The 109,524-nt window shown below is 40.7% G+C and overlaps 6 protein-coding genes and 4 non-coding genes across 17 annotated transcripts; 4 read left to right on the forward strand and 6 right to left on the reverse strand.

Moving 5' to 3' along the window:
- The first annotated feature begins 6,697 nt into the window (after window positions 1-6,697).
- Window positions 6,698-6,771, forward strand: TRNAN-GUU (transfer RNA asparagine (anticodon GUU)). The gene has a single exon. It is a non-coding gene; the product is annotated as a tRNA-Asn (tRNA).
- Window positions 6,772-10,566: 3,795 nt separating this feature from the next.
- Window positions 10,567-16,351, forward strand: PSMB3 (proteasome 20S subunit beta 3). Its single transcript, XM_063300488.1, has 6 exons — window positions 10,567-10,709; window positions 12,856-13,040; window positions 14,122-14,229; window positions 15,100-15,277; window positions 15,809-15,903; window positions 16,228-16,351. The coding sequence occupies exons 1-6, from the start codon at window positions 10,707-10,709 to the stop codon at window positions 16,274-16,276; spliced, it is 618 nt and encodes a 205-aa protein (XP_063156558.1). The 5' UTR covers window positions 10,567-10,706; the 3' UTR covers window positions 16,277-16,351.
- A 3,774-nt stretch (window positions 16,352-20,125) lies between these two features.
- PIP4K2B (phosphatidylinositol-5-phosphate 4-kinase type 2 beta) lies at window positions 20,126-51,474 on the reverse strand. Of its 2 annotated transcripts, XM_063300489.1 has the most exons (10): window positions 50,448-51,462; window positions 45,238-45,335; window positions 35,813-35,909; window positions 33,960-34,112; window positions 31,676-31,822; window positions 29,961-29,999; window positions 27,803-27,916; window positions 26,525-26,783; window positions 25,627-25,730; window positions 20,126-23,620 (listed from the first exon to the last, which is right to left on the reverse strand). In XM_063300489.1, the coding sequence occupies exons 1-10, from the start codon at window positions 50,622-50,624 to the stop codon at window positions 23,540-23,542; spliced, it is 1,269 nt and encodes a 422-aa protein (XP_063156559.1). In that variant the 5' UTR covers window positions 50,625-51,462; the 3' UTR covers window positions 20,126-23,539. The 2 variants fall into 2 exon arrangements, with proteins under 2 accessions (XP_063156559.1, XP_063156561.1); XM_063300491.1 differs by lacking the exon at window positions 25,627-25,730 and having other exon boundaries at window positions 50,448-51,474.
- An 8,390-nt stretch (window positions 51,475-59,864) lies between these two features.
- On the reverse strand, window positions 59,865-69,191 carry CWC25 (CWC25 spliceosome associated protein homolog). 2 transcript variants are annotated; one of them, XM_063300492.1, is made up of 10 exons: window positions 69,098-69,191; window positions 67,983-68,155; window positions 66,531-66,767; window positions 65,947-66,016; window positions 64,994-65,106; window positions 63,722-63,776; window positions 63,268-63,428; window positions 62,731-62,814; window positions 61,761-61,925; window positions 59,865-60,731 (listed from the first exon to the last, which is right to left on the reverse strand). In XM_063300492.1, exons 1-10 carry the CDS (start codon window positions 69,113-69,115, stop codon window positions 60,617-60,619), a joined length of 1,191 nt encoding a protein of 396 aa, XP_063156562.1. In that variant the 5' UTR covers window positions 69,116-69,191; the 3' UTR covers window positions 59,865-60,616. The 2 variants fall into 2 exon arrangements, with proteins under 2 accessions (XP_063156562.1, XP_063156563.1); XM_063300493.1 differs by having other exon boundaries at window positions 61,761-61,922; window positions 69,098-69,179.
- A 1,977-nt stretch (window positions 69,192-71,168) lies between these two features.
- Window positions 71,169-76,156, reverse strand: SPMAP1 (sperm microtubule associated protein 1). 3 transcript variants are annotated; one of them, XM_063300494.1, is made up of 4 exons: window positions 74,979-75,488; window positions 74,562-74,661; window positions 71,848-71,930; window positions 71,169-71,433 (listed from the first exon to the last, which is right to left on the reverse strand). In XM_063300494.1, exons 1-4 carry the CDS (start codon window positions 75,016-75,018, stop codon window positions 71,276-71,278), a joined length of 381 nt encoding a protein of 126 aa, XP_063156564.1. In that variant the 5' UTR covers window positions 75,019-75,488; the 3' UTR covers window positions 71,169-71,275. The 3 variants fall into 3 exon arrangements, 2 of the variants coding, with proteins under 2 accessions (XP_063156564.1, XP_063156565.1); XR_010067795.1 differs by lacking the exon at window positions 71,848-71,930; XM_063300495.1 differs by lacking the exons at window positions 71,848-71,930; window positions 74,979-75,488 and adding an exon at window positions 75,774-76,156.
- Window positions 76,157-77,546: 1,390 nt separating this feature from the next.
- RPL23 (ribosomal protein L23) lies at window positions 77,547-82,712 on the reverse strand. Its single transcript, XM_063300496.1, has 5 exons — window positions 82,618-82,712; window positions 81,504-81,587; window positions 80,144-80,272; window positions 78,976-79,089; window positions 77,547-77,671 (listed from the first exon to the last, which is right to left on the reverse strand). The coding sequence occupies exons 1-5, from the start codon at window positions 82,628-82,630 to the stop codon at window positions 77,589-77,591; spliced, it is 423 nt and encodes a 140-aa protein (XP_063156566.1). The 5' UTR covers window positions 82,631-82,712; the 3' UTR covers window positions 77,547-77,588.
- On the reverse strand, window positions 80,345-80,478 carry LOC134498141 (small nucleolar RNA SNORA21). The gene has a single exon (XR_010068007.1). It is a non-coding gene; the product is annotated as a small nucleolar RNA SNORA21 (small nucleolar RNA).
- Window positions 82,713-84,338: 1,626 nt separating the features above from the next.
- On the forward strand, window positions 84,339-84,410 carry TRNAC-GCA (transfer RNA cysteine (anticodon GCA)). Its single transcript has one exon. It is a non-coding gene; the product is annotated as a tRNA-Cys (tRNA).
- Window positions 84,411-86,313: 1,903 nt separating this feature from the next.
- TRNAC-GCA (transfer RNA cysteine (anticodon GCA)) lies at window positions 86,314-86,385 on the forward strand. The gene has a single exon. It is a non-coding gene; the product is annotated as a tRNA-Cys (tRNA).
- Window positions 86,386-90,081: 3,696 nt separating this feature from the next.
- On the reverse strand, window positions 90,082-109,256 carry TMEM98 (transmembrane protein 98). Of its 4 annotated transcripts, none has more exons than XM_063300499.1 (8): window positions 109,109-109,256; window positions 106,501-106,587; window positions 99,449-99,660; window positions 98,489-98,620; window positions 96,923-96,956; window positions 96,654-96,769; window positions 95,575-95,634; window positions 90,082-90,487 (listed from the first exon to the last, which is right to left on the reverse strand). In XM_063300499.1, the coding sequence occupies exons 3-8, from the start codon at window positions 99,577-99,579 to the stop codon at window positions 90,280-90,282; spliced, it is 681 nt and encodes a 226-aa protein (XP_063156569.1). In that variant the 5' UTR covers window positions 99,580-99,660; window positions 106,501-106,587; window positions 109,109-109,256; the 3' UTR covers window positions 90,082-90,279. The 4 variants fall into 4 exon arrangements, with proteins under 4 accessions (XP_063156569.1, XP_063156567.1, XP_063156570.1 ...); XM_063300497.1 differs by lacking the exon at window positions 109,109-109,256 and adding an exon at window positions 107,665-107,832; XM_063300500.1 differs by lacking the exon at window positions 109,109-109,256 and adding an exon at window positions 107,665-107,832 and having other exon boundaries at window positions 99,449-99,676.
- Between the last annotated feature and the right edge of the window lie 268 nt (window positions 109,257-109,524).

Consider the following 109,524-nt stretch of genomic DNA (forward strand, 5'->3'; position numbering starts at 1 on the left):
GGATTCGTAACTCCGGAGAGGCCCCCGTCCCGTTAGTCTGTAATGGTAACGACGGTGAAGAGTTTGGTGATCACCTAAAATCTACCCGATGTGTTGTGGCACCGTCAGATTCTTCAGCCCCATTTATTTCCTGGAAGTCTCTCGATGTCGGGATCAAATCCGTTCCTCGTGTGATTCGTGAAACTGCACGTGGTCGGTGCGGGCGACCTGGATGTCGTAGCTGCCTGCCTGAGCGGCGAAATTCCGCGCCTGTTCGCGGGAGCCTTTTCTGCGCTACTGAGCCGCTCTTGAGCAGGCTGGCCGATCGCTTCCTTCCCGGCTTCGTTTCGGAGCGCCACGGCGGCGACCCAAGAACGGTGGCGTGGTCGGAAAGAGTGAACCGCAGCAGTGAACCTCCAGTTGGTGTCAGCGATTCGGATTTCAGGTCCAACCAGTAGCAGTGGTTGGGGAATGAGTCATAAATCCTGATTAAAAGGGGACAAGAATCGGGCTAATGAGTGCCGCTCCAGAACTTTATATCCGCCTAATTAAACCAGATTAACGTTTATCTCCTAAGTCCCGCCGCTACACACGAACTACTGTCTGACTGGGAGCTGCTGTTTCCCTTCCCTTCCTCCACAATGTAGAAACTTGGATTCGACCAGCAGCCTTGCGCCCTGGTGAGACGGCCGGACCCTAGAGCGACCTTTGGTAGCTCTAAAGCCGCCGGGGGAAGCCGGATCCACGTGCCGCCGCAAGCTGGGCGCGCTCGAGCTGCTGCGGGACTAACAGACGCGTCAGCCAGACGTCACTCCTCCTCGCAGGCCTTTTTGAATGGGGGAAGCTGCTCTTTTCCCTGGCGCGCGGACGTTTCAATGGACACCGCCAGAAAGGAGGGTCAGAGAGGGGACCCGAGTGTTTTCGGAGAGATCAGTGACCGAAAACCGCTTCTTTCGAGGGGCAACAGGCTGGCGGAGAAGAGCCAGCTTGTTGCTGGGGGCGCTCCGTTCGCCCTTCTAGCCCACCCCCTTCCTCGCCAGAAAATCAGGCCAGCGAGCCTGCCTCCCCGCCGGTCTGTCGCAGTCAGATCTCGAGGAGTAGGAAACCGCCCCCGCCGACTCTTCACACGCCTAACCGAGATGTATCTCTGACTCCATCAGCCCCACCTCGGACACACCTTTTCGGTCTCCAGTTGAAGCGATGGCAGTGGATCGGGGAGAAGCGATTCTTCCCTTCGAAGTGCCGGATTTTTCCCCAGCCAGTGCCCTCCGGAGGGTTTGGACTATCAGTCCCGTCGTTCTGGCGAGGAGGGGAATGATCGTGCAACAGGCAGAGACTCCGGTGACCGAACAGTCGTTTTTGTCCCCTCCTCCGATTCTTTCTTTAGAGTTTATGTCGATGCCACGTTTCCTCTGTTTCCCCTCCTTCATTAAAGGCAATGGTCCAATATAAAGAGGAAATCTCAGACCTTGAAATCTGTCTTGGTCCTACTGCTTAATTTAGTCCTACTGCTTTGAATGGGACGAACTGATTCACGAGATTTCTTCAAATATTGAGCCACAATTTGGTTTGCGGCCCCGCCCTATCCATGGTACAGAGCAATAGCCCAGCCGGTTGGGCCGGGGGTGAGCGTTTCCCGATCCTTTGGCAGAGCTTCTTCCCCAAGAGGCGCCGCGTCATCTCTGAGCAGAGTGACTTTGCCACAGCCTCGCCCGTGGACCCTCGACCTCCCTGCGCCTGGATCAAGAGGATGGGGCGAAATCCCTCGGGGGAGGGACTGGGCCCAAGAATCCAGAGCCTCGGGCATCCTCACCCTCTCTCGTTTGCTCTGCGCCGGTGCTAAAGGCACAGGAGCCCCACCTGCTGTGTGTGCGGGGTATGAGTGGGGAGAAAGTAGATGGCAACCTCGGAGCTCTCCCTTTGGGCCAGGGACCAGAGAGGTGACTTCGCCCTCACAATCGTGGAGGGAGCGCGAACTTGCCACAAAGCGCCGCTGGTCGTGCGATACAAAGACAGGCGCCTGCGTCTAAGTTGCCCCCGGCGAATTGGCGATTCTTCTTCAGAGTAGATGCCGATTTCAGCCTTCGGTATAACGTTTGGAATCCTGCACTTTCTTAGGTCTGCGGAGTAATCTGAATTAAGAGCGCAGTCCGAGAGAAACCTAATCAGAGGTTAGTCCAGTTGAGATAACTCCCTAGAAAGCAAAGGGAACACATTAATAATCGGCTTAGCCCTCCCTGCTCCCAACACAGTGTTTGCTCTCCTTCACAGGGATACAAGGAGAAAACGTAGGAAGAATTTTAGACAGACACTATATAATATATAAAGTAAAAATACATTTGAATACATTTATGCTAAGTAGAACGGGGAAAGAAAAAAATACGTTTAATCTGAGATTGCTCACATGTTACAGGCGTCCCGCATGAAGGTTGTTGTGCAATGCCAAACTTTGCTTATTTCCAAGAGACAATGAAACACGATCCTATTCAGGTTTACAGGTCCACTAGGTTCAAGAGAGTTTGATCTCAAGTAAGTGAGGCTATGAAATCAGCTTTGTGAATGTCTTGCAGAAATTTGTTGTATTTCCAGCTGTTATTTTAAAGGGTAGTATAATATACTATGCTGAATTAAATGGTAACTCTTTTTTGTCAGTTTTTTTTCAAACAAAAATTTTAGCAGAATTTTAGCCCACTTTTATTCCTGATATCCTGATTTTCTGCATAAAGAGCTTTTCCTTTCCCACAGAGATAAAAATAGAGATGGAAATATAATAACAGATGAAAATACTGAAAACTTATGTCCAAATCAAATTGTCTACGTTTTTAAAGCAGACTGTAATCAGCAGTGCTCCCGTTCTTCCTTCCCCACTTTACCACGAAGAATACTGTGGCTAATCTTTCTCCCCTTGTCTTTATGTAACACCTGAAATGCAGGTCAGCTCCTCCAGATAAGAGATGGGCTGAGGTCTGTTCCTCACTAGTGATTCATAGCGTTATTTAACCGTAGCTGTCCTGATATAGCAGCACTGCCTTTATTTTTATGCCTTCGAGTCAGTCTTGACTCCCGGCGACTGCCTGGACAAGTCCCTGCAGTTTGCTTGGCAAGATTTTGGAAGTGGGTTGGCATTGCCCCCTTCCTAGGGCTGAGAGAGAGTGACTGGCCAAAGGTCACCCAACTGGCTTTGTGCCTAAGGCAGGACTAGAACTCCCGGTCTCCCAGTTTCCAGCCTGATCCCTTAACCACTACACCAAACTGCCTTTATATTGCCATAATAATTGTTGGGTGGCACTCTAAATCAGTATTTCTCACCTGCAGCAACTTTAAGACACATGTACTTCAACATGCTGGCTAGGGAATTCTGGGAGTTAAAGTCCACACATCTTAAATTTGCTGAGATTGAGAAACCACTGCTCTAAATAACTAGTGAGAAAATGGCTTGAAAGTTTTTTGTGCTGATTACACACCCGAGGGCATGACAGTTATAAAGCTTTTTCACTGAGAAACTCTGAGGAAAAGGACACATTAATAGCAACATAAAAGAGGCAACCCTTAACGTTATGGAAATTTCCAGGAGATTATAATAACAATCTTGTTTAGCAAACAATTAGCTTGCCTGAAGATGTTCAGTTCTTTTGGAAAACCGGTCTGATACTTCTAAAGCTGTTTCCTCTTTCTCCGAGTGGAGGGAAAAATGTGAGGCAAGGCATGTTGGTTAAAACTGTTGGGTGCATCTGATGAAGAATTCTGTATAACTCTCAAGCCTTCTTATTTGCCCAGGACCATGTAGCCCAACCCTGAGCAAGTTTGCTCAGAGCAGAAGTAAGCTCTACTAAGTTGAAGGAAGGCTATTTTCAATGAAGTGCACCCAGGACTTCGGCCAGACAGGGTTTCCCCTAAGAGAACAATAGCCACAAGCTGTTTTCCCGATCTCTCGGTTGCTCCAGCCTCTCCTAAAACCCTTGGCTTGTCCACTATTGGCTGAGCTTCCGGACTGGATCTTGTATTTTAACGGACAAAAGTGTATGTGAGGTAACCCACTCTGGGTTGACTTCCCCGGCGGCGAGGCGAGGCTTGGCTAGTGTGTAGATCAGGCTAATGTTTTAAAAGGATTTCCGTCCTACCTCTCTAACAAGTCTAAATGAATGTATACAGTATTATTTGCTAACCCCATTTTAAGATACACCCTTAAAATACTTCTAAATTCCTCGCACCCAGGACAGACAACCTCTTTAGCTTAATTTCCCCGCTGAATCAGGGCCGGTGTACACTTTCAGCGGAGTAACGGGGAAAGATTTTCTCTGGACCTCTTTGGGCTACACCATCGCCTCAGAAAACGAAAACATTACGTGAGGAATCCAGCCTTCCTTTTGAAACGCCTTTCCCCCCGCCTAAGTGCGGGAGGAAGTCTTCGTTTAATTTACTTGGCGATCTCACTCCGAAGCCCGAGATAGTGCAGTGTAGGGAAAACCGTTTCATCCGCGAAAGTCTAAATTACCTTCCATTTTCTCTCCTCTCTCCTCTCTCCCCTTGCCTTGCCAACAGATGAATACCCTCCGCTCCACCCAACAGGTCTGTACATGAATTTTGAAAGCAGTTGCCCGGGGGATCTGCTCGACGAAAGGGGAGATTTTGCAGGAAAGAGACCGGGAGGCTGGGCGCCGCCCTCTATTGACCTCGCAAGGCAGACTCGCTTGGGGACCACGGAGAAAGTCTCCAAGCGTTTGCCGAAAGGTGACGACGGGGAAAAAGTCCCGTTACTGCCCTCATCGGGTCCTCGGGGCGACGAGAAAAATGGATGCTGCCTTGAGAGACTGAAATGGGTGACCCACATTTTTCATCGGGCACCTCTGCAGGAAAGGTCAGATTCGAGGGAGAAGCCCGAGAGGACTCAGGAGAATATAGATCGGGCAGCTGATCCATTTTCGAGATCCATAGTTATACTGTAAAAGAATTGTCGTAATTATATGAAAGGTGAAAGGTCCCCTGTGCAAGCACCGAGTCATGTCTGACCCTTTGGGGGGACGCCGCTTTCGCGACGTTTTATTGGCAGACTATAGCGGGGTGGTTTGCCATTGCCTTCCCCAGTCCGTAATTAAATAGCCTTACTTATTTTCCCCCTTTTCTTTGGGTGGGACAGGCGCCCCTTCCTCAGACCCTCGTCCGAAAGAGCTGCAGCCCCTGGCTGTGTTCACACGAGGGCTCGGGGAAACACCTAGCGGCTGCATTGGCACAACACGCGAAACCTGGCTTGTTTGAACCTGGGCTAGGCTTGTTTTTTGGCAGAGCGACGACTTAGAGGGGTGTCAGAACCCAGCCCGTTTGGTTAGTTTTCGTCCGGTCCCAGCAGAGGGGTCAATTCGCTAAGCAAGTTAAGCGTGCTGGGCAGAGAAGGAGCCGGACTTTTTCCGCCCAGAACCTTGGCCTGCTCTCACTAAGGTCCCTCGGCAGCGGCAGCGTTGCTTTCCCGCGGCCCCGTCTCCTTTCCCGTCCATGGAGGCCAATGCCAAATTCCTCCTGGCCAGCCCCTCTCTTTTCCGCCTTCACCGCCTTGCTTCTTCCGAGCAAGAGTTCTGTGTAATGCTGAGTATCTTGACACCACTCCGAGGGTTGCCTCCCCCAAAGATACCGCCTGGCTGCTCAAAAAAGCCCCAACCGAGTCGCATCCGAAGCCCAAAGTGACGGACCGCGCCGAAAGTACGCAAAGCCAGCGGGAGACACCCAGAGCTCCGAGCCCCTCTGATCCGAGGCTCCCGGGGGTCCCTGCGCGGAGCGTGCCTAAATCTGGATCCAGCCCGCCCAGCGCTCGGGAAAAGAGGCGAATGGGAGGGACGAAGAAACGCCCCGGGTCTCCAGGGGGACACAGCTGGGCAGCGCCACGGCCAAGTCTGGGGGCGTTTGGTTCGGCCTCGCAGCCGCGTTGCGCAGGGCGCTTCACTCGCTCTCTCGAAACGGCCTCCCAGCTTAGGGCCCTCCGATCAGGCGGGGTTATGACAGCCCAGGTAGGATGAGGAGGGGGCGGTCCGGCCCGTCCGGCGCTCACTGGTGGGCAGGTTTTCCCACCGGCAGAGTTCCGCTCAAGCTGTGGGGTGAAACGGCTTTTCCCAGGCACTGGCACCCATTCAGGGTATCGTCTTTATAGAAGGGGAAGGACGAGCTCCCTCCCCTGGCCCAGGGCAAATCTTAAAACGCAAAACAAAGATGCCGGGTTGTTTCATAAAATGATCGCCATCCAACGCTGGACATCTCGTAGGTTCTTTCTACGGAACAAGCGACGGGAGCCAAAAGAGCGGACAGGGAAAGCCTGCCTTCTCTCTACAGCCCGAATAAACCTTTTCCAGACGGGAAACTCGCAGAGACCGAGCCTGGGGGCAGTCCACGTCTTCCTCGGGAGAGGATTAAAGCCAAGACCCGTATTTCTGTGAAGGGGGAGGAGACGGTTGAGCCGGGGCCATGTGCAGGGGCAGTTGCGAGTCTTTGAAGCTCCGGAGGGGGCTGAACCGTGTACCTGCCACGGAATCGCCTCTCCAGGGTCCAGGGCACGGGCATTTGGAAAGGACTGGAAATCAAATGAAGCGTTTTGCTTGTGCTGTTCCGCGCTCCCTCGCAGCCTCTCCCGCTCCCTTTGCTACGGTCTGCTCTGCCTCCAGTGGACGGATGAAGAAAGCATTTTCAAGTTAGGGTTGACTATCTATAGCAAAGACAAACCCTTTTTAAGGCTGTCTCTGTGGCGCAATCGGTTAGCGCGTTCGGCTGTTAACCGAAAGGTTGGTGGTTCGAGCCCACCCAGGGACGGTGCCTCTTTTGCTTCTTATTTCGGTTTGGGTGGTCATAATTCCAGTGCCCTCTTCCAAAAAAAGAAAAAAAAAGATGATTCAGAAGTGGAAGAGAAAAGGGACATTAAAATGCTTAGGTTTTGCAAGCCATGTCAGTCAACCTACCAGCTCCAACTTGTTCTTATTGGAAGTGCATTCTAGTGGTCATTCTTATAGTAATTTTATTAAAAATTACAATTACAACAATAAAAACTAATACAAACTAAAAAAAAAGAAAGGAAAAAAAGAAAAAATAGAAGGTGCAGAAAAGAAAAAATAGAAAAAAATAAAGAAAATAAGAATATAGTAAAGAAAAAGAAAAGAACTATATAAAGAAGTGACTTCCCACCTTCATCACAAGTATAAACAATTTTAGTAACTTATCACCTGCTCTTAAAATACAACAAATGATCTCTTCTTCCCATATGCCATCTCTTATCTATAAATAAATCCATAAAACCTCGTCATTTCATTTCTGATGTCAGCAAAAGTCCATTAAGGGTTACCAGAGATAACAACATATCTATGTTAACCTTGATCAGATAAACCAACTTTATATTTCTTCCTTTTATTTCTAACAATCTTGATCTTTAGTCCCTTCAAATAATGTCCTAGAACTTGATTTATTTTCATTTTTTCTTTGTCCCTCTCTTGGTCTGTTATTTTTATATCCCTTTTAATTATAAAGATGTCAGCCAGATGCAGTGTAACATCTTTTTCCATGTCATTCTTATAGCCTGTCATTTTAAAATCCACTTTCAGCTCAGTCTCAATCATGTCAGGTAATACTTGTTCTCTTCAATAACATCTTTTAAACACAGTCTATCTATGTTAAAATATTTTGCTTCATTCTGTAATTTTAAGATAGTTTGAGTGTTCTTCTCCTTTAATGGTAATGTTTAGTTCTTTCTAGTTCCCTCTAGTGTCCAATTTTTAAATGTTATTATGTTTCTTTTTAAAAGAATTCAAAATAAAGGCATTTTCCCATGGGAAGGATTGTTTATAATTAATTCCAAAATCTTATTTCAAATTTATCTGGGCCCTTAGTCCATTTATAACTTTCTAAAATCACACTTTTGCTGTTTATTCCAAAAAAATTTTTTTTTCTAATGTCCTTAAACTTGTATTTAAAATTTCTTTCGCTAAGGATTAAAGGAAACTCACCTGGTATTTTCAGACTTGTCAATCCAAAGGTTCCTAATAGCTGAAAAGCAGTTAACAAGCAATTTCCGAAAGTGCTTAGAAAAGGAAGTATGCAAACTTAGTGTCCTTTCAAAGGCACCAACTGCAGTTTGAGCAAGATGGTTGTTCCCTCATCTCCCAGAGCTCTAAACCTGCCAGAGACGGCTGTCTTGCAGTCTCCTCATGAGGAGCAGCTGTCTGGAGCACTTGTGGGCAATCTCAGATCCTCTCCTTCTCTGGAGAGTGCTTATGAAGAGCTGGTCTACTCTATTCTGACACGGTTATCAGCTCCGCTTTTTGCAGAGCAATCTTTAGATCACTATTTCTTCCCTGGAAGTGTTGCATTCTAGTGGTCATTCTGACAGTGGTTCATTTCAGTTTTTTTGGGCCATTTATGACCATGCCAGGCAGGGGTTCAGGAAACAAATTCAGGGCCTCACTCAGCACAGTGCTACAGAGCTGGATTGCACAGAAATTAAGAAGTGCCCTGCTAGGCTTACATATTGCACTAAGCCATAATGTACTTTGCTTGGTTCAAGCGTAACATATTGTGTGAACCAGCCATTGTGGTTTACACATTCACACTTACCCATTACATTAGTACCTTTCTTGGTAACTAATGTTTTTGGAAAGCACAGAAAAGAAGTAAGAAATCCAAAGAAATTAAAGGTGTAAAATAAGAAAACAAGAGAAGATATAGCTCAGTTTAGTTTATACAACCATTCCCTATGCATTGGCATATCTTTGCAAATGGTTCTTGCAGCCACAGGCATCTGCAGGGGGAAGGCCAGTGCACTATGATTTTATGATGCAATCCTGTGACTTATATATTTGCATCTGATGTGGGAACACACATTCAGAAGACCAGCAGTTGTGTTGTAAGTTTGTTACTCATCTTGTCATTTACTTGTCCTACAGTCCTGCATGCTTACTTTACCACCATACATGGCTTCTGGCATTGCCTTTCATTCTTTCACCTTCTCACCTCTCTCTTTTTCAGGATGTCATCCACTCCGTCCATAAGGTAACTAACCATTCCTTCAATATTTGTTGACAGTGGAAAAAGGCAATATCCATCCTAGAGATTATTAGCAAGAGACTGGAAATAAGATGACCAGTATTGCAATTACTGAGTCAATGGTATGATTACTCTTGAAAATAGTAAATAATTCTGGCTACCTTGTTCAAAAGTGGTATTGAATTAAAACCTTTTCCAATTTGATGCTCTCCATCTGTGTAGGACTATAATACTTGTAAGTTTCAGCATACTTGTTGCCAAAGACAGACTTATGCAAAGGCCCTATTAGTCACAACTGCTACCTGCTCTTCAAGCAGGAGCCGTAATGGAGACACAAAAGAACAATTGTTGCAACCCAAAGGCCATTATTTATGGAAGAGCTCAATAGAATCTAATGCAGGCACCTAAAATTTTAAATATTAAAATTGTTCTGCAATACAGTATCTGGGTGCTGTATTCACAGTTTAGAATGTCTGCCTGCTTGCAATGTGAACAATAGATCATACTGCATTTATCTTGTAAATAGCCTTTTGTGCTCAGCCATACTCAAAATTTGAAATATTAAGAGTGGATTTTAGAGCAGAGTTTTATAAGTTCTTGCTTGATCTACAACCTGCCATGTTAACGTAACTATAAAGTATTCTTAAGTTTCAGTCTGATCTTCAATTCTCCTCTCTCTCTCAACACAGTGATACAAAAAACTAACTCTTAGCTACCATCTGTGAAATGTTTGCAACTCAGATCCGGCTTAATATAGCAATCAAACTTCTACACCAGTGTTTTTCAACCTCAGCAACTTTAAGATGTGTGGACTTTAACTCCCAGGGGTCCTGGGAATTGAAGTCCATACATCTTAAAGTTGCTGAGGTTGAGAAACACTGGTCTATATGAAAGACTTTAAAAAAAGCAGTAGACCCACAAGGATGTATTGGTGGAACTTTCTCTTCTACAATAATTATCTTCTAATGATAATCTCCTACTGAGCCAAGAAGTTCCTCTCTCCCATTTTTTCTCTATCTGTGTGGAGCCCCAGGTCTGAAAAATGTTCTACAGTATTTCATTCTTAGTCGAGCTTCAAGAGCAGAGAAATTTTAGATGCACACAAGCCTCCCAACTTTCTTCGTTTTATTTATTAGTGTTACGATGTTACCTAACTGTACTGGTGTTTTTAAAAAAGCTCTTCGTAGAGTGAAGTGAGAGCTGCCTATTAAATATAGAGAAAAATATTTTGACCAAATTGATCGTTACCTTATTTCCAAAGAGTCAGAAAATGAGACTTTAAATAATATAGCAGAATGAACTCGTTTTATTTTTCTGTGACAAATTCTGTAGTTTACATTTTTCAAAAAATGTTACTTATTCTGAAGCTCGATTTTTCCTTTAAAGGGCAACTCTATTTTCCCAACTGGAAAAGTAGGGAGTATCTAAAAATGGCGTTTAAAATTCAAGCTACAAATCCCGTGTTCAAAGAGTGCGGCAAATTACTCTTCTATTTTATCTCTATGGCAAACAGGCATGACTCTTCACTTCCTGTACGGAGAGCCCCTCTCCGGTCCTAGATTGGCAGGTGCAGGCTGTCCAATCGCAGGAGTTTGTGTTGAGGTACGACGTCTCGGTAGCGGCGGGACTTAATAGCAGCTGCGGAAGGAAGCGGGTCCTGAGGCGGCGGCGGCGGCGGCGTTGTTCGTGAGGCAGGAGTTTTTCGAGGCTTCATCATGGTGGGTCCTGATAAGGGAAAGTGGGGGAGTGGGGGAGCGGGGGCGGGGTAGAGATAAAAGGAGAAGGAAGAAGGGGAATGGCTAAAATGTGTGTATGGGGGGCCGCTGGCTACTAGCCTCGATGGCTGTGTGCCATTTTCAGGATTAGAGATGAGTTGCTTATGAGAAAAAAAATACCGGGTTGGGTCTGTGGTCCTAACTCTTGCTTATGGACTTCTCAGAGATGTCTGTCGTAGAAGCTGATTGCAAACTAGGGAGGCTTTTACTTTCTGGTCTGAACCTCTATGGAGGCGATAGTGAAAGCGGATTACATGCATTACCTTGTGATAATTACGTGACGGGGACTTGTATTTTTAAATCTATGTTGGAGTTGGAGCAAGGGCCATAAATTTTCCATCATGCTTTAAAGCAGGGGTCCCCGAGCTCTTCAGCTCATCGATCCCTTCATGAAGTTTCAGATTGTTCATTGACCCCCAAACATTAATATATGAAAATAATTTAATAAATACTACTTTAATAGTATTACAAATAATAACAATAATGGATAGTCCCATCGACTGCTGAGGTTGATATTAACTACTTTGGAGAACCCTGCTTGAAAGTATAATAGTTTTTATTATTATAAAAAGTGTGTTCTGGGCTTGATAATAGTGATTTGGATAATAGTGGCTCACTGTAGTGAATTCGTATCAAGGGAGGTTTAAACCAGGGACTGCTTGCTCAATAGCTTATACGTAGCCTTATAGCACTTAGAATGCTCTCTTTCGTCTGTGAGCCAGCAGGAGACTAAACTGGCATAGATTCTGCTGTCTCCGTTGCCAATCCAAATTGCCTCTGTTCTGCCCTGCAGCTGAAGGATGATGCCCTCATTTGCTCTGCAAGGAGGTCTGACCTCTCCCCACCTTCTTAATGTCACCAGCTGGAGGGAAAACCCTCTACCAATCACTGTACTACTGCTATTTTATTTGTTTACTTAGTTTTCAAACTTATGCACTACCTTAATCCAGTTGGACTCTAACAGGTGGTTTCTAATGGTTTTGACAAATGACTGTATTCACAACATTAGCCATTTATTAGAGCATGTCCCTGCTTCATCTGCTATCTTCCCAGCCTGGGTATCAGTTGCCTGAGCTAGGAGAAATGACAAGCAGAGAGAGAGAAGCTCTTTATCCACCAGGTCTCCCCTGAGACCTGGATCAGCTAGAGTGGGGGGCTGACCAAGTTGGCTGAATCTGTGCCACTCCAAACCATAACTCCACCATAGCTGTCAGTTGTTGTTCAAGCTGTGTTTTGAAGACAGGTTTATGTTTTTCTAGAAGCATGTGCACAAAAGATCATGTGCACAAAAGCATTCTCAACAACAGCTGATAGGTAAGGTGGAGAGTTATGCCATGAAATAGCAGAGAGAAAGAGAACTGTCTCTATCTCTGCTTCACTGTGCAGAACACACACACACACACACAATTAAGAACCAGACTCTCCCATTATCCAAAACAGAATCATTTTGGAGGATGATGTCCAAGGATCGGAGGGAAGAGGTGTGCCCACACCAGCCTAAACTGGTCAATACACACCAGGCTGATCTCACCTTCATGGGGTGATTTTAACGGTGCCACCAACAAAACAGTTAATGAAATTTGTCAGATTATATTTGTAGTAAAATGGCTGCAACTTATTGGCTACTTAAGGCGACAACATGGTTTTTAAAATGGGAAAGCTAAGGACAACTTAATGCTGTCTGGAGCATGAGATGGGAATCAGATGAAGAACATGGGAACACTGCGAAAGAACAATTGTTACTAGAGTTTGTTTGTACTGCAATTACAGTCAAGTGGAAAAAGCTTGTGAACCAAAATAGAACATTTTATTTCAGCCCATTCTATCTGTGTCCAGAAGGATAGGATTCTACTTTTTGTCCTCTTCCTGTCTTTCCTCCACATGAGACAATTGGGGAAGACAAAAACAGTATGTTGTTAAGTTCTGGAATATTTTGCAGTGTGGCTCTAATGTGCTTATTCCAAAGTTCTTCCTATCCGTAAGGATAAACTTTGATGTGTGCAAGTTAGTAGCCTTCCTAGTTAAAAAAAAAGAGTGCTGCATTTGATATACTATTTCAATTAAACATTTTCTTCTTTTCCGTTCCTAGTCTATTATGTCCTATAATGGAGGGGCTGTTATGGCCATGAAAGGGAAAAACTGTGTGGCTATTGCGGCTGATCGCAGGTTTGGCGTTCAAGCTCAGATGGTGACCACAGACTTCCAGAAAATTTTCCCAATGGGAGACAGATTATTCATTGGTTTGGCTGGTCTTGCCACAGATGTACAGACAGTGTAAGTATTTTGCATTAAGTAGGAATAAGCAAGGAAACTGGAATAGTCATCTGCTAGAGAACTGTCAGGGTGCTGCCACTAATTTATGGCTAGTTTCTTAGTTCAGATTCCAACACTGGAAAATGCAGAATATGTCATGATGGGCCAGGTTACCGAAAAGTTGAAGCTAAGCCCAGTTGTTCTCATTATCTCTATCCATGACCAGGGAGGGTAAAGGAGATGACAGTCCTTGAGTCACTGGGATCAATCAAGAGTGTGCTAAAATTTGGCTCTTGGAAGGGTAGCTTCTAAATATTGGGAGTTTGCAGAAGCAGGCTAACTTCCAATACATTGTTTAAAAGTATCAGCAATATAATTACTCTTTTCACCTAAAGTAAGTAGTTGAAATGAAGAAAATCTGGCAACAGCTAGGAGTAGACTTTTATGAGAAAGGCTACAAGCTCACTCATATTCTGATACTGAAAATAAATTGTAGTCTCAGTATAATATATACTCAGGGGCATATTTTAAATGAAAGCATCTGAAGAGTGTTCAACCCCTGATCATTCCTGCATGTGGTGTGAGAGAGAGATTAAACTTCATAAATGTAGACTTCATTTTCTAAATTTTGAGTTCCTTTCAGAATTAAGCTACAGTTGCTTGCCTTTAGAACAATTTAAATGATTTTTTTTTAAAACAAGCCCCCAAGCAGCTATCTCTGGGTTGCTTACATGAATTCAAATTCTACAGTGAACAGCTAGATGCACCATTGACGAGTCTGACTGCTAACAAAACAGAAGAGTAGTAAGTCAGGTACCCCTGATACTCCAGAATCATAAACTGTGGTTTGCTCTTGGTTTATGATTTTTGCCTTGATCAGAGTAGAGGATGCTAAGCATCTAGTAATGTGTTAATCACATTAGTGGGAAGAACAAATTTGAAGCAATTAGTCTGCATCCATCAGATTTCTACTTCATAATTGCTTGCAGGCACAACTAGTAGGTTTTAAACAATGCATCTGTGCCATCTGGATGTTAACTAGAAGGGAATGGTGGTTTTCCCTTAAAATGGATTTAAAACTGGTTTGTTTTTCTTCTTACAGTGCCCAAAGGCTCAAATTCCGACTAAATCTCTATGAACTGAAGGAAGGGAGGCAAATTAAACCACAGACCCTGATGAGCATGGTGTCCAATCTCCTATATGAAAGACGGTAAAGAAATCAAGCATTCATGATGCCTGGGTATAGTTAGTGTCCTTATAAAAAGGAACTTCAGCTAATAGGTTTAAGGAAATAAGTCATGATTCTTGAACTGAGGATCAGGGACTGCTGGGAAGGGTCAGGAACAACTTAGTGGATGGGCACTATTATTTTTAAACCTGATCAGGCTTGCATAGGCAAAGAGTCAAAACTCACTCTAGGCTTTGCTCCTCACTTTGCCTACACAAACCCTAGTAGGTGGTTGTAGTATTGCAAAGTTTAAGAACCCCTTGTGATATCTACATTAAAATGTAGATATTAAGAAAGTGGTGTATTTCTTGCCCAGCACTAACTCTAACAAAATCATTGGCTTTAATCATGGGTGTGTGGAGCCACACAAATTCATTGATCATTTTATGGAACTTTTTATGTTTTCCACCCCAGGATGTATCTCCTGAATAATTGATGCATCAGGATTTTTGCTACATTAGTAGGCAGTCTTTGCTCCTTCAGATTTAGTTGAACTCTAGTTCCTATCAGTGTTAGTCAGCATGGCTAAGATTGAGGGAGGATGAGAGTTGCAATCCAACAGCCTTATTGTCCATGTCTCTCTGCTCTAGATGATAGTAGGTAAACTTCAGAACTGATGGGAAGTTTTTACTAGCTCTTTAGTATTGGAGATGAGACAAATTGTGGGCATACCCTAAACCTACCTATGTAGTGATCCCAAGGAAAATTTAATTGGTTGTATGTTTTTGACACTGACCAGCCATCCACTTTTCAAAATTGGTTTATAATTTTTAAATTTTAGTTCATTGTAATGATAGGCATTTTTGGGGAAAATGAATTTGATTGATACCTATCTTTTCTTGCTGCTTCCAGGTTTGGACCTTATTACACAGAACCAGTGATAGCTGGGTTGGACCCAGTCACTTATGAACCCTTTGTCTGCTCCTTAGACTTGATTGGTTGTCCGATGACAACAGAAGACTTTGTGGTCAGTGGGACCTGCACAGAGCAGATGTATGGCATGTGTGAGTCTCTCTGGGAGCCAGACATGGTAAGAAAGATTCAGAGCTGGACATAAGAAATATGGTAGGGTTAGCTAGTGGAGAACACTCTTAATAGAAGCCAGCCTCTGAGCTTCAGAAAGCAGGTGTGAATAGGGCTTTAGGACATGGGTGCAAATCCTTCCCAGCATTCTTCACCCTGTAAAAAACTGTCTTCAGCACATTCTATTTCAGTTCAAAATTGTTTTGTAATACGCTACTTTGCTTAGAATTCTGCTTTATATCCACATGCTGAATGCATGAATATATTGGTATGGCCCAGGGAGAATTTGTATGTAAAGTTTCACAACCCTATTCATGCATTCTCTGTGAATACCTGAATAGAGTTAAATTATGTAATTCCTCACCTCTCCATCCTCATCAAACTGTTGTTCTTTAGGGTCTTTCAGAGAGACAATATGGCTATATTCCTCCAGTCTACATTCTCTTTATATGCAACACATTCATCCACGTTTGAACGGACACTTAAAAAGAACGCAGCTCTTTATAACTAAAGTTAACTCTTTTCCTTTTGGATGCAGGAACCTGATCAACTCTTTGAAACTATAGGACAAGCCATGCTCAATGCCGTGGACAGAGATGCTGTGTCGGGTATGGGTGTGATAGTCCATGTGATGTAAGTAGAGCCTGAGTGATTGTGGATCAGCTCTAAAAAAAAATTATGTGTGGCAGTATCTCTCTGGTTGATTTTCATGGCTTGCCTGGAAGGAGGGTAGCTGTTATTGGCACCAAGCAAGATTGAGCCAGTGAGACTATTTGCACAATTAATCTGTCCATCCCTCTGGATGGGCATAGTGTTGTCGTTATGGGCAACATTGGGGAAACGGTTGTGATTGTAGATTTCCCTTTTGTCTGTTGAGTGGATAAAATTGAGATTTACACTGTTTGATAATAGTACAATTATTCATCTATGATTCTTCCCCTTTTCTCTTTTTACCAGTGAGAAAGACAAGATAACTACCAGGACACTGAAAGCTCGCATGGATTAAATTCCTGCCAAGGAAACTGATTTTTCTCAAGAAAGGAAATAGTGTACTGTTAGTGGAATAAACTTTTTATTCTAACAGTGCTTTTTTCATTTTTATGTATATATTCTACGTATTCTGTTCAAAATCAAAGGGTGGGTGTGATGAAGAAGATAATCTTCAAATAATGACATAATAATGTAACCTGCCCATCATATCTAATTGATCTGTAAATGATAAACTTTTAAAACTTTTTAAAAAACACGACATCCATCAAAATTTACATTCAAATCTAAGGATTTTTTTATGCTAAATACTGCTACCGATGCTGAGAAAATTCCTGTTGAATTCAGTAAGACCTACTGCTACATGGACTTGAGTAGGACTGCAGTAGAGATATCCAAAGTGAGATCAGATCCAAAGTGCTTCAGGTCTGGTGTGGGCATCCTCTCCATACCAGCTGGAGGCTGCCTACAGAAGCCACATCATTTCCTGGGGTCACAGAGTAGACTTGCAGTCTCAGGAAAATACACATTGGAGTTCAGGTAGTGGTGGCAAGGCAGTCACCAAGGAGCTGCCCACAGGTACAGCGAAGGTGGTGGATCCAAACTTCCTTTCCCCGTTTTGGCCCCAAATACTGTACATCTATAGACTGCACAGTTAATATGCACCTAAAAAAAGATGGTGACAAGGTCAAAGTGATGTTTGTTGAGCTGCACAGAAAACTCTGGATTTGTAACCAAGAAAAGTATGTTTGATATGCCCGAGGCCTGTTTATTTGCCTTCACGTTTCAGTACATTACATGTTAAAACTTCAGTAAAGATGTCATTTTGAATATCCCTCGGGCCTACTGTAAGAAAGCTCACATTTAGCTTTCCAAACCCACTTGGTTAAGTGGAAAATCTCATACTCCTTAATACACTAGAACAACACATGACTTTAAAAACTCCAAATACTGTATTCTAAAATAACCAGAGATAGATGATGGCCTTAAACATCTCATATTCATTTCAGTGGGACTTCCTTCTAGACTAAGCCGCTGATTTAAGTTTGCTGTTGGAAGTTCTCTTGAAAGTAAAAAATAATTGTAGCTTTTAAATGATGGGGGACACCTCAAATACCGTTTTTCTCAACTTGCTGTGGAGCAGGCAGCCAGCATTTGGAGGGAAGTCTATCAATAGGCTGAATGGATAGACGATCATGGACACAGCAAACCTATCTTCTCTTTGGAATGTTCCAAGGAATGTGACACCCTGTCTGCCGACTTGAAAGCTGTACGGTAGGTAGGAAGAGCAAGAAAGTCCTGTATATACTCGTAGATAAACCCATCTGTGGATAAGCTGAACACGATTTGGGGGTGGGGGCTGTTTGGCACCTAAAATTCTTGGCTTATCCATGAGTATACAGGTATTCCTCTGTTAACAACCATTCATTCAGGGACTGTTAACTGTCCTTGAAGTTGTGGCCATTGCAGCAGCATTGTGGTCATGTAATCACGGTTTGGTGCTTGGCAACCAGCTCGCAATTACAATGGTCACAGTGTCCTGTGGTCATGTGATTGCCATTTGCAACCTTCACTGCTGGCTTCCAACATGCAAAGTCAATGGGGAAGCCAGCAGGTCACAAATGGTGACGTTGCACCTTAAACCATGCAGGATTTGCCTAACGACTGCAACTGGAACGGCCGGAACTGCCGTTGTAAGTTGGCATGGCCACGTGACATTGCACTGTATGACTGCATTGCTTAGCAATGGAGTTCCTGGTCCCAACTGCCATAGTTAACCAAGGACTACCTGTATATGGTAATACTGATTTATATTTTCAGCTGATTAGGGGGAACAGTAGAGACCCTTTGACTGACAGGAGCCTACCTTCTCCCACTGTCCCTGGTCCTTGCCATTCACAGGATTGAATGTGTGTTGTGGGTCTCTATTTCCAAAATGGTGATTCTTGAAATCCAGATAAAAAGAATTTCTTTATATATTTTCAGCACATGTTGAGCTGGATGTGTCCGGTTGTTATTTTGAGTCAAAGAGTCAAGGCTAAGCAGTTTTTCCACTCCTATAATTGCCCATTTTGGGGGAAAAAAAACCCTGAAAGCAGTTTTACACAAAAGTTTCATTTTTATTTTGTTCAACCCACCTGGGAGACTTCACCTTGTTAACATGCATGCATTTCAAAACACTAAGTGTCTCATACTTTATAAGCACATTGGACTTTAAATTTCTATTTTAAAAAAGGTATGAAAACCTAAATTATTTTTTCTTAGTTTGAGATTCAAATTTGTCATTGCCAGGTATGTACCTGCTTGAACTTTTATGATACATTTAAATGCCATATGAATATTCCATATGCTATTCAAGCGTAGAGTTATGAAGAGATTGATAAAAACAGTAGCTTGAACAGACGTGCCTTGTTCCTTTATCTTGTTTAGTAATATATGGACTGGTTTCACAAGTTATACAATTTTAAAAGATTGCCTGGGATGGCACTGCACACATTCATATCAGGCTCTCACACTTAGACTTAGGTGATGAAGAAGTGCAAACTTTATTCGACCATGTGGCTTATAGCCAGCCATCAATATTTGTGTATTTATAATAAGAGGGTTCCATTTTCATCCAAGTGCTTTCCAATGATCACATGATATCCTCCCCAGTCCCTCCTCTACACATGAACAGAATAGACATGATTAAAGATGATTGTCACCATCTACTGCAGTTTAGCCCTTAGAAATCCCACATTCATCTTTTCTCCAGTGCAGGAAACTCCAGCCTAACTGCCTGGATGTAACCACCTGTAGTAACACAATAGATTGTGGGGATACATCAATAATTGCAGTGAAAGTCACTATACACTGAACGAAGCTGAGGTTTTTTTCCTCAAACATGGTAGCCAAAGCTGAAGCTATTAGTATATATTCCCTCTGAAGATGGATTATCTTTTTAGATGATTACAAAAACTTATTTTAGGATTGTGATTTCCATCCCACCCTAGAACAGGCATGTTAACTAACAATGCTGGGAATTACAGTACAATATATCAGGAGGACATTGGGTTGGGGAAGGCTACCATGGAGTACATTCCACAAAATAGGAGATGAAGAAAGCTAAGACTACCGTCAACAACACACATTCTTTGGCTAGACGTGATCCAACTGAGAATGTACATGTGTAAGTCTGTACCCAGGAACAAGACTAACACATATGCACAAAAATCCTCCAAACTGGTCACTAACTTTCATAAATCACAGATCTGCTCCATCTTCAAATATATATTTTAAAAAAAGACAAAATCATAATGTAATGAGAAAGTACTTCCTTTCTGTAATGTGTTAGCTGTACCTTGGGGTCACCGCAACTGCAACAAGAGATGCATACTGAGAAGAAAAAGAGTGGCTGTTTGACATTCCCTTGCATGAATTGATGACCAAGGATGTAGCTTTCCAAACAAGGTACTTGGCCCAGAGAAAACAAAATTGTAGTTCTGTGTACCAAATGGCCATAAATTACTGCCAAATCTCCAGATAGCACTTCAATATTCATCTGCTTCTGATCCAGCATGGGCTCTTCTACAACAAAGCAAGAGCAGGGACAATTTCTGGACTAATAAGCTGATGCATAAATTGTGCCAATACGCATGCCCTTTATAGGCATGACAAGAAACTTGGGACAGAAGAGCATATGAAAGAGTTTAAAAAGGACTCTTAGACATGCTGAATTGGAAATAAAATTGCATTGCCAATGCTATCCTTAGGGTCACAGGGGAAAAATTGCACTAGTTATAACTGTAGGGCGATGTATGTAAGGATACCAGTGAGGAGGAATCTGGGGTGTCTAATGACAGAGAAAAACAAGGATTTCCTTCCTTCCGTTTTAGGAGACAGGAACAATTCCAAAGGAAGAACAAAAGACTGATCAGCAGCTCTAGGTCCAACCACAGCTGTCCTCTGCCAACACTAGCAACAATACTCTGAAGAGATGGAATGTGTCCCTCTTCCCCCATCTTTCTTGTAGCATTACAGGCAATACCTTGATCAAAAGTCACCTTGTACATCATTCTTGCTGCATTGCTAGATTTATTTATATGTTCATAAGGGAAAAATCCTAACGCTGTCTCATGGAAGCAAAACATTTCCATTAACAATATCACGCAATTCTAAAAGCAACTCTGTCCATTTCTGCTTATTCCACGTAACTTACTTCATAGTTTAAATTTTTGGAAGTGAATGGCAAAAAGAAGGGATGATAAAGCTGTAGAAATTCCCAGTGAGTAGATTTCAAGTGCCTTTGCATGGGTGGTGGTGGTGGCGTAAGTAACAAGAAGTTTCCCCAGCAGGTATCTTCCAGATGTATAATGTCTATAAATCCCATGCTTAGTGGAGTTGTAGACCAAAGCATCTCAAGGGTATCTGGTTTGGGAAAACCTGCAGTAAAAAGGTTGATGACATCCTTCTTGGCCTCCCCACCTGGCTTTTTCTGTACCTTTTGAAGATTTCAAGTCATTAAACAACTTGTCCATTAAAAAAATCCTTGAGGGGGAAAAAATCCCACATCTGTTAGTAGATCTAACAGAGGAACCTGACAGAACCAGTAGCAGCTTTGATGGATTGGGTGGCTTTCATCTGGACACCATTGTGCATGAAGTCAAAAAACAATTTACCCTTCTTCCATTTGAGGAAAATAATGCTCACAGGAAGCAGAGTTGGGATTCTGTGGAATAGTTTATATGGCTAAATGTGCTTCATGGAATAACTAGTGGTTTCCTATAGCCTACACTACAGTAATTTCATATAGCAACACTCATGGCTTTACCACACAAGAAAAATAAATGGCAGGCCTTTGCCCTCCAGGCATATAGATCAAGAAAGAAAGGAACAAGAAGACTCAGATGGAAAGGAAGCCAATGCAGTTATATGGACCTGGCTTCAGGGTGGCTGGGGACTAGACAAAACATTCACACAAGTCACAGAATTGGGAGGAAAAGAGTGGGGCATTACAGTGATGCTCAAGAGGGAAACTGAAGACAAAAGAACTATGTTAAAGATATGAGAAACTTCAGATGCAAGTGGATTGAAAAATATAGATATAGATGAGAGAGGCAAAGGCCTGGGGAGACAGGGAACAGAAAACAAGGATAGGCAAAGGTTCAGAGTTTGCTTTTTCTGTTTGAGTGCCTTTTATGGTTGTTTCTCATGTATTCTTCTGTAAATGAATCAACCAGGAAACGTGTCTTCTCATGGCCTTTTAAACTGTGCACTAACTCCTAAATAGATTAAGGTTGGCAAATATTTGTCCATAATGTTAAAAAAGATACTTTTATGCTAATGCTTACCAATTTTAATCAAAATTTACTTTGTAAAATTAAAACAAAAGAAAATGAAAATGAAATTCCTAGTCTAAGACAGGGAGACCAAATTTTCTATTTCACATTGGACTTCAAGTGCACAATTTCCTTTGACTTTCAAAAACTTTACAGCCTATCAGCATACCCATGCCTGCCTTTTGAAATAAGTTGCTATAGTCACGCTAACCTTACAGTACAATCAGTTGGGACAGCTAAATGTTGTGGACAGTGGCTTCTAACAAAATAGAAATCTGCCTTGAAGTCATAGGTGAAAAGAAAAAGGACTTTCAAATCCCATTCTTAATTTATAGTTTCATTTATGCCTTGACAAAATTCTTATGCTATGTACAGCATATTCCATGATTTTTTAAGCTTTGCAAACCATTTTAAGATTCTGGAAATACAGAGTAAGTTGTGGGATTTTTTGTTTATAAATGGGAAAAATCCCATCTGGAAAGAGCACATACTTGAGGGAAACAAAGAAAGAAAAAAAAACATTTACCATACTCCCAAAAAAACAGAACCCACAAAGCAGAAGGCACAGGACATAAACATCCCAACAGTCACATTCAGAAGAAAGGCATGTGTGAGAAACACTTTTAGGAAGAGTAAGCAAAGTGTCTTGATCGCAAGTTGATGGTTCATAACCTGCCAAATCCCTTTTTTAAAAAAAAGAAAACTACAAACAACCCCTCCTCACAGCAAGAATATTGAAAACATGGAATCAATGCGTAGAATTCAAAATTTTCAGCAGTTTTGACAAGTGTGGCTGTGAAATCCAACATTAGTCTGTAGCTTATAAGAAAAAGTTGTAATTCAAATGGGGAAAGAACAGTTGAATTCTTTTAAGAAAACTGAGCTAGTGCAAGTTATTCCAACAATCTGGATTAGTAGGACAATTTGTCCTAGTGGTTAAGAGCAGTCAGTTTCAGCCATTTATTAAATTTTCCCCATATTCGGAGACTGGATTCTTCCCAACATGGAATGATCAAAAGCTGCAGGGAAACATATTTCTAAGACAGTGGTTCACAGATAAGATGTTGCAAAGAAGTGGTACCTTTTTTAAACAGGAAAATATCATCTTACAGCATATACAACCAGATCAAGGTATAAAAGATTGAACCATGAATAATTTAACACTGGTAGATCATTACATTACAGAGATAACTTAATCCAGGTTGTAATCCAACTTAATACAAGACAAATGTATTTGCAGCTCATCAAGAGATTATTTTCATGTAGTTATCTCACCTTCTCTTCATGATCTCCACCAAGAAAGTGTATCATATTCCATTAGAAATGTGGATTCTCCTGAAACTGCTTTTTTTTCCTCCCTTGATTTGCATAAAAATTTAAGCAGCCATCTTATTCCCTCATATTCCTCATCTTTTTTGAAATGACAATGCAGAAAAGAAATTGGGGTATCAAAAGACCATAAGGAAAAAGTCTTCGTTCAACTGACTTAAAATGGCTTTCCTGCATTGTTGTAACGGTTCTTGTCCTTGAAATGGCAGGCCATTTCTTGTCCAATCCTTAGAGAAAGCAACAAAGAGAATTTGCTCTGAGTGAGGAGCCACAGTTCAATCGAAGAAAACCATCATTTATAACTTCTGTAATGTATTCACATTAACATCTGACCATCTGGATACTGTGATGCTTTTCAAAGGAAAAGAAGTGTAGATCTTGACACTACTTTATTCCTCAGGTTTATGTTTGGATATTTATTGTAGCAACCAAAATAGAAGAGAGAAAAAGTCCCATTTTTCCACCAGGTTTGGAGGCCCACAGCTAGAGGTTAGTTTTCTGCTAGGTCACACTGTCATCACACACTCACAGAACATCACACCCAGCAGACTGGGCTGCATTCCTGTAGCACTGGAAATAATAACCCCCCTTCTACTTTTCTTCTCCCACTTTTTCTGCCAACAATGGGAAGACAACTATGTCAGGATATTGGACATAAATTCATTGAAGCGTTTCGAATACTGCTCAGGATTGACAGTGGAAATTTCTGCTCCAGCCTGGAAGACAAAATAAAGAACTTAAAGCACATGCAATTTCATTCAAGCACAAGAATCGGCATCAGTCAATCCTTTAAAGAGGTTGCCCCAAGTTTTCAAAACTCAGAGCAAATGGTTCTATACTGTTTTGTCCTCTTCAGAATCTGGAGGAGATGATGGCTTATCTTGAGGGAAACGAGCAGTGGACACATCTTATCCATGAACATATATGAAGAAAAATTGCTCATCTGTAACTGAGGTTTGAGTTGTTCTCTGTAAGGCCACACATATAGAAAAATCCACATCAAACATCTTCTGACCATCCTAGCCTTTTTTGGCAGCAGAGGATGCTCTCCAGACCCAGTCCAGCTTGCGTGTCCTAAGGGGCAAAGCTCTCTTCCTGCGTTTCTGCTCAGTCCAGAGAGAGCCAAATAATCACCTGCAGCAGAGAGGCAGAACAGCTAAACAGCTGCTTATATAGCCACCAGAAAAATGTGATTACAAGTCAGTTACCCATCCTCTCCTTTATGCTTTTTGTGCAGGCAGAAGAACAGCAAAGGCACTTGCTTGAAAGGTGATGCAGCCTGCCTTGGGATAATGAAAAGAGTAGGACCTCCTCCCCAACGGTGACTTCAGCACCTACTCAAATATCCAAAGTATATTGTTATAATGTTAGATTAGAATGAGGGCTGATGTTAGAGGACAGCCCAGCAAAAAACTGGGATTACCAGTTCATTGGAAAAAGCTCTCAGGAGACCAAGCGTCCTCTTAAAATTATTGCTAAGGCAGGTGAAAAGAAAAAACAAAAACTGAGCAGAAAAGCACTGGATCTTGCCCAGTTGAACAAATACATTGGACTGGAAGGAGGAGACATTGTCTGCTATCCTAACAGCCTCAGCTCTAGCTCCAGAAGGTGCCAAAGATTCTTCTGCACTGATTGTGCACAGCATGTTCAACTGCACAGGTCCATGAAGGAAGGGTGTGTGTGTGGAGTGGTGAATCCCATCACTTAGACAAGTCCAGTCCCCCTTGCCTGACTCCAATCATAAGAGAAAGCAGGATTAGAAGGGAAAACTATCCCAGCAGGTCCCCCAAAGGATCCAGTATTCTAGACATAGGGAAAAGAGAACAGTAACTGTTTTCAACTTAGAATGGCTGACAGAATTCAGACAGTTCTGTGGCTTCAAGGCAGATTTAACTCTATTTTCAGCAATTTCTGTCATCTGAAAAACCTTAATTTCACACTGGCCCTCATTTAGCATTCTCCAGCCTACGGCTATGGATGATGAGGCGCTGATGGGCAGAGCTGAACTAGACAAGGTTATTTAAGAAGGAAGTCATGCATACTGGCAAAAAGTTCATTGGAAATGGCGTATCTTAAGAGGGGGGGGGGAAAGATATAGGAATAGATATTAGAAACAGAAGACAGGACAGCAACAGAAAAGTCGTATCAAAATGTATCTGTGGTATGGTCACATTAAAATATTCTTGATCTGTATAGTTGGAAGCTGTAGAACCGTCAGAAAACGACAACCAAAATGATTAGAAAATGGAAGACGGTGATGGATCTTACTTAAGTAATAATCAGAACGGTGATCCACATACACTTGAACCATTAGAACCTAACATCTGATGTAGAGGTGGACAACCTGAGGTGCTCTGGCTGTATATGGCTTTCATTTACAAAATTTCTATTACAACTTTTCATTATTTTTTGCAAATTCCAGAGCCCTCTGCAACCAAAATTCCTGAAAAATTTAGAAACAAGTAAAAACTGCAGTGTAACCCCAAACAAGTATAATATATTGAAATAAAACATTTTTAAAAACCCCATGGAAAGCTCAGCCCCACCAATGCATGTATGAAACTGTTCTGTCCCTCCCTCCCACAATCTGGCATCACTGCTCAGCCAGTTGTGGCTTCGGTTGTCCTGAAACATATTAACTGCTGCCTCCCACCACCGTAAGATCATGGAATTGTTTAGCTAAGCACGCTGAGGACAAAGAAAAGAAATAGCTCCTTCTTACCCCATGTTTCACAGTTTTGGCAGCATGCGCTGCTTTTTTCTTTGTGTCATATGGTGTAAGGATATCTATAATGGCCATGAAATATACTTCCTTCTTAGGGGCACCTGATGAAAACGAGAGAGAAAAATTTCTCAGTGCTGGAGGACACAGAATTATTTTTAGGGTTTGCTATTCTTAATGAACTGCAAGCACAACTAAAGCACTCCAGAACTTTCCAGGCTAGGCAAATAAGCCAAGAACTATGTTTTTACTCAGCAGATGCTTCAGGCAGTACCCATAACATACTAGTGAAAATACTGAGGAAGGAGGTGAAGAAGTAAGTGGCTCATTTGAGTATACGCAGAGCACTTTTCTCATCAACTATGTTGTACATGACAGGAAATCAGTTTGTTTCAAACTCTGTGGAATAGGACTACTCAAAATAAATAGGCACAGTGCACAACTGGACAATGCTACTAAAGGGCACGAGGATCTTCTGGGCATTTGTGTATTCGGGAAGACATCCAGGTCATCTTCTCTATCACAGAAACGTTCTGTGTTGCAAATTATTCTTGATCCTGCTTTAAATCTCTTCAGGATATAAATGAGCTCTGTCTGAACTCTGACCTGGCTCTCAAATACACACTCTGACCTTCTACCGTGGCTGTACACTACAGGGGAAAATTAGAACTGGAAGTCATATCTGTAATTAAGGCAGCTTTAGTGGATAGGTTGTTGTAATTCAGGGAGTCAAACAGTCTTAAGATTTCCAAGAAAGTGGAGTGAGCAATGTTGATTCAAATAACCACCACATATCAGTAAATGCTTGCAGTCGGAGGATAACACTCTGGCTTTCACCAGACAATTGTACATTTTGTCTTCCACTCCTACTTCCCAGCATCCAGATCCCAGCACTTACTTTCATGGCTTTTCATAGCATAGACATCCACTGATGGATCAAACTCCCCAGGCCCGAAAAAACGTGGGAAGTTGAGAAGGTTACCGGGACTGTCAGGTGGAGTCCCATAGGAACCAACTGGATTCCCACCTATGCCATCATTCTCACATTCTTCATCTTCTGCCCGGTCCTCAACTTCCATCTCCTCTTGCTCAGCCCGATCAACATCGTGAATCCCTACCAGCAAACTGTAATCCATGATCTTCAGCTGTGCAAGAAACTGGAAGCCAACAGAAAGACATTCCTTCTCATTTTCAAGGTCTCTATATCACCTCCAAGATTTGAGTTAAACCATCTTTCATTAACTTGGCACCAGCTCTGAGTATTGGGACTCCAAGTCCCATAAATCTCAAGGCTTTTCTCCACGATTGTTTGGAATTTTTGGGGTTACAGCATTATAGGAGGAGAATCTCTTTAGTCTATGGTGGCAAAAAAATTAGGAGTCTGGTAGCACCTTTTCTGACTAACAAGTTTTATTAAAAGTCTTTTAATAAACTTTTGTGAGTTTGTAGCTGACTTCATCAGATGCATAGAATGGCTAGACTGATTTAGGATTTAAAATGGGATGAGGCAGGGGAGGGGAAGACTAGTTAGTTATGCAAGTGCAGGTTATGTGAGATAGATTGTAAGGACCTAATCAATTAACAATTGTAATGTGCTAAAAAACCACTGTATTTGTGGAAACATTTTGAGATTGCCGGAAACTTTTTGATGTGTACGAGTTCAGCAATCTCTCACTCAATGGTGTTGTTAAAGTCTCAGTTTTCCAAAATGGTCATTTTGAAGTCTGTTGCACTTTGAGGTCTGCATTCTGTTTAAATTTAAATTAATTTAAAAATCTAATAAAACTTGTTAGTTGGAGAAGGTACTACGAGGTTCCTTCTGGGAGGTGTAAGAGTAACACTCATTTCTGTAGGTCCCAAGGTACAGAAAACTGAGCTACAATAATGTCACTCTTGAGCTGGAAGAAGGGGGAAATCCCCAAAGTGAAGCTGAATGCAAGAGACAGTAGCAGGCAAATAAAACTCTTCTCTGCTTGCTTTTTCTAACTGATTTTCTTCTCAAATTCATTTAAATTCACTTTAGATTGTGATGTTGTGAGACAGAGTCTACCAGGTATCTCTACCTTATCTAGCTTTTTAAAGAGCTTGAAAATTGTTGTAACAATGGGGACTCTCTGGTGATCCCACTTCTTAATCACGCCCCCATTCCCAAAAATCAACAGCTTAGCTATCATACCTCAACATCTCGCTTCAACTTCTCCAGGAAATTTTTTTTACATTCCTCTCCAACATGGAGCTTTTGGCCTTCATTTAGAAAGTCATTGTCTTTAAAGGTTGGTAGATCCTTAGCCTAGACAGAAGGATTGAACTGAGATAAGTGCAAAATACAAGATGCATGGCAGAGAAACCTGATAAAATAAAATGTGGCTTCCATATTATGTGATCCAAAGCAGCTCGATACACTGCTTGCTGAGGTTGGGGCAAAGGCAATTCCATCAACTTTGAGAAAAGGATTTAAGAAATACTAAAATACTGCCAAGGAGCTGCTGGGCTAAAAGTAAAACGTTTGTGAGAAATTGTGGGAAGGAAGTAGAGAAGAACTGCAGTTTAGGTGAGAAGCAACACAGCCCAGATGTGAAAGCCAGGGAAAGAAAGCATTTCAAAAAGAGACTTCTCCTAGGAATTGGTCTTTCCATTTTGTTGCAAAGCCCCACATAGCTGGTAAACCAAGGAAGCAAAGCCACACAGATTTCAGGAAGGTATATTTAATACCAGTCTGGGGTAAATTTGGATAGGTTGTTGTAGTTCAGGGAGTCAAACAGTTTTTTGAAAACAGAATCTTTAAAACTTTTAAGAGCAAATTCCCAGAGAGACTTATAACTAAATTAAACTATGGTGGAGTCTCTTTGAAACAAAGCTCCATCTTCCTGTTCTGTGTTCTTCTGATCCACCTGCTGGGACTACACAGCAAGACATCTTTGGGACACTAGGATGATGTCACATATTTTGAAACCCCCCTTGTTTCCCATAACTAGGAGGGTTGTAAAACTCCTAGTTCTGGACAACAGTCAGTCTTGTTCTTGTCTTCACCAGGTCTTTTTTTTTGTTCCTTTGAGTCGGTTTTTACTCCTGAACAAGCCCCTGCAGTTTTCTTGGCAAGGTTTTTTGAAAGTGGTTTGCCACTGCCTCCTTCCTAAGGCTGAGAGGGACTGCCCCAAGGTCACTCAGATGGCTCTGTGCCTAAGGCAGGACTAGAACTCACAGTATCCCCGTTTCTAGCCTGGTACCTTAACCACTACACCAAACCGCTCTTTTTCATCAGACTAGGAAACATATTTCTTGCTCTTGAAAGGGCAGTCCTGCTTATAGGATTAACTTCAAGTTCAGACTTCAGTGACTTATACCATCTTCATCCTACCCTGTTGGCTGTTTAGGTTGCTTATGGTCCAGCAGTACAAATAGTATTTCAATGCTTTTATTCTGTAAAGTTATGTTGCCCCACCTCAGAATTATACTGCAGAAAGGTAACAAAAACAGTAATAATAATTGAAGCATTTTCCTTATTAAAAAGGAAGGCTGGGTTCACACAGCATAGTTAAATGGGTCAGTTAAGGGTCTAGTTTGCTGCGGGATCACACTAATAGTTAGTAACTGGAGCAAGAGAGGGACAAGTTTTAACCTATATTCTATGTTTATTAACTACCCACATTATGCACAATACACTAAGCTGCCAAAAAAAATTAGGTTAACACTAATATTATAATATAATAACAACAATAATAATAAAGCTTAGGGTGTTATGCAAAGGACTGATACATCTAGTAATAATTCCAATACAAATTATACATTAAAGGATATGGAGGCAATAGTATGGTCATGGATGCTCACAGGTGGCACCTTCAGCCAACATACAGCCTTCAGTGGTCCCTTCATGGTGCACCCCAGACCTTCCCCCACTTACTATGCAGCCTACTTTTGTAAAATGCAGCTTCTTTTTAAAAATTAAAAATAAATGCTTGATTGAAAAAAAAATGCAAATACATCATATGAAAGATAGGAACACAATCATTATATGCTCTTTCCTAATTCTACCCCATATATGTTGCAAGGTAGCTATCCAAATGCAGCTTACTGCACCTTCCCAGCCCCTCAACTTGCACTTTCATCTGTTATACACCACAGGACAACCTTTCCTAATCTGTCATTTTCCAAAAATGTGCTGGACTACAATTCCCATCACCCTTTCCTTATTGGGTTGGGGACTTGTATTACACAGGACTACGCTTCCTTTTGCTTAGTCCTATTACAAGTACTGATACAGAAGTAACATTTTATAGATTTATTCAAAACACCAAGATTTTTATTTTAAAACTTTCCCTAACTGCTGCTTTTACCTTTTCTTTGTCGCTGGCTTCTCTTGCTACTGTTGAACCCTGGAAGGGAAAGTAATGAATAGGAAGTGATTACCTATTTAAAGCCAAAAGTTAAAAAAAACCCTGACATTACACATTTATAAATTAAAGGCAAAGTCAGTGCATCTTTCTTTGGAAAATGAAATGAGAGGGAATAAGAACAAACACTTAAACCACAAAATGTTCTATCTGGGAAATATTACACTCCCCAGAATTGAATATATTAAGTCAGCTTTACTGTGTCCGCTTTAGCTGACGCTGCACAGGCCGAGAGGATCTATGACTTCTGAGATCTCTTCCAACTCTATGATTCTATGAGCTAGAAATGTAGTATCAAAGATCAACAGTCAGGAAATTACTATCTCCTCCCCACTTTTCTTGGTGTGATACTTTCTAATGTAGTGGCTCTCCATGGCTGAAGGCATAATGCTTAGACAGACAGACCAACAGGGTTTGAAGAACATGCTAAATCTAAACCAGAATAATAAAACACAACTGCTATGTTCATAAAATGCCCAAATAAATGGACACATCATTGCTTTATGGGATAGCCTGGTTCATAGGTAAAGGTTTCCCTTGACATTAAGTCCAGTTGTGTCCGACTCTAGGGGGCGGTGCTCATCTCCGTTTCAAAGCCGAAGAGCCGGCGTTTGTCCGTAGACACTTCTGTGGTCATGTGGCCGGCATGACTACACGGAACGCCGTTACCTGTCCGCCGAAGCGGTACCTATTAATCTACTCACATTTACATGTTTTCGAACTGCTAGGTTGGCAGCAGCTGGGACTAGCAACAGGAGCTCACCCCGTCACGCGGATTCGAACCGCCGACCTTCCGATCGGCAAGCTCAGCAGTTTAACCCACAGCGCCACCGCGTCCCTTACAGCCTGGTTCATACAACATCCTAAAACAACACCTGGATTCTCAATCTCAGTGAACCGCAAACTAACTGCCTTAAAGCTTAACTACCACCATGTTTGATCTAGGAAATCAACTGTATCTACCCACTACTGTATGAACTTCTTGATTTGTAGTGCAGGAATTCATGCAAAAATATTTCACTTCTGACTGCCAGCTCCTCTTCGCATCACATGCAAATAGAAGTTTGTCAAACAGTCATGAGATTCCCTGACACCAAAATGATCCCAAAGGATTTGTCTGAAAATTCCTGAGAAAGTAATAGTTATTCAAAACAAAATATTTAATTCACCTTCCAATGTCTTTTAGCAATCCCAATTTGGGGTGGTGGGTAGGGAATACCAAATGTGGTTTCTATAGTGGCAAGTCACAGGTATTAAAGAACACTGTGATACAATTAGTGAACACCACAACCTCTCATTTCATACAGCAGATCTGGAAATAATCTTTCTCATTTTAACTCTGTGGTGACAGCTTTCCTCCTCCAGTGTAAAACTCCTACAGAATGCAAAACCAACACCAGGCCTAAACTGTACCCATGCTTTAATGCAGCCACGGTGTACTGGACTCAACCCTCAGAGAAGACCAACATTCTCATAAAAGGAAACTGAATCATATGAACATAGTAAACATGTGAATTACACAAAAATGATAGTATTTTTAAATGCTGACCTACTTGCTTCACAACTGCAAGACCAGTGTCTGATTATGATCCTCAACCTACAAGCAAGCACGTTTTTTGAGGCCAGAAAGGGATGTTGCCGAACTTCAAGATCCTCACCTTGAGATCATATTTCCGATGCACTGTCAACCGGTGACTAAACACATTCCTGGTGACTACCATGTAGGTTTCCACACCATCTACAGTAAGCCTGTACATGCCAAGAAACTGGGGTAAAAGTGTATTCCCATGACATTCCACAATGAACTAAAGGGGGTGAGGAAAAGAAGGAGAGAATATACAATCAATCAGTATCAGTCTAAAAGCTGCCAGCACAGTTTAAGCGGAAGGGTGTTTTGGGGGCTGCCATAGAAGGAAAGTTTAGAAGGGCATTTGAGATACTTTTTAAAATATCAACATTTCAAAATAGAATGTGGTATCCTACATTATTTCTAATAAATGAAACCAAAAGGACAAAAAATTCTTATCCATAGAATAGTGGAGAAACATGATGTTGGAAAAACATAACTATTTTACTACAAAGATTAATCTTTGGAAATAAGGAACACCGTCCTGAGCCTCATTTTGCCAGAACAAAATGTGATTATGACACGAAAGTAATTATTCTGGTTGTGAGATCCTGTTTTTCAAGTTGGGTTCCCAAGAACAGTTGGGAACATTGCTACACTACCAGCCTCCCTGCTGCATAGTAACCTCCCTGCCTGAGTTGCTGGAGGCCATCTTGGGGCTGGCGGTGGAGTTCCCCAGACTCATGGTTCTCGGGTACTTCAATCTGCCTTCCCTGTCGGAAGCGGCTTGGGATCGAATGGGCCCTGCCTCCCTGTGGAGGGGGTGGAATAAGAGAATCTCAAGGTCACCAGAGCGTGATCCGACTATGACAAAGGGGTAGGTGTAACTCTCCCGTCATATCACAGTGCCACTCCTCCAACAAGAAGACTAAATCCAGTGTGAGGCCACTGTCTCGAGTCGGGTCCCAAATAATCTGAGACAGGCCCATGGCAGCCTTTAAAGAGGCACTGGTGCGCACCCTCCTCAAGAAACCATCACTGGACCCTACCATTCTGGACAATTTTCGTCCAGTCTCCCACCTTCCCTTTCTAGGGAAGGTGGTTGAGAAAGTGGTGGCATTATAGCTCCAGAGGGTCCTGGATGAAACGGATTTCAGTCGGGATTCAGGCCTGGATATGGCATGGAAACAGCCTTGGTCGCACTTATGGATAATCTCTGGTGGGAGCAGGATGGGGGCAGTGCATCCATCCTGGCTCTTCTTGACCTCTCAGTGGCTTGTCTGCCATGGCACTCACCCTGTGGAACAGCTTATCCCCAGAGGTAAGACAGGCCCCCACTCTCCTGGCCTTCCGGAAGGGGGTGAAAACATGGCTATGCCACCTTGCTTAGGATGGGAGGGGGGATAGACATTCTTGGGGGTGGCTGGTACTGTGATCGTGCCAAGTACAAAATCCTATTGCCATCTTGAATTTTACATTTTATATCTGGTATTTTTATATTTTTACTGGTATTTATGTATATTTATATTGTATTGATTTTATATTGTACTGTTTTTACTGACTGTTATTTTAGTATCTATAAGCCACCCAGAGTCATTGTGTATGAGATGGGCAGCAGAGAAATTTGATAGATAGATAGATAGATAGATAGATAGATAGATAGATAGATAGATAGATAGATAGATAGATAGATAGATAATATTCTAACCATTTTCTTTTAAGCTCAGATCTCTTCAGTTATCATGGAGAGACCCATTTTCTACAATTAGGTGACCTTCTGATTATTGGCCTAAAGTTTCCATTGTCCCTAAAGGACCAATCTCCTTCCATTCAACTCAGCTATGATCCTGAGAGTTGTTCATGAGAGACTATCAGTCTGGAGCTCTTGGATTATGCAATTAGAACCTCCTGAATGGAGAAAATAAATGAATGATGAGGAAAAAACAAATATCCCCATGATGCAAAACAATACATCTGCACTCTTGGGGACCAAAAGGGCCTGATGGACTCTTTTCTTTTGAAATCGCCTTTCCACCAATTGGAAAGTTGCTTCTTTGTCACACGTTATAAGTTAATTATGGCAGCTGTTTCCAGTAATAGGAAAGTGAAAAAGAAATTAAGGAAAAAAATAACTCTGGACTCAGTTGCATCTGATGTTTCATCTAAATGAAAATGATGAAGCACAATTCATAGGTCATACACACAATAGTCTCATAAACATCTTTTTCAGCCTCTTCTTTCTCTGTTGCTGGGAGAACAGGAAAATTCCTGTAGAAGTATTCCACAAAATATGAACATCTATTAAAATGGCTTATGTTCACCATGGTATTCTGAAATACCTGGTATAGTACACTTTCTTCCTACATGTAACTCACCTGGTGATATTTTTTTAGAATGTTGTGCATCTCTGCAACATCTTCACTTGACACTGCCTTGATAACAAACCGCCGGTCATAGGTGGTAAGGAAGCGAACCCCGCACCGGCCATGGCTATCACTGTATACTGGAGCACTCCGTGTCACAGAATTCTGTGTGGAGATAAGAGAAGAACAAATAGGACATTTAAATACTCCCAATCTTCAAACTAGGCCTGCAATTCAGGCCAATTTTAGCTGAAGCAAGATTGAGAAGCACATTGCACAGCTTTTCAGAAGTATTTTATGCCAACTGTGCACCACATGGTATACTTGCATTTCAGTCCAGAGTACATACATTCTGTGTTTGGTTTTAACAAAGAAAGAAAAACATATGGTATTTAAAAACTATGATTTTTTAAAAAAATCAATACATATTTCTAAACTTGGTGGGGGTGGTTTTGCAAGCATGGAGCTCAAATCATAATGCGATTTTCTTAAAAGTGGTAAAATCATTGATACAGATACTCTGAATGTATAAATAAGGCTGATCCCTATAAAGCTCTTCTATTTAGAATGTTTATGAAGAACTCCTAAGAATGGAAATTCCATGTTAAGGAGAACATTAGAAATAAAATAATGAAGTAGCTATCTATTTGGTAGCAACTGTTTAGTTCTGACGTTTAAAGGCATTTTCTTCTAATACTTGAAAGACAAAAGAGGATAAAACATACAGAGGGAAGGGAGTGGGGACACATGGACATTTACCAATTGCATACATTCTCTTTTTCTGTGCTTTCTGCTCAATAACCATGCAGGTGTACATACAGTCTCTTTCTAGGCTTCTAAACTTGTTTTCAAAACTGGACAGCTACAAGGATTAGAACCTTTCTGTTTTTCAATGTATAAAAGCCAGTAATAGCTGGCACTTATATATCAGGATTATCTTCACATTCGATGATTTCAAAACCAGAATCCTTCCCCTACATAGACATCTATGAAATGGGAGGTTTGGTGGTTCATGCCAGGACTTAAGCCTAACTGTTTTGTCTGGGCAGAAGTAGAATATGTGCTTGGTCTAGGTGTGGATCCAAATATTCTGGGCATAGATGTTCCAAGGTGGGACACAGGAAGGTGCTGGGAAATGGTGGAGAAGAGAGGGGCATGCCAACTTGGTATGCTATACTTGTATAAAACAGTGACAACTAAGAGAAGGCATGAGGAAGAAAGGTGCTGAGAAGATTGGTGGGTAGGCTAGCATATACACCATGTGGAGAAGGAGAGCAAAGAGGGGTGAGGCTCATTGGCCTCTCTCTACTCACACTGCAGGCAAGAGTTTGTTTTGGTTGAAACCCAAAACAAGATGTTCCAGATTTCAGTTTAGCTGAACTGGAACCCACTCAAAATGGTTCTGCTAAATCTGAGCCACAGTGTGTTTGTTCTGTGTGTAGAACAAAACACTTTTTCTTTACATACATACATCTAATCTTTATTATAGATTTGTGCTGTCTCCTTTTTTTTAGACTTCTTCCCCACATCTTTGTATCTTTCTTTACTCATCCACTCCTCTTTATCATCCCTTCCCCAAACCTACCTTTTTTTCCTATCTCACCCTAAGGAAAATTACTTCCCATCTTTTCAGCCTAGCATATTTCAAATAATTGCTGTGAGGAGAAACCATGTTTACAACCTTGAGTTCTTTGGAGGAAAATACAAATCTGAATACCATAAATAATTCCATCTGATTCATTAATACCTACTCCTCATACTGGTCCCAAGGTCAATTCCCAATTCCCACAAAGCCAGAAATACTTTTTGTTATACCTCAATTATTTTGACATACCTCAGTGAAAAGCTATCAGTTTGTTCCCTACCTGATAGTCCTGATCATCAATCCCAAACCTTTCCCGGAGATTTCGGAACACCAGTGGACAGTACTCTTTAAATTTGAAGCGGCTTGGGAGGTTCTCTCTGAAAGCAGCCACAAAGAATTGGTGATTCAGTATTACAACGTAAATGTCAAATTTAAATATACAATATTAGATTGAAAGTACATCTCAAAATAGTACTAGTACACCTAGTACAACATTTTTGGTATACAACTATTTTTTTTTAAAGTGCATCTAAATTATGTGACAAGGAATTCAGACTTCCCTAGCACAATGCTCTCCCAGATATGATACAAGTCTGATCGTGTTGTCTGGAAATTCTGGAACTGTAATGCCAACATACCAATTCAAAGACACTTGATGAAAACCAGGGTATTGGCTGTCTAATAAAAACAATGGGATTTATTGCTGCTGACTGTTTACCCCACAGTGAAGTTATATTTGTTAATGCGGCCTAACACTGCTAATGCTATATAAATGGTAGCAGTACAGGCACCAACCTACAGATCCATAGAATAAAAACAACACATATCTAAAAGAATAAAAAGAAAGGCAGAATGACACATCTTCTACTACAGCATCAGAGAAAAATTAATTAGGTTCGATTGTAGCAAATGACTTGGTTAGCGGCACTTGTAGAATTTCTGTCCCCATATACTGACTGAAAAAACTGAAAAAAAAAAACCAAGGCAAAATTTGTGAGCAAGGAGCCTAATTTCTAAGTGAACATATAGGGGTAAAATTGTTCAAAGTCTTCAGTGTTCATGTAGCATGAAAGTAAGGTTTCTTCCTTTACTTTCTTTCTTTTTGGAGCACAAGTAAATTGTAGTCGTATTCCACCTTAAAGGTTGTTTTTCTTTCAAATTACATTTGTCTCTTCATGATCAACCCTCAAATTTCCCCTTCATAAAATGAACCTTTGGCAATCTCTTCTGGGTGCTGGATCCAATCCTACTAGGAGGAGGATTAGAGTAAGTCTATGCAGTAGGTAATCATACCTCTTTTGGAACTGATGTACCTTATTTATTAGAAGATGGTCACAAATGAGTTCTAAGAGCTGGATTTTATTTTCTAGAGTCAAGGAAGAAGAGATCTGTACACTTAACTCAAGCATGGGATATCCTGAGCAGGTTCTCTTAGAACCGTATTTAATGTGTATCCATTTTCCATCTTTTTGCTTCCTTATAATCACATTTCATTCTCATTTGAATACTCATCATTGAATGGTCACTCATTTTTATAACTTCAATTTCTACATTTGTAATTTTTGTCAGCACATTATTTGAAGCAAATATATAATGTATCATATATTATGTAATGTATTATGTATTATGTGAAAAGTATGTAAATGCCTTTCAATTCTCTCCAGACATCTTTTAAATCAATCTATTTCATCAACCTGTTTAACATTGTTTTTCTATTTTTCATCTCCTCTAATGTTACATTTGATTTATCCAATTTTCTATCTACCACCATATTACAGTCTCCTGCTAATATAATCATCCCTTTATTTTCTTTTTCAACCTGCTTCACTACAATACTAAAAAATTCACTCTGTTTTTCATTCGGTGCATATACATTTATTAATGTAATATCCTCACGTCTTATCTGACCTTGTATCATTAAATATCTTCCTTTATCATCTCTATTTTTTCCATTATAAGCCCACATCTTTTAGAAATCAATGTTGCTACTCCTCTTGCTTTTGAAGTGCCATACGATTTTTCATATTTATCAATCCAATTTAGCTTCAGTTCATTAATTCCATCCACTTTTTGATGCATTTCTTGCAGAAAAATTATGTCTGGTCTTTCCTTTCTTAATTGTGCTTCCACTCTTCCTCTTTTTAACACATTACCTAAGCCTCTAACATTTCATATTACAAATTTTATGTTTTTAACCATCTTTAAACTTATTTCTAACCCAACAAATAATTTTTGTCCCACCTTGAGAACTGTCTATACTATTTAACAACTTAATATAACAATTAAAAAAAAAAGTAGTTACAATGATACATAGACATATAACCAAATTACATAAACATGTACCCTCTTCCCCCCACCTTAAACCATACCCCACACATAATAATCTTTTATCCCCCATCCACCCTTCAGGCTTCCTCACTCAGGTCTTTGCCGAAATGCTCCTAAGGGGAGGGCACGCCTGTTTCTCCCCATGTTTATCCATTTCTCTTCCCTCACTGGCTGCTCGACTTTTCTACATACCTTTCCATTTCTATCCACCTCCCTTATATTCCTCTTCTGTATCTTTTCTAAATACCTTTCCCATGGAAATCTTAATTCCCACTCCATAATCTTAAAAGCCTAACACCTCTTAATTAATATATTCACTACTAATTACATCACATCTAAAACATTCTTTCAAGTTTTTACCATTTTATATTTCTTACACTACAGAATATATTTTACTCAAAATCTTCAACTTAAACCTAATTTTCCCACTGAATCCCACTAATTTATATCATTATACACTAGCTTTCCCATCTTCGTGGTATATTTTTACCAGTTCACTCCCTTTAAACATAAATTCTAACTCCTTAATTGGATGTTAATATACATAGTCTATTCTTAATTTTTATATGGGTCTAACCCATTTAATATACAAATTTTTATAAGATCTAACATCATACTTATTCTTCTGGAAATCACATACAATTTACACTATTTTAATTAATTAAATTTACTATTATACATTTTATTATTGTTGTTATTACTTTTTTTTTTACCAGTTCCCACCCCCTAATACATCTTTACTATTAATTCTGTCCCCATAATCATGTCTTTTTTTTCTGTAACTGCTTTCTTCGGGTAGAAATTTTATCTCCAGCATCTTTCTGCATCTCCTCCATCTACCTCTCTTCTTGTTCCTCCTCCACACTCAAACTGTGAACCTTTCTTTGATCTTCTTCCGATTCCTTGGCCTCATCTACTTCTTCCTGATCATTTTGCAGCTTTCCCATCTCCTCCTCCCATTCTTGTAGAATATTTTTAGAAATGAAGAGATAATAGAAGGAAATATGGCAGATTAATGATAATGGCAAAACTGAGCAAGGAATGTTGTGGGACTCAATGAAGGCAGTAATAAGAGGATTAAGTATTAAAGAAGCCTCAATATAAAAAAAAAGCAAAAGGAGGAAGAGATAGAATGGAAGATAAGAGAATTAGAGAGAATGTATATTATTAATAGAGATAAAAAAAAATTGAATGAGATATTAGCGTTAAAAAAAGAATTGCAAGGAGGTGAGATGGAAAAGGTCCAAAGAAATTTGATTTATTTAAAAAAAGAATATTTTGAATATGCTAATAAAAATTCTAAGATGTTAGCTAGGGCTGTTCAATTAAAAAAGACAAAAATGGAAATAGATATAATTAAAGATATAAAAGGAAACAGATGTAATTTGATGAAAGATAAGATAAAAGCAATACAAGAATTCTATGAGAAGTTATATACAACTAAAGGGAGTTCAGAAGTGAAAATCAGAACTTATACTGAGAAAAATTTAAGTATTAAACTCCAGGAGGATGATAAAGAAAGATTAGAACAAAAATTTGTGAAGGAAGAGATAGAAGAGGTTATAAAGAATTTGAAAGTTGGAAGAACGCCTGGGATGGATGGGTTAGGGGCAGAATTTTATAAAGTGTTTTAAAAAAATTTAATTCTGAAACTGGAAAAATTATTTAATAGTATTTTAGAAGGAGGGGAGATTCCACCATCCTGGCAGTATTCTACAATAGTTTTGATTCCAAAGCCTGGAAAAGATAAATTGGAAATTGACTCATATAGACCAATATCATTGATAAATCAAGATGCAAAGATATTCACAGCAATATTAGCAAAAAGATTGAATCGGTTTATAGGAAAATGTATTATCAAAGCGGATTTATAAAAGGGAGACAAATAGCAGATTTAATGAGAAGGTTATTAAATGTAATTAATTATATAAAAGAAAAAGAGGTAAAAGCTGGAGTAATAGCAGTAGATATTTTTAAAGCTTTTGATTCAGTAGAATGGCCAACATTAAAAAATTTAGTTCAACAAATGGAATTTAGAAAAAAATTTCAACATATTATTACAGGATTATATGCAGGGAATAAAGCTTCAGTATTAGTTAATGATGGAATAACAGAACAATTTAACCTAAGCCGAAGAACAAGACAAGGTTGCCCTTTATCTCCAATTTTATTTATTTTAGTGATAGAATTATTAGCGAATGCGATAAGGAAAGATAAAGGTATAGAAGGAATAGGACAAGGATAAAAAGTAAAGATTAGTTTGTTTGCAGATGATACTTTATTAACTATTGTAGAACCATTAGAAGCTTTAAGTAACATTCAGAAATATTTGGAAGTTTTTGAACAAGCAACAGGTTTGAAAATAAACTGGAATAAATCTGAGATGATGTTAATAATAGTAGAGGGGAAATAGAAGAAATTAAAAAGAAATATAAGATTAAAGTTATGGACAGTTTTAAATATTTGGGGATAAATATAGCTAAAAATTTACAGGATTTAAAAACATTGAATGTTGATAAATTGAAGGAAGAAATAAAAGAGAAGTACTTGGATATAAAAAATTGAAATTGTCATGGTTCAGAGAGTAGAGCTATGCAAAATGAAAATTTTACCTAAAATAATTTTTTTATTTTGGATGCTACCAATAAAATTATCACAGGAGGAGTTAAAACAATGGCAAAATATTATAAATAATTTTTGTAATGGAGATAAAAAATCAAGAATAAATAAAAAGTTATGGTATGTATCCCAGAAAGAAGGAGGGTTAGGTATTCCAAATATTAGTATGTACTATATAGCTAATCAAATAAGATATGTTCCGAATATGACATATGGACCAGAAAAATTGATCTGGGGAGAAATGGAGTTAGGGGAGATAAGTGATAAGGATTTTCTTTTTATACAAAACAAAAAATGTTTTAGTGAAATAAAAAACCCAGTAAGTAATGCTACTTGACAGATTTGGCATAAAAATAAAAAAATATTTAGTCCTGGAATATCACCACTGACTGGAATTGTAGATTTAGAAACATTCTCAGAGAATCTTAAGGCAGGATTAATAAAAGATATGGAGCGAGCTGGAGTATTAAGATTGAAGGATTGGTTAAGTAAAGTTTCTAGTAGAGAGGATATAAAGGGAATATTTGGACAGAGTAAAATATCTTGGTATAATGTATTGCAATTGGAGTCACGGACTAAGAATTGGGTAAAACAATGTGGGAAATATAGACAATTAACAAAATTTGAGGAATTAATAATACAGTTAAAGCAGAACAGTACAGACAACGTAATAAAAGGGTTAGTAAGTAAAATCTATAAAATACTGATAGAACTAGCACAAGGAATGAAATTTAGTTGGGAGAGCGATTTGGATATTAATATTACAGAAGAGGGATGGGATGGAATTGGTGCAAATGGCTAAGGTGACAGCACTGATAGGAGAAAACACTGTAACTAGATTCGTCTCCATCTGGAAACTGTTCTTGGACTATTTGTTTGTAACGCAAAAGAATGAAGTCTTGATTTTAGGTTTTGATGATTGAATGGTTTGATTTTAGAGATACGTTACTAAATGTTTACTTAACAGTAAGAGATTAACTTTTAGGTACTTTTATACCTGTGCTGGAAAAGGTCAGAAGCCACTGGTCTGATATGTGTTTTTGCTTACTCCTGCACCAGTTTAGCTCTTCCTGTCTCTTTCTTAGATTTGTATTCTGTCGGTCTTATATTCTACATTATGTGTCTCAATTATATCTTGAACAATTACTAATTAATACAAATTTTTAAAAAATTGGACACAAAGAATTATGAAAAATATGTCTGTTAGAATTAAGGAGAATTGTTATAAGACAGTTTGGAAATGGTATATGACTCCAATAATGCTAAACCTCTATAATAGAAATAATTCAAAAATTGTTGGAGGTGTAAGAAAGAAATTGGGACTTATTTACATTTATGGTGGGAATGGGAAAAGATTAAAAGACATGTGGGAAACCATTTTTGCTGAGATTAATGAAATACTATCTATTAATTTGCAAATAAGTCCAAAAATTGCATTATTGTTAAATTTTGGAAATATGAAATTAGAGTGGCAAAAGAAAGAGATGATAATAATTTTTGTTACTGCCTTAAGATTAATAATAGTTAAAAAATCGAAAGTAGATTATGAGCTTGAAGATTGGTTTAAAGTATGGAATATTGCTATTAATGATAAATTGACATGTGAACTAAAATATAAAAAGGATTTGGTGAAAAGGAACGACTTTGATGCTATATGGGGTGAATTTCTGGAATATGGTTTTGTCAAAGGGAAGGGAGTAAAACTGGATCAATATATATTATCTTTTTGGAGAAGAGGGCTTATTAAGAATTATTAATAATAAAGATGTGTGATAATAAAAAGAGATAAGGACTGTTATAGGTCCCACGGGTGATGGGTGCACATAAAGTTGTATGTGTTATGTTTTGATTGTTTGATCGAATTATTTTATTTTTTGTTATTATTGGTTGTGTGTTTTGTAATTTGTAGTTTAAATAATAAAATTATATTAATTAAAAAAATAAAAAAATAAAAAAGAACCCTATTTAATGTGGTATCTATTACATAGTTCATTTTTATTTCACCTCAACTTGCCATGGATTTATCAATATAATTGTCTGCTATACTTTGCAGTTGGCCTGGGATTATACAAAGAACTGCAGCCTTGTTCATATTCAATCCTTCCATTGTCAGTTCTCTAATCAAAGTAATCTTTATCACTACAGTCTTTATTTCATCAGCGACATCAGTAGGATGTGGAAGTATAATGGAGGTCCACCTCACTGGTCAGCCTAGAGCAAAGAGCTCTAGAGAAATTAGTTGAATCTTATAGCAACTCCAGATTTAATCAAATTTTAAAAATTCTTTTCACTGTTGTATCTTTTTTCTAGTTGAAAGTTCATTGACATCTTTAGGCCAGCCACTTCCATAAACTTTGATTCTTCTTCCCCCAAACCAAGATCACTACTGCATGATTTATTTCCTTTTCCTTGGCATATTTTCTCCAAGGATTATATTTATTAGGGAACCAGAGAGCTTTTCCACAGGACCAATGGGATCAAAAGACACTATTCAATCTCTTCCTGAATTTTCCTTCTATTGATTGAATTCAGTTGAATCACAAGGGAGCAAGTGCTTCACTGTGTGTGTTGAGACATGCTTATTAGTACCTGGACTTGATCTATTTGAGATCCTCTGGCAAGAGCTTATCTAATATAGTACCACTGTCCAGGTGCAAAAGAGCAAAGATTCATCTCTGTAACATCTCTTTGAGAGAAATTATCCTTTCCTATCTGCTGCCACAAAACATACTGTCAATATCTATAAAACATTTCATTTCTTCAAGATAAGTGTAACAAAAAGTAACATTCCACATGAATAGAGGACCTACTTTGCCCAGGGTAAGTTCCTACTCATGTTTGGAGACTCCTTCACCTAAATTCTCTATTCAGACTGAATAATTAAAATTATTTTTCTATTTCACTAGGTAAGTAGATACCAGTTGGAATATATCAGTCTCTCAAAGGACAAATGACATCAATCAACATGTTAGTGTGGTGTAGTGATTAAGATGTCAGACTAGGATTGGGGGGACCCAGAATCAAATCATCTTCAGCCATGCAAGCTCGCTGGGTGACTTTGGGCAAGTTACTCTTTCTCAAACCAACCTACTTCACATAGATGCTGTGGGGGAAAACTGGCAGAGGAAGTACTATGTATACCACCTTGAACACCTAGAGGAAAGGTGGGATTTATCTAAGAAATAAATAAATGTATTTGTTTAAAAACTTCATGAAAAGCATTATGCATCAAAGGGTAGAGCCAAAATCTGGGTTGGCTGCTGGACTGAATGAATACCGCAGCTACAATTGTATAATTAAGTTTTTTTAAAATGAAAATACTGTTGTTACTGTTTAAATGATATAAGCTACAGAAAGTGATTTAGTGATTTCACAACAGTTGTCCAGAGGTCAAAAAAGAAAACCTATTTGCAGCTAATCTTGAAAGAAAGAATAAAATGCTTCTTCTACTTTACAACTATATCCTCTCAATTACATCAAAATATTAGAGGAAATCTGAAACACATTCTGAGTAGTTCCCCAGATTTCAACATCCAAATCTTAATTGCAAGAGGTATGTTCCATGCAATTTTAATGGGGAACAGACTAAATAAGAAAGGAAGTTCTCTTCACATCTACAAAACATTCTTAATCCACAAAAAAAAAATTGTTGTTCAACTTATACATAGTATCATTCATGGTATACTAATGGCATAAATAAAAAAATAAGAATTAACGATCTTCTAATTATTAAAAGCTGATCCAGGTTGCCTGGCAACTGTAATCTACAGGTTACCATGTGTGTATTTGTGATTAAGTCTCCTTCAAAGCATATTAGGGATGAGTCAATGATGCTGCCTTCACCCCTAGTGTGTATACTTCAGTCCTCTAAATTCAAGCCTGCTGTCAGTGACCAGCATGGTTGAGTATCTATCCAGGCTCAGCTCTCTCAACCTAACATCTCTAGTTTGGAGTCACTATCTTCAGATTCCCAGGTTTGTCCAGTTTGTCCAGATGTAAAATCTCATTTAATAATATTTCCATACTGCTTCTCTAATAAGCATTTTAAAATAAAAAAGTGGATTAGGATGTAGAAATGCAATTAAAAAAGAATTCAAAATCAAAAGGCATCATAAAAACAGCAGTAGAAAAAAAAATCCTCTAACTTATCAGGAAGCCATAAAAACCCTCTGGAATATTCAATATTTCTACATACACCAAATAGTCAATATTTCTACATACTCCAAAATGCCCAGAGAGATGCTTCTAAAATAACACTGATGTCTTTCTCCCACTGCAAAGCATTGTAACCCGATTACTTCTTTGATTTCTACTGTACCTAATCTGAACACAGTACATTATTCCTCCTAGAGATCAAAAGAACAGGGAGGCACATGTGGAAAGAGATACTCCTTAAATATGCTGGCCCATCAAAATACAATGATACTTGAAATTGTGCCAAAAAAGTGTATGAGCAGTCAACACATTTGGTACAGAAAGGATATTATCCTCTATGGCCTGGTTCTATCAGAAAATGAACTGCAGCTCCCAATCATATCCATACATGGCTGGGCATAGAGCACACTCAGACACATGAATCGTGCTGGGTCAAGATACTCTTATCATACTTGTTTTTCTTTCATGTCACACGGTCTCCTGCAAAGTTATGGTTCATGTCATTATATATTCGTAACAAGCCAGCTATTCAGATACTGAAGTTAAATGGGGAATTGGCAAGGGGGAGAACATTTTAAACAAAGAATAATGTTTATTACTCACTTGTTGAAAAGATGATTGTCCACTTTAATCTTGCTGTAGGCTTTAAAGTCATCTGGCATTAACATAACAGGGACAGGGACATTACTCAACTCATTAATCTGCAAAAGAAATGCAACATCTAAACAGGATGTGAGGGAAAAGAGAAAGGAAGTCACCTGATTGCTGGTATGTATGATGATAAACCCCAATAACCTTTACTGGCAGTTTCAGCATTAAATGAATAACCTGAAGTTTCCTGGTCAAGAAAACAAAGTTATATTCTACAAAAAAGTGATAGTTAATTCTGTATTAGTTGAGAGAAGGGATCTGAGGTCTCTAGGCGGCAGCGGCGGCATCATCATCATCATCATCATCATGTCTCCAGGCTGTGAGTCTGTATAATTCATATAACAATATAATGTTTCTCTCTTTTTCTTTCCATTTTTAGACAGATAATTATTTATATCTATATAAATAATTTTAGGTCTGTCCTAATCACTCAAACTTAGTAATCATCTGACTGTGTTTTGATGCAAACATACTGTATGTTTGAAAGTGTGGTAGGTACCTGCTAAAATGTTCTTATTTTAATTATCTTTAAAATAAAACTTTCTCAATCTGTAACTAACAAAACATTTCATATGGTCTCAGAATTCCTCTGAGGACTAATACTTGCAAAACACAATTCTTGACAGAAGGTTTGCCATGGGGGAAAAACAGTTATTGTTGCTTTTTAGAATCTCATATTCATATTGCTGTATCTCTCAAATTTTAGATTCCGGAGATTTTCTGGATCAAAAACGAAAGCATGCTTCCCAACATAGAAACTAAGTGCAAAGCAGATCAAAATATTCCACCTTTAACTACACCCAATGCCACTGGGTGTTGCAACATGTGGATGATGTTATATTGGCTGTCATTTATAGTAGACCCAGGAATGAATAGGCACATGACATGTATATATTGTTGCTCTTAACATAATCCCACAATTACTGGCTTTCTATTAAGCAACAATGTGATAAAAAGGAAATTATTTCATATGACCTATCCTTATGCGAAAATGAATTGCAGCTCTCAAATCTTAGCTGTCAGGACTTAAGAGGATATACAGACTCATGTGGAAGCCTGCCATGTATAGAACACAAACAGCAATCTGTTCACTTTGTACTCTGGTCCCACCCATGAACTGCTTCAGCTCTACTCACTGTTGGGTCCCCAAGAGAAAACTCTAAAGGAAAGCAGCCCTCAACATGAAAAGACTGGCATGTCTGTTCTAATGTATTACATAGGACTGTCCATCCTAAAACTTCAGCTTCTTCAGAGTTCAGCAGCTTGACCAATACTTAAATTCTTCACTGGAGATTCTTCTCTGGGTAATCCAGAGAAATCCATGCTTATCTAGTTTCAGTGTAACTTCTGAAAATATAAAGAAAAAAATTGCAATAGTTTCTAATATTTTGTTTCTAAAATTAGATCTGCAAAGCACAACTGAGCCTGACTTTTTTTCTTCTCAACATCACGTGCCACTACAGGTACATTTGTATTTGGCTCAATAAGCACTTTTCATTGGTCTCTTTCCATACAGCAAAGTTGGAAGTAGAGGAAAGAAGAGCACCTCTCAGAGGCCGTTTGAAGATAGTTGATTGTGAAACTGTATGTAAATTTGAAAGGATGCATACAACATGTGGTAAAACAATCCAGTGAGCATTAGACTACCATCTAGCCTATGTGGCAAATATTATTTGGGACAGGTAAGGTCTTATATGAGAGCTAGTTTGGTGTACCATAATGATGAAGGCATAAGGCTAAAAACCAGGAGACCACAAGTTCTAGTCCTGCTTAGGCACAAAGCCAGCTGGGTGACTTTGGGCCAGTCATTCTCTCTCAGCCATAGGAAGAAGGCAAGGGCAAACCACTTCTGAAAATCTGGCCAAGAAAACTGCAGGGACTAATTGAAGCAGTAAGGAAGATGACCTTGATGGAAATATGCAAGAACCATTACACAGTAAAGGGGTCTGAAACATTCTTGAAGCCCCAAGAAAGGAAATAACATTCAGAAGTGGATCTGGCAGAGGCCTCCCTGATTCACTGGAGTATAAGGCAGGGGTGGGGGGAGATAGAGCACAAATGCTACTACTGGAAAGTGGGAAGGGGGGAAGGCTTCTGCTTAAGACTTTGAAGATGTTTGAACTTCAACAGTTATAATGCTGTTAGGGGTATTATGGGGATTTAAGGCCAATCTTTCAGGGGCAGCCAGGCTGGGAAAAACAAAGGCATAGCTAATTTGGGGTCATGCTAAAGGAACATAAGGAATGGTGTTCTGCCTGCCACTTTATTTCAGGGACAAAAAGTAGGACTTTCAGAAAATTAGATTTCACCAAGTTCAAGGAGCACTGCAGTATCTCTTCACATACAGGGTAATATTGCCATGTTTACCTCGCAGAATGGAGATGATTCTGGCACCAATATTGGTTATTTTTAGCATCAGGAGGAAAACAATTGCCAGCATTTTTATTCAGTGGTATCCATTGCTACTGCAATCAACCATAATGGGTTTTTTTTTCCACAATGAAGGGTAGTATATAAGCAAACAACTAAATAAAACTTGGAGAGGAAGAAGACACTTCGTTCATATAAATCACACATCCTGCACATATTCACCAATGACTTGTGAATAATTAAACTTACTGCAGTTGCAAGTTGCGCATGAGCCATGTTTAAGCATCTACAAGGAGTCTTCGCTTAACCTCCACTCGTTCAGTGACCGTTCTAAGTTATGAAAGTGCTGAACAAAGGGACTTATGACTGGTCCTTGAAGTTCTGGCTGTTGCAGTGCCTCTGTGGTCACATGAACAAAATGTGGGCCCACTCAGGCCCACCCACATTTACAACCGCCTTTTGGCCACTCACTTACTGCCACCACCTGCTGCCCCTGGCCCTGCCCGCTGCAGCACCTGCCGCCACATCTACCGCACTGTGCACCACTACTTTACCAGCCAGAGCCTTCTTTTGCACTGGTGCAGCCGGGCCTTCTCTCATGCCCCACCCAGGGCCTCCATTCACATGCCAGCCAGACTCTCCATTCATGCCCCATCTGGAGCCTTTTGCAAAAGAAGCCTGGTGCATGAAAGAAAGCCCCAGCTGCACCGGCACAAAGGAAAGACCTTTCTAGCCAGGTCCTTTTTTTGCACTGGAGCAGCCTTCTTCATGCGCTAGGCTTCTGTCATGAAAGAAGGCCCTGGGTGGGGCACAAATGGAGGCCCTGGCTGGCACGCTGAGGCCCTGGGCGGGACATGAGAGAAGCCCCAGTTGCACCGACGCAAAAGAAGGCCCCAACTGGTATAGTAGTGGTGCGTGGTGCAGCAGGCAGGGCTGGGGAGCAGGGGCAGCTGGCAGCAGTGGGTAGGCAGGCAGCCAAAAAGGAAGAGGTGGGGGGAGATAGGTAGGTAGGGGAAGTTCAAGAGGAGGCAGAGGAGGCAGTCCCTTACCTTACCGAGGCATGGGGTTGGGGGGACCAAGCTGGGAATGGCTTGGATTGGGGTGGGTCTTTGCCTAACAACCAGTGGGATTCAGTTAACGATGACAACGGGAACTGCTGGGAGTGCCATTGCTAAGCGATGCGGTCACATGATGTGCTTTATGACCACATCACTTAATGAGGGAAATTCTGGTCCCAGTTACTGTTGTTAACCGAGGACTACCTGTACAGTCTTTCAGAAGTTGATGAATTAAAATTTCCAGCAACCTCAGGAAGCACAATCAATTATAAGAAATACTGGGAGTTGCAGTCCAGCAGTAGCATAAGTAATTTCCCATGCAGATATATGCACACAATACACAACTGGGTTTTTAAGACTGAGATAAAGAAAACAGCCTCCACTCCATTTGTCAGGACTGCTACTATTAAAGAAACATTCTCTTCAATTTCTCTGGGGCCATCTTACTAACTAGAGCTTGTGAAATTTGTAAAAGTCTGCTTGTGAATATTTTTCAGTAACCTTCCTCCAAATTGCCACCTTTCTGACATGTTGGGACTACAACTCCTAGTTGACCATGCTGACTAGGAATTCTAGGATGTGTACAGTTCTGTCCCTGGACTCTGGGATGGCAAAAGCCTTTTATTGCTCTGTACAACTGAGATGATAATCCACAAATGTGTTCAGATAGATAGCAACCAAATTAATAATTTATTATAATATTTATAGATGTTTAAGAATTATACAGTAATTTGCTAGATACTGAAAAAAAAATCATCTTCTACCCCTTCTTAGCTCAGTGAAGTTATGTTCCTGCTTTATGAAGATCAATTATTCAGGCAAGCAATAATTTAAAATACAGAAAATCGAAACTCATCCTTGATAAACAATATGCAAGAATGGATTTACTGAACCCAGATGACACACAGGTTACAAGAACCAGAATTTGCTGCTGAGGATTTGAAGCCACAATCCTATATTCAGAGCAGTCTCCCTGAACTCAAAAGAGTTGACTTCTGAATAAACTTACAGTTGTCTGGTTCATTCTAAAAACTAAGGTTGTGCAGCAATCCTGATTTAAAGGGAAAAGGTGATTCATAGAGAAGCACTTTGGTCCTGTCAGCACCTCCTTAAATCAAGTCCAGGAAACACACAGCTTCCTTAAGGAGATGCCAATAGGTACAACATGCACACCCACATTCTCCAAATCACCCTGTCCCTTTCAGACTTGGATCACTGCACTGCCCCTACTGAAAACCATTTGCTCCTTACTCTCATTGGCGCAGGTAAGAAAGATCAGCAGGAAAAAGTACACTTTTGCAAGATAAACCAGGAGGCAGGATTAATGTTGTTTATCAAGTTCCTATCCACATGTGTGCAAAGCAAGATTATATGAAAGAACCTCCACTTTTGGTAGAGGAACACTATGAAATTCATTTAACACAGAATTGTTACCCCTCTGTAATTATTTTAGAAATCTTTACACACTTTATTCAAAAAAGATGCATTTCTCTACTGCTTTCCAGTATGTGTTGTCATGCAAAATATGGCTTCTAATGTTATCCAAATGTATTACTCTGGATCTAATGATCAACACAAGAGATGCTACATACTTCCTGTAAGAAGAGACAAACATTCAATGGCAGAACTTGCCTCTCTAGTTGAGAGGGCTGGAAACGTATTTGGTGCCCCTTGCCATGCACACCTAAGTTCAAACAGGTGGGAGTTGCCTACTACTGTGCATTGCTCGCTCACCGTGTGGTTGACTCCCCACATGAGGACACTCAGGAGTGGTTCAGAGGCTCGAAAGAGTTTCACTTTCTGGCAGACGAAATGCTTCTTCTTGGTCTTGGTCTTGGAAGCACTGAGTGCAGCGCCTACAGCTGAGCCAGCGCTCGCAGCCGCAGTGCCTCCGGTACAGTTTGAGGCCATGGCAGAGAGAGGGGGCTGTCTGAACAAATATCAGCCTCCTAACACCAGGATGTTTTCATGATTCTCCTTGGGCCCTTCCACCCTGGGCAACTGTTGCCCCTCAGACAGTCATGTCAAAATGCTCTCCAAAAAAAGGCCCAGCCTTCTGCTCCTTCAGCAGTCAGCCACCCTCCCTCACTCCTCACTCGTGAAGATGGGACCTGTACCAGCTCAAAATGGCACCAATCGCTTCATGGGCTGGCTTGACTTGGCACCTCCTTGCATGATACCACTAGAACAAGCCTCTCATTGATGCCACCACAGGTTCATCCCTTTCCACACCTGAAGCGGTGCTTCCTATCTTCCTCCGACCTTCAGAATACAGTGGCCGCTAAAGGCACCGCTTCTATTCTTCTCTGTTCAACCGCAATGGGCTGCCATTCGAATCTGTGATACTTCTTTAATTCTCCCTATAGATCCCCCAAAATGGTACCATCCAGCCCTCCCTATCCCACCTAGACGGGTCCCAATGCAATTAAGTCAGCCGTATCCCCCCTTAAAAAGTGTTCACAATGGTACCACCTTCACTCCACCCGTCGCTCTGCTGTTCCCTCTCTCCCCCCCACCCAGCTCAGCGGAATCATCTAAATACCGAGATACATACAGGTACACATGCACACGCACCAATCACAACAGTACCACCCACAGGCACACACCCTTCCCCTCCGCACAGGCAAGAGTTCCGTTCAGAAAACCGGGCACCGCACCATCATTCCCCTTTCATAAATAGTTAGATCCGAGCCCCACCCCCTGTCAGTTACCAAATAGTAACGTCCACTTCCCTCCCCAAGTGAGCCTAACCTCACCCCCCCTTTATAACAACGTTCGGTTAGTTTCGTCTGCTATGAATATATTGCCCCACCCCGCCTACCCCCCATGCTTCCCTCTCCGTGGTTTGCTCCACCGCGGAACAAGCTGTGCAATCGACTCCTGCGCAAAGGAGGCGTCAAGATGGCGACGAGTAGAGGGAGGGGCGGAGTGGGATGTTCCATTTCTGTTTGAGAAATTGAAGAAAAGTATTGTAGTAATCGTTAATTTAAAAAGAGTCAAGGAATTATCTTGTGACGAAACAATGTGGTTTGGGTTAATTTAAAGGAAGACGCAGCTAGCAAATCCAGGAACTTTTCCTTTTATTGCCTTCCTTGGAAGAATAGTTCGTTCCGAAGAGAAAGTGTCGTATCAGATAGGTCCGTATTTCTCCGTTTTATGGACCCAATAACCAATCAGCAACGGAGCACCTGGAGTTATGAATGGGAAATTATGACTGTACATCACAGAGGCGTTCTGTTTTGCAAACAGCGCCGCCTCTGGTGGGAGTAGCTGTCGCTACAAGAATAAGTCAAAAATTACCTTGGTTTTGTGCAGAACACCCAGTAGTAGTTTAACTGCTGGTTGCTTTCTTCCGCACTTTGCCGGCTTAGAGAGAGAGACTGCCGAACGAAATAACACATCGGTTGGGTACATACATTTAGGGTCTTTTATTTCAAATGGATAGCATGTCTCTCTCTTTCGATCTATTCTGACTTCCGGTTCAGATAAGCAAAAAAAAAATATCTTACTGTACAGGAAGATTAAATTGATTACTTTGCCCTGCCAACTATAACTCTTTCCCGCGATTTGCATATGTAATTATGAGAGAAAAATTGGATTTCAGGACATCCTCTTGACTCAAGAGGGGTAGGAGCCTTAGGTCTCCTACACAAGAGTTGAAATTAAATGGCCCCCTTACATTGCGGGAACCGCTTCCGGCCATGGAACTAGGAAGAAGCGAGTCTCTTACTTCTCTCCATACTTCTATGTGACTTTAAGCTCCTAGGGAGGAGGAGGGAAAGGGGGTCTAAAAAGAATCCATCTCTCACCCTAAGGGTTCCTATACAGTATTATACAACCATTAGAAAACTTGTACATATACCCAATTTTGAATAGTTTAAACGCTAGAGGATTATATTTCAATATCCATTAGAAAAGTTTTTGTCTTCAAGCATTTACCATCATGTTGTGCAATTGTTTTAAATGTGTGGCTTGTCTTCCACTGAAGTCCATACCCGCAATAGCTATTACTGTTGTTATGGAGGTCAAAATGGCTATCAACATCTTGTCCAACCCCATTACCAAAAATGAAAAGGCAAAGAACTTCTCTAGCACTAGAAACAAAGCTGAACATACTATATTGTGCTGAAGCTGGTGAACAATCCTCAGCTCAAGAATGTACTGCCTACAACATAAGAATGCTAATAAAATTCATTGTTCGTGATGCATTCTACCTCTTCGTCTGCCCTGATAACCACACACACTAGAAATCCAGCTGAACAAAATATGGGAAAAATGCTTTCACTGTACATAGAGCATAAGAAAAGGAAGAAAATATATTTCAGTAAGGGCTGTGTCTATACCTTCAAAGATCAGAATTGTGCAAACCATCATATTCCCCGTGACACTCTATGGAGCAAAAGTTGGACTTTAAAGAAGCAGGATGGAAAGAGTATTGATGCTTTTGAACTTTGGTGTTGGAGAAGATCCCTGAGCATACCGTGGCCAGCCAAGGAAACCACAAATGAATCATTGAGCAAATCAACCCAGAGCTCTCACCAGAGGCACAAATGACCAGGCGCAAATTATCCTACTTCAGACACATGATGCGAAGACCCAGCTCTCTGGAGAAGGCTCTAATGCTGGGGAAGGTGGAAGGAAAGAGAAGAGGAAGACCAGCAGCAAGGTGGATGGACTCAATCACAGTGGTGATGGGTGCACCACTGGGAGACCTGAAAACCCAGGTTAGGGATAGATCGCCCTGGAGAAAATCTACTGTATGTGGTCACTAAAGGTAGCAACTAGATGGCACACAATCAACCAATCAATGGCTTAAGAATAAGGCTCTGAAAATTTGTAAGTACATTGGTCAATGCATTTTGGTTATGAAATCAAACCCTGCATTCCCTTTTTTCCACCAGACACTGTTCAGTACCTGTATCGTGCTTTATGTGAATTCACTTTATGCAAGATTTTGGGGGAACATATTCCTAGCATAAAGCAAGGGAGGCCTATAATACAGGCTTATGGTAGTGCCTGAATGGAATGAGTTAGGTGGAGAAGGAAATGCCAATGGCTTCACTAGGCAGGGCACATATAGCTGATTAAAAGAGAAGGAAAAGCAGGTAGGAGACTATGAATTAGAGGCTTAATGCAGAGGAAGAATGTGAGGATAAAAGACATGAAATAAAGGACGAAGCTGCATAGAAACAATATGCAGTCCAGGAAAACATTCTCAAAAAGCTATAAAGTGGGCATGTGAATTCTATTCCACAATACTAGAATTTCACTTCTGTCAAGCATGCATCATGCTACAGGTAGTCCTCATTTAACAACTACCTCATTTAATGGCTGTTCACAGTTACAATGGCGATAAAAAATAACTTTGCAACCAGTCCTTGCATTTACGACCTTTACAGGTCTGTAAAACAAAGGAAAGCTGAAGTAAGAGTGTAAGCACCGTCGTGGTTTTACTTAGTGACCACTTTGCTTAACGATCAAGTTGCCGGTCCTAATTGTGGTCGCTAAGTGAGGATTACCTGCATTGTCATCGTTTTAAGGGAAATAACCTTTTCACCCTTAAATAGTTAACTACATTAAAAACAGCAAAATGCTTTTTATAACTCCTCTATTAAAATTATTTTTTTCCATCATGAAGAGCAAATAGATGTTAAAACATCTGATACTCAGTAGAAGCTTCCTAAGTGCCTTGACTTGGGGAGCAGAGAAGGAGGGTACAGAGTCACATCACTTTTAGAAATACTGACTCTGTATATCCCAGAGTGCATTGGGGTGGTGAGGAGAGTGGCTGCAGTGGAAAACAGATGTAATAAGCTATTGCTGCACCACATTTCTCTGTATTTTGTCAGGAAACCCGCACTGTTTTCCAGGCTGTTATATATAAACTGCATGTTTATATCTTCTTCCTCTTCTGCCTACTAGCGTAATAGCAGGAATGCTAATGGGAAAAAGAAAAGATGGGCAAGAGGTGCAGAAGAAAGTGATACAAAAAACAGACTTGCAAAAAGGAGGACAGTACAGTAGTGGAAGTCAGTGTGGTTACACAAAAAGCTCAGTGAATGTCTGAAAGAAAAAAGGAAACAGGAAATTTGGGTAGCCTGAACTACTTAGAGAGATGGTGTCAAGAAGGTAAAAGCTGAGAATGAGCTGAGGTTAAAAAGGGTTCTAAGAACAGTTTTAAAAGGTTTCTTTGATAAGTTCAAAATAAGTGGAAAAGAATCAATATACCCATTCCTCAATTGAGATGGGAACATGCTGGAAGGTAGCAAAAAGAAGTCAAAGCCATTCAACTCCTACTTTGGTTCACTCTTCAACAACAACAACAAAAGCCTCTTATGTACTCCACTAGGATATTGTGGAGAGCAGTAGGAAGAAGTATGACTGAACCCTGATATTAAAAGCAACATGATCAGCCAATACCTCTTGAATGAGTTTAAATCTTCAGGGCCAGATGAATTGTATCCTATCATATTGAAGGAGCTAACTGATGGTTGGCTTAACCTATGTGTATTATCTTTAAGAAATCCGGCATAAATGGTGACGTGAAAGGTGGAGGAGGGCAAATGTCCTTATCTTCAAAAAAGAGGAAGGTTTTGCCAACACAGATCAGTCAGGCTGACCTTGATGCCTGAGAAGTTCCCACAGCATATCATAAAGAGAACTATTTCTTTACTTAGGAAACAAAAATCAAATGTACAAGTATAGGATAGGGGGCACTAGGCTTCATAACAGTACTCATGAAAAAGCTCTTGGAATATTGATTGTAAACTAACAATGTAGACATGGCTGCCAAATGTTAGGTTGTCTCAACAGAAGTATAATTTTCAGATCACGGGAAGTAATTGTTCTATTTTATTCTGTCTTGGTCAGACTCCACTATATCTATTTCTGGGCATCACATTGAGAAGGATACAGAGCAACTAGAACAGGTTCAGAGAATGGCAATAAGGATGAACAGAGGACTAGAATTAAGTCCTATCAAGAGAGAATGAAAAAGCTGGGTGTGTTTAGCCATGAGAAAAGAAAATTGAATGGGTATATGATATCATTCTTCAAATACCTGAAGGAATGTTATATAGCAGAAAACCAAGACCTATCCTGGAGGGAAGGAAATGGAATAATGGATTTAATTTATCAGTAAGCAGATCCCAACCGAATGCTTAAAAAAGAACTTCCTAACAGTAAGAGACATTTGATAACGATATTGATAATCACAAGACGTAATAGGTTCCTCTTCATTAAAGAGGAAAGTTGAGGTGAAAGTTGGACAGCCATCAGATAGGGATGCTGACATTTATTTATTTTTATTTATTTATTTACATTTGCCCCTGCCCATCTCTTCCCATCGGGGGACTCTGGGCGGTTTTTAATTACTGGAAGCGGTTGAAGTTTATGCCTAAGCGGCTCTTTCCAGTTCTACGATTCTGCATATCTGGGAAGTCAGGCCAAGCATCCACAGATGGTAAAGTCAAGCCTCTACAGTGCTATAGCTACACAGTCCCAGGAAAACATGTCTTAATAGGGTCATTGCACTCTTTCACCACCACCTTATGAAAAGAGTATCAAACAGCCATAGTGCGAGCCCAAGAAAAGATGCAGCTTCTTTAAGGCGGCACTGAGTTCAGTGATCAGATCCATCCCACTCTGAAACACACACACACACACACACACACACACACACACACATTCTGCTTTTGGTCTGAATAACTGCATATTCCTCGTAGGGGGGCCAGTTTGGACTCATTTGTTGCCAGCACTTTATTCCATACAGGAACGGTGCATCTCCCTTTCCAGGCCACCTCACTGGAACTGCACCACTTTCCCAAGCAAGTATCTTACTCTGAACAAATGTGAGGGGTGAAATCAGGAATTCCTCTGAAATGCCAATGCCAGCTGCCCTGCTCAGCCTGGCAGAATCCATGAGCATGGGAGACCTCAAGACTTCGGGGTTTGGGAGACGAATGTTCATACTGAGGCTGCCTTAAATAGGTACAGCTCAGAATCTCATGCCTCCAGAAGATATCCCTGAGACAGTCATATGCTTTTTCACATCTGGTTTTCATCCTAGAGGGAAGCGGTTCGTATACAGGTTCTAGAAGTGATGCTCTTGCTATAGACTGACCATTATCTAGCAAGGATTTGACTCATTCAATTCCCCTCCACGGAGATTAGTACCAGAGTAGAGTATATATAACCTAACATAGAGATTATGGACATGCCTCGGTATGCCCATGTAACACCGCTGCTTCATGAGCTGCACTAGTTACTGGTTTGCTTCCAGGTGCAATTCAAGGTGCCGGTTGTTTCCTATAAAGGTAAACATGGCATAAGGCCTGGTTACTTGAGGGACTGCCTGTCTCCCATAACCTCTGCCCAACTGATTTGATTCTGCAGGGCTGGCATGCTCTGGGTTCTTTTGATTAAACAATGTCATCTCTCAGGACCTCGGAAGTGTGCCTTCTCTGTAACACTGCCTGTCACCTGGAACGAGGTTCCCCCCGAGATCCAGATGGCTCCCACTCAGCCGTGAAGACCTGGCTCTTCACCCATTCCTTTGGTGAGGGAGAGTGAGACACCTCACTTCATTGTGCTTGCCATCTCTGATGATCATTTTTTTACATTTTGTTGATTTTATTGTAATTTCTTTGTTATGAGCTGCCCAGAGTTGTTGGGAGTTGGACAGCATACAAGTTTAATAAATTATTATTATTAGTCTGCTCTTGGAGCCTAATGAATCTTGTTGGATTCCAATCTGCTCTAGGAACCTGATCTATCAGTAATTTGATTGACACGTGGAATACCAGTTCTCCACATGTCCTTAACTATTCTCTGAGAGCTTGAAACATTCTGTGATACATTCTATGAAGCAACTGCAGGTGATGAAATAAGGGATGAGACTACTGTGAAGGTCCATGGACACATCTGACTGGACATGGTGAAGGCATAATCATAAAGCCTGTGCCAGGGCAATTAGGAAGAAGGGAAAAACAATGATTGCATCTGCAGAAAAACACCCAAATCTGCTGTGGGCAGATGTCCTAATCTCTAACATTCAGTCTGACATTCCTAGATCTTCTGAGTTTTATTATGAGCAGATAAGATTACTCAGTTTTTTGTGCTTCATGTCATTTTAGAGCAATGGTTATTTAGGATGTGCACCATCTACTAATTATCAGTCTAATCAGTTTTATAGCTTGTCTCCTGAGGAAAGAAGAAGGGTTTCTAATTGTGCCACTTTTTCATTAGATCCCTATCCAGTTTGGCTTCTGAAGGCCAGTAAGAATTCAGCCAATTATCGCTCCGACCCCTATTTCTCTTTTGCAGGTAAAACTTCCCTTAAAGAGGCAATTGATGAAGAAGCCATCACTACATCCATCTGATTTTAATAACTAGCTGCCGGTATCCAATATTGTTTGTAGTGGAGCTAATGAGAAAAAGTTGATAGCCCTACAGCTCCAAGAGCTTTTGGATGAAATTGATTATCTTGATCTTTTCCAATGTGGGTTTTATTTCCAGAATTAAGATGCTGCCTTGGCTGACCTGTTGGATGATCTGTAGCGAGACAGACAGGGGGAGCGCTACCTTGTTATTACTGCTAGATTTCTCTGCAAATTTTGATACCATTCACTATGGTATCTCGTTGGACCATTTGAGGAACTAGGGATTTGGAGGCATTCCTACACTGTTTCTGCTATTTGTTTGGACGCAACTAGAAATCAATATTGTGACTTTTGCTTGACCATTCTGGAATGGTCATGAATGGAGGTTCCACAAAGTTCCATCTTGTCTTCCATGTGATTTAATATCTGTATGAAGCCATTGGGAAGGATCATTTGTGATTTGGAGTTAAATTGTCAGCAATACAGGTAGTCCTCACTTAATGACTGCCCTGTTTAGTGGCCATTCAAAGTTACAATGGTGCTGAAAAAGTAACTTTACAACCAGTCCTCACACTTACAACTGTTGCAGCATCCCACAGTCATGTGATTGCCTTTTGCACGCTTCACAGCCAGCTTCTGACAAGTAAGGTCAATGGAGAAGCCAGCAATAAAATCACAAGTCGTGGTCACATGATGTTCCTCTTAACGATCATGGGTGATTTGCTTGACTGCAGACGTGAGGTTGTAAGTCCGTTGCAGTCATGATGTCTCACTTTATGACCGCATCACTTAGGGATGGAGTCGCCATCCCAATTGTGGTAGTTAAAGCGAGGACTACCTGTATGCTAGTGAAATATGCTGTTAATACTCACATTTCTCATTTCCTGCACCCTTGGAGACAGATGTCACCAGAGCCTCCATACATCTCCAGGTTGTAAGGGGCTAGGTGTGGTAGAATGAACTGAAGCTGGAAGGTGGGCTTCAAGATTTGGGAGCGATACCTGATTTGGAAGTCATTTCTTCTTAAGAAATAGGTTTGCGATATGAGATTGTCCTGGATCCAGCACAGACATGTAACATCAGTGGCAAGAACTTTTTATCAGCTTTGGTTGATGCAGCAGGTACATCTCTATATGAATGAGACCTTGCTTTGATGACTCAGGTACTGGTTACCTCATAGAGACTACTGCAAAGTATTCCTTGTGGGGCAGCCTTTAAACTTTGTTTGCAAACCACAACGGACCTAGAATTGTTTCTTTTAGTAGTGAATGGGGCCTTCTTGTGGTCTTAAATTAATCTCATGCTAAAGCAACTCTGCTGGTTGCCCAATTCAAGGTGCTTGCAACCTTGTATTAAACCTTACATGGTTTAGGCCCATGCTACTTATAGGCCCATCTACTCCATTCAGTACTGCACTCTTAGTCATTAAAGGGACACCTTTTGCAAGTCCTTCCACAGGAGTTGTTGTTGAGTAACAACTTTTTGTTGATTAACAACCCATCCAACTTTCTCCAGAGCATGGTCATATTATGCAATAATTTGCTATCCAAATTTAAGCAAGCCATTTCCTTACTACAGTTTAGAAGCAAGCTGGCAATATTTTCCTAGACGTTTTAACACCCTGTTTATCTATTATTCCTTAAATTTTTAAATGAATGTTTTTGATAATTTTACTGTACCTTGTAAGCTGCTCAGAGCCATTAATGTAAAATGTAGAAAATCTATATACATTTTCTAAATATTTAAAAATACTACAAAAGTGCTAAAAAGCTACATAAAGATGTATACATATATTAAATGCCAGCTAGATGTACAAAGTTCAGTATTTACATATCACAAAATAATATATGAAAGATTGCTGTTCTACAGTTTTGTCCATTCCCTTTTTCCTATTAAGAAAATCTGCTAGTTACAGAAGCTGTTTTGTGCACAGAATGTGCATGACTCCAGTAAAAAAAACAATGAATAAAATTATTCTCTCCTTGTAGGAAAGGGATCTCTCTCTCTACTGCAAGTGTTATATCTTGCTTCAAACAAGAGTGATGTGAGATAAAACTCTGTAGAACAGAAGTGTAAGCCCAATTAGCCTGGACCCAGGTGCATCACATTCTCAAGAACATGAAAGGCAGAGGAACTATTATCAGTAAATGGAAGTTTCTGTAATAAGCCTTCTCTTTATAATACCGTTAAGAGAACAGCCACGTTTCCTTTGGGGCTCACTGGGAACAGAGGCCAAACTCTTACGACCCTTTTATAGTACTATAATATTATAAAATATCAAAGAAAGGGCAGAGCTTTCTAACAAATTGGCTTGCAAGAAGTACATCAAATTGCAGACATTTAAAATACCTTAATATGAAGAAAAAAAAAAGTTGTAATGGAATTATCACAGTGAACTCCCTTGTCCTATCTGGGCAAGGGAAAAAGACAGCCTGGCCTGTGAAGATTTCCTGACTGGTCAGTCGCTCCTTAGAGAAAAGTATTCACATCCTTCGCAGGCCTGTGATAGAACACGAAGCAATTTCATCGATGCATGAAGTTTTTTTCCAGGGCTGCTGGTGTCCTCTGGATAGAGTGAATGTTCCTCTTCACCCTATCTTCCAGAGAGGAGGTGGATGCACTCTCTAATTTTATGTTACTGCAGGCAAAAGAAACAAGGAAGGGCATTAAGAATGAGAAAGGCATACACTTTGTCCTATATAACATTTATTTTTCACTAGCAGAAAGTTGACAGAGAAGAAACAGGAAAAACGAGGAGAAATTTAATCAGGATATAAAAAACAAACAAACGGGCGTTAACTGCTCAAATGGTCTTCTGCATAATATCTGGGGGCCAGGGAAAATATCAAATATGGGATCTCTCAAGTCTGGAAAGGAATTATCTATCTTGTCTTCACTCTTTTCTGTAGTCATTAAATCATGCATGATTTTCCGCATCACTCTTTTTACATGAAAGGGGTTTCCTCTTCCTATTCAAAATAATTCTCTGCGTCTGTAGTTCCTCCCTCACACCCAGATTTTTACTTAATCCTTAGCACAATTGTATTATCCTAAAGCAGTTCACAAAAACTAATTACATAGGAGTTCCTGCTCTAATGTGTTTAGACTGTAATTCCTACACAGAAAGCACGCCCTGTAAAAGGCTGAGGAAATAATATTTAAAATGCTTAAATATATAAATAGCAGAATATTTAAAAGGGGTTTTACTGAAAGAGAAGCACCCCTCCTGAAAGCATTAAAGCAAGCACATCCTTTGGAAATTTCACAGAACTGCTTTGAAGGCTCTGTCCAGCAGCCTGCAGGTGCGTGACAGCGTCACTTTGCTGGCAGTTCCAGTAGGAGCACCGTCTATGTAAGTACATGCGCACAGTCAGGGACAGCCTTTCAAGTAGAGCATGTAAATCCCCAGAGAAGTGGCTGCTTCAACACTTTGAGAAAAGTTCAGGAAAACATTCCCTCCTTGACTCTAATGTATTATACTGTGAAACAAGCACGTAGCCCAAGATGGCTTTCAAATTGAGATAATTTCAGATGCTGCTGCTTTATATCAAGTGTAATGATCATCTGATTGTTTTAATGAAGACTGAACCAGGCCCTTCTATGTACAACGCATGCTCTTCCGATTGAGCCACGGCTTCTCCCTAATAGAAGGAAGGAGGACGCTCACTGTATGAATTTCCCATTGCAGCGGCGAAGTTTTTCCAGAGCTTGCTCTTTTTCTTCTTCTTTTCTATGTTTATTCACGTTGTTCTTTCTTTCTTCTTCCCGCCATTTGGCATTCTCCATCATTTCCTTCCGTCTTTTCTCCAGCTCTTCTGCAGATAATTTTCTGCTTAAAATAGAATGACATGATTTTAGGCAGCATAGGCTTTTCAAATCAAATTCCAATTTCATCACCAACTTATGGAGTAAATCTCTCTCTTGGCTACTTTAAGCAGAGGAAATAGGGTTGTCTAGTGTCATGATTAAGGTAAGTGGGGAACTGGAATTGACTGCTCAATAGTCAGAATACATCAATTGCCCGGATATTAAGCAAGCTAAGATTAAGGGCTCAGTTCAAGCTAGAATGGGGGCCTACCTTCTTTACACTCCTGCACCATGTGAATCTTCAACAAATGTGTTCCTTAAGTCTAACATACCTCAGTCACTGACCATATGCAGTGCATCAAAACTATTTACAGCTTTCCAAAGTGCTTGGAAACCAGGAGGAAGCAAGTGCAGAAATTGAAGCTCAGTTGTATCTTTAGTAATTTAGATCTCTCACCCATCAAACTGGAGGAGGTTGATCTTGTAAAGTTGGACATTTGGGGTCCCCAGTGATGACTGGGGAAGGCAACGGCAAACCACCCCACTATAGTCTGCCAAGAAAACGTCGCGAAAGCGGCATCTCTCCAAAGGGTCATACATGACTCGGTGCTTGCACAGGGGACCTTTCGCAAATAATGGGCAATAATGATAATGATTTAAAAAAATAAGAGAAAGTTGGTGAGTCTCACTATTTTTACCGACCTTTTCATTTACAGTAATTGCTGGGCTTTCTGCATGCATATGTATTTCAAAATATTCTGCCTATAATACATTATATAATTATGTCACAACCCATGTAACATCCACCAATATCATGCCCATCCACATACTTTGAAGTCTGTGGTCTTCTATAGTCTTGTTCCTTAGGAAAATTCCTGCATTCTGTTTTTGTCTTCTGTTCCATACCATTGTGCCTGCAATTCAAAATTTTCTTTTTTCCATGAAAATAATAATTTATTATTAGTAACTCTTTAGTCTAAGCTGTTCTGCTGCTAATTCTTCGTCTCATACTACCAGGATGCACAATGTTTTTCAACCCAATGGTTGCATTTGCGTTTTGAATGACATAAGAGGAGCAACACCCCCAAATCATAACTAATACTGGAGTGGGGATTCAAAAATTAAATTGTCACTTAATTTTAAACAATGAATATAATTACTCCACTTGTTCTTTAAACATTTCCATTCTTGTCACATTAAAAATTACAATGGGTAGAGGCCAGATTGATGACTTCCAAGTATACTCAGTCCTTGCATCCTACTGTATGCAAAAAAAAACAAAAACCCAATTAAGATTTGAATAATTCTACAGCAATTAAACTAACATCTCTTACAGAAAAAGAATTGGCTGTCCTATTCTTGCTTACTGTTTACTGTCTCTAGGTGATCTGGATCTCTTATGCCTGCTTGATTCCTGATTTGTGCCCTTCTTGCCCACATGCCTCTCTGGAGAATGGCTTTGACCCTCTGATCCAAGGCTCTGTTGGAGTTTATGTGACAGCATCCTTTCACGGCCACTATCATGAACCTAACATGAAGAGAAAAACGCTATTTGCTGAAAGTGTTTAAGCATGGAATAAATGTTGCTTTATCAGAGAACAAATGTTGCTATATTTGATTGACTGCACACAGATGTCTCAAACAGTGATTGTGAAGTTATTGGCAGCTCCACCAGTAAGGGATTCAATGATAATGGGTGAGTTCACATGCTGAAAGCATATGTGCTCCTTCAAGACTTGACACTCTAAGACAGGCTGGCCCCAAAAAAGAGCATCTCTATATTATACTGTATAGTATACACTAATAGATCACAGTACATACTTGCAATCCATATCCTGTTCTTTTGGGATGAAGATGTTCTACTTTCTCCCGTGACCTAAAGCAAAAGAAAATTAAATTCTAACATATTGTCAGTGTGAGAGGTCCTGAATATCAGGTAGGTCTAAGTTCCCTCTTATTTAAAATGTATAGTTTATGTACATGCCAATTCCAGCCCATATGAATAGAATCCCAGCATGTATACAGAGATTTGCTCAAGGATGGGGAGAAATGTATCATGTGTGGCTCCTCTGAGATATATAGAGGAGTGATACCACTGTCCCTGTCAAGCTACGCTGCCCACCCATACTACAGATACTCCTCGCTTAATGATGGTAATTGGGACCAGAATTTCTGTCACTAAGCGACGCAGTCATAAAGCGCAATGTCACGTGACACATCGCTTAGCAATGGCAATGGCAATCCTGGGAGTCCCCATTGCCATCGTTAAGTGAGGATCATGGGTTGTTAAGTGAGGACCTCCCCGTGACTTACTGCCAGCTTCCAACAAGCAGAGTCAATGGGGAAACCAGCAGGAAGTTGCAAGTCCCAGGCGGCTTGAAAGCAGGCCAGCGGGTAAGTGGCTGCTGTGGCATGAGCGTGGCCAGGTAGGGGTGGCTGCTGTGGAGTGTGCACAGGTGGCTGCCGTGGTGCAAGCATGGGCAGGCAGGCATGCGCTACAGAGTGAGGGCGGGAGGTGCTGCAGGTGGGCATGCACTACAGAGTACGAGATCCCTGGGATCTCATACTCTGTATCTGGGTTTCTTGGGAGAAAAAGTGATGGGAGCAACTTGCGACTTTTCCTGCCAGCTTCCCCATTGACTTTGGTTGTGGGAAGCTGGCAGGGCAGGTCACAAATGATAATCGTGTGACCATGGGACACTGCAAACATCGTAAGTGTGAGCTGGTTGCCAAGCACCTGGATCACAATCATGTGACCATGGGAATGCTGGGACAGCTGGAACTTCAAGGACCGGTCATAAGTACCACGCATTCAGCACCGTTGTAACTTTGAACAGTTGCTGAATGAGTGGTCGTTAACCAAGGACTACCTGTACCACCTTTTAAACATCAAGAGCCACTGTTACACAGTAGCATGTGTTTGTGTGGGGACTCAGTTCCACTCCTTTCTCTGCAATTATGAGCAGTACTCAAACCCAGCCTCTAAAATGGCCCTGTCTCATAAGACAGATTTAAGACTGTAAACAATTTTGTAATTAAAAGCACAAAATGAATGAATGAATGAATGAATGCTGTGTATATACACACACATACTTAGTTTTAATCTGTTCATCTTCACTGCTGCTGGAGTTATGGTGCCTGTGTTTCTTGTGCTTCTTCTTCTTCTCTTTCTTTTTTTTCTTCTTTTTCTCCAAACTGCTTTGCAACTAGAACATTTGAAAAAGGGAAGTATTAGCTTCATAATAATCGCCAGAGTTTAGGGTAGGGTCCCAATCCCTTTTGGGCCCACAGGCACTTTTTACAATTTTGAGAACACATTTATGGGCATGTTCACAAAACGGCTACCACAGTTGAAGGGCCAATCACAAAACGCCATTCCTCAACATTCTTGTACTATCTCGGAAAACTGTGTATTACTTTACCTTACCTTTGTATTTTTTGTGGCACTTTTCAGGAAGACGTTGATGGACATTTTAGAAACTGTGGCTGCCATACTGAAGATTGAGGATTTACAGCAATTACTCTATATTAGTTATATTTGGAATAATTCCAAATCTTCAGTAACCAGTGCCAGTTAGAATCCTTACACCAACTATAAACTTGCACAGAAGTAATAGGGAAAAACTACATTCCAGTTTGCACTAGTCTCTTAACAATTTTTGTTGTAAACACAGCAACAGTTAAAAGATTTTGAATTGATTGGGCAACTGTTTAACACTTTGCTGAGCCGCTATTCCCATACATACATTCTCTTTCTCTCTAAACCGAGATCAGCAGAGACTAAGTCAGACTTCACATTGTTCACATACCTAATCATTTCAAGCTGTGGCTTTGAAATTACTTTTTCCCCAACTCAACAAAAGATACCCCAAATATCAATCCTTTCTTCCATAATAATTTGATATTGATAATTTATACCAATCCTAAATGCATTTACTTGGGAAAAAAAGCCCCATTGAATTTTGGTCAGCATACATAGGATTGCCACCATGGAATTCAACATTATTTTGTTGTATGCCTTCTCAAAGCATTCAGCATTAACATACCAGTTCTTTGATCTTCTTCATTTTTACAGGATTGTTCAGAACTTCACGTTTCTTCTCTTCCTCCCTCTTTCTATACAGACAAAAGAATATTTAAATAATGTTCACATGAAATTCTCAGATAGTCTATTTTGGTTCTATAATTAAATTTATGATTAGAGGGGGACACTTGTGATCTTCCAGAAGCTGTTGGATTCTAACTTCTATCAAAACTTGGTTAGTTTTGTTTTGCTTTTACTGATTATAATTGGATTAGGATTATTTTGTATAAGACAAGTGACCACGTAGGTTTCTAAATAAATAGAAATAGTTATAGGTCTAGCACATGAAGAGTCATAAATTCCCAATACTCAATCTACAGGATTAGCATCTCTGATCAAATCTAGCACAAAAATGTTAAAGTGAAGCACTGTGGGCATTGATGGGAATAATTAAGGTATTTTTAATGTTCATATCAAAGATACTTCAACTCTTTCATTTTATAAATCATCCTGGCCATCACCTGACTTACCTATAAACCCATTCATTTATTATTTATTTATACACTTTCTGCCCCGCTCTTTAATGTTGAAAACAATCCCAACTACCTTATCATAAAAAGTGGGTCTTCTCGGATCTTGCTAGCCATATCCAATGCAGAGTTGGCACCTGTAGAAGCAAAGATAGAGCCTGGCAGAAGTCCAGTCTCAGAAGAACAGCCTGCCTCCTTGTCTTCTGCTGTCTCAAAGACATATTTGTCAACTGGACGCCCCATAAGGTATTCATCTCTGTTCACCATGCCACCTGGTCCGTGGTACATCCATTCCAACTTCTCATCTTTTTTTCTAATTCATTTGGGGGAAAAGATATTAGAACTTTCAGCTCAACTCAGGGTCAGAAGAGAAGATGTCAAAGCAAATAAAAAAAAATAAAGATAGGTTATATGATTATAAAGGTAGACAACCTTTAGTGGTACTTCTTTTGGGACTATAATTTATTATTATTATTATTATTCAAATTCAAATAATAATTTTGTTAGCCAAGGTGCACTTTAAGACTTATGTATAACAACTTAAGAAACCAATATAGTTGCACAATCAATCATAATTTATTGTGGTCTTAGACCAGTACAAAGAGAGTGTTCTCAATATAGTTGCACAAAAAGGTTAATGTCTTTTCCACATTATGTAGGAAAAAGAGCCAAGTCATCAAAGAAGGGTACAGATAGATAACTCACAAGTACAGAGATGGTATTAGGAAAGCTAAATGAATGAGCTGAGGTGAGTGAAGGCTGCTAAAAATGGGTTTCCTTCCTTCCAAACTAAAAGGAAGACATAATTGGCATATCATCTGCTCAGTGATGATGGCAAAATATTAAGAGGTAACAATGGAAAGGCAAAGCTATCCAGTCCCAAAATGAATGGTAGAGACATAGTATTTTTTTATTTCAACATAGCAGCTGACGTTAAATGTAGTTAAATGAAGGATGATGGGAAGCCAGTTAAATGGATTACGCAGCTGACTCAAAATTAATGTCATCAACTGGAGGAGGTATCAAATGGGGAATCACATGAAACTGTCCTGGATCCTGTGCTCTTCAAAATGATTATTAATGTCTTGGATGAAGAAGTGAAGGAAACAATCAGAGGATTAACACCAAGTCCTATTAGGAGAGACCGAAAGAACTGGGAATGTTTACAATACAACACTGAGGAGCAGTATGATAGTACTCTTCAAATACCTTAAAGGATGTCACTCAGAAGAAGGCATTGTTCTCTCTTGTTTCAGAGTGCAGGACATGAAATAATGGATTTAAGTTAGAGAAGACGGAGTCTGACCGAACTTTCAAAATAACTTAACAGTAAGTCCAGTTCAACAGTGGAATCAATTATCCAGAGATCTAATGGGTTTCCCTTCACTACAATTCTTTAAGTGGAGGCTAAACAGCCTCTGTCAGGGATACTTTAATTTGAATTACTGTAGAGAATTGATAGCCTAGATATCCCCTTCCTATTCTACAATTCTATGGTTCCAGACCAATAAAATCCAGCTCAACATACTTGACAGCGCCTACATCTTCTGCATATCGCTGCATTTCCTCTCGTGCTCGCTCTTCGTGCAATTCCCGTTGCAGCTCTTCAATTTTCTTCCTTTCAGCTTCATGTTTTTGTTCTGCTTTCCAAACTTTTTCCACATTACGTAGGGTTTGTGGGTGCCAGCTTTTTTTTAGATTCTACAGACAAGATTAAGCACCTTGATTTAATCTGACAAATTTCCCCTACAGAAGCTATACCAAATAACAACCAATACCAACAAGAAAAACAGCTGAAAAGCAAGCCTCAGTGTACTAAAACTGAGTACATACAAAGCATAGGAATGCTTGCTCCATATTTGTGCTTAATGCTTGCTCCAAATAGTTCCCCCATTTTGCAGTTTATTTGTCTTATAAAGGAATGGCAACTATCCACACCACATCACATATATCTTGCTTCAACTTAATATCTTTGACTTAATAAGCCCAATTAGTGCATGTTAAAAGTTTTTCATTGTGGTGGGGCTATTCAATTTGTTTCCTCCACTCCAAATGAGACTTCCATCATCCATTAATTTGTACATTAAGAATATGTTGGAGGCCCTCTACACATTGGCTAGATTCACACATCATACAAAGTCATGTTTTCCTTAAAAATGGTTGGAAACGCCACAATTAACTGGGCTCACCACATAAACTAAACCATAAGCCAGGCTTGCAAACAGTGGCTAAGCTATCACAACTTGATAAACTAAAGTAAACAAACTAGATTGTGATTTAGTGATATGCCAGACAGGTTGCTATGAAGAGGCTCCTTATCTCTAACAAGTGTTTCAATTGAAGAAGGTATGCTGCTGTCCCTACCCCATTTCTAATCTCCTTTCCATAATACTGAATTCCAATTGTATAAGAGCCTTCCCCCCAGCTCCTCAAGTCTCTCCACTCCTTAAATTCGTCCCTATATTTCAATTATATTACATTTTCATCCAAATGTGTACATAGCAACCTGCCCCCGGAGGGAGACAAGAAGCCTGCCCTTAGTTTCGATTAACTCAGATCCAAGGACTTTCGGCGATGCCCCATTCTCGATCCCCCCCAACCCCCACCTCGGCTTTTCTCCACCCCACCGCCCCTTTTCCTCACCAGGTCGCCTCCCCCCATGGCGACGGCTGAAGGGTCTAGTTTGGAGCAGCCGCTTCGCAGCTCCTCTCCTTCTCGTCTGCTGAGGTCAGACCGGCGCGGAGTGATGATGTAACGTATTATTCCTATTCCAAACGTCGGTCCTCCCAGAGCGGAAGCGATTGATTTAAGAGTGATTAGATATATACAGCTTCGTCTGTCGAACCTGCAGTTATTTCTCTTGTGGGAAAAATTATCACTAATTATAATAAATAATCCTGATGTGTCGGACTGCAACTCCCATCACCCCAAGGTCATCTATCACACTCACGCTTAAGAGGCGATGATGTGAACTGTAATGTAATCAATAGCTGTGACAGTTGAGGCCTTTCAGAAGCTTTGAACTACATCTCCCATCATGTCAACCAGTAGTTCAACAACTGGGGAGGCAGTTTGGGAAAGGCAGCACGGAGAGAAGACGCTACTAGTCCTTTAATTCAGCATGAAGAGGCCATGAAAAAAGAATAAAGGTAGTAGCATTCCCTCCTTTTTTCATGGTACATTACCTTTGAATATGAAGACTACCCTTTTGCTGTCATGGCTAATCGAAGCTTTATAGTCCTGCCACAATAGCAGTGTGTGTTAGAGTACAACCTTTGTCATTCCCGCCATTATGATCAGGATGGGAATCATAATCTAAATAAGACTAGACAGGCTGCAGTGGGAGAGGTGGTGTCCACAATGTTGTGCCTAGAGAAACAAGGCAATCACTTCATTGGTTGAGTACTCATGGCTTACTTCCATGGTTTACTCAATTATATTTTCTGAGTTCATGTTGTTCATGGAAAAATGCATTCATTTACTCAGTTAAAATAAACCAACAAATAAAGAGGAACTTTTCTTTATTAAAAGCTTCTTTAACAGCAAATGCTGGATCTCTCCCACAGGGTCAACTCCCAGTGCCTCAGTGAGCAGAGTCTTTTATTAACACATGAGCAATACAAGCAGACTCATGGTATATACTGATTGGCTAAAGTATTCACATTACATAGAATGTAGGCATCTAAAAAGTGACAAATGACAAGTTACAGATGTATTGATTTAGTTAATCTATCCTTTGACCTTTGTTTTGTACATGACCCATTTCTTTGTCCTTTATATCTATATGCTTGCTTAACTATAATAGCACTGGGCCTATTTCCTAATAGTGATGACTTACATTTTTCTACAAAAACAACAGATGGAAACAAAAACTTCTGGACTGTGTTCGACAGTGCAACAGGCTAAAATGTGGTTCATTACTTTGTGGTTAGATTAGAGTTCAGTGTGCCATGTGAACACAGCTATTGTGAATTGCTTGTTTCTCTCTCTTGCACTGGGATTAACAAACTGCCCTAGTGTTTGTGATGTTGCTATTAATATTAGAGATATGGCTGGTAGGTTTGCTGTTTATAAATTTCAGAATGATTCCCTTTAACACAATGTAACTTAATTTTTTGTCCCATGAAGTTTAAATGGCCATGACTTCAAATGTAATACTGTATGATTCATTTCCAGTGTGCATGCTTGATGCATATTGTTTTTTTTATTTACTAAGCAGGTCTTAACCCTAGAAAATATGCCTCAGATTGTACTCATAGGCAAGTATCTGCCTCTGCCTGTATATGGCATTATTTCTGTATCACTATTTTCTGGGCACCCTAGCATAGATACATTTTTCTATCAGAATACATATACAAGGAATAGAGATGACAGGAAGGAGAAACAGTTTAGACAGCTAATTAAACAGATTCAGCAGATTTGCTGTTGACTGCTCATTGAAGCCCAAAGCAGTATACAGTCATATACTTAAAATATAGTTAATCTGAACACATTTTCTGCCCTGAAAACAAATGGCTCAGAGCACAAAGTATACAATTAAGCCACTTTCATCACATGCAGAATATTGGTTTACCACTTTGTCCTTCCCCAGCTTGGACTACAGCTTTCATCCTCCCCAAGGCATCATGGCTAACAGTACCTAGTTAGGAAAGAGCTGTCCTAATGTAATCTCCTGCCATAATTTCTCATCCCCACAAGCAACAAACTGTTAGGATAAGAAAATTAAAAGTATTTTATTATTTTGGAAAGATCAGGAACAAACAAAACATATCAAGACCACTTAGTCAGAAGAAGAGACAGATTGATATAATTTGATTTTTTTCAGTGGATGGGGAGCCATGTTACTTCACCAAAGCAAGAAGAATGAGTGCGAAGATCAGGAGTGTTGCGGCGATAGCCGTATCGCCCATTCCAACCTGTTGGTGGCTTTGCATCCATTAAGTACAGATGGTGACCAGCCACGTGCTCTGGAGAGTGACCTGTATAGAAATAAATACTAATTATCATCCATCCAAAGTATGTTGAAGCACGTGTTTGCAAACTACAACCCGTACCTAAATGCACACAATTTTCCTTACACTATTTGTCTCTTGATGTGTTTTCTTCAATACATGCCTTTTTTTTTCTTGGCCTTGCATCACCTAACTACCCCTAGCAGCAATGGGATACTTTTTCCTAAATGTATACCCCCCCACCCCATTTCTATTCTGTAATCCCGCGGAAGTACTTTGAAAATCACAAGTTAATTTCACTTCTGTGGACTTAATTAGGAGAACAAACAGAGATGATTATGAGCCAATCAGTGTTTCTCTCCAGCCAACCAAAAAGCAAAGAACATTGCTCAGTCCCCTACTCAGCCACTGCAGTTGCCATATTATAACAAATCTCCTCACCCTGATCCACATAAAACTTTAAGTATATTGCCAGCATACTCTTCAATTCACATTTTAATTTCATGCTCTGTGCATTTGGCTCCCTATATGCAAACCAAATAAAATCAAATCAGAGAGGTACTAAAGGAGAGAGAGCTAATAAGCCTTCATGTCACCCTTGTTCCATTATATTTAAGAGCTCATATGAGCTGTGACAGGGAAAGCATAGTAATTTGCTTTACTTGCCACCAGGAACTTTCCCTATTCGTTTCAACCATGACTTTCTAATATTTTCTAAACTAATGAAACAAAACAAAACAAAACAGGACACTGACGCTCTGCCAGGAACCAAGATAAACTGCAAGTCTCAGCACTGAAAAAGGCGTTAGAAATTAGGCTGAGAACTACAAAAGGACGTAGGATTGCCCATTTCCAGCTGCTAAATGCTATTTATTTTATAATTTTCAATAGAGAACACATACATGACTTTTTCCTGAAGACATGGAGTATTTTTCCACCTGAAAAGGATTGTACTATTATAGCAGAAGAGGGAAACCTGGACTTCAGATGTCATTGGACCTGCAACTCCATCCAGCATAGACAATTATGGAAAATACTTGGAACTGTTCCCCAACTGGTTTAGAGTGTGAAAAAGCAAGCATGATCTACTTTTAGAAGAATCCATTCTTGTCTTTATGTGCAAAGTATTTGTCTGAAGGAAGCAAAGCATACCAAGTTACATTAGCTAACCCCCTCAAAGAAGTGACCTTGGGTGATCTCAAAAAGCTAAGCAGGATTGGCCCTTGCTAGTACTTGGATGTGAGTCACCAGGAAAATCAGAGCTGTAAGTGAGCCTGGGGAGTCAACAAGACATCCCAGAGAATACAGTAGCAGAACACTTCAATACTATCTGCAATAGTGCCAGTTTGGTGTAATGGTTAAAGCACCAGGCTACAAACTGGGAGACTGTGAGTTCTCCTTAGGCACAAAGCCAGCTGGGTGACCTTGGGCCACTCATTCTCTCTCAGCCCTAGGAAGCAGGCAATGGCAAACCACTTCTGAAATCTTGCTGAGAAAACTGCAGGGACTAGTCCAAGCAATCACCAGGAGTCAACACTGATTTATGAGTTTGATGACTAGAAAAGGTAGAATATGGAAAGAAGGGAGCCATGATGTAACCTTAGAGAGAGAAGATAAAATATAAATGCATTTATAACCCCTATAAAGAAGATCGGAAGCCACTTCTTTATATCTTACTTTCTTTTTTTTCTTTCTTTTTCTTTCTTTCCTATTTACTTATCACTTTACTTTTTACTTTCTTTTTTCTTTAAATTTGTATTGTTTTTATCTTGTAAAACACTTCTTTAATAAAAATTAATTAAAACAAACACACCCCCTATCTACAATAAAAGTACATGAAGTCCCAGAAGCTGAGCTAATTCAAAGGATAATAATTTTCTGGTTTTTGCAGCCAGAGTGCTGGAACAATAGAATGGCATGGGATGTAGAGATGTGAAACAATTACCTATACACCCATCCCAACCAGTGCTCCCTGGGAAAATTTCCATTTTTGATGACCCATTGTTTAGAGTATCAGTCAAATATGGTAAAAGTTGCATAACAAAATCTTGAACTTATCTATAGGACTTCTAAATAAAGATCAATAATCCTCAGTAAGAATGTATGGAACAGCAGCCTCAATTTACTGTCCAGTTCTGGACAGTCTTTAGAAAATATTAATTCAACAAGAAGCAAGCAAATAAATACATGTGCATTATTTTGTGGGCATCCTAATACTAATTTTAACAGCCTTAGGTATCTTAATTGTTTTTCTTTACTTGTTCCTGGAAAAAGACTGAGAAATTTTACAGAGACCATGCAATAAACATGGCTACATTTCCAAAATTTGTTTATTCAGAAACTCGAAAAAAAGGTCCACTCTTTTAGAAAATCTACAGTGCTGCCCTCAGTGACACGATTAAAAGGAGGCAAAAGCAGGACAGTGGCTTAGGCAGTTAGAATTGGTGGTGGGGATAAATGCTTTAAGCCAGAGGTCCTTGGGGAGTGGGCCAGGGCCCATGGAGGGATTGTCAGTAACTTTTGGAAGATGCGTATGCAAGCTGCTCAGTTTTTTTTTTTTAATTAGACAAAGCGGCATCACTCTCAAAACTTGCTCTGGCCTTTGTTACTGACTTTGCTCATGCAAACAAAGTCCAGGAAAAGCTGGACAGGTTTTGTTAGCATGTGCAACCAACAGGGGAGCACTGTCAAAATTCCCCCCCATTTCGTTCCTCATTTTGCCAAGACAAGCCTGCAGCAGGCAATTGTGGTTCCACAACATAAAAGAACCCCTGTGATATACAGGTTAAAATCATTTGTTTCATTTGTGAGGGAGGAAACAAATTTGCTGATCATTTTAAGTGGTCAAGGTGCTGCACCTGCCTTATGCTGACAAGCATCTTCTGTTGCTAATACTATATGAACTGTCTGCCTATTACTACAGTATTCTGTTTGGAACGCTCATTGTTTATTTTAAACAGAATTTATTTTATTTTAATATATCTGTATCTTTATTAAAATATCTAAACAATGGCTTTTTTGCCTGTGCCATCAAATATAGGTTCAGTACAGTTACAGTACTATAACAGTTCCTGAATCACTTTTAAGAGTTTAGAAGATAAACAATTGCTGGTGAAATGAAAGACAGCCAGAGATGGATATAATCCATCACTCACCTGCTCCTGCCCAGTTTCTCCTGTTCAAATATCTCTGGCCTGGCCCATAGATGTGGAAGTAGTCCACTATCCACCCATCCCTGGAGGTCCCACCACGAGTCTGTCAAGCAAAAGAAAAACAAAAGCCCAATTAATTCAGTTTATAATTAGATAAATAAATAAATAAGCAAGCAAGCAAGCAATGGAGGTAGATATTCAGACTATGAAGGAGAGGTTTAAGTTTTTATCATTATGGAATATTTTTTTCTTTTCCTAAATGTGATGCAGTGGGTAGTGTCTAGAGCGAGATCATAGAGGGAGCTGTGACATCAAGCAGTGAAGACCAAACATTCCAAGAAAAGACAATCTAAATATTGGAAACAGGAAAGCATTTACAATTAACTGGCTTCCTACGTGTATGTGTGATGAACCAATTACCAATATGGGCCCAACCTCTATCCAAGGAACAGGCCATCATTGCCCACAATTTCCCATCTCTCTTCTAAAAATCCAGGAGCCGTATGCAGGAGCACATAGAGAGGAATATTCTGTAGCTGTTCTATAATTTAGGAAGAGTCAGCATCTGAGGATAATTTGGAAGCATTACAAGGTGTTTTTAAGTGGGCTGTGAATATACTTTCCCCATATTTAATATAAGTTGTCTTTTATATGTTCTGAATAGACTAGAATCAGACTGGATGCTATATAGTTATTTTAGAAACCTAAATTATCTGAGAATGTATTTTTTAATTGAAAAAAGGGATGCACCACTCTATGGATTATCAGAGTGACAGGCCAGCTTTTTGCAGTCAGAACTTTATTTCTTTTCTTATTTTTGGCAGCCAAGGCAATAATATAAAAGCCAGGGGAACTATATTTTCAGACACTTAGTTTTGGCTTTTAGGTACTCTGTGTTGGGTAGAGTTCTAATTTGAATAGCTTAATATATCTAAAGTAGAACTCTATAAAGATGCATGAGATATTTGATCTCATGCATCTTTATTTGACCTCTTTTCCACAGGAAAGTATCAGAAAATTGATTTCAGCAATTTGCTGTTCTGGAGGGCCCTGAGCTGCAAAAAAAAAAAAAAAAGTTTGGGAGTATCATGTGGTTTATGAGTCATTTGCAGCTGGACTACTGTCTAGCATGACATTAAGACATTAAATTATACTTCCCAGCCCTCCTGCTCATCTACTCGTTTGATTTCCATTTCAACCTTCAAATGCCATTACCTGTTCTGTCCGTTTTAGCACTGATTTGATCACTGGAGATGAGAAATAGCTAGCAGCATGGATATCCAACTGAGCATTATAAGGTGGCAATGCAGACCACAACTTGGGCAGGATGTGGGCATAGCTGCTACCAATAGTGTCCACTGCCACACCATCAAGGATGAATTCCTTTTGCCTTTGTAGACATCTCCGCGTAATACAAGCCATGATTAGCAGAAGCAAGAGAAAAAGCTGACTATCATACTAAACTGCACGAGTCTCCTTCACCACACACCTATATATATCCTCTCTCCTAGCAACTCTCATTATTGCATTACTGGAGTCTCTGTGATGTTATCAACAGAGACAATTGCTCCCTAACAACCAGAAGCTGGCATATAGTTTCTTCATTCACGCAGTAGCTTGCTTTAGTATAGCTTATCCTGTATTATTATCCCTTAGTTCTACATTTGTATTAATGAACCTACCATAGTTCCTGTTTTTCAAAAAACTTTAACCAAGACTTAAATTTAAGTAACATTCCTACACTTCAAAAATGTTGTTCTTTCTTTCCTTTCATACAACTTACAACCTGCCCTTCTGCTCTTTAAATTTTTTCAGTACTGCGTAGCTCACAATTCCTTATACATGAATTGCAGTGCAAGAGCAATCTTTTCAGATATCTTTGTGGAACATTCAATCGTACCGTAATCTAGAAGAAATGAGTAACAAGCCAGTTTGTATTTCATGGATTTCATACATGGATGTGTATGTCTGTGAAATCACTGGGAGTCAGGCTGGAAGACTTAAGATCCCACTTCTGAATAATTGAATAGCGTAAATGGTGCGTAGAAAAAAGTACAATACACCCTTCTGAATTATTGCCAGATTAATTTTATATATTTCACGGATGCTTATTTGACTGCGGTTCAAATTGGGTGCTTTTTTTTCTCCTTTAATTTAAAACACTCTAAAGATTATGTACTGTACAGTATGATAATCATTCACGCATTGTGAACAGGTGCACAATTTAAATAGTTTGATACTCTGATGCATAAAGACCCATTTATGATTTTATTATCCTATACTGGTTAGCTGCTCAGCATTTAAAAAAAAAAGATCATGTGGGTATAACTATGTTAAACTTCATTTGGTTTGCTCAAATACCACCTGAACTTTATTCAGTATTTAACAACAGTCTTCTGCAATATAAGCACATTTGACACAGGTGAAAAGACAGCCCAGCCAGCAGTGTCATTGCCTGTATAACCTTGGAATATGCCTTCCACAAAAATGTATTTATTCACCTGGGGAATTAGGACTCACAGCTGGGTTGCAACCTGTCTTTAATGGATCACAGCAATAGTGTGACTAACATACACATAAAATAATGGAAATTACTTAATAGAATTTTATAGAACTTTATATTTTATGGCAAGCAATTAAAAACTGTATATTCAAAAGCAGTTAGCACATCACCGGACAACTGCAAAAAGTAATGTATGTCCAAAAGAAGGAATCACAAGAATTTATCATTGAACGGTAAGATTAGACAAACACGGTTTTCCTTCACCTATTTCTAACTTTACAACATCCTGTTATGTTTAACTGAGCCCAAGGATACTCAGTGAACTGCAAAATCTATCAAAATGGATTTGCACCAGTTTATTCAATCAGCACATCCACAGTGTATGAGTTTTGTGATCCAGTATTCCGTTGTTAATAGTATCCAAGCCAATTCAGAACATGTTCCTTTCCTTCCCTACAATATGGAAAACATTCACACCACAAAAGTTTGGGCCAACCATTTTTATTTGATTTTTACAAAGAATATATTTATGCAATACTGCCAGCATTGGAAGCAATTCTGGGCCACAGATCTGCACACTCCTTGGCTACAGGGCCTGTGATAGCAGAGCCTGGAAAAATAAAGAAAAACCAGAACTATTACTTAGTAGCAGCAACCCAACACCATCATAAAAACAGTACTAAAGATCAATCACCAAATGTCTGCTGAAAAAAAAAGTTATTTTTATGGCTCTAAGGAAAGCAATTAAGGAGAGTGTCCAGTACATTTCACTAAGTCATTCCATAGCATGGGACCACTCCAGAGAAGAACTGCCTTGCATCCACATCCTTTCAATGTCTGTATCTCTTCCCAGCTTGCACATATGGACCAAGCAAATGTTATCTGGAAGACAGTCTTCGGGTATACCGAGTCAAGCCATGCAGAACTTTATAGCTCAAACCCAGCACTTTGAAATTTCCTGGCAGCCAGTGTAGTGACTAGAGAATCAGAGTTACACTGCTGTAGTGACATCCATTCACCAAGACCCTGGCTGCTGTATTATGTACCATCTTGTCTCCAGGCTGTCTTCAGAGACAGCCCATGTACACCACATTACAGTCCAAGTAGGGCTGCAACACACCAGCTTGACAAAGGCTCCTGCCTGCTCTCCAGCAAAGCTCTAAGTCCAGGAAGACCACCAAGTTGCACACCTGTTCTTTCAGAGGGAGGGTAACCCCATCCTGAGCAACAGCTAGAACTGTCAATGAGCCAGAATATTCCTGGAGAAAGTAACTGTGTCTGTTGGGATTCAGCTTAAGCTTGTCTGGGCCTGTCCAGACCCTTACAATCTCCAGACACAGGATCAGTATTTCTACAGCACCTTCAGCAATCTGGATAGTGATGTATAAATGAGTATCATCCACATACAGATGATACCTCATCCCAAACCAATGGATGACCTCTCCCAACTTCCTACAGAAGCAACTTCCTACAGAAGCTTAATAGAAACAGGTAAGAGCTGAGCCTTGAGACATCTCATGCTGGAGCAACCACAAGCTTAACTGTTTATTCTCCATTACTACTGACTGAGGTAACATACCATGGTCAATGATATCAAAACCCACTGAAATGTCAAAGAACCAAGAGGGACAGGCTGTCACCCTCCAGGTCCCTAAGCAGGTCATGCATTAGGACAACAAATGCTGCTTCTATCCCATGTCCTGGCATGAATCCAGACTGGAAGAGATCCAACTAGTTCATTTCATTTGGGATCCTCTGTAGTTGTAAATATTAAGGACTGATAAATAACTGTCCTGTGAATTGCAATTCTCTAGCTCCCCGGGATAAGCTATTGATACAGGCAATGAAGAATTTAGCTAGAAGCAAAATATATGTTATTCTTTTTAAATTTTTGGTCCATCTCAGCAGCATTACCTTTCATTTCTCCTTTGTTGTTTACTATCACTCCTGCATTGTCTTCAAAATACAAGAACACCCCATCTTTTCTCCTGTATGATTTCCGTTGACGAATCACTACTGCTGGATGCACTATGAAAAAGAGTTTCAGAATCAGTAGTTAAGTATGCAACACCTGGGTTTGAAATCAAGCATCAGTTTCCTTAGAGCTCAGTTAGAAAGAAGGACATGCTGCAACTAAAAAACAATCAGGTCAGCCTTATCAAGATACATGCCATGGCAGCATAGAATATAAAAGGTAAAATCCTTAAAATGCTTACATATCACAGAAAATTAAAACAAAAACGTGCTCCAGGTAGTGTTAAATTTTATATGCCTTATTGGTATCAGCAGTGGTTAAGTATGTGCTTACATCTGCCATTTAATTAACAGGATTTAAAAAATGCTCAACTCTGGAGAGATAATCTCTCAAGCCCCTAGCCATGGTTCTGATGCCCAAACAAAATTTCTAATAGGCAGAACTTTACAGTATAGTATATGATTTTATTTTACTACAAACACTATTCACCTTTTTTGGTGCAACTTGGAAAACAGAATAGTCTTTCCTTGCCTGGTACCTTTTGTTACGGACTACAACTCAGCCGGCTCCCATACTGCTGGGAACTCTGGGAGCTGTAGTCTAAGGGAGATAGATAGAATACATTTGCATCACTGAGTACAGTGTTTCTGGCATAAATTATATTCTCCTATTCTGGCATAAATTAATCTATTCTCCTAAAACTTAACTTAGAGTAGATACATTAGCTTAGGTTGATTTTCCCAAAGGAAAAATAAATATCTCCGTTTTTCTAGAATATATGAATTCAGAAGATGGAAACACAATCTGAGTCAATGACTTAATTTAAAATAAACCCAAACTAGATTCCATCCAAGGTTAATCACACAGAGCAAAAAACCTTTATAGTTAAGTCACAACTAATTTAGATCCCATCAATGGATTTACTCCAAAGATCACTAGGTCTGCATCCAACCCTCCACCTCTAATTACTTTTAATACTGAAAATATTAGATATAAATAATGAAGATCTTAACAGCACTTTCTTCAAACTGCTTTTCTCTAACTTGCAGTCCCATAGTAATGTAAACAAGGCTGTGAATCAATACATCAGTTTATTCCATCACTCACCCTTCTTTCTCAGCTCCGGCTTGCCTTTCTTGACAGTAGCCATTACCATGTCCCCGACACCAGCAGCTGGCAGCCTATTCAAACGCCCCTTAATTCCTTTCACTGAGATTATGTACAGATTCTTGGCCCCTGTGAAATAACGGAATCGTCACTATTAATAAATACTTTGTGCCAAAGTTCAAAAGACCTTCTCTCCAATTTTTTTGTGGCATCACCGATTGAGGCATAACAGCACAAGCCGTCACCTCACCCAAGAGTAATGCTATTTCTTTACCCTTCCACGACAACTCCCTGGGCCACTAGAAAAAAGACCCAACGAGTGCTTTTTGAAGGGAAAACTCACTGCTTCTAGTTTGAGTCGCTTGTTCTTTTAGCATGACTGCTATGGCTCAAAACTGAACTCTTAAGATTGTTCTTTCCAGCTGAACTGGACCGGGGTAATGTCAGATTTCCCTCCTAGCAGTCTGGACTGTAAAATGTTAATCCAGGGAATGAAAAGCTCTGATACGTATTAGAAGGAAGGCAAGAGCTACAAGAATTCCAGCAAGTATGCTACTTTCAAATGAAACACCTATATATGGGTAATTTTAAAATGCAAAACTCTTGTCTGCTTCATTTGGCACATTTCTATCCTGTCACAATAAAGATTTCTTACTCTTTCTGTGTGGAGGGCTGGCTGCCCCACTCTTGTGTAAAAGAGGGCAATTTGCATGTTTGCTGTTTTGATAACTGATACCCTTTTCTCAGTGTAAGAAGTAACTCTCCCAGGTATTAACCTGTATATTTTCCACTTCTGCTAGAATAAACCACCCAAACATCACCCAGTTCAAATTCAACCACTTTCTGGAATATTTCCATTCTACGGAAAGTAAAAATAATCCACAAAAACTTATTTCTATCTAAGAATAAGAGGTTTGACCTAGATTTTTGCAGTAACTAATTGAACTAAAGGACATTTCTTAATTTATACAGTACATTGTTTACCACCTAGGGTATTTCACGGTGGAGAAACAAAAGCTCTCACATCCAATTCCAGAAATATCTTCCACAGTCCAGAAGTAGAGGAAATACTAAGTCTGATCTCCTACCATAAATGTTGCAGTTATCTGCAAAGCGTAAATATTTACCAACCCGGTATTTAGGAGACTGATATTAAAACTAGCATTTTCCCACGTACCTCAGGACTGACTACGCTGCCTTTCTCACCCCACTTGAATCAAGGGATTGAGTCTGGACCCTTTTACTTGTAAGCTGATTTTGGGAGCCCCTTTGGCTAAAGAACAGTGTAAAAATGCTTTAAGAAAACCCCCAGACTTGCTGTCCAGAATTATTTTTTCAAACGTACCCAATTAAGATATACCTGTATTATCTGCACAGTTGATAACAGCTCCCACGGGGAGACCAAGTGAAATGCGAAATTTCGCACCAGATGAACCACCACGTCCTATTATAAAGGCCAAGGATGAAGAGTAGTTTTGTTAAAGCAATCAAAATATGCAAAATCTACCACCTGTTTTGATTTTTGAGTCTTAAAAACAGGTAAACTTTTCCTTCATCTACTAGGAAATCACTGTTCCCTGCATACTTATTCATCTTTCACACTTTCTGTGCTAATTGCCGTTCTAACACTTCGAAAAATCGTATTAGTTAAGCAACTACTCTACTGCTCCCTGAAGCCTATGCGATCTCCACACTGTGGTTCTTCTTTAAAAGAAAAAACAGGGGATGGTGGTGGTGTTGCATATCACTCACCACCCAGATGGGCAAAGCAGGAATAAATCACTCATTTTGTCCTCTCAGAGATCTAGGGCAGTGTATCTCAACCATGGCAACCTTAAGATATGTGAATTTCAACTACCAGAATTCCCCAGCCAGCGTCTTTAAGCTACATCTTAAAAGTTGCCACGGTTGAGAAATACTAATCTAAGGAACTGTAATAAAAATAACACCCCGCACACAAACCCAAAAGAAAATAACCAAAATGTAGAACAGCTAATATGTAAATATGAATGTATTTTATACAGATTATAACTTTTTGAAGCAGCAGCATGACTGCTAAAGGCACTTTACATAGAAAGGACCAAGCCTACTAGTTTTGTCCTATTATTACGGCAGGCCTCCAACTATTATACTATGGAAGAGGATGATTACAGTTCGATCTCTGGAGCCCGCCATCTGGAAAAGATTATGTTGCAGATACAATACAATAGAATGCTGCTAAAGCAGCTAAACTAAGATACAAGTTTACTGCGTTCCAATCAACTTCTCTCCTTCCTACCCTCTGCAACGCTTTCCTCAAATCCCACAACCCCCCCCCAATTTTTTTGAGTCATGTATTCGGAAATATCCAGCTCGTCAGATAGCTAAGCTTCAATCATCAATAATTCTCGATCGAACGACCCTAATATCTTCCCAAACTAGAGCGATGGAAGAGGATTCCCACCCAGACAATCTCGCGACTCAACAGGCCTTACCTCGCTTAGACATTTTCGACAAGCACCGGGAGAAAGAAAGCGCAAAGCTTGCCGGGACAACTAATACGCTTCCAAACTACCCATGTCACGTGAGATGACCCTCTCACGTGAACGCCGGAAACCGGATATAAAATAATCCCTACCTTTTTTTTAAAAAAATCCCTAAGCTAATACTAATGGAACGAATTAGTATTAAAGGTGACGTTAGTCGAAGAGGGGCTTTAGGGATTTTTTTAAAATCCCAGACTTTGTTGAATAGTACAGTTTAAGTCTGTACATGCTCACTCAAAGGAACGCCCCACTGATTAAATGGGGCGTATTCCCATGTAACCGAGCTTAACTTTATTTTAAAAAAGCATATCCAAAATGAATCGGTCATTTTTTAAAAAATTAGATCTTAATTATGATTCGAATCCTAATAAAAGTGCTCTTAAACACGTGTGGATTTAACTTCATATTACTATTTATAGTCTCAAAAAGAGTAGATAAGTCAATCTTTTGCAAAACATAGGGCAAACTCTTATGACAGCTTGAAGTTCAACAGAGCTACTATTGTACAAAATTTAATAGAGATCTGGAAAGGGAGACGAGGGAAATGAAAGAATGGTTAAAGGAAGAAATGAGACAGGATTAGCTTAAAGGCTGACCAAAATTTAAACAGCAGTTTAGGCGTGATATCGTCCTTACATTGAAATGAATTGCTGCCTAATGCATTTGGATTGCATTAGCATGCTTTCCCATAATTAACTGAACATGCTTTACTCAGCTCAGACTCTTGGGTTAACATGATACATTGAACTGTAAACTAATCATCCATGGTGAGAGTGTATAAAAACTATAAAAATGCAGCTGTACAATAATTTTCACCATCCCACTATCTGTTCTATTATTTTCCTCATTTTCTTCCTTCACCCCAACAATAGCTGTGTGTATAGATAATTCTCTTCTCAGGACTACACTTGAAGGATCTAAGGTGGATCATAACCAGTGAAAATGTCAGTGGTAGTAAGTGGGTTATTTGTTAAGGTGTCAGAAGAAGGTTAATTGGCAGAACCCATACCTTCCATGTGTATTGGAGTACAGTTCCCACCATCCCCCCCATCATGTCCATTTGCTATGCTGGCGGGGGACATATAGCCAACACGTCTTCAGAGCACCAGGCTGCAGATGATTTTTACAATGCAACGCCCAATCCTATGGAATCCTATGAGGAATCCTACGCCCTCCTCACAGGATGTGTAATGAGCGTTTCAATCCAACATCCATTACCAGTTCTCAGGTTCAGTCTTGAGAAATTACATTTTTAATGATTGCCTTTCCTGAATGGTCAAAATCATGTGAAAGGTGAAAGGTCCCTGTGCAAGCACCGAATCATGTCTGACCCATGACAGACTATAGCGGGGTGGTTTGCCATTGCCTTCCCCAGTCGTCAAAATCATATGTATATAAAATACTGTGATGTATGGATTTTTCCTATCATCACTAAGCAAAAAAATCAGCTCTATAGATTTGTGACCGGAGGGAAAGCAAGGGTTTTTCAGACAGAAAATGCAACTGCCAAAATAAATTCCACCGTTAAAACGTTTATATTAATTTGTGGATTACAGTAGTGTCCAAAGCACTATTTAACAGGGTTCGTAAACATCCCATTACAAAAAGGAGTCTGTGGTTTCGCTTTCCTTGCTTTGAGGGAAATCTGTACCAAAACAAAAAACGGAAGAGGGGGTATAGCTCAGTGGTAGAGCATTTGACTGCAGATCAAGAGGTCCCTGGTTCAAATCCGGGTGCCCCCTGTGAGTCTTTTTATTTTTCTTCTCTTTCCATTCAAGATTCACAGCAAGCGGTAACCTTCACCGACCAGAATTTAGGAATAACGCGCAAAGCACCTTATGAAATATTCAGGGAGCAGTAACATCTTCATGGACGCTCCGTACGCTCCATAGAGCTAATGTGTACAAGTTGCCTAACATGAATCACGGGAGATCTGTGTCGTACATGCAGCTCTAAATGCGTTAGAGTGACAAATCAGGCTTTACTAGTCATTTTAAATTTACAATTTTAAATTTACAAAGTAACAAATCACGACCCCACGCCAGCATCTATACGTCTCAGTATCACTAATCCAGATGTCGAGAGTCGAGGTGCAGTTCTGTCATCCTGAGGATAACATTCATTAAGCCAAACCATCAGCGATGCCAGATGAATCGTAGACAAGACGGGAGGGCAGAGAGCCATGTATGACACGAATTCTCTCTCTCTCCCTCTCTCGCGTCAAATTGTCGACTGCTCCTGCAGAAAGCCCTCCGTGCCAGGGGCGGCTCTCTCTGCCTCCGAAGCCAGGGCTGCCTCGCGCAGCACGCTCACGTGCTCCTCCGCCGCGGACAAGGATTGGTCGATCCAGTCCATGCGGCTGGGAGAGTAGCAGGCATGCCGGGTGATCGGCATTAAGCGGCTTACGGAGAGCAACAGCGCCGTCGTCCTGCAAAAGAAAGGGGGGTGCGGTGGGGTGGAGCTGACAACCCGCCCCTCCCACTCCACCGCCAAGAAGTCTCTTCCCGCCACCTTCTCTGTATATGAGACGTGCATGTGTGTGTGGTTATGTGTGTAGAATATATACATATATATATATATACACACACATACACACACTGTATGAGATACGGTGTTTTGCGGGGCGTGGGTGTTGATTGATCGATTGATTGTGTGCCATCAAGTTGGTGTTGATTCTTAGTGACCACACAGATTTTCCCTGGGGTGATGTGTCCGCAATCTGTTCCTGCATGTCTTCCAATACACCCATTGCTGTGTACTTGAGTCCATCTATTTTGCTGCTAGTCATCTGTTTCTTTCTACCTTTCCCAACATTATAGACTTCCCTAGAGAGCTAGGTCTTAGCATAATGTATCCAAAGTATGATAATTTGAGCCTGGTCCTTTCCGCCTTGAGTGAGGACTCTGATTTGATATCTTCGATTATCCTTTTGTTTGTTTTCTTGGTTATCCATGGTATTCTCAGGAGTCTTCTCCAACAGCAAAGTTAAAAAATGTCAATACACTTTCTATCCTGATTCTTCAAAATCCAAATTTTGCTTCCATAAAGTGTCACAGGGAAAACCACTGTCTGCATGATTCTGATCTTTGTAGCTACAGACACATTGGATTATTTGCATGTTCAGCTATCAAAGAAGTGTCACAACCATAGTTCAGGTTATTAATATTTTTTTCCTCCACTTTTAAAATCATGCTCATCTTCCAGTCCAGGTTCTGTCAGTATATATTATGCATATAGGTTGAATAAATAAGGAGAGAATATACATATAGCCTTGGGCCAAAATGATACAATTTAATTTTTTTTTAATCTCATCTTTATTATTTTTATAAATAACTCAAGACAGTGAACATACCTAATACTCCTTCCTCCTCCTATTTTCCCCACAACAACCACCCTATTATACATACATCTTTCCTATCATGACTATGCAAAAAGCCCTCTATATTTGTGATCCGAGAAAAAGCAAAGGTTTTTCAGGCAAATAGTGCAACTGCCAGAATAAATTCCACTGTTAAGCGTTTATGTTAATTTTTAGATGAACTGTTCTCGATTAACAGGATTTATAACAATCCCATTGTAAAATGGAATCCGTAGTTTGGCTTCCTTCCCTTGAAAGAATGCTATAGCAGATTTGAAAGCGGAAGAGGGGGTATAGCTCAGTGGTAGAGCATTTGACTGCAGATCAAGAGGTCCCTGGTTCAAATCCGGGTGCCCCCTGTTCGTTTTTTTTCTTTGCTTTTCTTTTAATACTTCATTTAAAATTTACAGCGAGCAATAATGCTCACCGACCAGAACTTAAAAAGAACGCAGAACCATCTTGTGGAACATTCAGGGAGGAAGTAACAGCTCTGCGTGCAGCTTGTGTGTACACGTTGCCTAACAGGAATCTCCGGACATCTTAGACGTATATACAATTCTAAGGGCTTTACAGTGTCAAATCGGGCTTCCTTTCTGAACTGTGGAAATAATTAATCCCTCAGCACCAAGCTTCTTCTTCCCTCTGTCTCCTTGCCGTTTTCTCTGGCCTAGTAAAGGCGGGGGAGGGAAAGGCGCCCGCCAGGTGAGTCCCTTCCGTCGCCGCGTCTCCGGAGCAACCCCTGCGCGGGAGGCGGCGGCAGGGCGGGATAATTTTGGTGCGAACTGAAGAATGAAAAGGAACAATCGCGCGCTTACAGAAGCAGATTTTCTTTCCTCTGGGCTGCCATTTAGCGCCTGCAATGTTTACGTGCAAGAACTGGGCTTTCTTACGCGCGTGTTAAATTGTCTATGTGAAGTGTAAGAACGACTATCTGGGTGAATTGCAAAGCAATAATCAGCACAGGAGGAAAAAGGCCATCCCCCGGTGTCCTCCTCTTCTTTTCAAAGGGTCCAGCTCCCTCTGCGTCCACCAGGGAGCGGTGGCTCCCCAGAACTGCAGGATAAGCAATTGCTCTGGGCCTTCAACGCCCCCTCTCCTAGCTGACAGGGAAAATATCCACCGGTCGTGGCACTTCAGCAGGAACAGGGTGGGTCTGATTGCAGGGCTCCTTTATCTCTGGTCTCCTGCCTGTTCTCTCCTTCTAGGCTCCATTCTGACCGCATCTGCTGCATAAAATAATTCTCCTCCTCCTCCTCCTCCTGATGAAATAGATCGGAATCATGAAGAGAGAGGGGTCAAGCAGCATATTGATTTAGGACCCGGGTGGGCCTGATTGCAGGGCTCCCTTATCTCTGGTCTCCTGCCTGTGCTCTCCTCCTAGGCTCCATTTTGACTGCATCTGCTGCATAAAATAAATTATAATAGCAATATCACAATCATGAAATAGATCAGAGACATGAAGGGAGATAAAACACAAACTGCATGTTTATTTAGGGTTTTCTTCCCCTTCCTTTTCTTTCCGTCATATAGGAAACAAATGCCTTCCTCTGGAGGAGGTGGAGAGGAGGGGGTATCTGACCCATCTGTCCACCAATGTACTGTTTCAGCCTTCTGCTAAAACCATTAACAGCCATAGAATTAAAGCTGTCACAGTACTGTTGACTGAGCAGTCTAGTGCTATTGCATAATTTTAACCGAGCACCATTTTAATGTACTGGCCAATGATTCTTCCACAGAGGATGTCCCAAATGGTGATATACTGTTTGCACACAGCTGGTGCAGGGTTGCCAAAGTAACACAAAGGGAACTTCCGTACTGAAAGATTCAGCTCTCCATCTTGTACAAATCTGAAGGACTACCAATACAGCGCTGCAGTGCACCGGTCTTTAGAGAGTCAAAAGCAACATGGTGGCAGTCAAGGCTGATTGCAGACAGGAGGGGAGTGACCATGTCCACAGAAGCCTGAAATGGATGACAGGATTGACACCGTTACTGACCAGGCTTGCTTGCAACTTTGGTCTGTTAATTTCATTCTCTCAAGATTTACCTATGAAAGTTTTGTGCTTTTCTTCAATACCTAGAGGAGCATTCTGTAACTTGCCACTCAGATTCATCTAATGTTAACACCAGTCCACTTTTCTTGGTAAAAACAGAGCAATGATACGCCATTATTTTCTTCAGGGTTTGATTTTGGAGTTCCTTCTCTTAAGTAAGTTTGACTTCACTCATACTTGCACAGCTTCACCTGGCTTCACTCTCACTTTTGGACACCTCTCACTGTCACCCTTCCTCTTTTGACCTTGCCAGCAAGAGTGACCCTAGCAGGCATTTATGTTCTCACCAGCCTCACTGTCACATCATTGAAGCTACTGGACCATCCCACTCAGTCAATTCCGTGGAAGGAGGCAAGGGTATAGTAAAACAAAAACAACAACAGAATTGAGGTTATTCTCTGTTTATAGCTGATGCCTTTAAACACATCTTCTAACATGAATGTATTAAGTTGCTATTCTCAGATAACACATGTAGTGCCACATGTGATTCAGATATACAGTATGTGAGAATAGTTCAGATATACAGTATGTGAGAATGTCCTTTAAGATACTCTAAATATCTTCTCCATTTGTGAAATTGAAGTTGAAGTTAACAATTTACATAAGGTTCTCACCCCTGCTGAGTGAAAGACATCCTTGAGTTGGCAGAGAACACCGACATTAAATTCGCTGACCCCAGGCTGATCCCTACCCTGCCTTTGTATCTGTTCTGCTGAATGCTCTCAAAAGTAGGGAAAGACTCACAGTGTTGCCAGTTTCTATAAATGGGAGTGAGCCACCTTTCAACAGTGTTCCTTGGGAGAACTATGCAATTGTGAACTCTCCTAATAATTCAAAGCACAACTTGTTCCATAGTTATGGGAAGCACAACCACTTTCATAGTTATGGGAAAATAACATCTAAGCAGTATAAGCTTGTGCATGGCAGGGAATTTGGCTGTTTTAATGGAAACAGTCTGTAGTTATGCACTCTGCAATGCATTATTTTATATAGTTTACTATAAGAGTATGCTGCCAATATGGTGAAGCAGAATTAGGACCTAGAGCTATGGAAGTTGTAGCTCAGTACATCTGGAGACCATTCAGGTTAGGAAAGTCAAGTTTCTTGTCAGAACTGGACAATGATTCCATTACTTTATCTACATTGTAAGTATGTGTGTTATATTTCTTTCAATGATGCTTCTGACTCCTGTGAACAGCCTGAGCAAAGAAGACTGTTTGCTCAACAAATACTTCCTTTTCAAGTCCAAATTGGTGGAGGCTATAATTTTTATTACGTTTACATGAAGATGGTAGTGGTAATGGGTAGTACAGGAGTGTGTAAACAAAAATCTGTGCAAAGGCCAAACCAGGAAAGGACACAGTTTGAAAATAATTGGGTGAACAGCAGATGTTCTGGTGAAAGCCTAGCTAGCTGGTATTCAGATATATCTTCTATAAGAAAGGGTTGTTGTTATACATTAATATTAGCAACAAAAGATACTGAATACATGGAGAGAACCACTTATTACAACAGTCTGAATGGGTGGAAAAACTCCCTCCATTTACATCTGAATGGCTTCAAGTTCAACCTGCCATTGCTCAAGAGGAACTTAGTGGAACAATCAACTGTCTATTCCTCTACAATTTCCAATTTACATTGCACATAGTTTTTTATGTAGAAACTAAACAGAAGTTAGAATCCAAAGAACTATACACTTGGGTTTGCAGAAGCTGGAAAAAGTTTCAGAATCAGGCAGCTGATAATGACTGGGAGAACCGCTACTGAAGACTCCAAAGGCCAGTGGTTATGTGCTGAAATCCGGGATCACCATCAAATAGCTCTTAACTATTCACATGATTTTCAGTATACAACCCCTCCCCCCCTTTTCCTGGCCTTAACTACAAAAGAACAAATGCCATAGCCAAAATATTTCTCACTGCAGAGAAAAAGTGCTAACAATGCAATGTCGTCTTTCCTGCCCACCCCCACACCCCACACCCCCCGGTTCTACCCCTTCCAGCATCTATATATCTCAGGTTCAATAATCCAGATACAAGAGTAGAACAAAGCGGCAACAGAGCAGAGGTGCAGTTCTGTCATCCTGAGGATAAAATTCATTAAGCCAAACCATCAGCGATGCCAGATGAATCGTAGACAAGACGGGAGGGCAGAGAGCCATGTATGACACGAATTCTCTCTCTCTCTCCCTCTCTCGTGTCAAATTGTCGACTGCTCCTGCAGAAAGCCCTCCGTGCCGGGGGCGGCTCTCTCTGCCTCCGAAGCCAGGGCTGCCTCACGCAGCACGCTCACGTGCTCCTCCGCCGCGGACAAGGATTGGTCGATCCAGTCCATGCGGCTGGGAGAGTGGCAGGCATGCCGGGTGATCAGCACCAAGTGGCTCACGGAGAGCAACAGCGCCGTCGTCCTGCAAAAGAAAGGGGGGTGCGGTGGGGTGGAGCTGACAACCAAACCCCGCCCCTCCCACTCCACCACCAAGAAGTCTCTTCCTGCCACCTGCTCTGTATATGAGATGTGTGTGCATGTGGTTATGTGTGTAGAATATGTCTGGCACTGGAAATCAACTCAAGGCAGCTCGCACAAGTGGCCATCAAGTGCGGCATATATCAAAGCGATGTACTGTCCCCACTGCTGTTCTGCATGGGCTTGAACCCCCTCAGCCAGATTATCACAAGAACTGGATACAGATACAAGTTCAAGAGTGGAACTACTATCAGCCACCTCCTCTACATGGATGGCATCAAGCTGTATGCTAAGAGTGAATGAGACATTGACTCATTGATCCACCTGACACGGATGGAACTACAGTGAGGACATTGGGATGTCATTCAGAGTAGAGAAATGTGGCCGGATGGTAGTAAAGAGAGGGAAGGTAGTTAAGACTGATGGGGTGGAACTACCAGGAAGCCACATAGACATACAGACCAGCTACAACTACCTTGGTATCCCACAGACACATGGGAACCATGAGGAGGAGGCAAGGAAGACAGCAACATCCAAGTACCACCAAAGGATAAGACAGGTCCTGAAGAGCCAGCTCAATGGGAAGAACAAGATCCATGCCATCAACATGTATGTCCTGCCAGTCATCAGATACCCTGCTGGTATAGTGAGCTGGCCAAAGGAGGACATGGAGGCTGCTGATGTGAAGACTCAGAAGCTCCTCACAATGTACGGAGGCTTCCACCCCAAGTCCAACACTCAGAGACTGAGTGGCAGAAAGAGGGAGGGTGGGGTCTGGTGAGTGTCAAAGCCACTGTCTTGGATGAGACCTAGAGCATCCAGGAGTATATCAGTAAGATGGCACCTAAAGATGAGCTGAGGCAGCAGCAGAGAGAATGCCTGAGGCAGCAGCAACAGACATGGAAAGAAGATCAAACAGAGAAAGTGCCATGGCAAGACAAGACCCTGCATGGGATGTACCAGTGACAGATAGCGGAGGTGGCTGACTTTGGGAAATCCTACCAGTGGCTGGAAAGGGCTGGACACTGAGGCACTGATCATAGCAGCACAAGAACAGGCACCAAGCACCAGATCCATAGAAACGGGGGTCTACCACACTAGACAGGACCCAAGGTGCAGACTGTGCAGAGAGGCCTCAGAGACAGTCCAACACATAGTGGCAGGGTGTAAGATGCAGGCAGGAACAGCATACACTGAACAGCACAACCAAGTAGCTGGCATTGTGTACAGGAACATCTGCACAAGGTATGGGCTAGACCCTCCCAAGTCCAGATGGGAGATTCCACAGAAGATTGTGGAGAATGACAGGGCTAAGATTCTGTGGGACTTCCAGATCCAGACAGACAGGCAGGTACTGGCCAATCAACCAGACATCATGTAGTAGACAAGGACCAGAAGACAGCAGTGGTGATATATGTAGCGGTGCCAGGTGACAGCAACATCAGGAAGGAGTATGAGAAGCTGGAGAAGTACCAGGGCCTGAAGGAAGAACCAGAGAGGATGTGGAAAGTGAAGGCCAAAGTGGTCCCAGTGGTGGTAGGGGCACTTGGGGCTGTGACCCCCAAGCTGGGAGAGTGGCTCCAACAGATCTCAGGAACAACATCAGAGCTCTCTATCGAGAAGAGTGCAGTGCTAGGAACAGCCAAGATACTGTGCAGAACCCTCAAACTCCCAGGCCCCTGGTAGAGGACCTGAGGTTGAGGAAGACACATACCACCCATATGGGTGAGAAGGGAATTTTATACACACACACACACACACACACACAGTACATACATACACTGTATGAGATACGATGTTTTGCAAGGCAGAGGTGTTTTCCTAACATACTTCACTACTTTAAACCTGAGAAGATTTTGAAGAATTGAGAATGGGGAAGCTAGAGGGAGGTGATCAATGCATGTATGTGTATTTTAAAATTTAACAGTTAAATAACAGATAATGTAGTTATGCAAAAAGTATTTTATCAATATTACTCCAATTTATATAAAGGACAAGAAATTTCCCTGGAGAAAATAGATGAATATTTAAAGAAACAAAATTTACTGAACATTACAGAGAAACAGAAACAGATTATGAATGGACCCATAACAATCAGGGAAGTTTGCAAAGCTAAAAAATGACTAAAACAGGAAAGGTGCCTGGCCCAGATGGGTTACCAGTTCCTTATGATAAATACTTCGAGGATGAACTTTTACAACCTTTACAAAATATGAAGAATTCTATTTTATGGAAGGGAAAGAAGCCAGAGAGCTGAAAAGAGGCTAATAAAGCATCTATACCTAAGGAGAGACAAGATTTGATTTTAACAAGAAATTATCAGCCAATATTATTGAATAATGACTATAAGTTGTTTACAATGATTTTGGCTGAGGTTGAAAATAATTTTGTAATAATTTATTCATGAGCATCAATGTGGATTTTACCTAAATTATTCTGATAATATCAGAAATGTGTTGGACATTTTGGAATACTTGGAGCAACATAATGAAAAGGAAGCCGCATTGATTTTCTTAGACGCAGAGAAGGCCTCTGACAATTTGAACTGGGCCTTCCTGTTTAAAGTTTTGGAAGATATGAATTTTGGAAAGAATTTTATTAAATGGGTAAGATCAATTTACACTTCACAGAAAGCAAATATAATTGTCAATAGAGATCTAACAAAACCCTGTGAGATACAAAAAGAGACAGGACAGAGAAGCCTATTGTCTCATCTGCTGTTTATTTTAGTTCTTGAAATATTGAATAGAGATATAAAACAAGATGAGAGAATTGTGGGAGGAAAGATTAAAAAAGAAACTTATAAGTTAAGGGTATTTGCTGATGAGTTGTTGACTTGGGAGGATCCACTAAAGGGAACAAAGACATTAATGGGAAAATTAAAAGAATTTGGTACACTGGCAGGAATGAAGATTAATAATCAGAAGATGAAGATGTTAACAAAAATATGAAAATAGAGGATCTAACAGAATTGATGAAGAAAATGGGTTTTAAGATTGAGAAAAAAGTGAACTATCTGGGTATCACCATGACAAATATGAATTGTATGTTATTTCAAAACAATTATGTTAAAACATGGAATGAAGTTAAAAAAGATACGTTAAGATAGGAGAAATTACAATCAACATTGTTGGGGAGAATTTCTGTGATAAAAATGAATGTTTTGCCTAGAATGATACTTTTGTTTCAGACAATACTGGTTTTGACAACTGATCTGAAATTGTATTTTACAGCTTGCTGTTTGGTTTGGATGAAAGAATGGGTTTTGCTGAGAAATAGAAGACTTTTGGAGTTAGAAGAACATGACCTGAGATGTGGGTGGCATGGATATTTGTGGTACAATAAAGTTAAGGTTAATGTAGATCTTAAAAATCACTATGTTAGATGTGCCATATTGAGAATATGGAATAGATACAAATCCAGGTTGTGCCTGAAAACACCTTTGTGGCTCTCAGCACACAGGAAGCATTTTATAGATGAAAAATAATAGGCAAATGCAAATGGTTAACATACCATGAGACACGAGAATTCTGTCAAGGGGAATACAAAATAAAATCAAGAGAACAACTGATGGCAGAAGGACATAATTGGGAATGGTTTTCCTATTTACAGTTATCAGAAAGATTCAAAGTAGACAAAATAATTTATGGTATTGAATATTCTAAGACTGATTTTGAAATGGAATTGTGTACAACTGATGAACATGTGATTGCTAAAATGTATAAACTTCTATTGAAATTTGAAACAGGAGAAGAACAAGTGAACAAATGTACGATAAAGTGGGCTATAATTTTTGGTTATAATATACAGATGGAACAATGGGAAAATATGTGGTTGAAAGGACTGAAATTTATACTATGTTATAAGGTATATTGATATATGACACCAGAAAAATTATTTAAAATGTATAAAGGTACTTCTATGTTGCAAATGTGAACAAGGAGGGTCATTTTACCATGCTTGGCAGATGTGGAAAAAAGCTAGAAGATTTTGGGTTCAAATGCGTGTACTGATTCAGAGGATTTTAAAGACTAATATACAACTGAACCCAGAACTTTTCCTCTTGGGACTGATGGATAAAGAATTGGAAAAAAGACATGGAACTTTGCTTGTACAGTATGATAACCATAGCAAGATTGTATGAACAAAGATGGAAAGATTTGCAATATCTACAATGGAGGAATGTTTGGTGAAGATGATAGAACTTGCTGAGATGGCCAAACTGACCTGTTTGATTAGAGAAAAGACAATATCTATTTTATTGCTGACTGGAACCTCCATATGGACTTTTGCATAAAACAGAAAAAAATGAACTTGCGATCTATGGTTTTGACAATTAGGCAGGATAGATTATAGAAAGAAGAGAGTCACAAAGAGGTAAATTTACTATTGTACTTATCACTGCTGTAAAGAAGATCAGAAGCCATTTCTTTATATCTTTTTTTCTTTTCTATTTTCCTTCTACCTTTTTCTTTTTTTTCTTTTTGCACTTTAGCTTCTTTTTTTATTTCTTCCTTTTTCTTTTTCCCTTCTTACTTCACTTTAGTTTGTATTAAGTTTTACTTTTGCTTTTAAAACTTTCAATAAAATTATATTTAAAAAAGGTAACACTGATCTACAGGAAACCTTTCTAAAGGAGACAAGAAATGTTGAAATAAACACCAAAAGGAACTCAATGAAGAACTCAAGAGGGACCACATACGCAGATACCTCCAAATGTGGGAGCAAAAGCAAGGGAGGATTCCTTCAAGGTAATACACTAGAGAAGCTTATTGGAATGTGAAGGCAGACATCATTTTTCTCATGAGCAACCAGTTCAGAAATAAGCATGAGTTGTAGGCCTGTTCAGAGAAGATAGCATGATCCTCCTCCCTCCTTGCTTCCTTTCCTGCTCAAAACAGAATTAGAATGTAAATGTGCCAATAAAGAGGAAGATGCATGGGAAGCTTGATTATACAATGCAATCAGAGGTCCTCTGTTCTCTAAGGACAGTGTACAGGTATCCCACCCCCATAAGCATTGCCTACTCACCTGGCATCCAACAGTTTGGGGTCCAGTGGTGGATACATAGATCGGACCACATCATCTACCCTATGAGGAAAAACACAGAAATGGCTGTTCGTAATTAAACAATGTATAAATTAAGGACAAATTAAGGAAATGAAATAGAAACTGACTGCTATACATCCGTCTGTCCATCTGTCCGTCTGTCCGTCCCTCCCTCCATCCTAATACAGTCTTCCCCGAATTTGGGAGTTGCAGTGGGAGAGAATGGGGTGTAATGTAACACATCTGGAAAATTGTGTTGGGAAAGGGTCTACAAAAGCAAATATGTATGGAAGTGATCAGTTCTACCCTCACTTATTTTTCCTAGGCTGTCTATATGACACCTACATCTAACCAATTCTACTATACGCTGTACAGTATAAGTAAAGGGGCGGCAGGGGAGCAGCACAGCTTCTTCCCTGCTTTTCTTCTTGAACCGTCTGAGCTGTTCCTAGGCATGTCTTTCTTGCATTCCCTACATTAGCTTAGTGTGACAAAGTGCACTGGAGGTTGTCGTCCCGTTGTCAGCGAGGACATACATTTCAAAGATCAGCTCAGCCCACTTCCATGTAGAGGGTAGACCTCATGCCTCAGGCAGATGTAGTGGTTAAGGTGATAGAAAGAGAGATAGATAAAAGTCTTACACTAATGCTGCATCTGCTTATGCTCCTGTGATATACCCAGATATATTTATCATCCTGAGCAGAGTTGCAGCCCAGTTTAACTCTCTTCTCTAAAACCCTCCTCCCTTGATGAAAGGGTCATTAATTCACCCTTAGGCTCATCCTGCCAATCCAAGGCCATTTAAAAAAAAAAGAAGAAGGGCAGGGAGCAATGTGGACAACTGTTCCAGTCATGGAGGAGTCCTCATCCAAAGTATGACCAGCTGAAACAATACTTTTCATTCAAGGAAGCAAATCACTTAAACAATAATCCCAGGACAGCATGTCCTCCCACCTATTTATTCATTTGGTTTATATCCCACCTTTTGTTCAGGTTAAAATTGACTTTTTCTCCCCAGACCACACAGAGTCCTGCTCCCATAAGTTCTTTACAACTCTCACCTTGGGCTGATCCGTTTGGCCACCACAATGATGTCACTCAGGCTTGCTGGAGATTTCATTTGGGCTCCTGACCCCATTGTCATGGCAACAAGCTTCTCGGTGAGAGTGTGGCAGATCTGTTCAGAGAGTAAGACAAGTCAGTGTGGCATGAGGTGGGAGTTCAACTGCTGCTTAACTGCACTTGTCTTACATGCTCTCCCTATGGACTGTGCACCTTCTCTGGTGCAGGGTATCCTCCCATTGTGATTTTCGAAAAAATAAGGATTTACCTTTAGGATAGCAATGCAGTGAGAAACCAGGCCCCTGAGGAAAGAGAAAATAGCAGTAGCAAATTAGAGAAGCAGTTTTCTGGTCTTCAGCTTCCCTGCTCAAAGCACAAGATCTTCTACTTCCTAGGGTTCTGTAGGACATTTTGTTCTCAGCTAACCTGATGAATTTGGCTCTTTTGTCACCCAAGTTGTTGACACGTTTCCCCTCAAGAATTGAGTAATCAGAACATCAGTGAGCATTCTGCAGCCGGTGATTTGAAGGGTGAAAGGAAACTGGCATGAAGCATTGATTTCTTATCCTATAAGGATGCCCTGACTGCAGAAAAATCTACATGTGTAAGGCTCAAAGGCATTACCTGTCTTTTTAAAACAATAATGCAGCTCATGCCAACACCCTGCACAAATGACTAAGTTAGAACTAGGATTGACTCCCTGTCTTTCCCCCAATACACTTTTTGTCATTCCATTTAAATTAGTAATGCAAAGATAAGGAGCACTGGAAGTACAGGACCTGCAACTGCCAGCATTCTCAGACAAGGAGGGAAGGGTATGAGATGAGATAAGTCCATGCAGTATATTAGCATGGAAGGATGGAGATAGTAACCACCACTAGAGGATTTTGAAGAGAAGCAAGGAACATCATATGTGGCAGATGAGGTGAACAACAGTGACTGCAGACAAGTGCCTAGTTCTAGTCTGGAGGCAAAATGGGTGTTTTAAGACCAATGGTGTGATGGAGTTTTTAAATATTAATAAAAGAACTCCAAGCAGTTAACAGCAATCTTGCAGAGTAGAAGCGTGGACCAAAAAAGAGAACTTGCACATCAAGCTTAATTATGTTCAGAAATAAATTCAGTCTTCACACTGTAGTTAGATGAAGAAAAATAGAGATAGCTTGGTTTTATTCAGTAGATCTGGATACAGGCAGGTTCATAGTAGAAAGCACTTAATCATCACTGTTCTTGGACTTTCTATGTGGAATAGAAAGTCTGTGTGCAAGCAAGATGGTAGGGGGAGGGGCTGCAAGCCTGCAGCACTCCTGCTTCCATGTCTGCTCACAAGGTAATGGAGACTGTGAATCCCACAGACTCGAGGAGGAAGAGGAAATCAGGTGACCCATGTGACATCCCACAAGCACAATAGAGACACGCCTACCAGATAAACCCTTTTACTATGCTTGTGAGACAATGCTGAGTTGACCCCTGATAATTCCAACATGGTGGTCATAGTGAAAGGAAAGTACCATTCAGCTAGGAGCAGAATGCTATTGGATAGCAAGGATATTTTTAAAAGCTAACTATATATCCTAATACTGTTTCCACCTCCCACCAACATCAGTAAAAACAACGGTGAAAAATTATGGGTTTGGCCCTGTGGTGTTTGTCAAGTGTTTCACTATTGATCCTTTTCAGTGTAGCACTTCTACACTAAGCATTTAAAGAGAGAATTTATCAAGATCTCGGGGCTTTATTCTCTGGCCCTGTTTTGTTTCAAGTTGCAGGCAGCAGTAGGAAAACAAAGCTCTTTCAGATTATGCAGCCCAAAAGGCACTGCTGCCCAACTCACGAAGCATCGTCGATCCAGTCCTCATTTGCCAGGATTGCTTCAATATGTGGGTTTGTTATGACCACATCATCCATCTCCAGTTCAGAGGGTTCTGATTGTGTCTCCATGGTGCCAATTAAGTCAACAATAGGCCTACAAGGAAGCACAAAAGGGATCTAAGGCATGCATGTTGTTTGTGTGTGTGTGTATGTGTGTGAAAACAGCCGTAATTACTGTAAGATCACTTTTGACCAATAAATTCAGTAACCTTTGGTACCCAAAATTTGCTATTAAAAGCAAAGGAGCCAGAATCTATGCTTTGATAACCCCAAAATAAATAAATCAAAAAAATAAATCATGGAGATTGTGTTTAATTTCTTATACTAGCTTCCCTCTATGGTTCTTGCTTTCCTGATTTGCAGGAGGTGGTGGATTTAAGGCCATAATTTCACTTCCCTTCTTATCCACAGCAGTGATTTAAGGGCCTGAATATTTCCACAGAAAGAGTGATTTCATCAGAAACAATTCAGATCGTTGCTTTGGAACCTATTTTCAAAATGTCAGCTGTGGAACAGATGAGAATATTTTATAGAAAATTATATTCAGTAATTGTGTAAAGAAATAATCTGAGTTCTCTTCAGATTGTAGAATAGTTTTGCAAAGTCTGTTACAAGTATTACAGAAGTCTTGGTTGAAAATGGAAGCAGACAATGCCATAAATATGTGCAGAATACCTTTTCAGTCACCAGCTGATTTATGCACCTGAACTATTTTGAGGTCAAAATTTACTTACAGAATCTTTAATTGACTGTCATATCTTATTATTTAACAACAACCAAAGTTGTAGATTAAACATCTGGAATCCTTCAGAAGTGCTGCACCTGCACTGCCTAGAATCTGTAATTTTGGAGATCACCATACCAAAACATTCCAGATAAGAGGATGTATTACCAGAATCTTAACAGCTAAAAATCGCCTCACCTGGTATCATAGTGATTCAAGAAGTCCTTGGGTCGGCAGTAACGTTGTCTACACACCACAACCAGAGCCACAAAAGAAGCCAGGAAGATGGTTGCCAATACTCCAATGGCTACAATCACAACAGTCTCCATTGATACCCTGTGGAGCACTTGGGGGTGAATGGACAGTTCAAGAGCAAGACTTCTTCAGAAACCCTTCTTCCTGGATTGCAACTGAACAAAATGAGTCCTGGTGGTGACATGTGCCAGAAATAATGAAACTTTTGGCTTTCAAGGTCTTCCTTTTTAAAAAACAAAAATCTGAGACTCAAGAGTGATGCTTATTTCAAAAGACAATGGAATAGTTCTATGTCAAGCAATCTGAATATCAGTCCTGAATTCAAGTCCTTCCAAACAATAACATTGATTACACTAACTTTTCTTTCAGGCATTATTACGTTGCTACTATTTTTAAACAATAGGGAGTTAGAAAACAAATCCTTGCTAATGTGTTGAAATCATTCAGAGATCTACTCATATATCCATATCTACTTTTTGCTCATCCTCACTTATTCTTGGAATAATCCAGCCTCTCTGAAATGATCTGCTCACCTCTTTGAGTATCCTTATGATTAACTGAAGTATTATATAACTTTGCCAGATTTTTTCAACAATGAAAGCATAACTATTGTAATTCAAATTCAATGGTCCTGATATTCAGTCTTGCTTAAGTAAGTGCTTGGCAAAACGAAATCATGGCTCAGCCGATCTATCATGTTTTGCAGCCAAAAGGTGCTAGCCTGTTCAACCAAAGACTGGTCAAGCATTCTTTGGCAGATTGCAATCTACTGTTTTATTTATTTTTATTTTCTCTCCCACCTTTATTATTTTTATAAATAACTCAAGGTGGCAAACATACTTAATATTCCTTCCTCCTCCTATTTTCCCCACAACAACAACCCTGTGAGGTGAGTTGGGCTGAGAGAGAATGACTGGCCCAAGGTCACCCAGCTGGCTTTCATGCCTAAGGCAGGACTACAACTCCCAGTCTCCTGGTTTCTATCCTGTTGCCTTAACCACTAGACCAAACTGGCTGTATTGCTGTTTTTATTGCTGTAGGGCACTTCTGCCCAGCCTCATTGTGCCAGTTCAGAACGAGCTGCAAAGCCTTATGTTCCCACAGTTGCCTACTGTGTCACTGGTGTTTGAGAACTGAGTCTTTTCCCCTCCTTGGTTCCATGCTAGTTTGCCTGAAGCTCATCTTTTCTACTAGATTTTTTTTCTTGTTTCATCTCATCTCCTGACTCTGAGTTTCAACACCCTATTCTTACGTCAGCAGGCATTGTTTAAAACCCATTTCACTGACCCCTCTACTCTGGCCACTGTAACAGCATGCAACCATGGACAGAATTATTGGGAAAATTGTCTCATTAGAAATTGCCAGCATGCTATTATTTCATCATAGCACTTTGCCTGAGCCTTTAAATAATGCTTTTCCTCAAAACAACTCTCCTATTGGAAAGCTGCAGATGAGCATTGATTGGCCATGGTGTTCTTTTCATATTCTCAGCATTTCAAAGTTAGCAGAAGTGAATATGAACACATGTTGGCTTTAAAGTGTTTTGGAATAGTGAGGAGGCAGCTTAAGAGTAGGTATACGGGGAACAATCCAAGATTGTCCCCCAACTGTCTTACCCGTTGAACAGTATCCACCATCATCCTGGTAGACTTCACTGAAGGAGGGCCCCAGTCAAATGAATTATATGTATGTGTGTATCCAAGAGTCTCTGTCCTAAAACACCATTTTCACATGCCTTTTCAGTAGATTTGAAAGCTATCACCTTCTCCAGTACCAACACTATGGTAACATCTCCTAGCCCTTTACCATCACTAATTCTGCCTGGAAGTAACTGCCCAGCCCAGAGTGTCATGTTCCCATTTCAATGTGCTGTTAACATTGTAACGTTTCACATGTCATCTTCCGTTCCGTGTTCCTTCACCCGGGGTTTTTCCATTCCTTCACCCTCCGTTGTTTTGAGGGCTTGGAATGTATGTTTGGGTTTGCGCTCCTGCTCAAGGTTACTTTCCCAGGCGCGTCTAACGGCTTCTAGCACCTGGGAGGGGGAGCGTCCTGACGAGGGATGGGGCGGAACTTGATTACAGGCAAAGCTTTTAAGTTTGTATTTGGCGCGCTTTTGCTCATTCTCAGCTTTCTCTGTATTTGCATACTATTCCTTTAATAAATCAGTTATCTTTAAGCCCGAGCTTGTGAGACTGAGTATTTGGGATTAGGCAACCGTTACATAAAGCTGAGAATCATTTCATCCATTTTCCGCTAGCCCCATCCAATCGTTGGATAAGAGGGAACGCTAGCGATGACAGAACATCAGCTTCGCGCAAGTGATGGAAGCGAGGAGGAGCGGGAGGCGGCAAGGATCCGGCCAGCTCTAACCTCGAGAGCGCAAAGAGCAGCACGTCGGGAGTTGCGGGATGTCCAATTAGATGAGCTGCTGATATCCATGCAGGAGAGCCTCAGGAGTGAACATAGAACTGTTATGGAAAGAGCACCGGGGAGGGGGTCTCCACAATTATCCTGGGAGCCCGAAGTCCCCTTGTCACCGAGGGTGGTGGTAACCAACCAACCCCTGGAAGAGCCGATCACTCCAGCTCGTATGAGGGCATTAGAGGATAAAATGGATTTAATAGTGACAATCCTTAAGGATCTACCCAGAGATGCAGAGCCCACCCCGGAGGATTGGGAGGAAGAGCCGTCACAGTACCCCAGGCATAGTACCCTACCAACCAGGGGGAGAAGCAAGACTCGATCAGCCCGTCAGGCGGGGGGGCGAGAGGCAAGACCTCCTAGGGATCGGCCACCCATGGGGGCTCGGCGTACGCTGACATTCGCGGAACCGCCACAGCCAGCTGAGCCGGCAAGAAACTTCCCACCATTTGGAGTGAAGTTCGATGGGGATCCCACTACGCTCTCCTTCTTTATCACTAATGCCAAGCATTATATGGAAGATTGGGGCCGGAACTTTCGGTCACAACATGGCAAAATCAATTTCATTGCCAACAAACTGAGAGGAAGGGCAGCTGATTGGTATGTGCAACTGTGCCAGGCTGAGGCAACTGAGTTAGAGGACTTCGAGGACTTTTTGTGGGCTCTTAAACAGCATTTCGAAGACCCTCTAGCCCAAGAAACAGCAAAAAATGCCCTGAGGAAACTCTACCAAGGGTCCCTCTCAGTTGCCAATTATGCGTTGGAATTTAAAGCTTTGTCAGGGAAAGTGGAAGACTGGTCTGAGCCAACCTTAATTGAAATGTTTAAGCAGGGGCTAGAACCAGAAATCCTTCGCTGGGCACTAGGAAGAGATGATCCCAAAACGCTGTATGGGTGGATTCAGTTGGCGGGCAGCGCAGAAAATGCCCTGCAAACCTATGCCCATACCAAAGAGCTTAGACAATCGCGTCTTGCTAGAGGAGCGCGCACATCTGGACTTGCCAGCCGCCCCAAACCCAAAACCTGGGAAGAAGAAAGGGAACGACGATTCTCCAAAGGTCAGTGCCTGAGATGTGGGAAAGAAGGGCATCGAGCCACGTCGTGCCCGAGACGCCGTCCAGAGGAACGACAGACGAAACCTACAGTAAAGTCGCCTGCTCCTGCTCCACCGCGGAAACTGAAAGCGGCCGTCGCAGAACTGGACCCCCCAGAACTACCCTTCGGAGAAGAGGAAGAAGAGTTGCAATTCGAGCAGCCGGCGGGAAAAGCCTACCACCTGCCCTGAAGGGCGCCCTAGGGCAGGTGGAAGAAACCGGGCGTAACCACGATTCGGTGAGTGGAAATTTCCCCACACTGACTGTTAAAGTTAAACTGAGCTCAAAAACCAAAACTGTGGAAGTTTGGGCCATGCTAGACTCGGGCTGCTCCCGTTCCCTTATGCACCCTGATGTTGTAGCGGCTCTGGAACTGCCCACGTTCCCTTTGCCAAGACCTATGATCTTCACCCAATTGGATGGAACTATGGCAGGAGGGAAAGCAGTCAATCATTCCACGGGACTGGTCGCCTTGCAGATGGGCTCCCATCAGGAAAAGCTGCCATTTGTGGTAGCTCCAGTGGGGGGTCCTCTGGTTATCTTGGGGATGCCTTGGTTTGTGCAACAAAACCCTTTTATCAACTGGCTACATAGAACTGTGACTTTTGCAGATGGATTTTACAAAGTACCCGAAAAAGACCTACTGGAAGACATGGAGGGTGGAGGGGTAGCGTATACTACTGTGCAAACGCTTCAACCTCTTGAGGGACTACCCAATCAGTATCAGGATTTTGCTGAGGTATTTGGGGAAAAGGAAGCAGATCGCTTGCCACCCCACCGAAAAACGGACTGTGCCATTGAATTTTTACCAAACGTAAAATTGCCTCACCCAAAAATATACCCCATGTCTCCCAAAGAGCTCACTACGCTAAGGGAGTTCATTGACAAAAACCTGGCTAGGGGTTTCATTGAGCCTGCTAATTCCCCGGTAGGAGCCCCTGTCCTCTTCAGGCCAAAAAAGGATGGGTCATTAAGGCTTTGTACCGATTTCCGCGGGCTCAATGCGGTCTCAATATTAAATAAATATCCTTTGCCCCTGATCAAAGATATGTTATCACATCTGGCCAGAGGCAAAATCTTCTCAAAACTAGATTTGAGAGAAGCCTATTTTCGTATTCGCATAAGGGAAGGGGATGAGTGGAAAACAGCATTTAACTGTCCTCTTGGGGCTTTCCAATACAAAGTCTTACCCTTTGGTTTATCCGGAGCACCTGGGGTCTTTATGCAACTAATCAATGAGGTCTTGCATGACCACCTATTTAAGGGGGTACTGGTATACCTGGATGATGTATTGATTTATACTGAAACCATGTCAGAACATATCCACTTGGTGCGTCAGGTACTGGCTAAATTGAAAAAAGCAGAGTTGTACGCTAAACTGTCAAAATGTGCCTTTCATCAGTCACAAATTGATTACCTCGGCTATCGAATTTCAGCTAAGGGCATTGAAATGGACCCTGCAAAAGTAGAAGCTATTGTGGCATGGGAGCCTCCCCGTACCAGGAGACAATTACAAAGTTTCCTTGGATTCGCTAATTTTTATCGGGCATTTGCCCAAAATTTTGCTGAAATTGCCCTCCCCCTTACTGAACTGTTAAAAACCAAAGGACAGGGGGATACGCGACGTTCGAAGAACCCAGGCGCGCTCCTTAAATGGACTCCTGTCAACAAGCGTTCGAAGCACTCAAACAAATCTTTACCACAGAGCCAATTTTACACCATCCAGACCCCTCTAAACCCTTCGTTGTACAAGTCGATGCTTCTGATTTCTCCATAGGAGCAATCTTGTTACAATCTGACCACTCTGGCGCCTTGAAACCCTGTGCTTACCTCTCTCGCAAATTCACTGAAACTGAGAGGAGATGGCACGTTTGGGAAAAAGAGGCTTTTGCTGTAAAAACGGCTTTAGAAACGTGGCGACACCTATTGGAAGGCACTTCCAACCCTTTTGAAGTCTGGACCGACCATAAAAACCTGGAAGCTCTAAGCACCAGTCGAAAACTCAGTCCCAAACAGCTGCGCTGGGCTGAGTTTTTCAGCCGCTTCGACTTCACCCTTCAGTTCATACCAGGCAAGAAAAACTTTTTAGCTGATGCACTCTCCCGCAGACCCCAAGATGCTGGCCCAGGGCCAACGGTCCAAGGCACCGTCTGGACCGACAAACAATTAAGTTTGGCAGCGGTGACTCGCAGCCAGACCCGAGCGCAATCAACGCAACCTCCAGCCGCTCTGCCTTCCAGCCGCTCGCCGCGCTTGTCAATTCCATCCGATTTGCAACAACAGTTGCTGTTCCACCTTAAAACAGATAGTTGGTTACACACCAATAGAAACAGTTTAACCTTCACTGACGATCTTGCCTGGCACAACGATCGCCTTTATGTACCCGATGCTATGCGAAAAACCATACTCCAGCGCTGCCACGATGACAAGCTCGCTGGACATTTTGGCTATGTAAAAACTCTGCACCTTGTCCGCCGGCAATTCTGGTGGCCAACTTTACTCAAAGACCTGAAGGCATATGTTACTGCTTGCCCTGTGTGTGCAGCGATAAAGCGCAAAACAGGCAAACCCCAAGGTCTCCTCCAACCCATTCCACCACCCCCGCTCATGATCGACAACCACCAACACTTCGAGGTGACATCCATCCTCGACTCCCGACGCCAGCGCTCCACTTTACAGTACCTCGTCCGCTGGAAACATTTCCCTCATCCTGAATGGGTTGCTGCTCCAGACGTGCTTTCCCCTTGTCTGGTAGCCCAATTTCACTCTGCCTATCCTCACAAACCTGCTCCATAATCTTTCTTTGGGGGGGCAATATGTCATGTTCCCATTTCAATGTGCTGTTAACATTGTAACGTTTCACATGTCATCTTCTGTTCCGTGTTCCTTCACCCGGGGTTTTTCCATTCCTTCACCCTCCGTTGTTTTGAGGGCTTGGAATGTATGTTTGGGTTTGCGCTCCTGCTCAAGGTTACTTTCCCAGGCGCGTCTAACGGCTTCTAGCACCTGGGAGGGGGAGCGTCCTGACGAGGGATGGGGCGGAACTTGATTACAGGCAAAGCTTTTAAGTTTGTATTTGGCGCGCTTTTGCTCATTCTCAGCTTTCTCTGTATTTGCATACTATTCCTTTAATAAATCAGTTATCTTTAAGCCCGAGCTTGTGAGACTGAGTATTTGGGATTAGGCAACCGTTACACAGAGGTTCTCCTTTTTTATGTGCTGAGATACAAAATCCTTCAACTGGAGATGCCAAAAATAGAAATTGGGACCTTCGAGGGGCACTTAATCAGCTAGTTTATTAGCATGAGGTTTGCCAAACTATCCCACTTCTTTCAACTTTCAAAGCATACCTGCCCCTGTTGCCATGGTTTCCACTTGACAGATTAGGCAGTTCTGGGAACATTATACATTTAAACACTTCTGGCAGGTGAGAGCCCTGCTTCGGTCAGCATTTCAAGGGTGCATGGAATGACTTACTACTTTGTCCTTCAAGCAGGCCAGGCTGAAGAATCTTCTTTCACTGCATGTTTTATGGGTAACACTTGAACAAAGGATTGCCAAGTTCTGAAATATTTTAAGGATTGAACAGTATTTATACTTCAGATACAGATTTACATGTTATACTAAGCAAATACGTATGTGAAACATACTATGTAAAGCTAGTCATTTTAGTTTGTATATTATAATTCATAATTTAGCATTATGTGTATATCAGGCCATTAAAGTTTGTAAACTAAACTCTGTTAAAACAAACCTTGTCTTGTTTCAGGTTATGACTCCAACTGTAAAAACCAAGTTGCCACTGAAGGCTCAAGAGCAGAGGAAGTAATTTTTGCCTGATCAGTTATTATTATTAATGTTGTTATATTTCTGGAGCATCTTTAATAACTAGAAATCACATATAACTCAAAAAACTCTCTGTATCATGTTCACAGATTAAAAGGGTCTGGAGGGGAAAGATCACATCTGAATGAATGTAAACAAATTGCTTTCCCTTCAGATTTACTTTTTAAAAGTCAAGTGATAGTGTTACAGAGTGAAACTGATATCTCATTTCTTTGGGGATTTAAAAAGTTGGCAGATATGCAAATCATCAATTATAGTCTGGCGGGATTTCAGTAACTGCTACACCTCAACTCAAGAGCCTTGTGTGGCACAGAGTGGTAGGCGGCAGTATTGCAACCGAAAACTCTCCCCACGACCCGAGTTTGATCCCAGAGGAAGCTGGATTCTCTGCTAGCCGGTTCAGGTCGACTCAGCCTTCCATCCTTCCGAGGTCAGTAAAATGAGAATCCAGCTTGCTGGGGAAGGTGACTGGGGAAGGCAATGGCAAACCACCCCGCTATAGTCTGCCAAGACAACGTCACGAAAGTGGCGTCCCCTCAAAGGGTCAGACATGACTTGGTGCTTGCACAAGGGACCTTTCACCTTCACACCCCAACCCAAACAATAACAACTTGGTTGAAAGGCCTTCAATTCTAAGTTGCTAAAGCAATCAACCGAGAGATGGTTGTGTTTTGGTTGGTTTATATACTAACCATTCTGCAAATGGTGCAGAAGTGGGAAAGTGGGGTTTCTGCTGTAGGAATCCTAACGAATTCAACTATGGAAACAACAGGCTTTTTTTTTTTAATCTCTCACCTGGTCTCTGTAGGAACACGGCATCAGCTGCTGCTACGGGAACTTCAGTGTGAAGAAAGCAACTGAGCAAATAGCAGCAGTGCTTGCAACCTTTGCCCCATCATCCCAGCCCACAGCAAATAGCGCAAGAACACATGGGAGCGAAAGAGAACTCCCTTGGAATCACTTCTGGCCTCGCAGACACTGTTCATTTGGTTTTTCATGGAAAAAAGTGATGGCATGAGCATTCCCTGCAGAGCAGGAAATTGACCCACTTTGCAGGTACAATACGAAACCAGAGAGGCATGATGTCCACTGATAGGGTAGATGTTTGGTAGAACATTCAAAATTAGGACCATACTGAACTTAAATTCTACTGCTTATATAAACTTTGCATTATTAAACAACAAAGCAGATCTCTTTATTTTGACCAATTTGTTCTCCTTGTAGTGGATATAATGGGATAGTTTCTTACTAGAAGTCTAACTCTGCCATACCTTTATGGCCTAATATAGCAATGTAGTCCCCCCCGCCCCCTTCCACAACATGAAAGGGATTAACCTTTGAGGCTGCTTAATTCTCTATCTGATCCACATTTGCAAAGTACAGTTGAGGAACCTATTGCAACAATAATAATAATGATAATAATAAATACATTTATTGTTTTATATATATATAACAAAAAGAAATCCGCTGTTATACCAATTGTGACTGGAGTCCTTGGAGCAATACCTAAAGGACTCCCTTGATATTTGGAAATTTTGAATTTATTGGACCTGAACACCCTAAAAAATACCCTGCTTGGAACTACTTATATCCTCAGACGCTATCTTAATCATTCTTAGGTCCTTGGATAGCATTTGAATTAAGTTTTCACCAGTCTTTGACTGTGAATCTAATTGTAGATTACAACAACAACAACATGCCACCCGACTCCCAGAGATTCTGGGTGGTTTACAATTGTTAAAAACATTTTAAAACAAAGAATACAAAGTCGTAGTGTTTTTCCAAGAGTTTCAACTGTACTCCTCTTTCAATGCAAGCACAACTTCACCATTATCAGAAAAACTTCCCGGAAATTACTAAACCCACTGTCAACACAGCCCCTTTGCAGAGGTTCTAACATTAAAGAGAGAGATGAAACATGGCAGGAAGGAAGCAATTCCTCCTCCTCTCTTAGGAATTTTGCCCTGGCAACAGCTCCCTCATAACAGAGGCCTTGTCTGAAGTAGAATGTCTGGTTCTTTTTAAAGAGGATTAATCCCTGAACTCTGATCATTTCTTCCTCCTAAAACAAAAGAGGGATATAAAAAAAAGATCTTGCCTCTTCTCAGATCTTTTACCAAAAGTAAATGGAAACGCACCCAAATGTAGCTGGAGAATCCCACCGCCCCCTCCCCCCAAGCAAAAATGCTTCACCTAGAGGCAAGGTTGGGGGGTGAACACAAAGAGTTCCTCTCTTTACCTGGGAATACTGTACTGGAGGAGGCCACAGCGTTCCCGTTGCCGAGAGCCCCTCCAAGCAAGTTTCTTCTAAGCTAAGACGGGCCCCTTGTCTGCCAGTGCAACTCTTTTAGCCGTCTTCTTAGGTCCTGCCTGCATTCCTGAGCAAGATAAAACTGAACAGATGCCAGACAGACAGAGGCGAGATTTGAAAGTGGGCTGGCCATGCATGGGGGATTTGGGGTGGGGGTGCCTTCAGCCGAGATGTGGTGTTCACCCTTCCTTGCAGGAGAAAATGTCTGCAGTATACCCAAGAGTAAAATGTATTGTAGTCTCTGTCTAATAAATACTATACTGTAAGCCAGCATTTCTCAAACTTTTCCATACCACGACCCCCTGAAATGGTAAATGAATTTGAGAGACTCCCTCATGAATGAT

This window comes from Candoia aspera, chromosome 4, assembly GCF_035149785.1.
Source record: "Candoia aspera isolate rCanAsp1 chromosome 4, rCanAsp1.hap2, whole genome shotgun sequence".
Lineage (NCBI taxonomy): Eukaryota > Metazoa > Chordata > Lepidosauria > Squamata > Boidae > Candoia > Candoia aspera.

What these genes read in the sequence shown, in the direction of transcription:
- PSMB3 (XM_063300488.1), top strand. An exon ending in GCCACAGATGTACAGACAGT is followed by an intron (nt 13,041 to 14,121) that starts GTAAGTATTTTG and finishes TTCTTCTTACAG; the next exon opens with TGCCCAAAGGCTCAAATTCC. An exon ending in AATCTCCTATATGAAAGACG is followed by an intron (nt 14,230 to 15,099) that starts GTAAAGAAATCA and finishes TGCTGCTTCCAG; the next exon opens with GTTTGGACCTTATTACACAG.
- PIP4K2B (XM_063300489.1), bottom strand. Translation starts at nt 50,624, where the DNA reads ATGGCCTCAAACTGTACCGGAGGCACTGCGGCTGCGAGCGCTGGCTCA. An exon ending in ATCGGAAATATGATCTCAAG is followed by an intron (nt 30,000 to 31,675) that starts GTGAGGATCTTG and finishes TTTCCCTTCCAG; the next exon opens with GGTTCAACAGTAGCAAGAGA. An exon ending in AAGCCAGCGACAAAGAAAAG is followed by an intron (nt 27,917 to 29,960) that starts GTAAAAGCAGCA and finishes CCTTCTGTCTAG; the next exon opens with GCTAAGGATCTACCAACCTT.
- CWC25 (XM_063300492.1), bottom strand. An exon ending in TCACCTAGAGACAGTAAACA is followed by an intron (nt 62,815 to 63,267) that starts GTAAGCAAGAAT and finishes TTTGAATTGCAG; the next exon opens with GCACAATGGTATGGAACAGA. An exon ending in TGCAATGGGAAATTCATACA is followed by an intron (nt 60,732 to 61,760) that starts GTGAGCGTCCTC and finishes TTTTGCCTGCAG; the next exon opens with TAACATAAAATTAGAGAGTG.
- SPMAP1 (XM_063300495.1), bottom strand. Translation starts at nt 75,980, where the DNA reads ATGGCTTGTATTACGCGGAGATGTCTACAAAGGCAAAAGGAATTCATC. An exon ending in TGCTAAAACGGACAGAACAG is followed by an intron (nt 74,662 to 75,773) that starts GTAATGGCATTT and finishes TTTGCTTGACAG; the next exon opens with ACTCGTGGTGGGACCTCCAG. An exon ending in GAGAAACTGGGCAGGAGCAG is followed by an intron (nt 71,434 to 74,561) that starts GTGAGTGATGGA and finishes ATTTCTATACAG; the next exon opens with GTCACTCTCCAGAGCACGTG.
- RPL23 (XM_063300496.1), bottom strand. An exon ending in GCCGGAGCTGAGAAAGAAGG is followed by an intron (nt 79,090 to 80,143) that starts GTGAGTGATGGA and finishes TCTTTTTCATAG; the next exon opens with TGCATCCAGCAGTAGTGATT. An exon ending in CAACAAAGGAGAAATGAAAG is followed by an intron (nt 77,672 to 78,975) that starts GTAATGCTGCTG and finishes TTATTTTTCCAG; the next exon opens with GCTCTGCTATCACAGGCCCT.
- TMEM98 (XM_063300499.1), bottom strand. Translation starts at nt 99,579, where the DNA reads ATGGAGACTGTTGTGATTGTAGCCATTGGAGTATTGGCAACCATCTTC. An exon ending in GCCAAACGGATCAGCCCAAG is followed by an intron (nt 95,635 to 96,653) that starts GTGAGAGTTGTA and finishes TTTTCCTCATAG; the next exon opens with GGTAGATGATGTGGTCCGAT. An exon ending in CCCAAACTGTTGGATGCCAG is followed by an intron (nt 90,488 to 95,574) that starts GTGAGTAGGCAA and finishes TTTCTTTTGCAG; the next exon opens with GACGACGGCGCTGTTGCTCT.